This window comes from Lissotriton helveticus, chromosome 9, assembly GCF_964261635.1.
Source record: "Lissotriton helveticus chromosome 9, aLisHel1.1, whole genome shotgun sequence".
Taxonomy (NCBI): Eukaryota; Metazoa; Chordata; class Amphibia; order Caudata; family Salamandridae; genus Lissotriton; species Lissotriton helveticus.
This window is the reverse complement of record NC_136070.1, coordinates 153,371,133-153,515,311: the sequence shown is the minus strand read 5'-3', so window position 1 is coordinate 153,515,311 and position 144,179 is coordinate 153,371,133.

Genomic DNA, 144,179 nt, shown 5'->3' with positions numbered 1-144,179 from the left:
CTACTCTGCACTTACTACTCTGCACTCTGCACTCACTACTCTGCACTCTGCACTCACTACTCTGCACTCACTACTCTGCACTCACTACTCACTACTCTGCACTCACTACACACTACTCTGCACTCACTACTCACTACTTTGCAGTCACTACTCACTACTCTGCACTCACTACTCACTACTCTGCACTCACTACTCTGCACTCACTACTCTGCACTCACTACTCTGCACTCACTACTCACTACTCTGCACTCACTACTCACTACTCTGCACTCACTACTCACTACTCTGCACTCACTACTCTGCACTCACTACTCACTACTCTGCACTCACTACTCACTACTCTACACTCACTACTCACTACTCTGCACTCACTACTCTGCACTCACTACTCTGCACTCACTACTCTGCACTCACTACTCTGCACTCACTACTCACTACTCTGCACTCACTGCTCTGCACTCACTACTCTGCACTCACTACTCTGCACTCACTACTCTGCACTCACTACTCACTACTCTGCACTCACCACTCACTACTCTGCACTCACTACTCTGCACTCACTACTCTGCACTCACTACTCTGCACTCACTACTCTGCACTCACTACTCACTACTCTGCACTCACTACTCACTACTCTGCACTCACTACTCACTACTCTGCACTCACTACTCTGCACTCACTACTCACTACTCTGCACTCACTACTCACTACTCTGCACTCACTACTCTGCACTCACTAATCACTACTCTGCACTCACTAATCACTACTCTGCACTCACTAATCACTACTCTGCACTCACTACTCTGCATTCTGCACTCACTACTCTGCACTCTGCACTCACTACTCTGCACTCACTACTCTGCACTCACTACTCTGCACTCACTACTCACTACTCTGCACTCACTACTCTGCACTCACTATTCTGCACTCACTACTCTGCACTCACTACTCTGCACTCACTACTCACTACTCTGCACTCACTACTCACTACTCTGCACTCACTACTCTGCACTCACTACTCTGCACTCACTACTCTGCACTCACTACTCACTGCTCACTACTCACTACTCTGCACTCACTACTCTGCACTCACTACTCTGCACTCACTACTCTGCACTCACTACTCTGCACTCACTACTCTGCACACTCACTACTCTGCACACTCACTACTCTGCACACTCACTACTCTGCACTCACTACTCTGCACACTCACTACTCTGCACACTCACTACTCTGCACACTCACTACTCTGCACACTCACTACTCTGCACACTCACTACTCTGCACTCACTACTCTGCACTCACTACTCTGCACACTCACTCTGCACTGTGCCCGCCGCCGATATCATGGAATATTCCACCACACTTTCTAAAACTCTATAGTCCCGTCGATATCATGGAATCTTCCACCACACTTTCTAAAACTCAATAGTCCGAAGCATAATAGGCACAGGACCAAAAGAAGGGTAGACATTTGCTTAAAATAATCTTATTGTATTTATGAGAAGCAAAAGCGAGACTGTGAAATGTGCTGAATATCAGTTTGTTACGAATCAACAGAGTGGAGTTAGAGAACCAAGAAATAGTCATTTAGAATCCGGGTTAGAAGGAGTTGAGGATCAACAGGCGCGAAACAGCGTGGTGGGCGCGCACGAGACGCAGAGTGAGCGTGCACATCAGCTGAAGATCGCCGGAGAAGACACAGAGCCTGCCTGCTGCCTGACTCGCTGCGGAGGGAAAGAGCCCGGTGAGTGGGGGTAGAGGGGGGGCGGCAGAGAGGGAGTGGGCAGAGAGGGAGTGTGTGTGTGCGTGTGTGTGTGCGTGTGTGTGCGTGTGTCTGTCTGTCTGTGTGTGTCTGGTGTGTGCCTGCCTGCCTGCCTTTGTGTGTGCGCGTCCACAGACCCTGGTCGGCTCGTGCACCGCTCTGTACTCCCTTGCGAGCTTACTCAGCGACAATAGTTCTCGTTGCCGAGACCTAAAAAGGGCCGCAAAGCACCCCGAGCAGGAGGCCCAAAGGCACGGCGGCAGGCAAACCCATGTCCCCAAGAAGGAGGGCATGCAGGAGCCACAAGCACGCGGGACCACAAGCACGTCCACGGGAACCCACAAAGGGCAACCCAAGCAGGAACACTGAGAAGAGCCAGCCTACCAGGAACGCAACCAGGCAGGACGCCATGCAGTAACCGAAGCAGCATAAGCAGCGCAGTGGCACACAGAGGGACAACAACCAGTGCACCTGCAACACCAGGAGGGCCAAGAGAGAGGAGGCATCCATACCATCCCGCAAAAGAAAAACCAGGGCCCAGACCCTGTCAGCAGAACAGGCCCACGCCCCGACAAAAAAGCGGGAAGCAGCAGAGGAACGCCACACCCCACCAACAGCCAGCCGAGCCCGGAAGGCAGCAGCAACCCCCACACGTAGAGGCAGGAACAAGGATGCCATGAGGTGCATGCAGAGAGCACCGTCACACTGCCAGCAGAGCAGCAGGCAAACAAGGCGCAGAACAGTACATCGCGAGAGAGGCACAAAAACACAAGACGTTGCAAACAGGAACCAAACCTGCGCAGGGAAACCCACACGGATTTCAAGCGCAACGCCTCCACCTCGTGTAATTGCAACAAATGAGGCCAAAAAAGGTGGGTCACAGATAGAACCTATACACACTACATGAGAGATCCACAACAGCTCTCTCCATGTGAAGCAATGTGCTGTATAGCAACTGCCCGTGCACTTTCCAGAATAGAACCCATGAACATGGGTACCAAGCACCACAAGATCACTGAACAGATCACTCCAGTGCCCAAAAGCAAGCAGCAGCCAAAAAAGGAGGCACAGCCGGCCGCTAGAGCGGACCGAGCAAGTGACAGGGCCCCCCCCCCCATAAAACTACAAGAAGGTGGAGCCACAAAGAGCAGGGAACGAACCTCCGGTAGTCCCACAAGCAATAAAAAGTAAAAAAGGCGGCCGCTAAAGCAGGCTGCCACAATAACAACAAAAAAAGAGAGAAACTTACCCCCAAACAGCTCCTGCTAGGACATCAGAAGACTGCAAATGTAGAAAAAAAGAACAGGAAGTTTCTCTGCCGCTCCTCCCCCGTTATTGTCACATGATGGTGACGCCATACTGGGGGAGGGGCAAAAAGCTCTGCTAGGTACTAGGTTTCTGTGGAGCAGACTAGCTGCTCACTTGTAAGGAATGGGACGGGGAGACAGGACGAGGAGGTAATGCTTCCTTCAGCTTTAATTAGGGGTAAAAACTCGTATCAGTTACTGCCCCGTTCTTGACCTTTCATATCTTGCAACTGCCCTAGCAGTGCCTGCCCCAGGATTCATGGATGCAGCAGCAGGGATAGAAAGCAGCCTACATTGCACTCCATGGCATTGCAGAAGCCCCTCAGAAGCAAACAGGAGGCTATTGAGGGCGTAGAGGTGGAGTTCAATCCTGTCACATCATCAGAGGACAAAGGCTGCATGTTACCACCGCTAACCCTGGTAATATAGCACTGCTTGGCTTGTAAAGTGTCCAAGTTGTTTCTTAGGTGTAACAACTCACACAGTCACGCCAAGTGACACAAAGTTTCATCTCTCTTCATACTGGGACAAGGTGAAAAGGAACAGTCACATGGTGAACTGGAAACCTTAGCTCAGAACAGGTTTCCAGCGCAGGTGAGAAAGCTCTGCACAGTCGGGCTCCATTAACCCCCCTGTATTTGGTGGTGCCGCTGGGTGATTTTGTTCTTGTTGTTAGGGTCATGAATGTCCTAAGTCCAATTCTATATGAAGTTTGATGGACAAGTGCACAGCTAGAGGTCAACTCTTTGAAGAACAAAAGTTAAAATGGTAGGATAGGTGCTCCCAGGTGTCGTCCTCTGCCCAGTGGACGAGTAGTATTCCAAACAATAGTGCTATCAATTAAAAACTAATAGCATCCCTTAGGGCACACTGTGTGGCGATTCTTGCCTCCAAAGTTTAAAAGAACCAGGATTAATGAATTTCTTTTGAACAAAATGAGTTTTAATCCATTGTACTTAATTTTAACATGTTAATCCACATGTTGTATTCAACATTATTTTCTTGCTCCAATGCATTTCGGACCATAGTCCTTCATCGGGGAGCATCTAAAAGAGAATGACATACAAAGATGATCTGTATATATTCCTAACTAATTAAATCTGATATATACGGGTACAGTTAATGAATTAGAAAAATCGAGGTTATGTGACAGCTAATTCGTGAACCAGGGCTAATTTGAAATCGAGTAAAAAATCAGTGACTCTTGGTGATAATGAAGTAATAAGAAAGTATAAGCGTAAAAATGACTTTTGAAGCGGGTGAAAAGTGAGTGGTGTTATGGCGTTCGATAACGTGAGAATGTTAAGAGTGATAAGAGTGAAAAGTTCAGCGTGAAAGGTTCACCGGATCAGTGCAAAAAGAACCTTATCGTAACTGACTGCATGCAAACGTGTCCGAATTTTAACCCAGCATTCCAAACGTTAGAACTTTAAAACTGACATGCTAAATAGAAACGGGTGCTCTGTGAACTTACATTAGTGAAAAATCACGGTGACTTCATGCGCGCAGGTTCAAAACACTCCGCCATGGATGGGTAGCTAACACGGATGTGTAAAAGCAATCGGATACATGTGTCACGTGATCGGGAACTAGAACTAAACAAAAGACTAGCGGAGTTGAAGTGAATGAAGCGGCGTACCTACACCGAAGGGTGCAAAACCAAATAACTAATAATGAAAGGAAAAAAAGGAAAAAAGTAAAAATGAATCGGGGTTCAAATATGACATGAATATAACATATAAGAGAATGTATAAGGAAGGAAATATAAACGATCCTTAATATAACAACAAGGAGAAATGTCCAGAAACTCCTGTCCCACATGGGGATGTCTACAAAAAAGTTTATAGGTAACACGAAAATTTGATGCGTTCGTTAAGCCCATATGGCTTCATTGATTGGAGTCTGTATATCCAGTAATTTTCTCTTTGGAGTAATTGTTTATTATTGTCTTTTCCCTCCTCTTTATTGATGACTTCCAGGATGGTATATTTCAGTTGGGAAACAGAGTGTTTCATTTCATTGAAGTGGGTTGCTACTGTGGATTTTTGGTTCATGGTACGGATGTTAGACTTGTGTTCGTTTAGACGTATTTTAATTATGCGCTCAGTTTTTCCAACATAAGTTTTTCCGCATTGACATTTCAAAAGGTAAACGCAAATGTTAGTATCACAAGTGGCAGTAACTTGTAAATGAATTTTATGTCCTTTCATGGGATGTGTTATTTCTGTACCAGTTATTATGTTGTGACAATTGTTGCAGTTATTACATGGTCTGGTACCACGGGATTGGAGGTTCAATGGTTTGGTCTGTTTGAGGATTTCTCCTAAATTTTTGCCCCTGGTGTAGGCAAATAATGGTAAAGACTTGAAAATGTCTTTGAAATCAGTCTCTAATTGTAGTAATGGCCAATATTTAAGTACTATGTTTTTATGGCTAGTACTTACATTAGAAAATTTAGAAACTACAACCATCCGGTCGCTTTTAGATTTTTGTGTGGTTTTCTTTAGGATCTCTTCACGCTTCATGGGTTGGATGGACATTTTTGCAGATTCCAACGTCTGATCAGGATATCCTCTTGAACGGAACCTTTCCGTCATTTCATTGATACGTACTTCTGCCATGATAGGGTTTGATGTTATGCGTTTGACTCTGAGTAGTTGTGATCTTGGTAGGTGTCTTTTTAAGGATGGTTGGTAAAAGCTGGTATAGTGTAAAGTGTTATTGCGGTCTGTTGGTTTTCTGAAAATGTCTGTAATTATCTGATTGTCCTTGAGTGTGATTTTTACATCCAAAAAGGTGATCGAGTTGGGTTCAATGTTCCATGTGAATTTTATTCTGTCATTAATATTGTTCAACGTATCAAGGGCTGTTTCTAAGCTTTCTTTGGTGTTCTTCCACAAAATAAATAAGTCATCAATGTATCGTGCATACATTTTTAGATTGTTGCTCCATTCTGGTTTCGACCATATGTTCGTGAGTTCGAATTCTCCCATATAGATGTTAGCGTAGACTGGGGCTGCGCAATTTCCCATGCTATTTCTACATGCCATGCCCAAGATACACAAAGAGTTGATGAATCCACCGATTCGCCCCATAGTATCCACCTGTGGGAGCATCCACGAGCCCGTGGGACAATACTTGGATCATAAATTACAACCCACTGTTCAATCATTGGCAAGTTACATCAGAGATACAACCGACTTCTTGTGCAAACTACAAGAGCTAGAAATTCACCCCAATGAAACATTATGGCTATGCACTGCCGACGTCAGTGCATTGTATACTTCCATCCCACACGCAGGAGGCATAGAGGCCGTTGAACAAGCTGTTTTAAATCTAGACTTGGATGAAGCTACCAAAATCTTCTTAATGGAACTAATGACTTTTACGTTATACCACAGTTACTTTAAACACCAGGATAACTGGTACTTGCAACTAGTGGGCACCAGCATGGGAAATTGCGCAGCCCCAGTCTACGCTAACATCTATATGGGAGAATTCGAACTCACGAACATATGGTCGAAACCAGAATGGAGCAACAATCTAAAAATGTATGCACGATACATTGATGACTTATTTATTTTGTGGAAGAACACCAAAGAAAGCTTAGAAACAGCCCTTGATACGTTGAACAATATTAATGACAGAATAAAATTCACATGGAACATTGAACCCAACTCGATCACCTTTTTGGATGTAAAAATCACACTCAAGGACAATCAGATAATTACAGACATTTTCAGAAAACCAACAGACCGCAATAACACTTTACACTATACGAGCTTTCACCAACCATCCTTAAAAAGACACCTACCAAGATCACAACTACTCAGAGTCAAACGCATAACATCAGACCCTATCATGGCAGAAGTACGTATCAATGAAATGACGGAAAGGTTCAGTTCAAGGGGATATCCTGATCAGATTTTGGAATCTGCAAAAATGTCCATCCAACCCATGAAGCGTGAAGAGATCCTAAAGAAAACCACACAAAAATCTAAAAGCGACCGGATGGTTGTAGTTTCTAAATTTTCTAATGTAAGTACTAGCTATAAAAACATAGTACTTAAATATTGGCCATTACTACAATTAGAGACTGATTTCAATGACATTTTCAAGTCTTTACCATTATTTGCCTACACCAGGGGCAAAAATTTAGGAGAAATCCTCAAACAGACCAAAACATTGAACCTCCAATCCCGTGGTACCAGACCATGTAATAACTGCAACAATTGTCACAACATAATAACTGGTACAGAAATAACACATCCCATGAAAGGACATAAAATTCATTTACAAGTTACTGCCACTTGTGATACTAACAATTGCGTTTACCTTTTGAAATGTCCATGCGGAAAAACTTATGTTGGAAAAACTGAGCGCAAAATTAAAATACGTCTAAACGAACACAAGTCTAACATCCGTACCATGAACCAAAAATCCACAGTAGCAACCCACTTCAATGAAATGAAACACTCTGTTTCCCAACTGAAATATACCATCCTGGAAGTCATCAATAAAGAGGAGGGAAAAGACAATAATAAACAATTACTTGAAAGAGAAAATTACTGGATATACAGACTCCAATCAATGAAGCCATATGGGCTTAACGAGCGCATCGAATTTTCGTGTTACCTATAAACTTTTTTGTAGACATCCCCATGTGGGACAGCAGTTTCTGGACATTTCTCCTTGTTGTTATATTAAGGATCGTTTATATTTTCTTCCTTATACATTCTCTTATATGTTATATTCATGTCATATTTGAACCCCGATTCATTTCATTTATTTTTACTTTTTTACCTTTTTTTACTTTCATTATTAGTTATTTGGTTTTGCACCCTTCGGTGTAGGTACGCCGCTTCATTCACTTCAACTCTGCTATCTTTTGTTTAGTTCTAGTTCCCGATCACGTGACACATGTATCCGATTGCTTTTACACTTCCGTGTTAGCTACCCATCCATGGCGGAGTGTTTTGAACCTGCGCGCATGAAGTCACCGTGATTTTTCACTAATGTAAGTTCACAGAGCACCCGTTTCTATTTAGCATGTCAGTTTTAAAGTTCTATCGTTTGGAACGCTGGGTTAAAATTCGGACACGTTTGCATGCAGTCAGTTACGATAAGGTTCTTTTTGCACTGATCCGGTGAACCTTTCACGCTGAACTTTTCACTCTTATCACTCTTAACATTCTCACGTTATCGAACGCCATAACACCACTCACATTTCACCCGCTTCAAAAGTCGTTTTATGCTTATACTTTCTTATTACTTCATTATCACCAAGAGTCACTGATTTTTTACTCGATTTCAAATTAGCCCAGGTTCACGAATTAGCTGTCACATAACCTCGATTTTTCTAATTCATTAACTGTACCCGTATATATCAGATTTAATTAGTTAGGAATATATACAGATCATCTTTGTATGTCGTTCTCTTTTAGATGCTCCCCGATGAAGGACTATGGTCCGAAATGCATTGGAGCAAGAAAATAATGTTGAATACAACATGTGGATTAACATGTTAAAATTAAGTACAATGGATTAAAACTCATTTTGTTCAAAAGAAATTCATTAATCCTGGTTCTTTTAAACTTTGGAGGCAAGAATCGCCACACAGTGTACCCTAAGGGATGCTATTAGTTTTTAATTGATAGCACTATTGCTAAGTCCAATTCTCCAAGGCTCCGACCCTCTCTGATTTCCCACCCCTTCTCCCTGCACAATTACGTGGCGGGAAGTCGTTTTAGGTGGACAGGTCTGAATTCTCAAGAGGCCGCTCCAGCATGTACCACCCACTGTCTCTGCCAGCACTGCCAAAGGCCAGTAGGAATGCTACCTACTAACCTTCACACTCCTGCAAATGGGACAATCTGGACCATTCCATGTCACACAAAGCTGTAAGAATGCCACTTCCCATGGAAACACAAAGGCCTGAATGTACTAAAGGTTGAGCATGCACTTGTGTAACACTGTACGTTTTGTACTGCACAAGTAGGCTTTTATCATGGTCAGTAACCGGCATGGATGTCATTTAGGAATGGGCTGGGGCCATGCCCTTTGTGACCCCTGGCCCTGCCTTTGTGACCCCTAGCGTCAGCAGTGGCAAAATGAGTGGCAGGAACAGAAGCCGCTCGTCCTTATGGACGTCGGTGGGGGCTTCACTTACCTCATTTTTTGTCAATCTTCTATTACACTAATAGTGAATAATATTACATTATTCGCTATTAGTTTAATAGAAAATGGAGTACAAATAGCTGGAATATGACTTTCCCTGGCAGCTGAGGTAAAGTATGTATGTTGTGTGCATGCTTGCAGTTTTGAGTGTGTTTATGTAAGAGAGTGTGAATGTGTCTGCATGTGTAGGCAGAGTGTGAGTGTGTATGTGAGTGTGTGTTTAAATGTGTGTGTGTATGTATAAGCATATGTATGTGTGAGTGAAGGTGAAGGTGAAGGTCTAGGAGCATGTGAAGTTAGTGGCGGCTGCTAAGGAACAGGGTGGCGGGGTGTGTTGGGATTGAAGAAATATCACTTACCTGGTTACAGCCGCCGCCTCTCCTCTGTCCTCTTCTCTTCCTCCTGACTCCCGGAAGCGGGAAGCTCCCAGGCTCCCGAATGCCAATCTCGACACTGCTGTCACAAGCATGGCAGCAGCATCGTGATTGTTCTGATCTGCCTGTTTGACACTCAGGCAGTGCCTGGGAGCCTTGGGACAGTTCTCCAACTGGATGTGCAACACAACTGGGTGGAGAAATGCTTAGTGTAAATGATGGTTTGGCCGGCCCAAGATGGCCGGCCAACCTGTCATGCGCACTATCACTCCTCCTCCTGTGAACAAACCCAGCCCACTCCGTCCTTACCTGGCTCAGAGCAGAAAAACTGAATTATAGAAACAATGTGTTATTGTCATTTTATTTTTCCTTGTTGCACTGTTCTGAGAGCAGTGGGGAGACGCACCTCTGCCTTAGCAGAGGCGCCACGGCTATGTAAAGTCACTTCTGCTACCCCAGGCATTTTGGTGAAATGACATCCAAGGTAAACGGATACAACACTTTACGTTGACGGAGTGGCTGTGCTGCACCTTAGTAAAAACTCGTGGATCTTCTGCAATAGTAACTACAATTTGCGACCAGAACCTAATTCTGTGATTTACAGTTTGTGATCTGCAATAATAGATGACACTTTTTGCACACGCGAACGTGACTTTTAAGTGCAAACATTTTTAGCATCTTTCAGAGGCATTATTTATGTTTTACTTTATGTTCTGTAAGTTTCCAGAATCTTTAAATGAACTAATAATGTATTAATTTAATCTGAGGTTTTTTTTTATTCTACACTTAAAGTCAAAATTTAAAGTACCGTGCAAACAATGTCTCAAAACTGTTTACAAACGTCGGGGAACGTAGGGCGTTTGCCAAGGTGGCTACAGAAGCGGTGACATTTTAATGTAGTACCTGCGAGCGTGTAATAGCTCCTGAGTCATTGGAAATACAAATGGCCGGACGTTAAAAGATTTTACCACCTCCTGGTTATTTAAAAAGACTGATAAATGCGTGTTTTTTTTCCAGAGCAATGCTACTTTCTAACCGAGACTCAGTACAGCGGGTCTTGCTATAATGGAACAGAAAAACCATTTGCAGTTGCTTGTCAAAAGCGAAAATTAAATTCAGCGGAGACTGGATGTTGAGTAATGCATCAGAAGTGCAATTGGTTTTTCTTGCTTAAAATACATATTTTTCGTTCCTTGTTATTAAAGTTCAGAACCTTCGCGTTCAACTACCAGATGTCTCGAAGGGATGGAATTGTGGGTGTTGGGCGGGGTATGCTAAACGGCGACTGTAAGAGGTAAGCCGTATGCGGTTAATTCCTCCGTTCACCCAACAAGCTGCATACCGAGTAGGAGGCGGCAGCAACACCTGATGACATGATGAGGTGACGGAGCCGCGTCGTTCAGAATATTAATGCGAATCCCGTACTCTGCCGCCTCATCCCCGTCTGACACGTCTGCACGCGCGTTAATGGCTGTCATATAGTGCCTAGCAACAATGGTAGCAGCTCGCACTACCACCAGCCGAGCATGCTCGTTAGACCTCCCGAGTGTCGGTGGGTGAATATTTGAAAGGCTCCTGCTGTCATAAGACTAGTGTGGCAAACATCAGGCGTCGCTAAAAACTTCCAATCAGTGTCGCCTTTTTAGGTCTGGATTGACAGCGCATCTGTCTGCTGTACCTATTGTTCTCAATCCTTTCAAATCTAACTAGGCTCGGCTTGGCGCTGCGCATTGGAGCACGGTTTTCTCACCTCATGCAATTGGCTTGTTCGAGTATCATTCCACTCATGGAGATCCTGCATTGCAATAGACGAGGGACTATTTTTCTTCTCATAAGTACAATGAATCATGATCAATTCATTGTTATGGCATGCATGCAACTTGTCAGGAAAACAAGCATTTTTTATATTCTATTTTCCCTGCAGCAGTTTTTTAAAATGTTTTAGTCAGGACGCAAAATGCAGGCTAGACTTATTGGCTTTGCACATGTCTGTTTTTAATTTAACATATTTTCTATAGAGCGGATCCTCGGGGTGCATGTATTAATAAATGCATCACTGGAATCAGTGAGAGTTTATTACAAGATGTTTGATAGCAAGCATCTTTAATTTCAGTGTAGCAAACATGTACTTGAAATGGCTTCCCTCCTCCCTTGTACTGGCAGTAATTGAACTGACTGGCACAGGGACATATCTGCTCGTGCAGATTATGTCCTCACATGTAATTTAGTGCACTTTGCCTTAGGGCTGTAAGGCCTTCGGTAGGCTGATACAATTGTATCATGTGATCAATATGCTACCGGGTTCCTTAAGCTTCCTAGTTCTTCGAATCTCTTCCACTCAGTCTTTTCCAGGCATTGTGCAGTGTCAAGAGGGTTCCAACCCACGGCTTAATTGTGCTGAAATCCCATTTAGCCATTTCAATCAGTTACAACCTTGAAGGCGTCTTTCATCATTACTAGTATCCTTGGTGAACTTGATTCTGCAGCTAGCAGCACCTTTGGTTTGGCGGAGTGGCATAAGTTAGGAAGTAGGAACTTTCTAAGGAAGCTCTGATGCTAAATACAGGTTGGGGAACAGGACATCAGGTTTCTTTTTTCAGGAAGCCTGGGTAGAATGGAATGAATTGAAGCTAGGCATTACTTTCTGGTCAACAACCCTGCCCCTTTCTGCCTCACATTAAACGTATAGGGACCTGTTACTGTGGCATGGCCTGCTCCAATGGAAACATACAATTTTTTAAATGCTTTATATATTCATAATGAACAATAAAAGCAATGCTAATAAAAACTGCAATAAATGGGCACATCGGAGCTGTTAGAACTGTCAGCCTTATGTTGGCCTTCCCCCAAACATTTTGCCTTGCACCTCCATATTTTTCTGATATCATTTTTGTTGGCCATAGGACTCTGTGTACTTTACGACTGCTAACCAGTGCTAAAGTGCATGTGCCCACTCCTCAAAACATGGTAACATGGGCTTGTCCCTAATTGACATAATTAATTTACTTATACGTCCCTACTAATGGTACTGAATGTACCCAGTGCCTGTAAATTAAATGCTACTAGTGGACCTGCAGCACTTGTTGTGTCACCCACTAAAGGAGCCTTGCAAATCCGTCTCAGGCTGCCTTTGGACCCTGTGTGTGCAGTATTTAGTTGCCATTTCGAACTGGCAAAATAAACTTCTTATCTGGATTTATGGGGCAACTTCCTGCCCCAATGCCAATGGCACAGCCAAATATTATTTCTTCAATTTACTCCATTTTGCTCTAATTACTCCTTTGTTTTATCAACTCTTTCGCTTAAATCCAATGTGCTCCACACACAGGGTGATGCAATTTTCAACGGTTTCTCATATTCAAGATGTGCCTATCGGACCTCTCTTCAAGAATACGTACAGGCGCAAAGTTCATCCGAAGAAGTTTTTATTAAAAACCCAATGCATTTCGGGCTGCTGGAGCCCTTCGTCAGGGGTAACTTCAAATAACGGTAAAACATGTATTATGATTTCATGAAGAACAGCGTTCAAAAAAATTCACATCATTCAAATGTAATTGGCTGCATTTCAATCCCCAGTAACTATCGCATTTTAGCAAGCCTGGTAGTTCGCACAGTTTGTGGTATAATAACCCATTTCACAATCCCAAGAACCTCAAGCACAGTGTAATCCCATTTCATTACATCCGTTGTGCCTTCACATTATTCACCCAGTGGCTCCCACTCGATTGCCACATTGCCCTGAACACACGCCCACTGCTTCTCCCAGATCGCAACTTTCTACTTTCATCTAGCATGTCATGAAACCTTCCTATTACACGCAGACATACTCTAGAATGTTATTCTAATCTGTACCACCGTACCAACACCATTCCCAAATCTTCCATTGGTGTGCATCCCCTACCCTATGTTGTACAAAATAAACCTCTTGCCAGGTTCAAACATGCCTTTTTAATACATAGAAGTCACCCCTAGGGTAGGCCATGAACAGCCCACAGGGCAGGGTGCTATGTACTTAAAAAGGTAGAAATGTAATTTAAAGTTTCCCATGTCCTGGTAGTACAAAACTCTTACATTCGTTTTTCATTAATGCTAGGCCTGCTTCTCTCATATTTAATACGCTGTAACTTCCAAATGGGAACCGGCAAACAGTTCATGCTTGGTGCCTAGCTGTAATGAAAAATCCTCTTTTATGGTGAAGTCAGACTTTTGATTACAATTTAGGAAATGCCACTTTTAAAAAGTTGGCATTTTCCAGCTTTAGCTATTTAATTACTACAGTCTGTCTCTTGGTCTCATTGGCAGCTGGACTTTGTGTATTCCTCATTGACAGCCACACACAATTGCGTACTTAGGTATGCTTGGATGGGTCATCTCATCATTGGCCGGAAGGGAAGGCGAAGGTAGGCACAACCCCACTGACACCTAAATAGGCTTTGTTCTGCCTTGTTAGAACTGGGGGTCTCTAGTTGGCAATGGTATACACCTTTGACCAAATAGGGAACCTTGCTTCTAAGTCAGGGAATGGATATTACACTACTGGATAACCCCTGTTCACCCCCTTGGTAGCTTGGCACGAGCAGACAGGCTTGTCTCAGAGGCAGTGTGTTAAGCATTTGTGAACACATACAGTAATACAGTGAAAACACTACAGATGGACACAACACAGGTTTTATAAAAAGAAGTATTCTTTATATAGACTTAACACAAGACCACAAATGACAAAAATCCACAATACTGTACTCAAAATAGTCTTAAAAATGGCAGAATTCACTTAGTTCAAGTTGATGATAAATGCGACACAGTTCTCACAAAAGTACCTGGATGCGTAAAGCAAAATAAACAAAAGGCTCGCAGAGTTGGAGATGTGTTGGTTACTTGTTTCGGGGGAGACTATACATCGTGCCTCATTGCTTGTGGAGAGTAAGGGCTGTGTCTTGGTCCTTACAGGAGAGGAGGTGATGCGTAGATTCTTGTACTGCCGCCCGGTTACGATGCGGCAAGATGGTGCCGCGATGCGACAATCCAATGCGATAAGATGGAGCCCTTGATCCAATGAAGTGAAGACGATGAGTTCACGCCCGGCGGCTGTGCTGTAAACTCTGTAGCTTTGGAGCCGTGACAGGCCCTGTGGCATGCTTCTGCGGTGATGCGATGGCGACCTTTGCGGCGGCAACACGCTTCTCTGGTAATGCGTCGGGTAATAGCTTTGACAAAGGCACGCTTCTCTGGTGATGCGGCGGCGACCTCTGCGGCGGTGACGTGCTTCTCCGGTGATGCAGCGGAAACAGCTGCGACTGCGACACGCTTCTTCTTGTTGAATCACGCTTCCAGCTCCCAGCAACACGCAGGCTTCTGCAGACAGAATTCCCATCAAGGAAATTCAGAGGGGAGCTGGTGGTGAAGTATTTTGTCCCTGAGACTTCAGCAGGAGGCAAGCACAAGCTTAAGCCCTTGGAGTAATATTCTGCAAGATGATGAAAGTTCTTTAAAAGTTTCTTCTCCTCTCCTTGGCACCAAAGACACCACTCTAGGCCAACACAGCACACTGGCAGGGGGCAGTACAACTCCTACAGCTTCCTTGGTTCTTCTCCTTGGCAGAGGTTCGTCTTGTTGTTCCAGAAGTGATCTAAATTCTTGTGGTCTGGGTCCCCATATTTATACTGCAAAATCCTTTGTCCTCTGAAGGCAGAGGGGCTTGTACCTAGTACAAACCAGTTGTGTGCAGTCCTGGAACACTTTGTTTACAGGACTCCTTCTTTCCTTTGGCAGGGTGAGCTAGGGTCATCAGACACACCACAGGAGGTGGAGCCAGCATTGTGGAAGGCAGGCACAGCCCCATCCAGACCCAGGTGATACTCCTCCCACCCATCTGCATTCTATTCAGCCTTGTGCTGACTCACCCTGTCTCCTGGAGCCAACCCAGCCCCTGTCACTCACAAACCAGGCACACAATACACAAGCTAGCAGAGGCAGACTGGATGGTTAAGCAAGAAAATACCTACTTTCTAAAAGTTGTATTTTCAAACACAGAATGTTAAAACCAACTTCTCAAAAGATGTTTTTTATCATTCTGAGTTCAGGCATACTACATTCAAATTTCTACCATGTTCCCTGGGTCAGTTAGGATGATAAGATGTTATAATCAAACTGCCCATTCTGGCCGATGGGGACAGGTAGCCTTGCAATGGTGAAAAACAAAAAAGGCTGTAATTCACTATCAGGTTATGCCACACACATCAGGGCATGACTTACCTATTACATGCAATGAGCCCTGCCCTAGGGCCTACCTTAGGGGTGACTAAAATATAGAAAAGGGAAGGTTTGGGGACTGACAAGTGGGTGCACTTGCCAAGTCGACATGGCAGTACTAGACTGCACACAGACTCTGTGAGGGCAGGCCTGAGACACACTCTAAAAGCTGCTTCTGTGGGTGGCACAATCCATCCGGAAAGCCTACCAGCAGCATTTCATTTACAGGCCCTGAGCACACATGGTGCACTGTACTAGGGTCTGACAAGTAAATCAAAAGAGCCAATCATGGAGTCACTAATCAATACATCAATTTAAAATAGGGAGCACTTGCACTGTGGCACTGAATATCAGTGGCACAGTGCCTAAAGCATCTAACCGATTCAGAAAAGGGGGTGGTGATGAACAGAGTGTCTGAATTAAGCAGACCACTCTTACCCAGTCCAAAGATCAGGGCTTGATCCATCACCGTTATTTAGCTCACTGCCCCATCCCAGCTCAGAACCTGGCTATATGCAAATTAGTCTGTCCCTGGCCCAGTGCATCATGGGAACAGGGCAGACCAAACTACCAAGCCAATTCTTCACCAGAAAGGAGACACGCTTAAGAATTGGCTTGGTAGTTTGGTTTGCCCTGTTCCCATCATGCACTGGGACAGGAACAGACTAATTTGCATATAGCCAGGTTCTGAGCTGGGATGGTGCAGTGAGCTAAAAAACGGTGATGGATCAAGCCCTGATCTTTGGACTGGGTAAGAGTGGTCTGCTTAATTCAGGCACTCTGTTCATCACCACCCCCCTTTTCTGAATCATAAAGCATCTAACCAGCAAAACATATAAAAAACAGAGGAAGCAATCAGTGAAAAATGGAAGGGAGACTCACGCCAATGGTACGAAGTCTAACATGCCTCCACACAAAGGATTAAATACCCCCTTTGGTTAATCTGGAGCCAGGGCAAGAGAGCAGGAAAACAGTGTACTTTAAAGGGAAACCTCTAGACGCTTCCCCCACTTCAAAGGAGACACCAGGTATAAATATTGGAACACAGACACTAATAATTCAGTACACTCCTGGACCTGTGGAAACTACAGAAAAGAGGCTGCTGTGCTGCTTTGCTGCCACTCAGCTGCCCTGCAACTCTGCTGTTTTGCTGCCTGCTGCCCTGCTTGCTGAGAAGGAAGACTGAACTTGCAACCTTCCCCCAAGCTGAAGTGACTCCAAGGGTCAGCCAACTGACCTTCTGTTCTGAGCAACAATAACATAACATATTCCAGAGGCTCCCTGCAACTCTCCAGCTGACTTGCTGCATGGACCTGCTGCCTGAACCTGCCTGAGCCCTGCTGTCCTCTACTGGAGTGAAATCTTGAACCCCAAGCGGTGCCCGCAGGTCCTGGACCCTAGGTGTAGCCTCAATTGAGCTCCTCTGAGGTTGTGTGGCCAATTTACAAACAAGAAAGGGCCAATTCGCATCAAGACCATGCTGCCCGTGCCATCCACTAACACGAAGTTCAAGTGAAGCACCTCTTGTAAATGTAGTAAATGTAGTATACTTGTAAAGCGCACAGCTGCCCCAGCAACGGGGCGTCCCGGCGCTGTATAACTCTGGGGAACCCGTCTTGGCTTTCCCTGTGGGATGGTCCCTTGCTGGGAGTCCCCAAGGTGGAGCCAGGCATCCCCGGAATTGGTGGGGCCGTTGTGGAGATTAGGCAAGCTAATGCCCAGAGTTGCCGAGTGGAACCCCTGATTAGAGTAAGCACCGAAGCGAGAATTATCGAGTCCGCTGACCAAGGTCCACGACCCTGCCGCGTCGGGAATTGAACCCTGGTCCCAGGCTGACTTCTGCTCTCAGGCCTGCCGCCTCTAACCAGTGAGCCACACTACTCTTCATGCTACAACACCGACCGCCGTGGTGGCTGCCAACGACAAGCTCCAACTACAACCGTCCTCAACCCGACAGGATTATTGCACTCCAGCGATGACAGTCATCAAAGCCTGGCTGCCCCTTCGTGCAACTTTGGTGGTTAATTATGACACTCACCCTGCTCTTCCTGGCCCCTTCAACCGCAAGCGGAACTCTTGGCACTGGAATGAGAAGGTAACTCTTTCAACAGGACTAACCTGGTCTCAGTATCTGAACCGCTCTCCATCGTAGTTGGCCTAAACTTGTGACTTTCTCCCAGTTTCACATAACTAGAAAGCCACGTGTGGCACTTTGTGCTTGTTGATGCTATTTTTACTTAAATCTTTAAAATTGCAAATCTGTGGCTCTACTAATTGGATTTTTGTTGTTTTGCTGTCAAATTATTTAATAAATTCTACTCTGTGTTTCTAATTGGAATGTTTGTTGTGTTTTAACTCTTTTGCTGTTTGGAGTGCTGCATCAATACTTCACACATTGCCACTAACTTTAGCATGACTGCTCTGTACCCAGTTACCAGAGAGTTGAGCACAGGTTAATTTGGGGTTTGCACTTGACTACACCCTGACAAGGATTGCGGTTACTACTTTCATAGGGTTTCACGCCCTCAACCAGTAACTTAATTTCTTACAGGGGCTTATTTACATAAGTAAATTTACTGTGAGTAAATCTACATGTAAATGTACTCTTAAATTACCTACTTTTGGCTATTTACCATTTCTGAATGTAAATTTACTACAAAGTGTATATTTCCAAGTTTTCACCCACCAAAATAGTGCATTGAGCTTAATTTATGAGTCTAAAGTTACTGCCAGTAACTTTTCACACGGAGGAGGAGGTCTCTGCCACTGAGATGGCGATATCCATGTAGTAAAGTATAGAGAAAAGTAAAAAAGTTTATTAAATTAAAAAACAAAGTATTTCAAAATATTGTGATAATAAATAATGTTATATATTTATTTTAAATGTACAATAAAATAATAATTCTACAGCACTATTAACTTAATTTTGGATTCAATATTCAAATTAAATGTATGAAATTAAATATTTTTTTGAAGATTTTAGAAAATCTCTAAAAATATTACAGAAGGTTATTTATAGAATAAATGTAAATTAATTGAACTAAAAATGTCAGTAAAAAAGTTAAAATATTCAAAGTACAATAGTAAGTTGTGTGTGTGTATATATGTATTTGTATGTGTATATATGTATTTATATGTGTATATATATATATATATATATATATACTAGCTGTACTCGGCCACGCGTTACTGTAGCTCAGTCTGGTTAAATGGAAGAGAAAGAAAAGAGTAAGAGCACATTTCTAATATGTTTAATATCACAATGCTTGTGGGTATACAATATGTTTTTGTGACTATTGTCTGTGTGCGTCCCTTGTACTTGTTGCGCAGCAAGCAAATCGATAGGGTCTGTTCGGCCTTTCGATTAAAAATACACGTGTATTTTACACGCACGTATTCGAATCCAATGTTGTGTATATATAAACACGCGGTAATGTTGTAAAGTGCGCCAACTCCTCCCCCCTCCCTCCACCCACTTCCCGGTCTGCCATCCTGACACCAACTGTCCATCCTAATCTATGTAGACTATTGTCTCTATGCGTCCTTTCCTAATGTTGCAAAGTGAACCAACTCCTCCCCCTCCCTCCGCTCACTTCCCGGTCTGTCATCCTGACACCAACTGTCCATCCTAATATATGTAGACTATTGTCTCTATACGTCCCTTGTATTTGTTGCGCAGCAACCAAATCGATAGGGTCTGTTCGGCCTTTTGATTAAAAACACGCGTGCAATGGACACGCGCGTATTCGAATCCAACGTTGTGTATATATAAACACGCGCTAATGTTGCAAAGTGAACCAACTCCTCCCTCCTCCCTCCACCCACTTCCCGGTCTGTCATCCTGACACCAACTGTTCATCCTAATATATGTAGACTATTGTCTCTATGCGTCCTTTCTTAATGTTGCAAAGTGAACCAACTCCTCCCCCACCCACTTCCCTGTCTGCCATCCTGAAACCAACTGTCCATCCCAATATATGTAGACTATTGTCTCTATGCGTCCATTGTAGTTATTGCGCAGCAACCAAATCAATAGGGTCTGTTCGGCCTTTTGATTAAAAACGCGCGTATTGGGCACGCGTGTATTCAAATCTAACGTTGTGTATATATAAACACGTGCTTAATCGAATCCAAGGTTGTGTCAAAATTTCAAAGCAATTGGTGAAGAACTTTCGGAGATTTAAGATTTTGGACAAAGGAACATTGACATTTTTATGTGGCTGTTCGAGCTTTCGATTAAAAATTTATTCGACACACACGTATTCAAATCCAATGTTGTGTATATAAAAACACGCGCGTATTCGAATCGAATGACGTTGTTTCAAAATTTCAAAGCAATCGGTGAAGAACTTTCGGAGATTTACCATTTTGGTAGTTATAGTTAGGATTGATTTCCATAGGGAAATCGCAACATTCTATTGGGAATAACTTTGGCGCCGGTTGAGGAATCTGCCTGAATTTTTCAGCAACTTTGCCTCGCGACGCTCCGCTCCTTCTCTGAAAGTTTGGGGGGGATTCGTCAAGCGGGGGCCCAGATAAAAGGGGGGTCCCAAAACGTGTTTTCCCCATGTTAATTTTCATAGGGCGGTCGGTCGCACTTTTAGCTCGAACGGCTGAATGGATTTTCACCAAACGTGGCAAAATTGTATGGACTGGTAGCCCGATGTGCCTTTGCTATGTTTCAAGATATGTGCTCCAGAGGATTTTGAGTAATTTAGGTTCAAAACATGTTATATATCTATAGCCGCACCCCGGTACGCGCACCGGGGAGCGCTCCGGGCGCGCCACGCAACTTGCGCACGGAAAGCTGATTGGCTCTCGGGTGTGTGTAAACATCCGAAACAGTCCGGAGCGGCCGCCATCTTGTGTCTCGGTAGGATCAAGACACAAGAGGTGGTAAAAACAAAGGGGGAAATAACCAAAAGGGGGCAGGGTAGACCCCCCCCCTGATCCCCTAGGTTTGATGTGGGGGCCATAAAAGGGTCCCTCGGGCAAAAAAACATTTTTTATTTTTTTTCGGTTTTCGCGGGGGGAGCGCCCAGTACGCGCACCGGGGAGCGTACCGGGGAGCGTAGCATGGGGAAAACCCCGTTTATTCACTGCGTCACCTCTACGACCCTTTCTTGTGTCAATATACCCATTTTGCATACATTACCCCTGACGTAGGTATAATGTGGCGCAGGCGTTTACAAAGTGACGCATCTACCTAGATGCGTCACTTTGTAAATATGACTCAATAAGGTGCATTTTTAACAGCACTGGTGCGTCACAAAAAGTGACGCACCGGTGGCATAAAAGTGACGCATGGCCTCATAAATGAGGCCTTCAGTCTTCAACTCATGCGTCATATTAAATATATGACGTATTATGTTGCAAGTACTTTTAGATACGTCAGTATTTCAGACGTATCTGTAAGTGCAAAAGTGATGCATTGCTGGAGAGTGTCACAAAAATGATGCAACTCCAGCAATGCATCTTTTCTTACCCTTCCACACCCCCGTTCCTTTTCTACATTTTGTTTGAATAACCACATTCCCCATGTTCACTCTCCTTCTCCTTACTTTCGTTCCCAACACTCACCTTCTTCCAGTCCCCCTACTTCACTTAATTTCTCCTCTCATACTTTTCTGTTCTTTCTTACTCATTTTCCTTTCATTTATCAATGCACTCCACTTCACTTACTCTTTTTCATTTTTTTAAGAATATAGCTCTTTGATGAGAATTGGAGGTAGTTCTGAAATTAACTTTTTCTTTTCTTCTTTTTTCTTTTTTTAGAACTACAACAAAAACAGGGAATGAAAACTGCTCAACAGGAGCAAAAAAAACAAAAAACAAAATTAGGGCTGGTAACGGTAGTGATGGTTCCATGAGCATGGACACTTTGCTCCCCACAGGAAAGTAGCTGATCACAGTATCTGCATTTAAGGGCGCCTTTGTTAAATGCAGGCTGAATGTTCGGAACCTGCTCTTGTGATCTCCCCCTCACCGATGGTGTTCGTCCTCCGGTTGATGTAGAGGCCCCATCACTGGGAACCTTTTGTGCCAGAGCCCTGACACTTTCCCGGGCAAAATTCTGGGGGTGCTTTCTCTCCACATGGCGAATCATTGTGTAGTTCCCAAAAGAATATTTTTTATTGGGGTTACCCCGTGACAGGACTGTGTGACAGATCCTGCACTCCACTTTTGGAGCATTTACCTTCTTCTGGTGAGCAGGTATGGAAAAAAAATTCCAGATGAAATGTTCTTTGTATTTTGGCTGAGGAGGCTCTTCATCGATGAATTCATTGGAGTCATCTTCACTGCTGGATGGTCTGGCAGCCATGATAATCCAAGATATCCAACAAAGAACCGACAGCAAAACAGGCAGGTCTTTCAGTCACAAAAGTGAAAGAAGAATTGAAGGAAATGGGTGGGGATTTCATTCTTTATAAAAAAAATGTTAGCAACCAATGAAAAGTGTTATTTTTAGGTCACATGACCGGACGCGCTTACGCTACGCGCTCCGGGACGCGCCCGTAGTCGCGCTCCAGGGCGCGTCCCGGGGCGCGCGGTGTAAGCACGTCAGGACGTTGCGCGATCGTATGCGCTCGCGTGCTTCCGGGTGCGCTTATGCAGTGCGTCATATGACGCATTACGCGGTTACGCGAAATGTCACGATGTTGTTTTCGTTCACGAGAATAGCGCTAACGGGACGCTCACCGGTACGCGCCCTGGGGCGTGCCATAACACTACGCTTACCCGTGCGTTCACCGGTACGCGCCCCGGGAGCGCCCCTGGGTTAAACATTTTTTTTTTTACATATTTATACAGTATAAAATTCGTTTTAAAATTTTTCACTTTCTATACCTATAAAGATTTGCTATTAAAAAACCATTGAAATTCACTGAAAAAACCATAGGTTTCCCACCAGTTATAGTTAGGAATTAGCATTTAAAAACCTATTAAATTCACTGAAAAAACCATAGGTTTTACACCAGTTATAGTTAGCTGGAAATTTTACTGGCATAAAACCAATGAAATTCCCACGTTATAGTTAGTTGGACTCACTATAACTTGCGCGTGCAATGCACTGCTGATGACGTCACATATTACATCACTCATGACATGGTCAGTGACATCACTCATGACATCACTGATGACACCATCCTTGTGACAGAGTGACAGACCTCCTTTCACTGTAATGTAACCCTTGAAACAAATATTCAAAAATAGAAACTAAAATTTACCAAAAAATGGAGATAGCCATACCACTTATAACAACCAATTCAATAATTCCACCATCTATATACACATGCACTCATTCACCAACAGTTCAATATAGTCACTCATACATATACTGACTCATCATATGTAGTGATACACCTATACATCCTGTTACACACCGACAGTCATCCAAAAGTTACTCACACACATACTCACACATGCAAATTAACTATTCAACATCCATTTATTTGCATATACAGCTATACACACACTACCACTTTACTTCTAAGGAAACTTACACATACTTACTCTCTTAAACAATCACTTATAGAAACACATACTAATTTAAATAGGAACTCTTACAATCTCTTACTCTCAGATATACTCACTTATAAACATAAATATTCACATACACTAGATTAATACATATGTAGTTACTGATAAAGAAACTAGTGAGACACTCATTCACTCAGTAACACACACATATACACAGTCATCCACCCATACAGTCCTGCACATATGCTGTCTTCAAAACACATACATAGAGAGAGTCAGTCATTCATGCATCTATGTGCTAAGTAATACCTCCACCAAACTATACAAACACTCATACTGATACTAAGAAAAACATCTAATAACCTATATACATACACATGTACCTACTCACCAACCCATGCAGCCACTTATACACAAAGTGAAACACTAATACATATATTTAAATATTTAAACATTACTCTCTAATATATGTATTCACTAAGATACACTTAATAAACCAGTTAACCAATCATTTTTTTTTTTTTTTAAACATCCATATAAACACTTATTTAAACATTTATTCTTCCATCAACTTTTACATATACATATATAACACATTTCTTTTTCAGAAAGACACACATTCACTGGATGGTGTCATCAGTGATGTCATGAGTGATGTCACTGACCATGTCATGAGGGATGTAATATGTGACGTCATCAGCAGTGCATTGCACGCGCAAGTTATAGTGAGTCCAACTAACTATAACGTGGGAATTTCATTGGTTTTATGCCAGTAAAATTTCCAGCTAACTATAACTGGTGTAAAACCTATGTTTTTTTCAGTGAATTTAATAGGTTTTTAAATGCTAATTCCTAACTATAACTGGTGTGAAACCTATGGTTTTTTCAGTGAATACATATATATATATATATATATATATATATAGGGAGGCTTCCCTGTGGTTCTTTAGCACAAAGGCATGTGCGATGAAGAGGAACGCCGCAAAGCGGCGTTGGACGTTTTCAAGAAGCGTACACCAAGCGCGACTGCTGCAACAAACACTGGAGACAAGAGGGATGCACCACAGAGCTCCCTAAAAAATCTTTTTCAAAAATTGGAACGGATGAGTGAGAGGGAGATACGGAAATGGTGGGAGGCTACCTCCTTACAAAATTACATGGACGTCGATCGCGTGCCTAGAGGTCTCCGTATTTACACGGTCCCTGCCTACGAAAGCCCTGACCCTATGCTCTTGGAACAGTGGGCAGAGTTAACAGCGGCATTCTGCAAAGCCATGCAAGAGTTATTAGTCAAATTCGCATGGAGTGACAGAACAAAAGCAATTGACGAGATAGCCTCCTTGGAATTGGAAATTGCTAAGGAAACGGATATAGCTACAGTGACACAATTACGAGATGAGATGAAGAAACGCCTGGTCAGATATGAATTAAAGAAACGTCAATGCAAACAAGACAAGTTCGAGAGGGACGAGCGTGACTATACACAGGGAAGAATCTTAACATTCTCTAAAAAATTTGACGGCCCACGAAAAGCCTTGCATAAATCCAAAAGCATTGGACCAGTCGAAGAACCACCTACTTCTGAATCCTCGGCCACAGAGGAAGAGCCTTCCGAAGATGAAAGACCAACCACAAGTAGAGAAGGAAGGAAAACCCCTTTTCATTTGGAGTTCGATCTTATCCGCAGTATGTGTCTGAGAGGGGGAAACTGAAACCACCGGAAAAAGACGGAGAACTCGACGAGGTGGCTGGCAGAGGAAGAGGAAGGGGCAGAGGTACAGCACAATCGATCCGCAAGAAAAGAGGCAAGAAGTGGTAGACGCGGGTCTCACTATAGTCAACCTCACAGAACATCCTTTAACACCAGCAGAGGAGGACACTCTACAATTGGGGCTGAGTTTCTGCCCCAATAAAAGACTGGAGTATACCCAAACCCGCATTGACCTGTTCAACCTGACCCGTAAGATGAAACTACACAAATTTCACAAATTAAAGCCACAAACTGAGGGTATAAAGAAAACACGAAAGAAAACCACAATCTATCCCACTGATATACTATCTATCAAAGATCTCAACACGGCACGATTGTTAGAGGAACTCCAAACTGAGCAATGTGATGGAGCAGCTGATACAAATGTCAATATGCCAGGAGTGGGAAATATTGAGCAACAATCCCCAATTACAAACTTCAAAGCTCCATCACAATTTAATCCATAAATGCCGTACGACGCAATAGACACTTTTGCGGACTAGGTAACGCGAGATCTGATGCACCATAGACAATCCAGCAGAAACAGAACTTGTAATAAGAATAATCTAACTTTGGCACAATTAGACATCTTGGCCAATTTACACAACAACAGAGGGATAGTGGTGAAACCCTCAGATAAGGGTGGTAATGTTGTTTTATTAACTCGCAACCAGTATTGCAAGGAATCTTTGAAACAACTACAAGATCCTGGATACTACCAAAAAATCAACAAGGAACAATACAAAGAAAGTATTCAATCCTATCACATCTTACTAACAAAATGGCGCAACAAATCTATGTTAGATACGGATGAGTTCTTATTTTTACGCAATCCAGAACCAGTAATGCCGACCTTCTACCAACTACCGAAGGTCCATAAAGACTCCAAGAATCCACCAGGACGACCTATCGTCTCCTCAAAAGGGAGTCTAACTGAGAACTTATCCATTTACATTGACTCTTTTCTCTCTACTTTTTTCACTGATTTACCATCTTTCGTGAAAGACACTAAGGACTTCATTACACAAATTGACCAGATTACGTGGGATCCATCCTATTTGCTAATCCCTCTAGACATAGCCAGCCTTTACACATGTATCCAACATGACCAGGGTATAGAGGCTGTAAAACATTTTCTGGACAAGAGACCAGCAAAATTTGCTTTACATGGACAATTCTTGGTCGAATGTTTGAAATTTTGCCTAACTAATAACATCTTTTTATTCCAGAATGATTTATTTAGGCAAATGAGTGGTACAGCGATGGGAACCTGCTTCGCCCCCAGCTACGCGATTCTTTTCGTGGGCTGGGGGGGGGAGCAGGTTGCCCTATCGGGTGAAAACCAAAAATGGGCTGGTCATATCGTTGTCTGGCGTCGATACATCGACGACCTCCTCCTGGTGTGGAAGGGCTCCACCACACAGGCTGAGGAATTTATCGAAGGACTTAATATCAATAATCTGAATCTTAAATTTACATCAGACATTAGTGAGAAGGAAGTACACTACCTTGATCTAAAGGTTTACGTACATGAGGATAAACTTGAGACAAGTCTTTATCGCAAGCCAACTGCTGGCAATAGCATCTTGCATTTCGACAGCAGTCATCCCCCCAGTTTGATCCGTAGCATCCCATATGGGGAGCTACTGAGATTGAGACGGAACTGTTCTTTGGATTCTGAATTTGTCAGAGCTGCAAACGACAGCATTGCTAGATTTCTAGCAAGAGGCTATGATCATTCTCTCCTTGATAACACATATAGGAGAGTTCTGAGAATCCCTAGAAAACATCTACTCACTCAGACGTCTCCAACAGCTGACGATCCAGATTCCAAAATGAAATTCCGTCTGATCACTACATATTCCGATGAGGTTTCCCAACTAAGACAGATTCTCACGAGGAACTGGCACATCTTACGAACAGATCCTATCATAGGAAGTGATGTCCCAGCCAAACCTCTAATAACTTTCAGAAAGTCCAAGTCAATCAAGGACAATTTGGTACAGAGCCACCTTATGCCATTACCACCTAAATCTACAGGAACACTGAAAGAAATGAAGGGGTTCTTTCCGTGTGGGAAATGTCGAGCTTGCGATAATAGCAGAAGGACCCTATCTCATAAGGTACCAGGACTGAAGAAACCAAGATCGATAAATAAATTTATCACATGTACAACACCTTTTGTGGTGTACTGTCTAGTTTGTCCCTGCGGTCTACAGTATATCGGAAGTACGATGAATAACGTGAAACTCCGGATACTGGAACACCAAAGGGCGATCATGAACAAGGATGCAACCTATCCAGTTGCTCGTCACTTTGCCGAGAAACATGGAAGTAACAGGGAACTTCTACGTTATTTCGGTATTGACCATGTGCCCCCATATCCCAGAAGAGGAGATAGACTACTCAGTCTCCGCAGACTTGAATCTAGATTTATAATAGATCTACAAACTAAGAACCCCATGGGATTAAACATAGGGGAAGAATTAACAGTACATCTCGGCAGATAACATGACCCTTACATTATAAAATCGAGGCAGTCCTGCTCTTCCACTATATGCTAAAAATCTAAAATTACAAATCAGATCATGTCATGATGTACTATGAAGTTTCCTTGCAGAACCCAGTACAAATACATGTAAATAGCTTTCTATAAAACTTTATAGGTTTCCATCATTTTTCGTTCCTTCTCTCCCTCCTTTCCCCCCCCCTCTTCCCTCCCCCCCCTTTTATCCCCCTTCCTTCCCCTTCCCCCTGTCCATCTCCTTCCCCTTCCCCCTCCCTTTATTCCTTTCCAATTAATTCTAATTTGATTCTATTTTCTTACCTGTGGCACAGCACATTAAATAATCACATACACTATCCTTAGTGTTGATCAAAGAATAAAATGAAAATAGAATATTGTTATTTGATCCAAGGTAAATTAATTATGAAAATGTGATATCATATGTGTATATATATTTGTATAATAATCTTTGAAGTAATCTCTTTTGAGATGATATCTTGTAAATATTATATGACGTGCTATTGTGACAGGTTATTCTCCGGACTACAATGAAATGTATGTTACCGGAGCTTTGCCGATACACGGCTAGATCGTTTTCGGTCTCTAATGTTTACTATGCAGCTTATCGCTACTTTGTTAATAGAGTTAATTTTCTATGGTTATCGATGCCAGTTCAACGCCGATACACGGCGATATAGTTATATTTTCTGGCAGTGGTAAAAAGTCTGTACGATATGCATGATTTATCTACTGACTTTCGTAATGTTGACAACTTTAATGCTCTAAAGAAAAAAGCTTGCATGAATATAATATATGTATTTACTGTTTGTGTTTAAATCGTATAATATGGCTGCCACACCTAACCCATTCTTTGACAACACGTTCAAATGTTTCCATGAAACGTCCGCCCTTAGTTTCTATGGTGGCGCATACAAAAAAGCGCCGCGGAATGATTGTCGGCGACACTGAGGAAGGACTATTGTCCGAAACGCGTCTGTCATCGGCTTCTGCCGTGTGCTAAAATAAAATCTTTTGCCATACCCGGAGTGCTTGCATTCTCTTTCCAAGACGGGAGGGAGATTTAGGAGCTTATATATATATATATATATATATATATATATATATATATATATATATATATATATGGAATAAACCAAAGCCCTCGAGATTCGAGAGGGCACACAACGCTCTCCCCAGCTCTGGTGAGCAGGCCCTGCTGTCACTCGCTTCCTGGCACTCATGAATTTCATTCATGGTCTGACGCGTTTCAGGGCTGGCATGCCCCTCCTTCATGGACAGGCACAGGGGGAAATTGACAACTCGCCTCTGACTTCATTCAACACTTTATTTGATGAAGAAAGGGGTCCCCAGGTGACCCCTTCCCCTTTGTGAATGCATGCACAAATATTTTTTTCAGGGACCACTGCCTGCCTTTAAAAAATAAAAAGGAAAAGTTTCATTTTTATTTTTTAAATGCTTCCCGCTTTCCTTTAAGGAAAACGGGCTGCATTTGAAAAACAAATGCATTATTTAAAAGCAGCCCCAGACATGGTGGTCTGCTGACCCCAGCAGGCCACCATCCCTGGGAGTGCCAGCCATTCCCAATGGGGTCCCAAATTGCGACAGCCTCATTAATATTCATGAAGCATGCAACTTGCGACCCTATTGGGAATCGCTAACAGTGTCTTTGACACGGTTCTACATTGAATTTTGTGACTCGCAAATCGCGAGTCGCAAAATTCAATGGTCGTACATATGGTCCTATATCTTGTATTTACTTGATCCGGTTCCACACATTTGCTTATTTAAAATATGTCTTCTCTTTCCATAGATGTACATTTTATAAATGATTGGAACTGCCCTGCGGTATCATATGACCAAGACCCATGTGCGTTTAAATGTGTCATATTTGATTTACCACGAGGTTACGTGATTGGAGGGAAAGATAATATGAGCCCTGGGGACTCTACATAGAGGCAAACTGTGTAATATTAATACCGGTGAGTAAGTTTAACCACTGTCCAGTAGTCCTACCCCAGGATTGTTTCAAAGGGAGGTTTAGAAAATTGACCTTAGGGAAATGGAACTGTTTTAATCTGTCAGGACCGTAATAGGGGTCTTTTCTCTTTTTGCAATGGTTGGTGCATATGACCCCTGTCCATGAATTTAGGTTGTTTTTCATGAGAAAAAATTGAGGTAGACAAGCCTCATATTGAGAAACCCGGCTGCCGGAGGTAAGCCACCCAAAGGGGTGATATACTGGGGTGTGCAAGTTGTCTTATAAACGGAAACTCAGGTTTGGACAGTAGCAACATATTATAAATCTGCAGGTAGTACATTAAAAAATCTGACTAACAGCAGAATTGGGAGGAGATTTTATTACCACCCCCTAGAAGAGGACTTGATATAGCATGATGCACATCGAAGTGTAGCTTAGGGCCTACTAGAAGGTGAGAATAAGAGACCCCAGGTATTAAGTAATTTTGTATATACGTAAGAATGTCAGTTGGTATGATTTAGTAAACAATGGTTTATATTCTTCCAATAGGGTAAAGTCTCAGAATTGTAAAGAAGACCGTACCCTTGTCCAAATAGTCTGGTTAAACACAAAGAGTAAGCAGATGCTATACATAGAGCAATAATATTGCACCGCATTTCTTGGGGAGTAAAAATAAATTTTGCAAAATGTGCTGAAAGTGAGTGGAACGGCCTAAAGTGAGCATGAAAGTGTTTGGTTCTGTCCCGTAGGCCCCTAAACTAGCGGATGGGGTAGATACTGACATTCATGGTCATATGGGCTCGCCCCGAAAAGTGTAGGTCCAAGTGGGACCTTTGTCTATGAGAAAGTCGTGGGGGATTTATTTAATGTGGGGATTGTTAAGTGCCACCTTTTAAAGATTAGATACAAGGTTGGTAAGGACTGTGATACCCCGAAACGGCTTTGAAGGTTATAATGGCGTGTCCCAATAAGTGTATGCCAAAATGGGAACATTGTTAATGGGGAATTGAGGGGGAATTATTGAAATAGTGGATGTTTGAGTGTAACCAAGCAGAGATTAGACATAAGGTTTTTAAAAGAACTGTGATACCCGTAGTTGGTTTTAATCTATTATCTGTTTTTTTTTTCATAGACATTCTATGAATTGTTCATTTTTAATTTGTGGGAGGTTTAACCCCAAAATCATTGTCCTGAAGAAGATGGTATGTATTTGTTCAAGTCCACCAAAACGTGTTGATGCAATTTTATGCTGAATCCAACTACAACGAGGGACATTAGATGAAGAATATAAACTTCCACAGGACTCATGTGTGATAAGGGTTGATGGATTAGCACTTGTAACTGATTGATTTACACTGTGTTTGAGGGTGCTCCCGTTTGTTTAGATTTATTTTCCTTGATTTAAACTGTATTTTCTGCTGTGGGGTTTCTTGTGCTGACCCTTGAGCGGACAGGAACGTGGATTGCTTTTTATTGTGATGTTGCATTTGAATTGACTCATGAAAGATTCTCTTCTATATGTATTTTGAAAACAGAAAAAGCTGGATACTTTTATGTGATTTTTATTCATTAAAGCCTTATGTAAATGTCTTTCTTGGTGATATGTGTTAGAATAGCCAAACCCAAATTGGATGTGGGAAGGTGTGACTACATGTGAGGTGTGATTGAGTGGTGATGCGATACCCACTGGGTTAGATATTGGCTTCAAGAAGGTTTTTTTTATTTGACTGATTTGTACTACCCTGGCCGCCTGGTGTGAGGGGCCCCTTACTCTTTGTTTAGGTTTGAGACTGTCATTTACAGGGCCATGGCTGTTTGGTAAAGACCTTGAAGACTAACTTCATAAAGTATTCAAGGAACGGAAGCATTCATTTTCATTCTGGAAACACCAGCAGAGCAAACAATCTTTCTTCCCTTCTTCAAACAAATTCTTTCATCAACCATTCCATAGACAACAAAACAATGTGGGAAGTTCAGTGGAAAAGGTTTCCTAGTGAAATTTAGAAGAAACACCAGCAGGATCCAGGAAATACCAGTAAGCAATCCTTTTTTTCCCCCTCATATGACCTCCATAGATACAACAACCTCTCTGTACCACCCTTGTCGTTTTTTATCTAAGGGGTACGGACTCAGCTGATGGTGTTTATGTGAGACCCAGCCACACCACTCATCGAGAGCTGACCAAGAGGTCTAATCATTGGATAATACAAGATAAGTGAAACTCCAACAGTGCAATATAACAGATTCCAAAACAATACCGCATCTAGTCTACCCCTATTCTGATTAAACTTTTGGTCCAAGTCTCTAAAATATCATACTGCATTCCACCTGGCTTTCCAGGTTGGGGGGAGGGCCTGGCGCCAAAGCTTACAGATCTCCCTTCTTGCCAGAAGGAAAAGATAGAATACCAATTTACTCCATGCCCAATACATCAGACAAAGTCTTAACCACACTGCCCCAGAACTCTTGAATTAGGGGGCAAGCCACAAAAATGTGAACATCATCCGCGTTTGGAGCTCCACATCTCGTGCAGTTGGCCTATCCACCTCCCCTTATTTTGGTGAGCTACATGGGCGACCAGTAAATCCTGTGCAGTGTGAAAAAAAATGTTTTCCTTAGTGCAGCAGATTTAATCAACGGATATAAGATTTCCAAAGATACTTGCAATAAATTTTCCAGGTTTTCACTCGGCAAGCAGTTCTCCCAGACCAGATATGGACGCTCCATTTTTTTATCTACTGCCGCAAGAAGATGCTGGTACCACCGGCCTACTTCTTTTTTTTTAACCATTGGATCTTGCAGCTCATCTTCCATGGAGGTATCCTCAGGTATTAACCTGCTTAGGCTTTTACACCATGAAGAAATTTGATAAAATTTAAATCTAGAGAGAGCTCCTCGAGTAAGATTCCACCAAACTTCCCAAGCATGACTGATGTTCCCATCCATTATATCCTTCCAGTGTAGGACTCCAGCCCCTTTTAATGGCTGAGATAGAGTATCTATTAGGCATTCCGAAGTACCTGGAGAGTCCCACACTGGAGCCCAGTCACTGTAATACGGCAACCCTAAACCAGCTCGACACTTAGTCCATAGCTTGGCCGCCATATATAAAGTCCTAAGCCTGATCTTTTTTAAATATTTGGGAGCTCCAAATTTGTACATAAAACCTACCACATCCATATCTGAAAGCATGAATTTAAACATACTACCAATCAGGGAGCTATCTGGTTTCAAAAGTATCATCCGGCAATTTTTTAATTGGTATGCCCAACAATACAATGAAGGTCCGGCAGTCCCAAACCTCCCTGAGCCAACTTTCGCCTGAGCTTCTTCCAGGACAGCCTAATCCCTTTACTTGCCCAAATAAACGAGGAGATCTTACCCTGTATATTGAGAAGCGCAGTTTTGTCAAATTCCAGGGGATATTATTAAAAAGGTAGGCGTACTTGGGAAGAACACACATTTTAATCAAATTGGCTCTCCCATAATGGGATAACGGTAGAGTCTGACAACTCTTCAGTAAAAGATCCACCTCCCGCGAGACTTTATCTAAGTTTGTTTTGGGGATCGTTCCTATATCTTGAGTTGCTATTACTCCCTCTTTGGAAAGTCTTACCCCCTTTGGGTATTCCAAGCCATAATCTCGGTCTTATCACTGTTAACTTGATACCCTGACACTTCACCAAAAGACTGTACTTCAACAAATAGCTCAGATAATGTAGGGTTAACGTTAGAGGAAAATAGAATAAGATCATCCGCATATAGTGCAATCTTCCTAATGAACCCATTGATTTTAAAAGGGGAAATATTGTCATTCTGCCTTAAACTCTGAGCCAGGAGCTCAATGTACAAATCAAAGAGGATGGGTGATAAGGGGCACCCTTGCCTTGTACCACGCTGTATTGTGACCGCCGCAATAAGGTTACCATTAACCAAGATCTGTGCCCGGGGAGAATTGTATATATTTTTTTAAGGACTTCCCTAAAATTGACTCTAAAACCAAATGCCTTTAGAGTGTTATTAAGATAATGCCAATTAACTTGGTCAAAGGCTTTTGCAGCATCAACTGTAATAATAGACAGGGGGCCCTCTAGTGTTGTTGCCAGGTCAATCGAGCCTATTAAGAAGTACACCAAGTCTAGCATTTGCCTACCCAATAAAAACCCCTTTTGGTCTTCATGAATAATTGACCCCACTACCTTGCTAAGCCGAGCATTTAATACACCTGCAAAGATCTTATAATCACAATTTAGTAGTGATATAGGGCGAGAGGATTGACACTGAGTTGGGTCCATGCCCGGCTTCAAGATTAGAGTGATGACAGCCTCATTCCAGGAATCTGGCAGGGGAGAATTCCCTCTGAGGATCTTGTTATTCAACCAGATCGGGATAATTTCATCGGATATTAACGTATAAACCGCTGTTGGGATTGCATCGGGACCCACTGCTTTCCCCTTCTTGGTTTTATTTAAGATTACATGTATTTCACCCTCCTCTATATCTTGGGTCAAAATTGCTTGACTCGCTGGGTCCAGTTTCGGTAGTTGTTTTTCAGACAGCCACTGATCCATAACCTCATCCTCGACCGATAGCTCCTCCCTATACAAGCCTTGAGAAAACTGCACAAATGCTTTCTCAATATCCCTTTTTTGCTCCACCACTTTGGCTCCTACTTTGATCTTATTAATAAAATTACGGGACCTGTCAGTTCTACTTTTCATAGCTAGTAATTTGCCACAGTTCTCCCCCCAGTCAAAATCACTCATCTTGCTTGCCTCCCACTTTTGGAGCATAATTGCTTCTGTTTTAAGCCTTAACTTCATCTGTAGCTCCTCTACCTTAGTTACGAGGATTTTTTTCTCTGTATCGGGCATCTGCCCCCTTTTTAAGGCTGTCTCAGCCCGCAACAACTGCTTTTCTAGATCTTCAATCTCCCTTTTTTCCAATCTAGCCCAGCCAACAACCGCCCCCTTTAAGGTCCCCCTAAGCCAGGCCTTAAAGGCATCCCACACTATGTGCAAAGGGGCCGAATCCAGATTGTGTTGAAAAAAGGTGACTGTCTCTCTCTTTAGTAACTCAGGGGTTTAAGGTTGCAAAAGGAATCTTCTGTTCAAGGTCCACCTCCTCAAAATAGCCTCAGAAGAAGATCTAGTTTTAACACCATAGTACAATGATCCGAGATGTGGATCTGCTGATATCTAATTAGTCTTACTGAATCTAACTCAGAAAGGTCAATAAATATGTAATCAATTCTTGAATAGTGGTGGTTCTTTTTGCTATAGAAAGAATATTCTCTAACCTCTCCCATTTTTTTTCTCCAAACATCACAAAGGTTAAGGTTTTTTAACATCGTCATAAGCTTTTACACAAGGCACCGCAATTTGTGATCTGGGGGAGGATCTATCTAAGTTATTATTAAGCAGAACATTAAAATCGCCTCCGAGGATTAAGGGGGCTTCAAAATCCACCAAAGCTAAACACAAGTTATTCGAAGGGTCAATAACATCCTCAGTAGGGCCATAATAATTGGCGAAAGTATATTTAATACCATGGCACCTCACCTCCGCGATTGCTCACCTCCCTCTATTGTCTGTCTGTGACTTAATAAGCTCCACTTCTGCATTTGATTTATTAATTATAATCACTTCCTTTGAACAACATTGTTGATCAGAAGCTATTACTTTCCCCACCCATCTTAGCTTCTCAAACAAAGCCCTACATTCTGACTGTAGCAGGTGTGTCTCTTGAAGATTAAGACTCTTAACCAGATTATCTTTAAGATGTTGCAAAACCAGACACTGCCTTCCCCTGACTCTCAAACCATTCAAGTTCCAACTTAGAATCTCAAGGGATTCTACCCCAGGACTATCCCCTCTCATAATCCTTGTTCTTCCCCAGACTGTATCTGCAGATAAAAATTAAGTCATATGAGGTCATATTTAGGAAATGTTTTTTTTCCCCAATGCTCCCCACCAGCACACGTGTAGCACCCCATCATCCTCCCACCCCACCCTAGGGAACCCTCCCTGACTACTCCTTGGCAAATACATTTTGCCAATTTGGACCCAGGCCCACTAACCTAAAAAAAGAAAGGAAAATTGTAACAACATTTTTCTACTGAGCTCCCTTCACAAACCCCCATACTTCACTTTCATTTAGCTGCTGATTTCTAATGTAACAAAAAATTGTCCACCTCTTCTGGTGATCTAAAATTATACATCTTATTGTCCAGCATGACTTTCAGGAAGGCCGGGAATCTTAATTGGACTTGCGCGCCTAATTCTTTTAGTGAGTCTATCCGCTTGCCAAGTTCCCGTCTTCTATCCTCTGTGATACGACAAATATCAGATCTTATTCTACAAGTTGAGCCTTGTAGCTGGATAGATTTAAACTTCAACGCATCCCCAAATAGTTGTTCCTTCAGGGAATACGATTGGCTATTCACCAAGATCTTCCTATGTTTCTTCCGTCCTGGATTTAGCTTGAATGGGTCCCTATGGACCAGTTGAATTTCGGCCTCCCAGACAGACGCCAAGGCAACCTGGGGAAATAATTTAGTCAGAATATCAATAACAAAAGTCTTAATGTTACCCCCTCCAGTCCTTCTGCTAAATCCAGAATCCTGATGTTATTCCTTCTGGAATTGTTTTCAAGTCTCTCCAAACTTTCCGAGAGGTCTCGCTCTCTTTCCTTTAGCCTACTCAATTCTAGAGTGTTCTACTTTACATCTAACGTAAGCTCTTCCATTTTATTTTCCAGCTCCTCCATACGATGCGTTAATGCAGAGATACTTTCCTCTAGATTAGTGCATGTATATTGAATCTTTTTCTGGTTTACTTCAGAAGTAGAAACACGCTCCTTTATCTCTAGGGACAACTGTGCCAACATCTCCTGAATTGAGTCTGAGCCATGTGTTCCATGTGTTGTTATCACCTGACCCCTGTCCAGAGTTTCATTCCTCTTATCGGTACCGCTCAGATCGATATTTCCCCCAGCTGGAGGGCTGACCTCAGAAAGATCTGCAAACGTATTTGGTGAGAATATGGCCACTTCTGATGACTCGAGGTTCTGGGCCGTGACTACTCCCTGCTTCTCAGTTTCCTTGTTAAGTTTAAAGTAAGACCTTGAAGACGGAGTCACCCTTGCTGGGGGTTGAGTTGATTTCTTCTTCCTCTCCTTAATAGGACAATACAGTGAGGAAATGCAGAAGTTCCATGGTAAAGGTTTCCAAGTGAAATTTCAGAAGAAATACCAGCAGGATCCAGGAAATACCAGTAAGCAATCCTGACTATTACGCCACAGAGGTTCCAACTGGAGGGATACCAGATGTTGGTGAGAGATTTCGTCATTTCCTGGAGAGTTGGCATTGCAAAACATCCAACAAGTGGGTGCTGAGCATTTTGGCGAGGGGTTATCGGATCGAGCTTCTGTCCCTTCCTCTATCATCAGGAACTGTTCAGACACCCCTTCCAAGGGATCCACTTAGAAGGAAATCTTTAAAGGATAGGATTTTTTCCCTTTTCCTAAAGAAGACGATTGTTCTGGTACCAATGTGCAACTTGGACAACATTATTTACTTGTATTCCTAGTCCCAAAATTGACTGGGGTTTCAGATTGTGATCAACCTAAAGTCCCTGAACAAATCTGTTAAAAAATTCTGTTCAAGATGGAGACATTACAATGGATCATTCTGTTAATTAAGTCTGAATAAGTGATGACTATGTTGGATAGCATGGATGCATATCTCCATGTTCCCATGGCTCCAGAGTTTCAACAGTAACCGTGTTTCTCTCTATTGGGGAGCCATTGGCGGTATTTTGTCCTACCATTCGGCCTACAGTCCTCACCCAGGTTATTCACAAAAGTGGTGACATGTCTTGTGGCTCACTTTCATATTCAGGGGATTTCTACCTTCCCTCACCTAGACAATTGGCTACTCCAAGCCGCATCTGCCCAGGTGATGCAACAACATCTGGAGCAGAACCATGGGTTTCTTTTGAATTTTCTAAAATGTAATCTTGAGCCTTCAACTTTGAGAACATTCATTGGGGCGGAATTCAACTCTCTTCTGTACAGAGTCTTCCTTTCTCAGTCCAGCATCCGGCATCTACAAACTTTTCTGACATCTCTGTTATCTAAGAAGATGTCCAGAATGTTTTGGTGGAAGGAAGTAAAGGGCCATAGGCCAAAGTAGTGTGGCACCGTCACAGATTTATGACATTTTCCATTCAGGATGTGGCCATGAAGATCCTACTTTTTCGAGAAAATTGTTCACAATCTGCAGTGGTGGTTGGACTCATCCAACCTCACCATGGGGATGTTGCATCCTTCACCTCCAACAGCAGTGACAACGGATGCCAGTGCCCTGGGTTGAAGTACCACGATGGGGCAATAATCAGTTCAGGCTTGATAGTATCGATCAGAGGCCATGCAGTTTTCCCATTGGAAAGAACATTCGGTGGTGTAGAGGTCCCTGCGGTGTTTTGAGTCCACCCTGTTCAATTGCAATGTTCTGATATGCTCGGCTAACATTGTGACAGGGGCATACATCAACCATCAAAGCAGTACTCAGAACCAGTCTCTCAATCAGGTGGCTTGTTCTACTACACAATGGGCAGAAGTCCATCTTCAATCTATATCTGCTCAGCACACGAGGGGCGTGGACAATGTTGTGGTAGGTGCCAAGAGCCACAAGTCCCCTTCTTCTCAGGATCTGTTGCTCTCTAAAAGGATGTTCTGGCAGATCTGTAGGAAGTACAGGTGTCCAGCAGTGGATCTTTTTGTTTCCAGGACCAATGCGCTCCTAATAACCTTCTGCTCTAGGATTCTGAAAGTGATGGCTATAGCAGGGGATGCCTTACTGATTCCGTGGCCTCCAAATTTGCTGTAGGCATTTCCTCCCTTTCACCTCATTCAGTCATTACTGCTGAAGATCCAGCAAGAGGGTAACACATGTGATGGCTGTGATTCCATTTTGGCCAAGGAGGTCATGGTACGCGTTGTTGAAGAGCATGGCAATTGATCCTCCATGGATCGGATTCCACTGAAATCTCTCAGTCCTCAACTGCTGGTACTTCTAACATTAGCACTTTGGAGGACTCTAGTGAGGCAATATTTGCCTGCTCACATTATTTTGTGGTCCAAGGTTCACAAAGTGATTCTATTTTGTCTTCTTATTCGAAACGCTGGATTCATTTTGACATCAAGGGACCCATTATGATGTCGGGCGGATTGCCTCCGCCAGGCTGGAGGTAGCCACCGCCAGCCTGGCGGGGGCAATCCGCCCGACATCCACACTCGTTTCCCCCCGCCATATTATGGCGGGGGGACCTCGGCGGACGGAAAGACCGTCCGCCGCTTTTCCGCCCTGGTCACCTTGCAGCCGGGGCGGAAAAGGAATAATATGGTGGCGGTGTCTATCAGGCACCACCAGCCATATTATGATGGGCGTCTTTTAGGTGCCTTTCCGCGCCGGCGATGCCGCCACGGAAAGGCATGCGGTCTTCATTCTGGGGGGCCCCTGTGGGTCCCCAGAGTGAAGGAGAGGTGGGGGGTGCACACGGGGGGTACCTGTGGTACCCCCCTTCATTTGCATTAACAAAGCGGAAGGTACCGCGCGGTGCCTGCTGCTTTGTTTATACAAATGCATCAATGCATTTTTAGAATTGTGGACCGCCAAAATGCTAAAAATGCAGGGCACATCCTAATACCCCCCATGGGACCCCCGCCCTTATGGCGGGCGGTCCCGAATTCCGACAGGATGGCGGACGGACAAAGTCCGCCCGTCATCCTAATGAGCCCCCTAGTGTTCTCTTCATAATCTTTCTCCTACTTCTTGTACATTTTCATTTATTCTCCAATTCTTTCCTGAGGAGTTTGAAAAAGGATATAAACTGTCTGCTTTGAAGGTTGAGGGGGTGACTATCAGAGAGTTCAGAGGCTCAGTTTCCTTTTCTTTGAATTCTGAGCCTCTAGTATTCAGGTTGTTTTATAGTTTTTCTCAAACTTCACCTACCGTGAAACCGTCAGTTGCATCTTGGGATCTTTCTCTGGTTCTTTACACTCTCCAATTTCCTCCTTTTGAACCTTTAACATCTATGGATATGAAATTGCCTTCCTGTAAATTGGCGATTCTGGTGGTCATCACATCAGCCTGGCGCTTGGGGGACCCATCTGCTTTACTGTGTTTCCACTATTTTTGAGATTCATGGAAGATGGAGTGGAGTTAACATTTTATTTTTGGGTTTATTCCAAAAATTCACTTTAAATTTCATTTTTCACAGGAGCTATTTTACCCTGTCTCTGTCTTTCTCCTTCTTCTCCAAAGAATGAATGTTACACTACATTGGATGTTAAATAGGCATTGTCTGTGTATGTTGACAGATCTGCTGAGTTTCGAACTTCTGATAGTCTCTTTGTAACTTTCGGTCTTGCAGGACGCAGGAAAGCAGTGTCTAAGATGACTCAGTCATTGGATTAAGGATACCATCTTCTTGGCATATCAGGGCTCTGATTTTCCTTGACCTTCCAGTATCCAAGCAAGATCCTCCTGAGGACTGCCAGCTTTATCGGCTGATTTTAAAGTGGGTGTCCATATGAGATCTGTCAGGCTGTTACTTGGGCATCAAGGCACACTTTTATTAGGCATTATCATTTCAACTGTGCTCAATCCAGTCATTTGAATTTTGTGAGTTGTGTGTTACAGGTCTTGAAGAATTCTATGCCTGTTGATTGTTTCAATATGTTATGGATATGGCATTAAAATCACTTGGGTGTGCTTTATATCCTTTGTTGCACTTTATTTCAGGATTCAGTATTTGCAAAGACCTCATCTTCATTGGGTGTATGCTTCAGTATACCTCATTAGTAAGGACTGGATCGAGGATGAGGGACATCGAGGTAATACTTACCGGTAATCTTCATTGCTCTTAGTCCTACATGTCCTTGACCCAATTAAACTTGAAACATTAGACCTTTGTTGTGCTTGGTTTTTGAGGAAGTGCTAAGGTAAGGCTAGATAATTATAGCCCTTAGCCAGAGGGCGGGTGTGGTCAGCAAGTATTTCCTGTTTTGTTTCCTATCACTGATTGCATATTACCTCATTAGTAAGGACTGATTGAGGATGAGTAGGACTAATAGTAATGAGGATTACCGGTAAGTAATCAGGGCAGCTTATCCTGTCTGGCATCTGTCCTCCTCAGTGAACTCTGGGAATCCTCTTGTAGACAGTCCATTGATGAACTATGTGTGCTGGCACTTAGATATCCCTATCAGCATTGCTTTCATAATGTCAAGGATTTCATTGTTTGATTGACATGCATAATTGCTTCTGTACACACAACAACATTTGCAGATCAATTTTACATTTCCTTATGAAAGCTGCTGTGACAGAAGAGACAAAGGGCTCCATGTACATACAGTTTGGTGTTCACAAACCCTCTGATGCAGGAAATCAGAGGTTTGCAACTGCGGAAATCATTTTTTAAATGTACTTAAACCATATAACTATCCAGAAAAGATTTTCCCAATAGTTAAATTGGTTTAGGAAAAGTTAAGAAATCCCTATTTGAAAGATGTATTTAGGGCATCTCTTCCAAACACCAATTCCTTATGTCATGTATTAATGTTCTATGACCGAAATCTGATCATAAATCATTAATATTGTACCACCCCCTCAAAGGATGTGTTAACCCAATCGCAAATGTGAAGGAATCCCCAAAGGATCCCTTCTCCTTTATGAATGCTGAAAAAAAATGTTTTTAAGAATAGGCACTGCCTAAACTAAAAAAAAAGTATGTACTAATCCTTTTAGGAAACGGGCTACACAAAAAAAGGTTTATTTATTTTAAAGCAATCACAGACATGGTAATCTTCGTAATATAACCAATCGCAGTGGGTCGCAATTTGCAACTTACCTCATTCTTATTTATGAGCTAAGTCAGATTATGATCAACTACGGTTCTGTATTTTGGGAACCGAGCTATAGGTCAGTGCAAAAAATGAGAATGCTTTTGGGAAAAGTCAGGACCCAAATTGAGTCGCCTTTTACCTGATGCATTCTTCGTACAATAGGCTCTTGTCAATTAGCAAGGTGCTTACTTGTACCAGGTGCTGGCGTGCAACAAATATAGCAAGATCTGATGGATGCTTAGATTGTAATTCAGTGATTGCGCTTTAGGATTTAGAATGTGGGAGGAGTAAGGTGTTAAAGATGTTTGCTGAGTCTAATGCATGCCTTAAGGCACTGTGTTATCAATCCTGTTGACACTGTCATACGTTGCGCTGTACTCACATTCTCTTATGTCAGCATCATTTCGTGACAGGCTGCTGTGACTCATCTCTTTGACCATTTCTGATACCTTTTGTTCTATTTTGCTACCAATCAATATGACAAATAGTGGAGTGGGGAAGTCCAATTCATCATCACCAGAATCTGCGACTGGGTTAACGAGAGTTGGCTGGGTCAAGCTCCCACTGACAGTGACATTTTTGGCTTTGTTGTCCCTGCTCAACTTATATCTATGCAGCTGAAATACTCCTTGCGCACTTTTTATTCTTGCATTGTCGACTTTGCCTTCTTTGATGATTTCCAGAATTTCTTTCTGGGTTGTGCTCAGGCTGTATCTGGTGAGTTTCACGTTCTTGTGTTTGGTTTAGATGTGTTTGAGGTTTGTCCTACCTCAATGTATGCCAGTTCATATATTTACTCTTGGCTGGCTGCTATGTGTTTTTTATTGCAGTTTTTTAAGTGTTCCTTTACGTTTTATTCGGGTGCAACAACAAAATAAAGCAATTGTGAATCGTGTCCCATAATTTTTGAACCACGTGTAGCATCTTCAATCGATGACACTGTTGTCTCCAGCTTATAGGTTTATTTATCATACTTCGTGTATCTTAGAGCAATGTTTTACTGTTCTTGACAATGCAAATGTCTTCCACTCTCCATATGCACAGGAAAGCAAAACTGAGATGTGTTGAGTTTGCGTGTACGTTTTGTTGCATGCTACATGTGTCATATTGTAATTGTGTTGTGTGTAGTAAGTATTCTGTTGTTTTCTCTGGGACAGTGTCTGAGGCTTTGAGTTTCTTTTCTGGAATGCTGGTACCCTTTCCTTGCAGCGTCCATTCCTCCTTGCCTTGAGCATTTTGGGGGCCTATTTACGAGCTGGTCTGCGTCACTTTTGCACCACCCAAAGTGGTGCAAGAGCACCGCAAACCTTAAGTCAGATTTCTGAAGCCAGCAAAGCCACTTCATGTGGCACTGAGTGTAGTCGCGGCTCGCAATACTCACGGGTGGAGGGCCGGGGGGCGCACGATGTTTGCATGGCGGTTACCATGGGGGGAGGGGGGTTAAAATAAAAATATAAGAAGAAAACCTACCTGACCGGGTCTCGCTCTGCCTGTGCTCCTGGGGCGGGTCCCGTGTTCGGCGTTTTCCTGAACAGAAACAGGAACAGGCATTTATTTATTTATTTTATTTTAGGCATGCTCCCTCCCCTCTTGTAAGCCAATCACAACGCTGCAATGGCAGTTTTGTTATTGGTGCAGAGTCGTGGGCAGCGGACAGCCAGGCACCTGTAGGGAAGCCATTTTCTCTATGTAGGCTGCAAGCAGCTTACATAGGGAAAATGTAGAGTGCGCATGACTACTTTGGTCGGCCCCAGGACCTACAGTCCGGGTACTCAGAGTAATGCAAGCCACTCCACCCCGACCCGTCCACCCCTAACCAGGCATACACCTATCTTCTGATTTCTCGCAGCGTGAGAAGCAGAAACATAAAATGATATTAAAAATACCATTTTATGTTTCTGCTTCTCACACTGCGAGAAAGTAGTGGGGCGGCGCTCCTCCGCCCTAACGGAGAAGCCCCCCTGCCTGAGTGGCTCCATAAATCTGGAGTAAGGCAATACAGGCCAAGTCGCTGCATTGCTTTACTCTGCCCTGAGAACGCATTCTATGGATGTTCCCACGCAACTACCATGGATTTTGATGCATTCCCATGAGAGACGTATTGACGAGAAACATCTTTATTTCTCTTCATTACTTCCTCTGCACTTCCGCTGCACATATAGATGAATATTCCTCTCAGGATTGTTTTCATGCACAAAACAATCCTGCATGCACTGAAGGCGCCCATGGTGCAAGGGTGCCTGCTGTGGCGCTAGGCTGTCAAAAGGGCACCAGTGCATAGGAAAAGTCAGGAATGTGCCGTGTTGCCTTAATATGACACTTTCCTGGCCTTTTCCAGTCATGCAGTGCAGCAAAGTGACTTGTCGCGCTGCACTGCATGACCTTTGGTAAATGGGATCCTCTGTGTTTTTGTCTGCTTCTTTCAGTCTGCGAGTCAGATCTTGGAATGTCATACAATGGGTAATATAATGGATGGATAACATCAATAATATGTCCTTCTCTCCACTTTGTATCGTTTATTTTTCATGCTGTGTTTTATTCATCCTATTGTTGCTCATGCATCATCTGTGCTATGGCCCTTGACTATGCTAATGTGCTGTTCTGATGTGATTGCTGTCTTTAAATTTGAAACTAGTGTGCTGTCTCCTTGATTTACGTTTCTGTTGCAGTTGCATGCAGTGGTTCCACATTTTCTACTTTCATGCGCATACTTACCACAAACTAAGACGTGGCATCAAGTGTGATTCAAAACATGAGTACACGCTCTGCTGTAAATAGCTTTACTGCAAATATGTGTGCAAAAACCACTCATTTCTTTGCACCATGCTAAACATCGGAACCCGTCTAGCAAGCACTCCCGTCTAGCAGGCACTCTAGTAGTGTTCACATGGGTCCCGTCTAGCAGACGGAAGTTAATTAAGCACATTCCCGTAGGTCAAGAATTCACTGTAGGTGTTTAGTACTATTGCGCGTCATTCATGCCAAGCAATAAAGTGCAAAGTGTTGGTAAGTGCACTTAATAACAATTTGTTTGCTTATTTATTTCTGGGTCCTATAAAAATACATTCCAGGCACGCAAGCGCAAAAAGTAAAACAAAGTATATTGCTAAATTATTTGTATAATATTAAAATAGAAATGCCCTTTTTGAACCAGCAACATACTACAATATTTCATACATTACAAATGTCGTTTTTCGGAGCAAATGGCTGCATTTTAATGTAGCTCAAATTGTAAGTCTGTGTAACTTAAATACATAAACCTATTTAACACATTTAGTTCTGTCTAGGGAATATGCCACCATCCTCCCATCCCATTCAGACTTCTGTTGCCTCCATCCTACTCATGCCATACAGTTCTATGTACTGTATCTCAAGTTCGAGGCGGTTTATCACAAGAGAAATGGTCTCTGTAACATGCCCCGCTGCTCTTTGGAGCTGTGTGTATCTTCTTGTTAAATATCTAAAAAGCACACAGTTCAATGTCATTTGCATACCATTTTCACATCAACTCCATAAACAAAAGTATACACACACCACTGTGTGTGCCCAGGGTCTGTAAATGAAATGCTACTAGTGAGCCTGCAGCATTAGCTGGGCCATCCACTAGTATCCCTGTAAACTTGTCTCTGACCTGCTATTGCAGTTGTAAACGGCCATGTCGACCGGGCAAATGCACCCTCTTGCCAGGCCCAAATCCTTCTTTTTTTCTACAGGTAGGCCCGATGTAGCCCCAGATGCAGGGTGCAGTGTAGGTGAATGGAAGGATATGTATTGGTGTTTTTTTTTGTTTTTTTTACATGTCCTGATAGTGAAATGCTGCTCATATAAATTTTCACTATTACAAGGGTTAGCTCTCCCATAGGTTATCATTGGGGCTGCCTTGTAACATCTTACAAGTGTAACTTTCAATTGGGAAGATATAGAGATTTGGATTTTGGGCTCCCTGAACTCAGATGTTAAAAATAAATATTTTGAATTGTGTGTTTGAAAATACAACTTTTAGAAAGTGGTCATTTTCTTTCTTTACCATTCTGTGTCTCTGCCTGCCTGAGGAAACAACAGCTGGTTTAGACTGATAGTTGGTCTGTTTGTCCATTCACTCTAGACAGTCACACAAAGGGAGCCCTGCATATCCTGATGGCCAATCACCAGGCTGATGGGTCTTTCTGAGCTAGAGTGGTGGGAGGAGTTGTAACTGTCACCTGAATGGGGCTGTGCCTGTCCTCTCACATTGCTGTCTACACCCCTCTGGAGTGTGGCTTGACCCAAGGCAGGAACTTGTGAACTACAAAGACATTTCTTTGAAGTATGCCTACTTCAAAGGCCAAAAGGGGTGTAAGTATTGGACCTGTAACCTCACATTTTAGAATACTTCCAGACTGAGGACTCTGCCAAGAAGAAGAGCTGATGAGTTGTCAGGAGGAGTACTGCCCCTTTCCTGTGTGTTGCTTTGCTGGGTTGGCCTTAAGTTGCTGCTTTTGTCTGTGAGTAGTGAAAAAACAGGATTTTTTCTTTCTGAAACCTGCTGTTCCAAGGTTATCCAAGGCTAGTGTGTGCTTGCCTCCTATTAGAAGTCTCAGGGCCCTCAAAGACTTCATATCCAGCTCCCCTGAACTCCACCGCTGGGAGTTCTGATCTGCCTTGTGGCACCAAATTCAGTTCTGGTTCCTTGGAGGTTGTTTGGCTGCTTCAAGAATAAAAAATCCAGAAGACGCGCGGCGTTCCAAGATGACCGCAACTTGAGGAGCTCTGTGACGACGAGCAGCGCTCGTTCACGAAGGGCTGATTCTGCGGCGGCGTTTCTGGGAAGCAATGGCTGATTTAGCCGTCGGAAGCATCCCTCTACATATGGGCAAGCTTTCGTTACAAAATGCGGATTTTTGAGTGAGTTACAAGTCAAACTGTCTCTCTCTGCCTTGCGACCGCCATTTTGTTTTTCTTCATGCAGCGTTATTTATTTATTTTTTCTCCTGCTGCTATTTCTACGCTTCATGGCTCCTGTTTTTTTTCCCGCTAATATCTGGATTGGAGGTCTTGCTTTTTTTTGGGGGGGACGTGTGGCGATGGGCTCTAAACTACTAATTATACCTCCGCTTTGCCTCTCACAAATTACCTCAGGCATGCATCTGCGGTAGCGGTTCAAACTCCATTTGTGCTATGTTTCTCTGCCTTCTCAGGTGATATTTTGGCGGCTGGCTTTTCTTACTTTCCGTTTGGCACCTTATTTCATGGGACTTATACTATCAATTCCATCTGCTTATTGTGGGTTCTGAGTACAGTGTCTCTTGCTCCCATTTTTTGTCAGAACTTGGTCCAGCTGTTTATTGCCTCATATTATCTCTTTCACTGTCAAGATTGTTCGACTTTACTGGCAATTGGTTCCTAATTTGCCTTTCCTTCAGCTCCTTTGACTTTACGTATTCAAAATGGAATCTTCACATACCACTAAGGTTCATGGCACCGCTCCTGGCACTTGTAAAGACCCAGCAACTGGTAAGCGTCTCAAAAAAGATCCTCTATCTCCATCGAAATCTCCGCTTCCTGTTACTTTGGATGATATTATGGAGGAGTTGCGCCTCATCCGTCCATTCATGACGGATACTGCCACAACTCTTCAGAGACTGGATGAAAAATGGTCAAGCATGGATATGAGACCGACAGACGTGGAGCAAAAGGTTAGTGATGCTCAGGATGTTGTAGCTAAGGTTGCCAGCCTTACCAAGGAGATCGACCAACACAAGAAAACCTCAGAGGATTTGGAAAATCGCAACTGGCGCAATAACCTGCGCATTTATGGTATTCCAGAGGAATCTGAAGGGTCTGACATTATCCAATTTTTGAAGGCTCAAGTACTTCCGATTACTGGTATCCCCAAGCATATGGATGTTAATATTCAGAGGGCTCATCGCCTTGGCCCAAATAACTAATCTTCGACTTCTAAACCAAGAGGCATTATTGCCTCTTTCCTGCTCTATTCAGACCTTATGTCGATTCTTCATTCCGCCAAACAACACAAGCAGATGCTCGGGTCTGGCCGTAAAGTATTTCTTACTCAAGATGTTTCCAAACCAACTGCTGCCCGACGGAAAGAATTCTTGGACCTGAGACCTGCTCTTCGATCGATGAATGTTCGATGCGGCCTAATTCACCCTTGCTTCTTCAAAGTAACTTATAAAGAACGGTCCTTCAGCTTTGATGATCCTGCTGGCCTTCGGAAGTTCATTCACACCTACAAGGGAGAACTCATGGAACTCAGCAAACCTTAGTTTATCTGTTTTCTTGTTTCATGTTTTGTATTGTTAAAATGCTTTTCTTCATATTTTGTTTTTTGTTGTAACAAGTTCTCTGCTCTTTTCTTCTTGTTCACCTGTCCCATCCTTGCAGTTTTGTTGTATATATCTTTTTTCATGTTGCCCTGATGTCTGTATTGTGCAACCCATTTCGCTGCCATCCCTTCCTAATTATTTGGTAAGTTCCCTTCCTATGTCTTATTTGGTTACAGTTAGTCTTCGGACTTTTTTCTCTCTCCTTTTTTTATCATAATTATTGTATATGTGACCTAATTTCTGTTTGTGTCTCCTGCTCATGCGGTTGTCTGGTTTTTCGCTGCCCCCCCCCCCCTCCCATTCTAATGTTTTCTGGTCAATTATTCTCTATGACTAAAGCTGCTTGGCTTTATGTCATCTTTCTTTTGATTTCACTTTTTGTTGGATTTTATCTCCCTATCCTCTCCTCTTTCCTATCTCTCACCTTTTCTTTTTTCCCTTCTTTTCCTCTTCTCTCTCCTCCTTGGCTGTTCTTTTTCTTATTACCTTTTTCTATCCCTTTCAGGCAATTTCCTTCATATTCAATTTATTCTATACTTTTTCTCTCTTTTAATTTATCCACTGTTTCTTTATTGTTTTCTCATTTCACCTTTCTTCCATTCATTTTTATTCTTTTTTCCATGATGATTACGGGGTTCATTGTCTCACAAGCTAATTTTTATCTGTCAGGTTTTTTTTCTATCCTTCCTACTTTTATCTATTTGTTTTACAACTCTACTATTCTGCATTTATTTATTTCTACTTGTTCGCCTACTTTCCTGTGATCTTCAAAGATGAACGGTCTCCAAGTTATTTCTTGGAATATCAAAGGTCTTCGCAACCCTGTTAAGAAACAGGGAGTTTTGTCTCACTTAGCAAGATTAAAATGCCAAGTTGCTTTGTTGCAAGAAACTCACCTTACACTTAAGGATTTGCCTTCATTGCACAAACAATGGGTGGGCGAAGCCTTTTATTCCCCATCAGTAGATAATACAAATGGTGTTATTATTTTGTTTCATAAATCATTATCTATCCAGTTAAAAAATGAGTTGTATGATACTTCGGTTTTCTTAGCGTTTAACTGTAAACAGTTAATACGCATCCAATTCGCCACGGCTAAGAGCCCTGCGCGAAACCTGGGGGCAGTCACCTCAGGGTCCCCACTGAGTGTCACCGCCAGCTGCGTGTCGTCGGCGTACGATGTCATGGTTAAGCCACTTTGTCTGACGACAGCAGCCAGCGGTTTCACATACAGGTTAAACAAAGTGGGGCTCAGCGCAGAGCCCTGAGGTACTCCTAGTCCCAAAGGATGGAAAGAGGACTGACCAGGTGGAATGGCTACTTTAAAAAACCGGTCCGAGAGGAAAGAGCGGAACCAGTGAAGAGCTTTCCCCTCTAGTCCCACTTCCTCCAGCCTCCGCAACAAAATGTCATGAGACACCGTGTCGAACGCGGCGCTCAGGTCTAACAAGAGGAGCGCCGCTATAGGGAAGCACTGTGTGCAGCACCTCCACCCCAACGAGAGTCTCGATGCCTGCCAGAAAAATTGGTCCCAGCAGACAAGTTACGGTGGTGCCATGAGTGCCTGCTGGCAATGGGGTCTTGGAAGGTCAGTGCTTGAGGGGGCAATGGAGTGTACAGATCTCCCAACCCAATGGGGGTCAAATTGCCTGTCAGATAATTGTACTCAGCAGGCAACTTAGGGTGGGGCATACGAGGCCAATAGTTCCTACCAGGGATAAAGTCCAAGGAGGGCAGTACTTGGGGGAAGGAACTGTGTACAGCTCTTCCAATCCAGTAAATCATGCAACAAACATTATGTGAGAATATAGTAAGGTGTCTTCAAAATGTAAAAAACATTTTGTTTAACATACAGAAGTGTTTCATCTTAGGGACCAAATCTCTGCATCAAGAACTACTTATTAAAATTAATTTAAGCATGAACTGAGAAACATTCCTACACCCCCATGACGACAATGCTATTAGTATACTAAGAGACAAGTCAGTTTTTGTGTACCAGCCTATACAGAGAAACATTATAGTTATTTAAATCAAACATGAGCGGTATTTTTACCCTGCACATCCTGAACTCACCTACTTGAAGGTGCTATGAAAAGTGATGAACAAAAAAGGTGGCTTGGTGACAAAGTATTTGCCTTGTATCACACAATTCGGTCAAGTAGGGAAGCCGTGAGTGATCCTAGAATTTACAGTTTCATGCTGTGCAATTCAGCCACTTGATGGGTATCATTTTCCAGCAACAAAGGTTAAAGCTATGGCCTTGTAGTGTCCTGCCTGGTACATAGAGACACGGACACACGGTGTGATAGGGGAGCTTCTTTATTAGCGGTCCTTCCTCGTCCTGGTACATCGGCTAACTGCCCCTCTTGGTCCCTGGCTCCTCCCTTTCCGCCCGCCCTCGGCCTTCCTCGGGCCGGTCCTAGTGCCCATGTGTGTGTCCATCATTACATCTCCCCCCTCTGTAAACAAAATAGAAAAACACAGCAATCTATCTACACCCTTTCCTTTCACGTCGCTGATGATTGCCGCTTAAAGTTCTTCGATGAAGCGAGACGGTTTTCTCGTGGTCCGTCTGGGGCGCGACTGATGATCAGGGATGTCTTGCTCGTGTTCATCAGCAATCTCCATCAGTACTTGACTGCGGTTGGGTGGTGACTCTGGTTCCCTTTTCTCAGCTCGCGGTTCAGTCAGTAGTTCTTTGACGTTAGAGCTGCACTTCTTAAAGTGCGTCACATTCCTGGTGACTCGTCTTCCGTCGGTTTCCGCGGTAATCATAGTTCCTTTCTGTTGCACCACTTTCAGCAGAGTCTCATGATATTTCCAGTCAGTCTTTCGGTGCTGCTCTTGCCGCGCCAGCACCCAGTCTCCTTCTCGAATTTCAGTGTGAGAGGCATGTCGACGTTCATCCGCATAGTCCTTCATTTTTTCTTTCTTCAGTTTGTCTATGGCCGCGATTTCCTCATGGTCAGAATCGGGATACTGTTCACTCGCTGGGATGCTCATCATTGGTAATCTAGTACGCACTGATCGGCCTAGCATGAGGGTGGCAGGACATTTGCCTGTGGTGGAGTGGGGCGTGTTTCAGTAGGCTCGTAGTACCTCGTTGAGTGCGGTCTGGATATTCTTTCGAGTGAGCTCCGCCTGCTGAATGGCTTTCTTGACCGTGGCCATGAAGCGTTCAATCATTCCATTCGCCTGAGGCCATAGTGGTGTGATCTTCCGGTGTTTGAAGTTTAGGTGTTGGCCAAATTCGGCAAAGTCGTGGCTGTTGAATGGGGGCCCATTGTCAGATTTCACCACATGAAGAATGCCCCACGCAGCAAATACTTCCTCTAGAATTGGTATGGCGCTGGAGGCTTTTGTGGATGTGCACAACTGTGCAATGGGGAATCTGGAATATTCGTCCATGATGACCAGGTCATATTGGCCCGACTTGAATGGCCCAAAGAAATCAATGGCAACGTGTTGCCAGACACCCTCCGGCAGTGGAGACATTTGCAGCGGTGCAGGGGGATCTGGACGGCTCACTAGCTGACATTGTGGGCAATCCTTCAGTGTTGTTTCCACTATTAGATCCAGTGTTGGAAACCAGACTCTCTGTCGGAGTGCTCTTTTCGTGGCTACTATGCCCCGGTGTCCTTCATGTACTAGATTTATTACCTCTTGTCTTAGTTGTCATGGGATCACAATTCGAGTGTCTCTTAGGATGAGCCCATTTGTCGCTATTGACAGTTCTTCATTGACGTGTTTGAACGCTGCCATCTCTTGGTCGTTTTGTCCATTTGTATGTGAATGTCGCCAGCTATTGGTTTGTATCCGGCGTTTCACTTCTTGTAGGGTGACGTCGGACTGTGTCGCCTCACAGATGGCTTCCAGTGGAACTGCAGGAGGTCTAGCCTGATCTACCACGAAGTGGATGTATTCGTCCGCAATTGATTGTTCCGATTTGCTGGTGCTGGTGGGGTGTCTGGACATGTAGTCGGCAGGGTTTGCGGCTTTCCCTGGCTTGTGTATAATGGTGTAGGTGTATTCTTGTAGCTTGAGGCCCCATCTCTCTATTCGTGGTGACATTTTTGCGCGAGGGTTTCCGAAAATTGTAATCAGAGCTTGATGATAAGTGACCAGAGTGAAGTGCTTTCCGAAGATGAATATGTGGAAATGTTCACAAGCCCACACGACAGCTAAACTTTCTTTTTCTGGCTGGGAGTATGCTCTCTCCGTGTCTGTTAGACTCCTACTGGCATATGCTACAATGTGCCGTTGGTCCTCATCTCTGTCATATTGTGCTAGGATGGCCCCTAGCCCTACGGGGCTGGCATCCACTGTTATTTCTGTCTTCTTTTTTGGATTGAAATAAGCCATGTTTTTAGCCGACTCTACAGCTTCCTTGATCTCTCTGAACGCCCGTTCACATTGGGTGGACCACTGAAACGGCTGCCCTTGTTTGGTGAGCATTCTCAGGGGGTGACTTATTGTGGCATAGTCTGGTATGTATCTGGAGCAGTAGCTAGCCATGCCCAGGAATGAGCGTACGTCACCAACGTCATCTGGGCTCGCTGTGTCATTGAGCGCTGCTACCTTTTCGGGGTCAGGTTTCATGCCATTTCCAGAGAAGACGTGGCCAAAAAATTTCAGTGTTGGCTTATGAAATTCACACTTGTCCTGATTGAGTGTGAGGTTGGCTTCCGTCAGTGCATGACAGACCCGATCTAGCGCCCTGTCATGTTCTTGAGTGGTTGCTCCATAGACCAGGATGTCATCGCTATATTTCAGTACATGGGGAACATGATGAATTGTTCTCCTGATTGCTTCTTGAAAGATTTCTGCTGCTGAGGACACCCCAAAACTTAGTCTTTTGTATCTGAACAGCCCTAGATGTGTTGAGAATGTCGTGATATATCGGGACCGCTCATACAACTCTAATTGGTGATATCCTTTGTTAAGGTCCAGTTTTGAAAATATCTTGGCTCCCTTGAGTGACTTGATCATGTCACTGATGTGAGGGCCTGGGTGCCTCTCCCTCTCTATCGCTGTGTTAGGTGCTCTCATATCCACACATAGACGGACTCGGTTTGTCTCTCCTTTCTTTGGAACCACTACAACCGGGGAGACCCATGGAGTTGGCCCATCAGTCCTCTCTATGATGTCAGCCTCGAGTAAGTCCTGGAGCTCTTTCTACACAACTTCCTGCAGATGAAACAGGATTTTTCGATGGTGTTGTGCCACTGGTGTGATTTGCTCGTTGATGTGCAGTCTGATTTGGCAGTTTTTCATCTTCCCGAGACCTTGGAAGAGCTTGGGGAACTTCTTGATGATGTCATAGTCTGGTTTGTCATCCACTTTGTATAGTATGTCTACCAACTTTAGTCGTTCTGCAGTGGGCAGGCTTAGTAGGCAGTCTGCCTCAGGCCCCTCGATGATGTGAATGTAGGCTTGTATCGTGCGATCTTGGAATGATAGTTCGGTCGCGAACTTCCCAAGACAGGGGAGTGGTTTCTTTGACATCCACGTATATACTCACACATGGGCTTTGACCAATTTGGGAGGTGGCCTCATTCTTTGATATTCCGCCACAGGTAGGTAGTTTAGTGACGCCCCACTGTCCAGCACAAACTTGGTGTGATGAGAACCAATTCTGATGTATAGCCGTGGATACTCTTTTAGACGATCAGGATCTGCTATAAAATTTACATATTCGTCTCAGTCTGGTGAGATAGGTGAAAGTGATCTTGACTCTCTTGATGACGAGCGTCGAGATTGATATGTTCGGCAGGAGTGACAGGTGGATTGTGACGACCCTGTGGATGAGTCTCGCCTATCCTGTACTGCTCTGACATGGTGATGACTGCTCGAGGGGCGATATTGCCGGGCATGTTCTCGTTGGTCATCCTTGTGTGACGTCCCACACATGCTTTCGAAATGGTTGTCTCTACCACACTTCCGAAATCGTTGGCCTAGGGCCGGGCATGCGTCTGCGTGTGGAAAGTCATAGCCGCATCTGTAGCACTTTAATTGTCTTTCTGACCTTTTCTTGGTGCGACTTGCGCTTCTGCGTCGATGAATTGAAGGGTGGTATTGCTTCTTGGATCTGTAGGAGCGCGCTTGAGGTGGGGACCGCCCGTGCCCTTGTCGAGACTGTATCCTGAACGCCTGTTCACGTTTCTCACTCCTCCCGGCTTCCATCTTCTTCGCATGCTCGTCTGCTTGATCATCAACTCTTATCATTTCCTCAATCTCCTCTAGCAGGTAGCTTTTCTTGAGCAGTTTGTGTCTCAAGGGCTCTGACAGACAGCCTTCTATAATTCTCAGACGGAGGGCATCCTCGGTGGAGAACTTATCAAAGTCACAGTATCTTGCTAAGCGTCTCAGGCGTGTGACAAATGCACTAATTTGCTCACCTTTCTCTTGCGCTGCCAGGTTGAATGTATATCGCTCATAATCGACATTCTTTTTGTGCAAGAACTTGCGGTTGAGTGCTTCACAGACCTTAGCATATGAACCCGCTGACTCAGTAGGCAGCTCTTTTATGATCTGGCCCACTTCTTTGCCTACAAGATTCTTGAGAGCGATCAATAGCTGTCCAGCTTCAGTTACATGTGACCCCGTCATGAAGTCTGTGAAATCTTCTAGCCATTCTTGCCACCGCAAGCCTATACCCCCACCAGATTCAAGAGTGAGGGGCTCTGGAGGGCATAGGAACGAGACTCCCAACACACTCATGGGAACGGGGTCAGCCATCGCGCACGCCCATTATTTCAAACGTGCCAACAAAAGTCATTTCTGTCGAATCTGTGATTGGATTTGCACTCGCCCGTGCTTGTTTACTGTTCCAATTGCACTCGCCAGTGCTTGTTTACTTTTTCTTGCACTTGCCAGTGCTTGTTTACTGTTCCAGTTGCACTTGCCAGTGCTTGTTTACTTTCATCTGCACTCGCCAGTGCTTGTTTATTCTTTCATTTGCACTCGCCAGTGCTTGTTTTACTTTTTCTTGCACTCGCCAGTGCTTGTTTACCTTTCCATTTGCACTCGCCAGTGCTTGTTTATGCTTTCATTTGCACTCGCCAGTGCCTGTTTACTGTTCCATTTGCACTCACCAGTGCTTGTTTACTTTTTCTTGCACTCGCCAGTGCTTGTTTACTTTTCCATTTGCACTCGCCAGTGCTTGTTTATTCTTTCATCTGCACTCGCCAGTGCTTGTTTGCTCTTTCAGACTCTCTGCCTGACTCCAAGATGGCCGCCGAGGATCCCTGACAGGGAATTGGACAGAATTGCCTGACTCCAAAATGGCCGCAGCGAGAATCTCGCGTATAGCGAGATTTGGCGTTTTGTTTACCGGAGACACAAATGCATTGATTTTCCTCTCGCTCTCTCACTCACCGATCGTCAATTTCAGCTGGCACTCTTTCTTCAGCCAGAGCACCAGGTGAGACAGCTCTTTTCTTTGTTTCTTTATTTCATCAGGCAGGCAGCAGGCTCCAGCCCCCAGGACGTGCCGCATGCACACGCGGTGCGGCGGGGCGAGCTCCGGTCGGGTCACACACTCCGCCGGATAACTGGGGTGGGCTCCCAGCGCACGAGGACGCTCGCGCTGTGACGCGGTCACCGGCCCACAGTTCTAGGTGCCTCCCTACTTCCAGGGACACGCACCGAGTTAGCCGTTCTTCCCACACACGTAGACGTTCCTAACACCGTCGTCGCCAGATGTAGTGTCCTGCCTGGTACATAGAGACACGGACACATGGTGTGATAGGGGAGCTTCTTTATTAGCTGTCCTTCGTCGTCCTGGTACATCGGCTAACTGCCGCTCTTTGTCCCTGGCTCCTCCCTTTCCGCCCGCCCTCGGCCTTCCTCGGGCCGGTCCTAGTGCCCATGTGTGTGTCCATCATTACAGGCCTAATTCTTAAAAGATACGATAACAGCATAGGTGACAGGTAGAATCCATATTAACCCAAATAAACAAAAATATAAACCAAATAGTGTGCTCTCAGCATGTTAGTTTATCTCACTGAACATCTTTTTTGTTCATTTCCGCATGTGAGAGTCCCATCAAATACGTGCTTTCAGGATTGGTGCTATGTATAGGAAATGTAATGCTGCTGCATGCTGTGTAATAAACATCTAGGGTATTTATAGGATGCACATAGCAACAGATGGGCCTCTTACTTATGTTGTAGCATTGTCATCACAAGGCAGTGGGAGCCATGGTGGGGTGCAGTAAGGTTTCTAAGTTCATATTTAAAAAACATCACATGTAATAATTACTTCTTGATACAGTGATGTAGAGCCAAGCCAGAACAATGGATCTGTTCTGGCTGAGCTCTCGCCTTTACATTTCTTGTTCACTTAATGCTGCAGTTCAGGTTTTGGGTGTTTTATAGAGTGCCATGATAGGCAGCTCGAGAGTTGAGGCTCTCGGCAGGGCGAGTTTCTCACAGTGCTTATCAGTGACTAATGAAAGTGTTCAGTATCTCTTACTCTTCATAGAGTACACAGAGCAATGGTGGCATCTGTCGCAATTGTAATTGTGAGCATTTGCTAAAGTGCGTGAAGGAGGTACTTGAAACATCGTCTAGGCAAAAGTATGAGGAAATTAAGTGCTTACAAGTGAATGGGTGTAGGGGATGGTGAAGTGAATGAAGGCGGCGACAGGACATTCATGCCAAAGGAGTGCGCATGACTGTCCTGACTACCACTCCATCCACTGGTCCTGTATATTCACCACAAATATTTTATGTGGGGAGAATTTACCCCACCTTGTTCTTTTTTGTCGGTTCTGAAGAAAGCCGTTACACCTCTACAGAGGGTAAAAGGCTGAAACATGTCGACCCCCACTGTTCTATGACAGGTTGAATAACCCCCATCATAGATCTTTGTTTTAATCCTAACCTCTGGGCGCCCGATTGAAGTTTGTCTTGGCGTCCTCAGCATTAGTTATAGTTCACACATACTTTTCATTTGCTCCCTTCACCATCTATTGTTTTTCTATAGGTTTTATGATACCTCTTTTCTGACATAGAAAAAAATCCCGGAGCTCCTCCCTCTCAGAGAGGGAGTTGTAGGTCGTATTACGACCAGGTTCATTATGCGAAGAGGTTGCCCTATGAGGAAGCATGCCATCTTCGGGTGGGTGAGGGATACCATTGAGGTAAAGGGGACTGCAGTTGATTATGCAGCTATTGAATACTATGCACTTGATAGAGGTGCTACACTTGCAGACATTTGTTGGTCTGGCAATGGCCGCTTGTCATTAAGGCTATGGGTGGTTAAAGTCACTCGCTAAAAGATGGTTAATTTTATGTTGTGACTTCTTTTAATGATTATGAAAAGAGGAACATAAAGTAAGAGGATCAAGAGGTGGCTGTCGGGGAAGCAGCAGTTAAAAAGCTTGATGACCATTCCTTCTTTGGAGGCTAAGCCTTGTAAGATTTATACAAACCATACAAAAATTGTGGCTTTGTCGTTCTCCATTACTCTTACTAATCGGCCATACAACAAGGACATCACTGGTATGATGTTGAAGGCTTTCAAGAACAGAAAATTAGGGAGTTTGAGAACACAAAAGTAGCCCTAGAGCTACACGCGTTAATTTGCTTATTTCCAAAGTCCATATTAATCCTATGAAAAGCTTAGCTTCTCTAAAGCTTGAAAGTAAATGAAAAGCAAAATAAATCAAGAAGACTCTTGCACCTCAAGTCACATCGGGCTGTAACCGTCTTCAGGATGACTACTACCTTAAAAATGTTTGAACTGAAATGGCTTGAATATCTCAGTAAGCATAATTATATAGCAAAGTTTGTTGAAATTCCTACCTATTCATTAGGCTCTATTATTAAGCCCATTTATAAAATAGTATGTAAGATGATCCAGTATGGCATACATTATTACATCTTTTAGATATGTCTTCTAAAATACTTTGACGATTAACTTTACCGTTTCTAGAGGAAAAGATGGATGAGTTCAAGTTGATTCCTTTAGTATAAGTAGGCCTCTGGCCTGAATAGGGCACTGCCCACCAGGTGCTCAACCTGTGACATGCCACACAAACTATGACAACAGAAGGTGATTTGTACATTTATTCTGTTAACTTCTGTGTGCCATTCAGGAGGTTGGATCAAGGGATTTTATTGGAAGCTTTTAATTCCATGGTCTTTACTTAAGTCAGATAAAGGTCATGACTTATAGTTCAGCTGGCAGGTTACTCCATCTGAAACATGACATATATCCTGTTTGCCATATTACAAGTGCATTATATCCTATGGACACTTGTAATAGGTCAGACAGGATATCTATAACGACTGTGACAGAGTAATCAGGCCCTAAGTCTAAAATTCAGCTATTTATGCTGAAGATCAAAGTAGTACTTAGGCATGGTATAATTACTAAAAATATTGAAATAGCTAACATTCTTATGCAAGACTGTGTCTTGGCCCATGCATTTCCTTTTAAATTATTGGGTAGGAATTTGAACATATTACTTTATGGTGATGCTTTAGGGCCTGATTTAGATCTTGGCGGTCTTACTTCCATCCCGCCGGGCTGGCAGTCCCGAGTGCTCCCTCGTTCTGACAGCGGGTTGCATGTTATATTTAGATGTTGCGGCTAGAGACAGAAGGCTACCACTGCAGCAGTCTTTTCTGCTGGCAGACAGTACTCTGCCACTGTCAGGCGGCGGGAATAAACCAATCTGATTTAGATGTTCCCGTTGTGCTGATGGTGTCCGGGTGGCGGAATGAGGTTCATGGGGGTGTGGAGTCTTGTAAGTACAACTTATTTTGACGTCATTGTACATATGTGTCATGTTTGCATGCAATGCATATGTAGGAAATGTGTTATGTCCCATTATTTTACGTCTTGCATGCCACTCACACAACATACAAACGATACATAGGACTATAGTACATGTACCTTACCTTAGATCTCAGTGACGATGGAGTCGTTTGGTGTGGTGGTGTTGGAGCTGCAAAGGAAGGACATGGATGATGGGGTAGAAGAGGGAATCGGAAGAGGAAAACAAGAAAAAGTGCAAGTTTTTACCTCTTTGCCTTCGATTCCACTGACTCGAAGTTGGAGGGATTGACGCCACAGTTGCCTCTGCGGGAAGGCACATCATAATCAGCTCTACGGGACTGCAGCGGTCTTCCCTCCAGTGAACAGCCGACATCTAAATCGAGCCGGTGGGCTGTCAAGGCGGCGGGCGGGAAGACTGCTGAAAAATCAACAGAGGGACTGATTCAGCCAACATCTAAATCAGTCCGTTAGTCATAGTAGATATGATTCTTTTTTGGGCTGCCGTGGCAGCTTAATGAACTTTCCATTTATAGTATGGAATAGCTGTTTGATAATAAACTTTTGGAAAAGGCAAACTGAGGCTTTTTGGGAAGGAAATAGAAAGCCTGCCATTGGTTGGAGGTTGGATGACTCTGAATTTGCAATTGTAAACAAATACAAGTATGTAGGCACTTTTTGTAAGAGTATTCAAGTTGGAAGACTAATAGGAACCTGACAATGGGGAAAGTATTGGTGTCAATGAACGACCTATGACGTTTTAACTCTGTATACAGAGAATATTCCCTATCAGCAATGATGAAACCATAAAACATCACACTGATTGCCTTGTTCAGCATTAGCCTTCTTATTTTAGAACATGTATTTCATCATAAAATATTTGTTGTTTTGAAAAGAATGTATACCGTTTGAAGTGCAATGTATGCACTTTGTTAAGCTTCTCCTTTGCAAATCAGTTACCACGTCCTCTGAGGTAGCTGTAACTGGTCAATGGTTAGCAACCGGGATTACAATTGCAAACCTTTGATACATTCCATGCTGAATCCTAACTAGGAAGGACGCCCCTTTTAAGCCCCTTATTAACTGTAATTTGGGAATGGGTTGCTAAATCCACTATTTGAGTTAGAAACGCATTTTCAATGTGCAAAATGGGGTTAATATATATTTTTTAAAACATTGTTTTCTCAAACTGTGTGATTTTTGCGACACACAGGGTTTTTCGAATGCAAAATGGTTTCGAACATCTGGGCCATAGGGGGTCATTTACTAAAGGTTGCACAGTCACTCGCACAGCTTAACTTTGCGTGTGGGTTTTTACAGTGGTAGGTATGTCCATACAATGCTTTGCATAGCATTGCGCTATGCAAACACCTGCAAAAAAAATTAGTAAACACCCCTAATATGTAGATGTATCCTCAATTCAAATAAACCTTTACAGAGTTATACATCATAAAATAACGTTTGCAATAGGGCATTTGAACCTAAAGCACGTACTGTGCCTACTCGAGTCCAAATCACAATACAAGCACTCTATCATGTTATTATTTACGAGGAATCTAGATACATTGAAAGGGGAGGACATGGATGTCATTTAGGGATCTCGGCTGTGACACCTGGCTTGCCCTTTGAAACTCCTGGCACCGCTTTTGAAACCCCTGGCATCAGAAGGGGGAAAAATGAGTGCAAGAACATATGGGCAACTCACCCTTATGGGAGTCGGGGGTCCACTCTCCTTTTCTCTGCCCATTCTTTATGATAATGATGATAATGATAATGCTATTTATAAAGCGCGCAAATACCAAAATGGTGTCTCGGCGCTAAGGACAGCAAGTAACCCTACAGAACACCCCTCACTGGAACAACCAAGTTTTCAAGCTTTTTCTAAAGCTCAGAAGGGAAAAGGCCTTCCTGATCTCAGAAGGCAGCGAGTTCCACAGCTTCGATGTACTATACTGTTAACTCCGCCCACCTCAATGCATGGTATGAATTTTAGGCACCGCCAGCAATTTTGCACCCATAGAACGGAGCTGTCTAGCTGGCCGATACCACACAAAAAGCTTCTGAAGAAAGAGCGGACACTTCTGTGACAGGGCTTTGTAGGCCACACAAAGAGCCTTGAATTTAATTTGTTGCAATACCATATTATTCACTTTCAGTGTAATAAAAAAGATGCACTAGGAGCAAGAATGGGATCTTCCCTTTAAGCGGAGGTAAACTAAAATATATTTTTACAATGTATGTTGTGTGTATGTGTGTGTGCGGGAGAACGTGTATTTGTTCAGTACAGATCATGTGTTTGTGCAAGCATGTGTGTCTCTGTATCTGTAAGCATGTCAATGAAAGTGAACAACAGTGAGTGACAGGTAATCGGTGAGAATTAGTGAGATTGAATGTCTAAGTGAATATGAGTAAGTAAGAGTGAGAGGGAGAATGAGTTAGACAGAAAAACTGTCTGAAACACAGTGAGAGTGAGTGAGAATGAGTGAGTAAGAGTGAGCGCAAAGGGGTGTTAGAGTGTGTGAGGGAGTATGAGTGAGATGAGCCTAAATGAGAATAGGTGACAATGAGTGAATGTAACTGCGAGTGAGAATGAGTGTCAGAATGAGTGAGAATAAGTAAGAATGACAGAGTGAGTTAAGAAAGATTGCATGTGAGTGAGTGATAAAGTGTGAGTGAGAGTAAGTGAATCTGAGTGAGAGGGAGTGTAAGTGAATGAGTGAGAACTTGTGAGTCAGAATGAGCAAGAATAAATGAGATTGAGTGAAGTGAAAATGAGAGTAAGAGTGAGTGCATGAGAGTTTGTGAGAATTAATGAGGAGCGCAAGTGAGTGAGAATGAATGACCATGAGTGAGAATGTGGTGTTCTGCATGCGAGTCTGTATTTGGCCCTGGTATATTGCAAATACATTTTGGCTTATAAAGTCACTACTGGCAAAATGCTAGCACTGGCATATTGGAGGCAATGCTTAGCATTATAGATACCTGTGACAAAATACTGGCATACCAGAGATAATACTTGGCATATGGGACACCAATTTCAAGATGCTGGTACATTGGAGGTAATTATTAGCTTAAGGGAGAATAACCATGGCATGCGGGAGGTCACAACCATGACAAATTGCTCGCCCTGATATACTCGAAGTATTTTTTGACATGTGGGTCACTTGTGGTATATGGACGCCACTATTGGCAAAATGCTGGCACTGGCAAATTGTATATTAAAGGGGCAGCCATGGCATAAAGCAGGCACCCATGAGAAAATGAAGGCACATGTACAATGGAGCTATTTGTTTTTACATTATGAACACCCATAGTAGATCTTGAAAATGAATCGGGTCAACTACAGAGGAGCATTCGATTTCATTGACTTGCTACACCATGAAAAGGCTTGAATGTCCTCTCTGTGTCTATGGCTTTTTAGCTAGTTTATGTGGAATCTGTGATAAAATGTACTTACTGTATGGCCCTTCCGTTTACAAATTTTCTTTGGGGGAGAACTCCACCACCCCGAACCCTTCCTAATTGTTGTTTCTGCTCCCCCAGGCATTTTGGGGAATCGACCTCTATAAGGGCAGCAGCTCATAACATTTACTGTCACTACGCTTAACGAAGACGACATAGAAATGAAGATGCAATTCCAGCAGTGGAATGGAATTGAAGAAACAATTAAAAGCATTTTATAGAGCAAATGTTAAAAACTGTCATGGCAACAGATCAATTAAGGTCTTTCCTCCCTCGAAATATTCAAGGACCCCTTAGAGAAGAGTTCTTTTGATGCATGGTTGTCTCATAAAGCACAGCAGCATTTAAAATATGATGTTGGTGTAAATACAAGTGCATATTTACAAGGGCATTGCGTCATATTTGCACCACGCAACAAGCTACGTGCACGACGCAAACTTCCAGATAATATTTATGAAGCCATGCAAAGCCACTTTGCATGACTTTGAATGGCTTCATAAATATGCAATAATGCAACCCAGCGCAAATCGTTGTGTTGCATTAGTCTGCGCAAGGGAGGTGGTCCAAGGGCAATGGAGTGTTCCTACGCAAATCCCATGGTCTTTGACGCATTCCAAGATTGACCTAACCTGGTAAACCTGGGAATGCAAAAAAGATATGCCTCCCCAGGTGAGGCGTAACAAGGAGAAATATCTTTATTTTTCCTTGTTTTTCTTCTTTCTATGTGTGCTGCATTCTGAAAGTACATTGATGGTTTGTTTTTGTGCAGTAATGCGCCCCTTCATGTACAAAAACAATCCTTCCTACAACACAGGCACCCATGCACCGTTTTGCAAGGGTGACTGCATTGGCGCTATGTTGCTGAAAACTGGGAATTAGATTCCACTTCTTTAACTCTGCAGTGTATGCGGTTACAAACAATATTGACGAAACGAGGCGAAACCCTTACGAAAGATCGACGGTCACCCTCCGCGAGGAAACTCAAAGTAAGTAACTAACAGCAATGGATAAACCCCTCTCAGAGACCTGTAGCGTGTTTGATCACATTCAGTGAAAAGCCTTTCCCTCACTAATTTGCAGATCCTGTCGCCACTTTAACATCTGTGCCACAGAAGATAAAAGCACTAAGTGGCAACAGCCACGAGTAAAGGAAACCTGTCCACGTAAGTCCTAATGCCACAACAGAGATAAGAAAAAAATCAGTGAAACCAATGCCCCATATATTAAATTAGACACACTACGTGTTTTTATTTCCATTTCTGTAGAATTATACAATGCGTCATCAAAGAGCTCCAATCAACTAGGAAATACTTGTACGCAAACTCCAATAAGGAACAAATGTGTACTAATGTTCTATACCACTGAACCGACAAAGGTGAAGGTCACAAGTTGAATCTTTTCCCTATTATTTGTACATAGGTACCCAGTAAATAGCCCTGAAGAAAAGCCCGACGATTAAGAAAACGTGCTTGGAAACGCGTCGGCTTGTTCACGAACTTCACACTCGCAAAGACTGCTATATTGATTAAAATTGCTTGGAATCAAATTGCCTTAAATTGCCTTGGAATTAATTTGCATTGCTCACGCTACCAGTAAAACAGCGCTATAGTGCGAAAGTGCGCTTTGTGTGGGATTATACTGTGCTGTGCTTGCCTTGCCTTAAGTATCTGTCCTGTGCTTGATTGTGCCGGTGCCATTAGCAATTAGCTCGCGTTTTGAGTGCCTGTGCCCCATTCCTCTTTCGATTTCGCCTCACAGCCATCCATTTTGTTGTTTACTATTGTGCCTCCCTGCCCGGCTCCCCACCCCGCCATCCCCCGCCTCCCAGCTGCTCCGCCCTCTCACTGATACTGCAGGCTCCGATCCCAGGATAGCGCTGTGACCGTCCTGTTCCGTTCAGAAGCGGTCACTCCTCACGCTGCTCCCAGCTCCCAGCTCCCGAGTGGTATCGTAGCGCCAGATGGCATATAAGACTGCTATATTGATTAAAATTGCTTGGAATCAAATTGCCTTAAATTGCCTTGGAATTAATGTGCATTGCTCACGCTACCAGTAAAACAGCGCTATAGTGCGAAAGTGCGCTTTGTGTAGGATTATACTGTGCTGTGCTTGCCTTGCCTTAAGTATCTGTCCTGTGCTTGATTGTGCCGGTGCCATTAGCAATTAGCTCGCGTTTTGAGTGCCTGTGCCCCATTCCTCTTTCGATTTCGGCTCGCAGCCATCCATTTTGTTGTTTACTATTGTGCCTCCCTGCCCGGCTCCCCACCCCGCCATCCCCCGCCTCCCAGCTGCTCCGCCCTCTCACTGATACTGCAGGCTCCGATCCCAGGATAGCGCTGTGACCGTCCTGTTCCGTTCAGAAGCGGTCACTCCTCACGCTGCTCCCAGCTCCCAGCTCCCGAGTGGTATCGTAGCGCCAGACGGCATATAAGACTGCTATATTGATTAAAATTGCTTGGAATCAAATTGCCTTAAATTGCCTTGGAATTAATGTGCATTGCTCACGCTACCAGTAAAACAGCGCTATAGTGCGAAAGTGCGCTTTGTGTAGGATTATACTGTGCTGTGCTTGCCTTGCCTTAAGTATCTGTCCTGTGCTTGATTGTGCCGGTGCCATTAGCAATTTGCTCGCGTTTTGAGTGCCTGTGCCCCATACCTCTTTCGATTTCGGCTCGCAGCCATCCATTTTGTTGTTTACTATTGTGCCTCCCTGCCCGGCTCCCCACCCCGCCATCCCCCGCCTCCCAGCTGCTCCGCCCTCACCCCTCCCCTTCCACTATCCATATATGACAGATGCATTCACGCGCAGCGTTCACGCGCAGCGGTCGCGCCCCATGCGCGCCGAAGGCGCGCCAAAGGTAAGCCCGTCTACGCCCGTCCACGCCTGGACCGCGCCCAGCGCCAGACCCCCTGGTCCTCGCAAATTCCCCTCCACCCGCATAACGTATGACGCCGCCACCCTCCTAGCCCTTGACCCCAGACACACACCTCTATGCTACGAAGCTGCCCCTGGACGTACCCACGGTCCTTTCGCCTGCCACTCCTGCAAATTTACCAGCATCAAGACCCATACCACTTCCACTAACCCCAAACACAGCTCCGACTCCAACCACCTGAAGTGCATCCTGCTGAACACCCGCTCGGTCCACAGACACGCCACCGAACTCTGGGATCTACTTGACACTACATCACCGGACGTCGCCTTCCTTACTGAAACATGGATGAACGCTTCATCAACACCCGACATCGCCATAGACATCCCGGACAATTACAAGATCATCCGAAAAGACCGCACCGTCCAAACAGGAGGAGGCATCGCCATCGTCCATAAGAACACCATCAAAATCACGACCAGCTCCGACGATAACCTCACAACCGCCGAACACCTCCACTTCCAGATCCACACCGACCCTAGGACCACACTCAGAGGCACCCTCATCTATAGACCTCCAGGAACCCGTAAACAATTCAGCGAAGACATCACTGACTTCATCAGTCCACATGCCCTCGCCTCCGAGAACTACATACTACTAGGAGACCTCAACTTCCACCTGGAAAAGAAAAACGACTGCAACACCACCACCCTTCTTTACAACCTGGCCAATCTCGGTCTCAAACAACTCGTTGACACCCCCACCCATGCAGCCGGACATACGCTCGACCCAATCTTCACCTCCAGCAAACACATCTCCTTCGATCGCACCACAGCACTCCATTGGACGGACCACAGTTGTGTTCACTTCAGCTACAAAACCACCTCGACCCACAACCCCCCACAACCTATCCCCCGAAGAAAATGGAACAAAATATCCACCGACCAACTCCTCACATCGCTCAACCAAAAGCCACCCGCCCTCCCATCGGACCCAAACCAAGCTGCCATCAAATTCAAACAATGGATCACTCACAGCGCTAACGAACTAGCACCCTTGAAAAACTATCACACCAAACAAGACAGCAAAAAGGCCCCCTGGTTCAACGATGACCTTAAGAAATCCAAAAAGCTATGCCGTACTCTCGAGAAAACATGGAGAAAAACCCAACCACCGACAACATGACCACTTTCAAGGCAGCCACCCGCAAACACCACCAGCTGATTCGATCCACCAAGAAATCAGCATTCAAGGATCGACTCGACAACAACGCCCATAACAGCAAGGAACTATTCAACATCGTCAAAGAATTCACCAACCCCACCGCAGCCTCAAACGACATCACTCCCTCCCAAGACCTCTGCGATTCGTTATCCTCCTTCTACAACAAAATTGCCGACATACATAACAGCTTCGAAAACAGTCCTAACGAACAATCCTCTCCACCCCCCTCAGAACCTAAACCGCCCTCTAACAACCTCAGCACCTGGAACCCAATCACCACTGAAGACACCATCCGCCTAATGAATTCCATCCACTCCGGCTCGCCAACCGACCCGTGTCCCCACCACATCTTCAACAAAGCAGACTCCATCATCGCACCCCATCTCCGTGATGTCATCAACTGCTCCTTCATCTCTGCTACCTTCCCAGAAAGCTGGAAACATGCCGAAGTCAGCGCCCTCCTGAAGAAACCCACAGCAGACCCCTCTGAACTTAAAAACTACCGCCCCATATCCCTCCTCCCATTTCCGGCCAAAGTCATTGAGAAAGCCGTCAATAGACAACTCGCCGCCTTCCTCGAATCCAACAACTCCCTCGATCCCTCACAGTCCGGCTTTTGAGCCAAACACAGCACCGAGACCGCCCTCATCGCAGCAACAGACGACATCCGAACACTACTGGACAACGGAGAAACAGTGGCCCTCATTTTACTCGACCTCTCCGCCGCCTTCGACACGGTCTGCCACAGCACCCTCATACAACGCCTCAGCAACATCGGCATCAAAGGAAAAGCCTTGGACTGGATCATCTCGTTCCTAGCTGGAAGAACTCAGAGAGTCCGACTTCCCCCATTCAAATCAGAGGCCACCGAAGTCATCTGCGGTGTACCACAAGGATCATCACTCAGTCCCACCCTCTTCAACGTTTACATGAGCCCCCTCGCTTCCATCGCGCGTCAACACAACCTTAACATCATCTCCTACGCTGACGACACCCAGCTGATCCTCTCCCTCACCAAAGACCCCAACACCGCCAAAAACAATCTTCACGAAGGCATGAAAGAAGTAGCCGTATGGATGAAAAACAGCCGCCTTAAACTCAACTCAGACAAAACGGAAGTGCTCATCCTAGGATCATCCCCCTCTGCCTGGGACAACTCTTGGTGGCCTTCGGATCTGGGCTCAGCACCCATACCCACAGACCACGCACACAACCTTGGCTTCATCCTAGACTCCTCACTCTCGATGTCCAAACAACTCATCCTCCTGCTTCAACGTACTTCGTATGCTCAAAAAAATCTTCCATTGGATCCCCGCTGAAACAAGAAAGACTGTCACCCACGCACTGGTTACGAGTCGACTAGACTACGGAAACACCCTCTACGCCGGAATTACAGCCAAATTACAGAAAAAACTTCAACGCATTCAAAACGCATCAGCAAGACTCATTTTGGACATCCCTCGCCAAGATCACATCACCGGCCACCTGAAAGACCTCCACTGGCTTCCCGTCAACAAGAGAATAACATTCCGTCTCCTCACCCATGCACACAAGGCCCTCTACAAAGTAGGGCCCGAATGCCTCAAAAATCGACTATCCTTCTACACACCCACCCGCCAACTAAGATCCTCCAATCAAGGCCTCGCCGCAGTTCCGCGCATCCAAAGATCCACCATGGGAGGTAGATCCTTCTCTTACTTGGCAGCCAAGACCTGGAACTCACTCCCCACTCACCTCCGCCTTACACAGAACCACATTTCCTTCAGAAAAGAACTTAAAACCTGGTTATTCGATAAATAATGAACCCCTTCCCCAGCGCCTTGAGACCCTCTGGGTGAGTAGTGCACTATATAAATTCCTGAACTTGAACTTGAACTTAAGTTGTAAAATGCCACACTTTGAGTTCAATAAACCTTAGGATGCGTAACGCTATACAACGAAAGTGTTGCAGGGAAGGTGATGCATCGGTTCCTTACATGCAAGAGCGGTGATGCTTCGGGTCCCTACTGATGCGTAGGGGATGCATCGGTTCTTCTATGCGAGGGGAGGTGATGCGTCGGTTTCTTACTGTGCTTCCGTGGCGATGCGACCAGCAGCGCCGTGACGCAATGAAGATCCGGTGCAAAGAAACAAATATGGCATCTTCTTCTTGATGCGACACGACGCGTAAACGCCCGACGGCCGTGCGGCGACTCAGCAATTTTTCGGAGCTGCGACAGGCCCTGTGACATGCTTCTCGATGATGCGGCGGCGTATGGCGCGACATCGATCCTCTTCTCTGCCTAAGCAAGGCACTTCGGCAATGATGCGACAGTTGCAGCGGCGGCAACACGCTTCTCCGTTGATGCGGCACCGTCTGATGCAACGTCGTTCCTCTTCTCCGGCGATGCGACGACAGCGGCTGCGGCAGCGACACGCTTCTTTTTTGTAAGTCGGCCTTCCAGCTCCTTGTGACACGCAGTTCCTGAGAAAGCCCAACACAACTGCAGGCACTTCCAAAAAACTCTTGGGGATCTGGTGGGTGAAGTCTGTTGTCCCTGAGACTTCAGTGAGAGGCACGCTCTATCTCAAGCCCTTGGAGATCCTTCACAAGTTGATGAAAGTACACACAAAGTTCCTCTCTCCTCTCTTGGGCAGTTAGGCAACCACTGCAGGCCAATCCCCCAAGCAGCACTTCAGCTTAGGGATAGTCTCTCCTCAGTCTCTCTGGTTCCTCTCCTCAGCAAAGGTTTCTTCTGGTTTCCCAAAAGTAATCTAAAGTTCTGGGGTCTGGGCCCCCCTTTTTATACATAGTTTCTCCTTGTTCTCTGAAGGCAGAGAGGCATTTGCCTAGTTCAAACCAGTTCTGGTCAGTCCTGGAACACTCTGTTTACATGACTCCTTCTTTCCTTTCACAGTGCAGGGCAGGGACATCAGACGCATCACAGGAGGTGGAGCCAGCATTGTGGAGGGAGAGCACATCCCTATTCAGGTCAGAGGTGCAACTCCTCCCACCCATCTGCACGTAGATATCTCTATTCAGCCCTGAGCTGACTCACCCTGTCTCCTGGAATCCCCCAGCCCCTGTCACTCAAACTCCAGACAAGGAATACACAACCTTGCAGAGGAAGGCTTGGATGGTTAGACAAGAAAATATCTACTTTCTAAAAGTGGTATTTTCAAACACAGAATGTTAAAACCAAATTCACTAAAATATATATTTTATCATTCTGAGTTCAGGCATACTAAACTCAAATTTCTACCAGGTTCCCTGAGTCAGTTAGGATTATAAGATATAATAATCATACTGCCCATTCTGGCCTATGGGGAACAGGTAGATTTGCAATAGTGAAAAACAAAAATGACTGTAATTCACTATTAGGACATGCCACACACATCAGGGCTTGTCGTAGCTTTTAACTGCAATGCACCCTGCCCGTGGGCCTACCATAGGGGTGACTAATATGCAGAAAAGGGAAGGCTTAGGGATTGGCAAGTGGGTGCACTTGCCCAGTCAGCATGGCAGTCACAGATTGCACACAGACCCTGCAATGGCAGGTCTGAGACACACTTTACGAGCTGCTTCTGTGGGTGGCACAACCAGTGCTGCAAGCCCACTAGCAGAATTCGATTTACAAGGCCTGGGCACGCATGGTGCACTGTACTAGGCTCGGACCAGTAAATCAAATGATCCAATCATGGAGTCACTAATCCATGCAACAATTTACAATAGAGGGCATATGCATTTTAGCACTGATCAGCAGAGGTAAAGTTCCCAGAGTCATAAAACAGCAAACAACAGGTGAGAAAAAATATAGGAGGAAGGCAAAAAGTTCAGGGATGACCCTGCAAAAAGGGCCAAGTCCAACAGTTAGGAATTCTAATAATATCTTAGTTCAAATAAAAAACAACCTTAGAAATTAACTAAAAAAACTAAGGTTAAAGAGAATTTATAGATAGGTGAAAATGTCCATTGAAAGATACCATTTTAAACAAACAAAACGACTGTCCCCGAGCCTGGGAAAGAAAAGAGGGGTGCCTCTAGGGTTACTAAATATCACCATACTTTCTATCCCTAGTAGTGTGACCCCAGGTAGCAATCTAGTCTCCGGCTCAGTGAGACAGGCAGGCATTGCCAATGAACTGTTTTGTCCGCCTGTCTACTTGCATATAATATGAAGGACTGGTGCCTTTTAATGAAATAATTGGAGGCATTGTACAAATGTGTATTTGGTGTATATTGTAATTTACAGTATTGATGTTTTGTATAATGTACATACATGTTTTAATGTCTGTATGTGTTCATTATTGTTTGATGACTGTTCCTTTGGTGACATACAAAATTTAATGTATAAAGTTTTTCTAGAAAAAAATAAAATGACTAAAATAAAATAGTCGCACCACCTAGAACTTCCTGGCTAGGTGTGATAAAATTTAAAAAAAACTAAACCTGTCCGGCCATTTTTTCTGTTTTATATATTTGAGTGGTCTAGGCTAGTCAGAGATAGGACCCAAACCTTTCAGTTTTCCTCTAAGATTTATGTGGGCAGTACCAAACCCCAAATCCATAAAAGCATATTACAGCACATAAGGGCAGTGAAGAATATTGACGACAACTATCCAGTAGTGAGACACTTCAGGGACTTGACCAAATTTAAAAATCGCCTAGAGGAGGTGACAGGGAGAAACAACTGAAGGAACTGGAATGTAGATACACCTTAAGGATAGGGGCAAAAGAACCGATGGGTTTGAATTCTGATGAAGAAATGTTTACACACCTGTAAAGACTGGCAGTATAGCATCAGCCATGAAAGCCTAAACAAGTTTTTATCCATGTATACTATGAGCATTCAATATTTGAAGTTGTAAGATTTTATCAACTCTTTCCTGAGAAAACTTAATATACTTTCTTAAATTTTACAGGTATTGTGACAATGCAATTTGCTGTGATGGAGGAACTCGAGGAAAGCAGGAGAGCTAAGATATCTTTTCATTATCATTGACAATTTTATGCCCAATGGGCAGAACTCTGCTTCTGTTTGTGATTTTGTTTTTAATTTTTAATTTTGCTTTACTTCTGTTTTCATTTGATTTTCTTTGAAAATAGAACAGCTGCATTATGCCATTATCGGTGGCAAACTTGGTATGCCTTAGGAACTTGCTGCACAAATGTTTGTGCAGCTTAGCCCACTTGGGCACCAAAACATTGGAACATAATTCATTCAAATCCAAATGTCAAACATTAATTCACTTTTGGAAAGTAATTTTCAAATCAGTGATATCTTACTTTGTAAATAAGGTATATTCAATGTATAATTGCATGTGCATGTGTAATTACATACATTTGGTTGTCCATTATTTGGGTTGCAAAATCTATTGTAAAGTAAATGCTCCAGTACGCAGATGTCGTGATAAAGGCTTTGTAAGCCGAAACGCGTCTGACATAAAGCGTGATTTTTCTTCTGCTCAGCTGATTAAAACCAAAGCAACTCTACTTCGAGTGCCGTTTTGTGACTTGCTGTTTGCGGAAGCGTTGATATATATATATATATATATATATATATATATATATATATATATATATATATATATATATATATATATATATATATATTCACTCAAAAAACTATAAGTTTTAGTGGTGTTATTGTTAGCTGGACATTTTACTCATACAAAACCATTGAAATTGCTCCTATATAGTTAGTTGTACTAACTATATTTCGCGCACCCGCAATCCACTGCTGATGATGTCACATATTAGATCATTCATGACATGTTCAGTGACATCACTGATGACATCTCAAATGACATCACTGATGACATCATTTTTTTTTTTTTAAAGACCTTTATTGTCCAACATACAGTGCACACAGCGTTTTAGCTTACAACCCAGCCGGGCCAGCTGTGATTAATGAACAGTGTGCTAGTTGGGATAAGTGAACACAGCTTCAAGGCCGACAACCCTGGGGTTCGGCAGCGCATATCAACACGTCACATAACTCTGCAATCACACAATCATTCGGTGTTACGTAAATGCGTGGTCAATGGATTTTCCTTATAGGGTCAGTGGGGTTAAAGTAGCTACGTCGGGTTAGCACTCATCAACAGCATCAGCGTCGGTCGAGCCCACAATATCTTTCGTGCGTTGTTGGGAAGGGTATCAATGTGGGTCAACATTCAGATGGATATGGTGTTATATGAACGAGTGATAAGGGTGTTCAGTATCGAAGCGTGCTTGGAGCGCGTGACCGTCTTGCTTGCCCACCCCAACGAAAATGACTTCCTATTATCCCAGCACTCAGGGGATGCACCCAGGCCCTAGCTGTCACGCCCGAGGGCGCCATGTGGTATGTTATGTTATGTTATGTTATGTTATAAAATATTTTATTACGCGCTCTGCTACTACAAAGTATCCTGGCGCGATATGTGACATTAAACAGAACCAATCCAAGAGAAGAGAGAGAAAACTAGGTACTGAGATTAAAAAGATGGGTTTTTAACCCTTTCTTGAATCCCGCCAATGTGGCTGATGATCGCAAAGAAAACGGCAAGGCATTCCAGGACTGAGCTGTTTGGACAGAGATAGACTGCCCACCCAATCTCGCATATCTGACTTTGGGCATGAAACGCAGATTTGTATGCGTATGGGCATGGTCTAAAAGGAGATGAAACCAGATTATTAATGAACTATATAACAGTAACATGAGCTACGTAAGAGGCTGGTAGGGGTAAATATGGGCAGAGTTTGCCATATCGTTGAGAGGGGGGGATCGGAGTCAGCGTGTCAGTCGTGTCTCATGGGGCAAGCAGGCGGGAGACCGGGGGGGGGGGAGAAGTGCAGGCTGTCCGCGTATCAGAGCTACTGGGGGGGGTCTCCAAGTGCTCATTGGGCGTATCATTCCGGTGTAGCCCTACAGTGCCCAGGCCCCCGCTGTAGCGTCGCGTGTGGTGGCGCATGTCCGGGAGGGGGGCAAGCATTCGCCAATGTGTAACAGCTAAGTACGTGTCAAACGGTGGGCAGAGCACAGTGGTCGGATAGGTGGCGTATGGCGTATCGTGTGTGGTTCGCAGGAACCGGTATCGGGGAGAGGGGAAGACAGCATACAGGTCCCTACGTAATCCCTTGTTCCACACATTTCTGCAGAAAAGAACGCAGAATGTCTTCCCAGTGTTGTGCGATAGGGAATTTTCTGAGCCCTGCTGTCTCTTCCCGTTTCAGGACTGAGCTCTCAGCCCGTGCCCAGTTCGTCAGCGACAGACACCAGTGCCTGAGGTGCGGGGTGTGGCAGCTTTCCACCGCTTGGTAAGCAGTCTTCTGGCTGTGATAAGGCCAAGATCCCAGTATCTGGTCTGGACTTTGTTTAGTCGCGTACGCTTGTACAAACCTAATACGCAGGCTTCCCACGTGTGTGGCACCTGTTCCTTGGTGCAAAGTCTGAGCATCATGGTCACTCCTTCCCAGTACTGTTGGAGGGCAGGACAGAGCCAGAGCATGTGGAGGAGATCCGCACCTAGGAGGGAGCAGCGTCCGCAGGCAGTGTCTGTGACTGAAAAATACTTATTTATCTTGTCCGGGGTGAGGTATGCGCGGTGCAATATGTAAAACTGTATGATTTTGAAGCGAGAGTTGCGGGGGATGTTCACTGGGCCAGCCAGGATCATAGCCCACTCCTTGTCCGTCCAGTCCCTTCCCCTGTCAGTCGCCCACTTTTCCCTCAGGTGCACAGTCGCTGGGTGTGTGTGTAGGAGGAGTGCTTGCGTTAACCAATGTATGATGTGAGTGCCGTTGCTCATGACATGAAGGTATTGTATGAAGTGATGCGTTGGTGGCTCACCAGACATGTCTCCCCAAGCGTCAGTCAGCGCGTGAATGAGGGATGCGTGTGTTAGGAACTGCCCAGCCGGGAGGGATGCATCTCTCACGAGGTCCGCGAAGGGCAGGAGGGCGCCGTCAGAGTATAGGTTGCCCAATGTTTCCACCTCCGCGGTAATCCAGCTATCTAACCTTACAGCAGTCAGGGTCCTCGCCGTTGTCGGGGTACCTAATAGCGGCAAGATCGGCGCATATGGTACCGTCGCTCGAGTCAGGCGCAAGCAGCGGAGGAAGCACCCGCGCGCCACTGCGAGTAGCAGTTGTGGCGGCCGAGGAGTCCGTGTCAGCGGATGAAACAACACGTGGACCTGGAATAGGGACCAGACAGTGGCGTCCGTGGCCGTGTCTCCCAGGTCCTTACCACCTAGCCAGCCTGACACCCACTGCATTTGTGCTGCTAGATAGTATAGCTCCATGTTAGGAAGAGCTAGTCCGCCCTCTTCAGTGGGCATGTAGAGTTTCGTCAATGCAACTCGAGGCCGACCTTCGTTCCAAATCAGGTCGCGCAGTAGGACCTCGAGGTCTCGGAACACCCGGGTAGGTACATAAGTCGGTATGTTTGCAAAGTAGTACAACAGCCTCGGTAGGACTATCATTTTTGCTATGGCTATGCGACTTGGGACATTCAGTGGTAGTGTCTTCCAGAACCCAACTTGCGCTCGGGTAGAGGCGATCGCCCTCATCCGGTTTCCTTCCAAGATATCTATGGGGTCTCGATAAATGTGTATCCCAAGGTATCTGAACGTGCTGGGGTACCACTGCAATCTCTCACCCCCGATGTGTATGTCACACTCGGGAACGTTCGGGTTGAAGGAGTAGGCCCCCGATTTGGCCCAGTTTACTCGCAATCCCGATATTTGCTCGAAGGTGCCGAAAATGGCACTGAGGGACTCCGGGACGTTGCTCAGGTCATTGACGTACAAGAGAAGGTCATCAGCATACAATGACACTACATGCAGTCCGTCCGCCAACGGTATGTCCCAATCCATTCCCTGTGACCGGAGTGTCGCAGCTAGGGGTTCTACTGCTAAGGAGAACAGCAGGGGTGACAGTGGGCAACCCTGTCTGGTGCCTCTCTGCACACAAATAGGGTCAGAAAGTAACGCTCCAGTACGGACTCGGACCGTGGGCCTGCGGTATAAGAGGCCGACCATAGTCAGATAGTCGTCCCCCAGTTCGAATTTGTCCATGACCGCTCGCAGGTAGGGCCACTCCACCGAGTCAAACGCTTTCTCCAGGTCTAGTACTAGGCACCCTGCTCGGCCACTGTCTTGTGGCGTATTCCTGCAAGCGGAACAGGCGGCGGATGTTGTGGGACGTATGTCTCGTCGGTACAAACCCATTTTGGTCTAGATTCACTAGCGCAGGAACCATAGGGTCCAGCCTGCGAGCAAGTGCGGAGGCAAGAATTTTGTAGTCCGTGTTTAGGAGTGCGAGAGGGCGGTAAGAACCCATCTGTGTGCCATCCCTGCCAGGTTTGAGTAAGGAGACAAGGGTTGCCTCATTAAGAGTTGGGGGCAAGGCAAAGTCATCCACAGCCGCGGAGTACATCTTTACCAGGTGTGGGATCAGGACGTCCGATGCGGCCTTATAGAACTCGGCCGGCAAGCCATCCGGTCCCGGAGTCTTGCCATTCGAGAGGTTAAAGATGGTGTCGCGGAGTTCCTCGGGATCCAGTGGTGCTCCGAGGTCATCCTGCTGTGTCGCCGTTAGGGCAGGTAACTGTATGTCAGAGAGATACTCCGTGATGGCAGTCAGTGGGACGCGCAATCGGGAGTGATATAGGCCTGTGTAGTGACTCGTGAACGCCTCGTGTATTTGGCGTTGGGAGTAGAGTAATCTGCCGTCTCCAGCCTGTATGGTCGATATTGGGGCAGATCGATCCTCCCGTTCGATCAGCCAGGCCAACAGTTTGCCCGGTCCGTCACCCTGTCTGTGGACCCGGGCGGAGTGTGCCGCGAAGTTGACGCTTCGCAAACGGTCTAGTAGGCGGTCGTGTTTCGCCTTAGCTTCTGTCAGTCGGGCGGTTGCATCCCCCCCCACAGTGCGCTCAAGGTCCAGCAGTTCTGTTTCTAGTCGCGTCAGGTCCTGTTCAATTTGGCGTCTCATGTGCCCCTGTGTTCCCAAGCAGAGCCCCCTGGTTACCACCTTGAAAGCATCCCATTAGGTTTGGGGAGAGGACGCTGTGCCAGCATTGAGATCGAAGTATTGGGCCGATTGTGTAAGTAAGGAGTCGCGGAAGGTCGCGTCAAGTAAGAGGTCTGGTTGGAGGCGCCAGGTGGGAATGGGAGGATGTGGGTCGTCCCAGGCGATGACCAGTGTGTGAGGATTATGATCTGAGTGGGTGCGGCCCATATATTGTGTGTCTAGGACCAATGGGAGGAGATCGGGGGAGACCATGTATCTGTCTAAGCGTACGTGGAGTGCATGCGCACCTGACCAGTAGGAATACGTGCGCGTCGCGGGGTTGCGTGTCCTCCATGCGTCGTGTAGGTGCCACTGCTGAGCCCAGTTGAGGAGGGCTTTCGTGGTGACGCGCGTCTGTGCATTAGCAGGGGGCACAGTAGACCTTTCTAAGTGTTCATCTAGGACACAATTGTAGTCGCCTCTAAGGATCCACGGGAGCCCATGCCAGGGTGCCAGTGCCGTGGAGAGGCACTCAAGGAAGCCGCCCTGGTCAGTGTTAGGGGAGTATAAGGAGGTAAGTACCACAGGGTGTCCATCAAGTCTGCCTCGCGCCATTACATACCGACCCCCCGCGTCTATCTGTGTATCTATGACCGCCCAAGGAGTGCCCGGCCGTATCCATATGAGTGCCCCTCGAGCATAGGAGGAGTACTCCGTGGCATAGATCTGCCCGCGCCACCGTCTGTGTAGCGCATGTACCTCAGTCTTGTTTAGGTGTGTTTCCTGTAATAGTACTACATGAAATTTATGGCGACGTAGATATGACTAGATTTGGTAACGTTTCGACGGTGTGTGCATTCCCCTCACATTCCACCTGCAAATCCTAATCTCAGCCCTACCTACTATCATGGTAGGAGACACCCACCTCACCCGTCATCCACCCCCCAGGCGATCGCCCCCATAAGGCTCCCAGTCCCCCTCTCCCACCCACTGCAGACACAGACTTCGACTCATCTATCAAGGGCATAGGCAATACTCTGAGGTGGGAGGCGGGAAACCTAACAGGGTATGCTAACAGTGCTAAACAGCAGTAAATACCAAAAGGTCGCCAACGGAACATGTCGCCGTCCAAACGCGCCAAGAGGGCAAAAGAACAGTATTCAAGTCTAGGGGGTAACTTGAGCTAGGTACCAATTAGGCAGTTCTCCAATGTCCAACCAAGTGAGGGTGGTCAGCGGCCCTTCCCCGGACCAGAAGTCACTCCCACCATGCAGTCAAATGCGGCGTTCAAATAGGTAGTGTCATCGCTAGTAGTGTGGCCGCAGGGTTAACTATGCATATACAAGTGAGAGAGGCAAATCCCACTCCCCAAGTTCTCGGAGTAGGAATGTTCCCAGGCAATATGGGCGGATGACATGTGTTGAGGGAAGAGGGGGAAACCCTGTAGACAATCCCACCCCTTTATCACCTCCACAGCGTCTATACATCTGGGTGAGTACTCACTGCGTTAGGGCCTCCCTGTCTGCCCCCAAGGCGGCGAGGGACATCTCCGGTAACGGCCCCCGGCCGCGACATCGCAGCCATTGTCTGGCCTCTAGTCCCATCCCCGCCGCCCCGGCAACATCCGATATTTGTATGCGCGTTACTTCAATGGGGCATGTCAGCTGTTTGCGGCGTAACGTCTGGTAGCTCCACCGACAGTTGGGAGTCTGGTATCCCGTAGATAGCCTCATCGTCGCTCGGAACCATCTATGGGCTCGTGACTTGAACATTGTCTGAGGTCGGTGAAGCGCTTAGTTGGGAGACCCTCCGGAGTGCGTCCCGCTGCTCCTGGATCACTTGGTCCAGCGGTGGGGAGTGGTGTGCCGCGTCTTCCGGGCGGCCGGTCCTGTGGTCTCTGTTTCGACGTCGACGCCGTGGTCCACGGCTTCGGGGCCTTGTCTCAGGATTCTGTGTGTGTCTGGGCGCTCTGTCCGTTCCGCTGTCTAGCCAGTCGCTTACTTCCACAGGAGTATTAAAGAAGTAGGTCTTGACTCACGCCACCACCCTCAGTTTTGCAGGGAAGAGTAGGGAGTACTTGAGGCCTGCCTCACGCAGTCGGCGTTTCACCTCCAGGAAATCGTGTCGCTGGCGTTGCACCTGAATGGTGTAGTCTGGGAAGAACATCACCGTGGTATTGTCGATGCGGACTTCCCTGAGTCGTCTGGTTTCCCTCAGGATAGTGTCTCTGTCACGGTAGTTCAGGACCCTGAAGAGTAGTGGCCTCGGGTTGGAGCCGGTGGTATGAGGTCTCGTGGGCACACGATGTGCCCGCTCCACCACGAAATGTGGCGAGAGCGTGTCTTCCGGCAACAGATCTCGCAGCCAGTCCTCCACTCGTTGAGTCGGTCGGTTGCCTTCCCATTTCTCCGGGACCCCAACGAGTCTGATGTTGTTGCGTCTCGCTCTCCCTTCCGCATCTTCAGCGCGGTCCTCTAGGAACTCCACCCTGTTCAGGAGATCTTGTACCTGTTTGTCAGTTTGTGAGACCGCGGGGCCAAGGTCTTTCACTCTTCCCTCCAGCGTCTTGGTCCGATCGGCCAGCTTCTTGTGGTCTTCCCTTAGGTGGGTGAGGTCTATGGCAACACTGTCTATCTTGGATTCCAGAGATGTTCTGGTCAGTTGGAGCGACTGCTCCAGGCGTTCCATGGCAGCAAGCACATTGTCCAACCGCGAGGTCACTTGGTCAGCTGCCATCTTGTGCAGCGACTTGTCGGATCTTCCCTTCGGCGGGGCCCCTCCGGTTCAAGTGCGGGTCCTCACCCCTCCGGACATGTGCAAGGTGACGCAACCCAACAGTGCAGTCCAGCGGGGCTAGGGGACGAGGCGATCAATGCCCCTCGGGTCCGGCAGTGTCTTTAGTTCGCAGGGAGTCGCCACCTGTGTCTGTTGTCGCGGGGCAGAGCAGCTGGCCCCCTGTACACCTCCTGTGCTGGTGGCAGGTTCGTGCAGTGGCGCGCCGTGGCAAGTCGTGAACCCCAACTTCAGGTGGTCTGCGGTCTCAGCAGCCAGCCGATTCCTCAGCCGGGAATGAGCTCACAGGAGCAAGGGTCTCAGTCTATCTCTGGGCTAGTGGGGAGGGCCAGTCTTCACCTCGCGTTCGCCAGAGAGCTCAGGGTCACCAGTTCGCGGCCATTGTTCATTCCCAAGTGACCTTGCGGAGTAATGCAATTGTGCCTCAGTGTCTCCAAGGGAGTATTCGGCTCTGCTCCCACCTCGGGCCAGCAACGTCTGCACCGCTCAGCCCTCCGTCTCCTCGGGGTTGGGCCCGTGCTGTGTACTCTGGCCGCCAGCCGCCACTGTGTCCCACGGGTCAGTCTGCCTCGAGGGGGCCCAGGGGGGGAGCGAGGACCCAGCGCCCGGATCCAGAAGCTCTTTCCACCTACATAGCTTGCTTCGCAATGGGCGACGGGGTCGGTGGGATCTCTGCGCTGGCAGTGCGTGGGCCCAGGCGCCGTGCGCAGTCTTCCGTGAATGTCCGCCCCCCTCAGTTCTGCCGTATTTGCCAGAAAAGGGGGTCCCGGTGGGGGGGGGGGTCGCAGCTGTCCCGCAATGTCTGGCGGGTGGGGCCCTCTCACCTCGACTCCCGGACCCCTCCGTGAGCACCGGCCGCGCCTCCTCGGGCGCGCGAACAGATGGTCCGGTAACTGCAACCCAGGCCCGGGCGCCGTCAGTCACGTGGCAGTGTCATGCTGGTTGCTTTCAGTCCGGGTCTCCCGCGACCCCTCCGTTGCGGGGGAGAGAAGCAGCAGTCAGCAAGCCCAGATGGCCCTCAGGCCCAGGTCCGGTGCACGGCGGTCAAGTCGCGGGCCTCGCGACAGGGCCCAGGCGGTAGGCCCGAGTCTCGGACACCCGCAGTCGCCCCCTCTGACCGGGTGGTCGCAGGTCCCTCCTGGATCGCACCGCCTTCAAGTGTACGAGCAGACAGCCCGGTAACCACGTCCCCGGCCCGGGCCGCTGCCTGCACAGTATTCTCAGCTCTCCGGCGATGCCTCCGTAGCCCCCAAATTAGACGTGCTCAAGCTCTCTGTAGCGATGGGGGGGGGGAGCGCAGGGGCCTGATTGTCCAGGCGGCCCCGAGGTCTTTGTCCCGATGTGCGCGGGAGTGGTCGAGTTTGGGTCACAGGCCGCGCGGTGGGGCCTAGATGTGAGGCCCAAGCCGCGGCCTCTCGCATTCCTTCTCGCCGACCGGGTGACGACAAGCCCCGCCAGGGGGTCCTAAGAGAGTCCGGTGTCGCTGCGACGGTCCTCAAATGTGAAAATCGGCCAGGATGCCGAGAACAACTGACTGGTGGTCCGCCCGCAATTTCTGGCGGCTCCGAGGAGAAATTCCAGAGAATTGGTCCGGGGAAGGGGGAGCTCAGCTCGGAGCTCTACCCGGGTGCTGCTTCCTCCATTGCGTGCCTAGCCACGCCCCCATCACTGATGACATCATCCAGTGAATGTGGTTTGCTTCGTTATTTAAATATGTATTTTATATATAGCAATTTGCATTGAAGAATAAGTGGATATATATAAATAAATATTTGGATGGAGGATTTAGTAGCAGTGTAATTGACTGTTTACTTGACCAATTTATAATGTCTCACTAAATATAGTGGATAGTGACTAAACTGTGTGAATATCTGTATCACTTTGTCAGTTGTTGTGTAAACTGATTCTACAGTTGGTTACTAGCTATGTGAAAGTCTATATTAGTTATTGATTAGTTAACTGAATATTTGTATGGGAGTGTGAAAGTGTGTGTGGTTCGGTGGGGGGTGTGTGACTGTCCAAAGATGTGTGAATAGTTGATTCAGTAGCTATATGAAGTTACAACTACATGTTCTAACAGTTGTTTGGGTGAGTGAATATCTTTATGGGTGTGGTGATGAGCAAATATATTTCTCAATGGTAGAGGTCCAACAAACTAGAAAAATAAAAGGCAGTGTATGTGTCAGTTGTTGTATATAAATAAGTATACATAAGACACAATGATTGTGTGAATGACTGTATGGATAACTGTATACTTGTAATAATGATTTTATAATTCACTAAGTATGACTTACTATCTAAATGAATAGAAGAAGTGGTGTTTGTATAAGTGTTTTGCTAAGTAAATATGTAAGTATGATCCATTGATGGCATAAGTGAGTAGGATGACTTCATATGTGAATAGGATGCGTGCTGTTGTTTAATGTCGATATAGATGTATAAGTATTTTTGATAGTGTTCTATTGTTCATTGACAGCATGTATGAGTGAATCCATAGGTAAGTGATTAGATGTGTGTATACATCTATGAATCACTGTATTGCTGTGACAATGGATTTAAATATGATACTCTGTATTTTACAAAGAGTGATGAAAAATTGTAATAGTGTATGAAAAGGTGTACGTGATTGTCACGTGGATGATGTCATCAGTGATGTCATCAGTGATGTCATTTGAGATGTCATCACTGATGTCACTGACCATGTCATGGATGATCTAATATGTGACATCATCAGCAGTGGATTGCGGGTGCGCGAAATATAGTTAGTACAACTAACTATATAGGAGCAATTTCAATGGTTTTGTATGAGTAAAATGTCCAGCTAACTATAACACCACTAAAACTTATAGTTTTTTGAGTGAATTTCAAAGGTTTTTCAAAAGCTAATTCCTAACTATATAACTCCTGAAACCTATGGTTTTTTCAGTGAATTTCAAAGGTTTTTTAAATGCTAATTCCTAACTATATAAGGCCTGAAACCTATGGTTTTTTCAGTGAATTTGCAAGGTTTTTTAAATGCTAATTCCTAACTATATAAGGCCTGAAACCTATGGTTTTTTCAGTGAATTTCAAAGGTTTTTAGAATGCTAATTCCTAACTATATAAGGCCTGAAACCTATGGTTTTTTCAGTGAATTTGCAAGGTTTTTTAAATGCTAATTCCTAACTATATAAGGCCTGAAACCTATGGTTTTTTCATTGAATTCGCAAGGTTTTTTAAATGCTAATTCTATTAGCGGATAACGTTTTTATATATTAAAATGTTTTTTAAATCTCAAATGCCTGCTTTGCTAACAGAGTTTTTAAACACAGGCTCTTTTGTCTCTGGTGGCCATCTTGGGAGACTGCATATCAAAATTTTTTTAAAGAAATATAAGAGGATTTGAGAAGTCACTCAAAATGTGCCCTAATTTTTCTTTCTTCAGCACTAATCATAATTTCTATGGCAAAATGAACCCCCTCATTTTGTTCCTTTGCAAATTAAATGTTTTAAGTGTTAACACTTTATTCCAATCAAGATGACTTCAGGTGTGCCATACTTTTGTCATAAGTAAGACTGTTAGCGCTCTAGTTGTTCTTTAGAACACTCTGGGACATTCTGTCATTGGGCTATAGTTGGGCTACATCTGGCTGATATTTGGGCTACATTTGTTTTTTTTTGTCTCTGGTGGCCATCTTTGGGCTACATTGGGCTACATTGGGCTACATTGGGATACATTTGGGCTCTAACATATATATAGCCCAAAGTTAATTTTCGTAAAAACCACTGGAGCACATATCTTGGGACATAGCAAAGGCACATCGGGCTACCAGTCCCTACAATTTTGCCAAGTTTGGTGGAAAACCATTCAGCCGTTCATGCTAAAAGTGAGTCCAACCGCCCTATGGAAATTAACATGTGGAAAACACATTTTGGGACCCCCCTTTTTTCTCGGCCCCCACTTGACGAATCCCCCCCACACTTTCAGGGAAGGACCGGAGCGCCGCGAGGCAAAGTTAAGGAAAATTTCAGGAAGATTCCTCAACCGGCGCCAAAGTTATTCCCAATAGAATGTTGCGATTTCCCTATGGAAAACAATCCTAACTATATATACCTACTGGCTATCGCCAGTAGGTAATATATATATTTATATATATTAATTCCCAAATCTTGCCCAGATATGAGGCCGCACTCCGGTTCAGGTAAGTCACAGACTATTTTATTTCTGACACAACCAGCTTCTCTTCCCTTGTGATGTCCCCCGGCCTGACGTGTTTAAGGGAATCCTTTCCCTTTCTTCAGGGGCCCGCGAGAGCAACCTTCATTACAAGCAGCTGCACTGTCCCCTGCATTCCTTTCAATCCTCAATTGGCCTCCGGTGTGCCCTTTCATTGAATCACGCCGTTAATGCATGCTGGGACCTGCAGTTTCTTGATGCACATATTTTCTACCCTCCAGTGGGTTGGATGCTCCTACGAAATTAAATGGACCAATGTAACCCTCCCTTGGGCTTGGAAAAGACTCTGACTGTTTCTTGATTAAGATGCTTGCTCCGCCGATCACAAGAGGAAAGCTCTCCCCCTGCGCAGACCATGCTGTTTTCAATCAATATATATATATATGCTGGGATCTGCAGTCTTCCGATGATAGGCTGCAGCTGAAAGCAATCAGAGGCGGAGCCAGCTATACTCCCACTAATGGGAGGGCCGTGGAATATGCAAAAGGAGGGAGCGAGTGTGAACCAGCGCAAATGGCATCAGAAGAAGGCTAATGCCGAAATGCATCATGCCGAGCAATGTGAATAAATGGTCGCCCTGTAATCCCCGCTGTGTCCTCTGGTCATTTTTTGAAGTGATCTTTGCTGGATGTTTTTCACGCGCCTGCCAATATCGTAAGAGGACCCGTCTTAAAAAGTGGCTCGCGGCAATTTTGGTAACGTGGCAATTATCTCCAAGGGATTCGAATCGGCGAGCACGCCTCGGAAACAGACCAAGCAAGTGATCGCTGCTGACAGCAGTCCGTGACTGCACGGGGACCTGTGATCACTGAATCTATGCGTCACGGCCCGGCTTGTATCCTGGATTTGGGGCTGAGACGTTGGGGACCCAAGGCGGCTTTGAACACTGTTATTTTCGGACACATTCAGCTTCTACAAAGCCCCCTCCCCCTTTGCAAGGCACAACAGTGCTCACTGAAGCACGCACTGACTCCGCGATCGACACACTTCGTTGCAATGTATGCTGGGATCTGCAGTCTTCCGACGATAGGCTGCAGCTGAAAGCAAGCAGAGGCGGAGCCAGCTATACTCCCACTAATGGGAGGGCCGTGGAATATTCAAAAGGAGGGAGCGAGTGTGAACCAGCGCAAATGGCATCAGAAGAAGGCTAACGCCGAAATGCATCATGCCGAGCAATGTGAATAAATGGTCGCCCTGTAACCCCCGCTGTGTCCTCTGGTCATTTTTTGAAGTGATCTTTGCTGGATATATATATATAAGACCATGGAGGCTCAGCCTTTCGTGCATTTTTTGTTGATATAAATACCCTCTTTTGTTTCATTGACACGTCATATGATCAAGCCTCGGCTTAGAGGCGAAACGCGTCATGGCGGATGGCTGGCTGCAAGATTGCACAATTAAGCACTGAGATTTGCACAAATTATTGGGCTTACTCTGCGTTGTTTTCTTTCCATGGTAGGAAGATTTGGAATGACGGTTCCCGTTTTATATATATATATATATATATATATATTACCTACTGGCAGTCGCCAGTTGGTAGTTATAGTTAGGACCTAGTTTCCATAGGAAATCCACAACATTCTATTTGGAATAACTTTGGCGCCGGTGGACGAATCTTCGTGAATTTCTCCAAGAAAATGGCCTGCTCGGTTCCGCTCCTTCCCTGAAAGTTTGGGGGTGATTCGTCAAGTGGGGCCGAGAAAAAAGGGGGGTCCCAAAACATGTTTTCCCAATGCAATTTTCCATAGGACCTTTAGCCAGGGCTACAGCCTGAACGGCTGAACGGAATTACACGAAATTTGGCAGAGAGGTAGAGTTCGGTTCGCAGATTGTGCTTTTTGTTAAATGGTGTAAATGCGTTTAGTAGTTTCTGAGAAAATTGCAAGTAAAATCATAGCAATATCTAGAGACGGGGTGCAGCACGCGTACAAAAATTCGTTCAATTACGAGCGTGAGCTGCATGCTGATTGGCTGTCAACATTCGAAACCAGGAAGTGTTGGCGGCCATCTTGTGCTTTGGTAGAACCGAGTAAGAAGAAAACAGTAAAGAAAATTGAGAAATAAGGGAAGGGGGTAGGCTACAAACATTTTGATCCTTTACGCTTGCTCGGGGGGGTTGTACATGGATGTTTAGGCTCTACTTTTCTTTTTTTTTAAAGAAAAATCGCGGAGTACGCGTACGGAAATATGTAGATTTACGAGCAGGAGCTGCATGCTGATTGGTTGTGAACTGTCTGTAAACACTCGATACCAGGAAGTATTGGCAGACCATCTTGTTCGTCGCTAGAAGCGAGTCACAAGAAAACAGTAAACAAAGTTGAGAAATAAGGAAAGGGGCAGGTTAGAACCATCCTGATCCTGTAGGCTTCGTTAGGGGTTAGGTTTAGAATTTTTAGGCTATTTTTTTTATTTTATTTTGAATAGAAAAATCGCGGAGTACGCGTAGTTATGTGCACGAGCGGCATGCTGATTGGTTGTCGACACTGCAAACCAGGAAGTGTTGGCAGCCGTGTTGTTGGTCGCTAGAACCGAGTCAGAAGAAAACAGTTTTTAAAAAAAGGCGAGAAATAAGGAAAGGGGGCATGGTAGAAACATCCTGATCCTGTAGGTTTGCTCTGGGGGTCGTTCATGGATTTCTAAGCTCTATATATTTTTTTAATTTTGAGTAGAAAAATCGCAGAGTACGCGTATTTATACATGCTGATTGGTTGTCAACTGTCTGTCGACACTCCAAACCAAGAAATGTTGGCCGCCGTGTTGTTGGTCGCTAGAACTGAGTCAGAAGACAACAGTTAAAAAAAATAAAATAAAAAAAGGTGAAAAATAAGGAAAGGGGGCATGGTAGAAAAATCCTGATGCTGTAGTCTTGCTCAGAGGGTCGTTCATGAGTTTTTAAGCTCTATATATTTTTTTTATTTGCAATGGAAAAATTGCGGTGTACGCGGACATACAATCGCGAGTTGCATGTTGATTGGCTGTCAACGCTTCAAAGTAGGACGTGTTAGCAGGCATGTTTTGTTATGTGTGGCCGAGGGGCGTATATGCCCGGGGTCCGCCACCTTCCTGGGGCAGTAATCTTTAAAATAGGGTGGCCGTGAGGGCACGAACCTCCTAGCTCCGGGGGTTACCGCTTTTCGGGGCTTTTTAATGTTGGGAGGGGGTAGCGCTGTTTCCGTCCTGGAGCTCTTGATTGTTCTGGGAACCACTATGTCTCAGGGCCGACTCCTGCAGTGTTCCGGGGTGTGTTCCCCCGGGACACTGCTGTTTGGTATGGTAGGGCGGGCGTCGTGTCTCCTACTTTAGCACAGGAAACCGGTTTCCTATTTGAAAGGGAGAGCAAGTTAAGCTGCTGTGGCTTTCAAGTAGGAATTACATTGCATTTTGTTAGAGAGCAGCATATAAACTGCTCTCTCTGAGAAAGCAATGCCGGCTCTCGAAGGATGCGGGGAGACGGCTGGTACCGTGTGGGCACTGGTGTTCCCCACACGGTGCCTAATGATATTTTTTGAATCCCGGGGAATGGGTTCATTTGCAGCTCCTTAAACATTGTTGTATAGTTTTTGCTAAATTCTTTTTTGTGTTGGGGAACAGAGTATTAGTCCAGTGACTTTGTCATGTAGGTATGTTTTTTTCTTCTTCTTTACTTGTATTCCGTTTTATTTAGGGTATGTTTCTACGTCTCTTTAGAAAGAGTTCCACAGCGTACCGTCTGTGACAGTGTTTTTTGTTTGCCTCCCTCCACCCTAATTGACAACGTAATGGGGGCACTGCTGTTGTCTCTGTTTTAATTTTGCAAAACAGTAGATAGGATAAATAAAGCACTTGACACAATGTAGAGTAACAGTATTTATTGTATTTAATTTTCCAACGTTTTTCAAATAGAATATACTCATTTACAAAATATTGTTTTATTTGAAAAATAAATATTTAATATAATTTTTTTGAATCACCACATGAGCTGATATTATAGTTAAGATAAAAAGAAGTGTTTATGTACAAGGAGCTACAACAGAAGAAATTCAGTATGGAAAATCATCAACAGAATTTGAACACAAATGCTGGAGATATTAGCTGTGATTTCCTAGATTAAAGGTTAGATGTTGATTTTCTGGAAGAATTACATGACATCGAGAATGATCATATGAGTTTTGAAATTGATAATGAGGTATATGAAATACATGATGAATTTATTTTAGGTCTATTAAGTTATGAGATGTTATAGGAATACATGTATTAAAATGGCTGAAAGTGTGCAAATTACCCAGTGCCTTTAGCCGGGGCAGTAGTTACAACAAAGAGGCTCGATGCAGGGCCTTCACGTTCAATCAGAATGTGATATTGAAGAATAATTGATAATACCAGTCAAGAAAGGCAGAAAGTACGCAAATTTAAGCACTGCTTTCGGCTGAGGTAGTTCATACTAATCAGAAGATTTTGTGAAGAAAGTAATGTTGAGCATAGTGATGCTCCTGACCCATGCTTTTTTTTTAGGTTGATAAACTTCATCACAATAAATGCATAGAATGCTAATTTCACCGAAATGGGGATTACTTTGTGGGTGTGGATTGCTTTCTGAATATGCTGCTGCAGCAATTGCTGTGCTTGGTGCAGCAGTAGGTGGGTTCTCTCTGTAAATGAAAAGGAGGACATTTTTCTGTGTTAGGCTCTATACGAATAATAGCCTGAAATGGATGGACACATTTAATAAGAATAGACTCATAGGTATTTAAATCCATCAGTTCAGTAGGAATTATTACGAAGTCTACATTATTATGCACAGCACTATGAGGCAGTTTGTTCTTATCTAATTGGTTCTAAAAATATTTAGAAATATGCTGATTTGAATGCAATTCGAAATATGCTGATTAGAATGCAATTCAAAACAATTCTGTGACAAATACGTTGCAAAATGTTTTGTCATTATTATTTTCCTTTTTAAATGCAGATGAACAGTACTGGTTTGATTTTTATGACGAGTTTGTTGAAAACAAATGAAAGAATAATTTGGTGTTTTGGTGTAAGTGAAATCACCTACAACTTTGTATGTTGCTCACAATTATCTACAGTACAACATTGTACATTCTGTTCCACATTTTCTTCTATTAATATCTCAGTTTCTGCACGGTTTTCCCGAGGACCAAAGTAACTAAGCTGAATTTCTTCAGAGACATTTGTTACATCTGATACAGATGCACGGAAAAGAGTACTGTTCCATTTTTTTTACCATTAGTGCTGGAATTTTTGCGTAATACAATGTTCTGATTAATTTTCTGATTTGAGTGTGATGAACTGGTAACATTCTGAATTGGTGAAAAACACTTTGACATACTTTTTTAAAAAGACAAGGCAGGGAATGACTTTGCAAACCAGCATTTTCTCTCACTCTGCAAGAGTCTAGTGCGTTCCATATCTTAATCTTTTGTTTAATACTTTTGTTATTATACTTAGGTAAAAAGTTGCATTAAAAAATTTATAGATTCTTCATTTACAGTATAAATACTACTACAAGTGGAAGTGTTCACTGGAGTTTTAGAACGTTTCCCTGAAAGATCCTCAGGTAACACTTCTTTTGCATTTCTAGGAACGATATTGTGTTTCACAATAGCACAACCATTTCTAACGTCATAGGTACAAATACTAGTCATCTGTATGCAAATCATTACTCTGAAGATAACTTGTCATTAAAAAAGGCTTAGAACTTGATCTATTGTTCCATTCTCCTAAGAAAAATGCCTGAAAAATGATGTGTTAGTTTCTCTTTTCAATTTACTTTTGGCCTTCATTAAAGGGATCGATGAATGCAATTTTGTTAACAGAATGTGTGGACACAGTACAATTGTCTGTCTTAAATGAAGCAAAGCTACATTCAATGTTGTCGTTAGTGTACATGGAAAGGTGAATTGAAGTTGTTAATCCTCTTGTCCGTAGTGTGGGTCGAAGGCAGTAGTTGACACAGAAATGGAGGAATGGTTTTTGTCTCTTTTTTAATACAAAATCTGAAGACATACAGTAGAAACATCTATAATTTCAAGAAATGAAGGCTGAATTTCCTAATGTACAAACTGTAAGGAAATGTGATAACATTGTGAAATTGTCTGTTTTAAATAAATCAAGATTGTATTGACTGTTTTCTGTACTACTGGCGGTAATGGTATCTAGTTGTGAACTCTAGTGAGCGCAGAATTTTTTGAAGGCTCTTCTTTGTAGACATAAGAGAAATTTACATGCAAAGTGAATTGAAGTTGTGAACCCTGCTGTTCGTAATGTACATCGAAGGTACTAATTAATAGAAATATTGATGAATGCTATTTTGCACAGTTAACAGAGTGTGAGGACATAGTATAATTGTCTCTGCCTTAAGGAAAGCAAGGCTGAATACAATGCTGTCCTTAATGTAGAAGGAAAGCTGAATGCAAGTTGTGTACCCTGTTGTCTGCAGGTTAGATTGAAGGTAGTTGTTGATACAAAAATAGAAGAATGCTATTTAGTTGCAGATAACAGAATTTGAGGTCACAGCAGAATTGTGTTTGGGTTAAGAAAAGCAAGGTTGAATACAATGCTGTCCTTAATGTAGAAGGAAAGCTCAATTGAAGTTGTGAACTGAGCTGTCTGTAGTATAGATTGAAGGCAGTTGTTGACACAAAGGTCGATGAATGCCATTTAGTCACAGATAATAGAATCTCAGGATACAGTATAATTGTGTGTCCCTTAAGGAAAGCAAGGCTAAATGCATTGCTGTGCTTAATGTAGAAGGAAAGTTGAATTGAAGTTGTGAACCCTGCTGTCTGCAGTGTAGATCGAAGGTAGTTGTTGACAGAAAGATCGGTGAATGCAAGTTGTCAACCCAGTTGTCCGCAGTGTAGATTGAAGGTAGTTGTTGACAGAAAGATTGAAGAATGCTATTTAGTTACAGATAACAGTATCTGAGGACATAGAATTGTATTTGTGTTAAGGAAAACAGTGTTGAATGTAATGCGGTCCTTAATGTAGAAGGAAAGGTGAATTGAAGTTGTGAACCCTGCTGCCTGCAGTGTAGATCGAAGGTAGTTGTTGACAGAAAGATCGGTCAATGGAAGTTGTCAACCCAGTTGTCCGCAGTGTAGAATGAAGGTAGTTGTTGACAGAAAGATTGAAGAATGCTATTTAGTTACAGATAACAGAGTCTGACGACATAGAATTGTATTTGTGAAAAAGAAAACAGTGTTGAATGTAATGTGGTCCTTAATGTAGAAGGAAAGCTCAAATGAAGTTGTGAAGTCTGCTGTCTGCAGTGTAGATTGAAGGCAGTTGTTTACACAAAGATTGAAGAATGCTATTTAGTTACAGATAACAGAATCTGAGGACAGAGTAGAATTGCTTCTGTGATAAGGAAAACAGTGTTGAATGTAATGTGATCCTTAATGTAGAAGGAAAGGTGAATTGAAGTTGTGAACCCTGCTGTCTGCAGTGTAGATTGAAGGTAGTTGTTGACAGAAAGATCGGTCAATGTAAGTTGTCAAACCAGTTGTCCGCAGTGTAGATTGTAGGTAGTTGTTGACAGAAAGATTGAAGAATGCTATTTAGTTACAGATAACAGAATTTGAGGACATAGAATTGTATTTGTGATAAGGAAAAGAGTGTTGAATGTAATGCGGTCCTTAATGTAGAAAGAAAGCTCAATTGAAGTTGTGAAGTCTACTGTCTGCAGTGTATATTGAAGGCAGTTGTTGAGACAAAGATTGAAGATTGCTATTTAGTTACTGATAACAGAATCTGAGGAGAGTAGAATAGTATCTGTGATAAGGAAAAAAGTGTTGAATGTAATGCGGTCCTTAATGTAGAAGGAAAGGTGAATTGAAGTTGTGAACCCTGCTGTCTGCAGTGTAGATTGAAGGTAGTTTGTGACAGAAAGATCGATCAATGCAAGTTGTCAACCCAGTTGTCAGCAGTGTAGATTGAAGGTAGTTGTTGACAGAAAGATTGAAGAATGCTATTTAGTTACAGATAACAGAATCTTTCGACATAGAATTGTATTTGTGATAAGGAAAACAGTGTTGAATGTAATGCGGTCCTTAATGTAGAAGGAAAGCTCAATTGAAGTTGTGAAGTCTGCTGTCTGCAGTGTAGATTGAAGGCAATTGTTGACACAAAGATTGAAGAATGCTATTTAGTTACAGATAACAGAATGTGAGGACTGAGTAGAATTGTATCTGTGATAAGGAAAACAATGTTAAATGTAATGCGGTCCTTAATGTAGAAGGAAAGCTCAATTGAAGTTGTGAAGTCTGCTGTCTGTAGTGTAGATTGAAGGCAGTTGTTGACACAAAGATTGAAGAATGCTATTTAGTTACAGATAACAGAATTTGAGGTCACAGTAGAGTTGTCTCTGCTTTAAGGAAAGCAAGGCTGAATGCAATGCTGTCCTTAATATAGAAGGAACGCTGAATTCAAGTTGTGAACTGAGCTGTCTGCATAGTAGATTGAAGGCAGTTGTTGACACAAAGATTGAAGAATGCTATTTAGTTGCAGATAACAGAATTTGAGGTCACAGTAGAATTGTCTCTGGCTTAAGGAAAGCAAGGCTGAATACAATTCTGTCCTTAATGTAGAAGGAAAGCTCAATTGAAGTTGTGAACTGAGCTGTCCGTAGTGTAGATTGAAGGCAGTTGTTGACACAAAGGTCGATGAATGCCATTCAGTCACAGATAATAGAATCTCAGGATACAGTATAATTGTGTGTGCCTTAAGGAAAGTAAGGTTAAATGTAATGCTGTCCTTAAAGTGGAAGGAAAGTTGAATTCAAGTTGTGAACTTGGCTGTCCACAGTGTAGATCGAAGGTAGTTGTTGACAGAAAGATCGGTCAATGCAAGTTGTGGACCCTGCTGTCTGCGGTGTAGATTGAATAATTGATAATCCCAGGCAAGAAAGGCAGGAAGTGTGCTAAAATGATAATGTCAACATAATTTAAAACTTCCAGAAAATTTCCATCAAAGCTTTCGTCTTCAAAATCACAATTCATGTGTGCAGCAGTAATTTCTCCTTCTTCACTCTCATTGCCTGTGACAGATACGATTAGTTCTTCAATTATATTCAAAGTAATATCCAAAATCTCATGAGTATGAGGCTCAATAAAGGGCCTGTAGTTTGAATTTCAATAAGAAACAGAAGATTTGATAACTATAGACTATACTGGCTCTTTTTTAATATTGTTAGACTTTTAAGCTTTTGTCTATACGTGAACGGCAGGAAGTGCGCAAATTACCCACTGCCATTCATGAGTAATAGTTACCAAGAAGGCTCAATAAAGGGCCTGCACTTTGAATTTGTATTACAAGAAGGACAATTGACAACCCCAGCCAAGAAAGGCAGCAAGTGTGCAAATTTCTCATTGCTTTCGGCCGGGGTAGTAGGTACATCAAAAAGACTCAATAAAGGGCCTCGAGTTTGAATCAGAATATGAAATTGAAGAATAGTTGATAACCACAGCGAAGAAAGGCAGCAAGTAGGTTTGTGTATGTGTGGATGATATGTTGATTGAGTGGATGAATAAGGTGAAAAATAAGAAATGCTGAAGATGTGCAAGCTACCCATTTCCTTGTAAGGGAAGTGGGTGTTTGATTTTCCAGTCCATTACACCGACAGGGTGTCGGATTCTGCATTGGGAGCCTGAGAAATGGGTATCATATATAAGGAGGCAAGCTAGTGCACAAAGTACACACAGTGTGCGGTAGAAAGGACGCAAGAAAGGATGCAAGTGTGCAAATTACCAACTGCTATTCATGGTTAGTAGTTACCAAGAAGGGTCAATGAAGGGCCTGCAGTTTGAATTTCAATTTCAAGAAGATTAATTGATAACCCTAGCGAAGAAAGGCTGTAAATGTGGAAACTTCTACAACAAAAAGGCTTATTAAAGGGCCTTGACTTTGAATCAGAATATTAAATTAAAGAATAATTGATAACCCTAGCCAAGAAAGGTAGCAAGTTTGCACATTTCCTACTGCCTTTGGATGGGATAGTTATCTGAACAAAAAAGCTTGATAAATGTGTAGTGAGTGATGTTGAGGAGAGTGATGAGTATTTGACGTAACAGAAAAGTTAATCGCAATAAATGCATAGAAATGTAGGTTTACCAAAATCAAGATCAATATGTGAGTATGGACTGCTTGCCGAAGATGCTGTTGCAGCAGTTGATGTGGTTGGTGCAGCAGCAAGTGGGTTGTCATGCAATGTCTGTGTTGCAGCTCAAGTGAAGTTGTTGGGGTTCACGTTTTTACATGTCGCACCATAGTTGGTGTGCCAAAGGAGTATTTTTTGGATGGATCATCCCTTGAAAGAGTTGTTTGCTAAATTTTACAGATTAGTTTTGGAGTATTAACCTTCTTCTGGGGTAGTAGAAATTAGAAAAAGGTTTGATAAAGGGTCTTGACATTCAATTAGAACATGAAACTGGGGAATAATTGATAATCCCAGCCAAGGAAGGAAGCAGGTGTACATCTAAAGCAAGAAAGTTCTGTGGAGTGTGTGATGATGTGTGGTGCAAGCAGCACGGATTGGTAGCAAAATCTTTAAAATCAAGTTTTCTAATAAATATTGGTTGTCCATTCACAGAAGTATGTTTAAGTATATTTTCAAAAAGTATGATGTCTTTTTTTCTAAATAAGTCATCTCATTCAATACTGTGACATGGTGATGATTTGTGGTACACTGAGTTAGTAATGCCTTTGGCGCTGAGCTTGAATGTACCCTGTGATGATGTGTGGTCGGTGAGGTACAGTAATTGAAGTAATGTCTTTTGTTGATTGAATTCTGCATCAATTCCATTTAAAAGGGACAGTATGTCTCACTGTGACATAAAAGTGTTCACTCTTGTTTGTGATTATTTATGGTGCGCTGAGTAAGTAGACCTAGCCCTAGGACACCCCCGCGCCGCACGGCCACCAGCTGCTGTGTGCGTGTTCCCTGACTGCTGCCTGCTGCCTCGTTAGCCGAGCTCCGGACGCGTGACCACGCCCCCTGCCTCTAGCGGCGTGGTCCGCGACCTGCCCCCGTCGTCATTGCTGCTGTTTAGTGTTTTTCTGCGTGCCCCCGTCGTCATTGCTGCTGTTTAGTGTTTTTTGTTGCCTGTCCCCCTTTAACCAGCTTTTTTGCCTTCTGTTTGTGCTTGTGCCTTAGCCCCTTCGTCCCCCCTCCCTGCTCCCTGGTTCCCGCCAACGCCGATAACCCCGCCCACTTTGCCTTCTGTACCCTCCCCGCTCCCGCCTCCCAGCTGCTCCGCCCACCCGAGCACTTGGCCATATATGGCGACCGTGCGGCGCAGGTGAGTGTGACCTAGCCCTAGGACACCCCCGCGCCGCGCGGCCACCAGCTGCTGTGTGCGTGTTCCTGACTGCTGCCTGCTGCCTCGCTAGCCGAGCTCCGGACGCGTGACCACGCCCCCTGCCTCTAGCGGCGTGGTCCGCGACCTGCCCCCGTCGTCATTGCTGCTGTTTAGTGTTTTTCTGCCTGCCCCCGTCGTCATTGCTGCTGTTTAGTGTTTTTTGTTGCCTGTCCCCCTTTAACCAGCTTTTTTGCCTTCTGTTTGTGCTTGTGCCTTAGCCCCTTCGTCCCCCCTCCCCGCTCCCCGGTTCCCGCCAACGCCGATAACCCCGCCCACTTTGCCTTCTGTACCCTCCCCGCTCCCGCCTCCCAGCTGCTCCGCCCACCCGAGCACTTGGCCATATATGGCGACCGTGCGGCGCAGGTGAGTGTGACCTAGCCCTAGGACACCCCCGCGCCGCACGGCCACCAGCTGCTGTGTGCGTGTTCCCTGACTGCTGCCTGCTGCCTCGCTAGCCGAGCTCCGGACGCGTGACCACGCCCCCTGCCTCTAGCGGCGTGGTCCGCGACCTGCCCCCGTCGTCATTGCTGCGGTTTAGTGTTTTTCTGCCTGCCCCCGTCGTCATTGCTGCTGTTTAGTGTTTTTTGTTGCCTGTCCCCCTTTAACCAGCTTTTTTGCCTTCTGTTTGTGCTTGTGCCTTAGCCCCTTCGTCCCCCCTCCCCGCTCCCCGGTTCCCGCCAACGCCGATAACCCCGCCCACTTTGCCTTCTGTACCCTCCCCGCTCCCGCCTCCCAGCTGCTCCGCCCACCCGAGCACTTGGCCATATATGGCGACCGTGCGGCGCAGGTGAGTGTGACCTAGCCCTAGGACACCCCCGCGCCGCACGGCCACCAGCTGCTGTGTGCGTGTTCCCTGACTGCTGCCTGCTGCCTCGCTAGCCGAGCTCCGGACGCGTGACCACGCCCCCTGCCTCTAGCGGCGTGGTCCGCGACCTGCCCCCGTCGTCATTGCTGCTGTTTAGTGTTTTTCTGCCTGCCCCCGTCGTCATTGCTGCTGTTTAGTGTTTTTTGTTGCCTGTCCCCCTTTAACCAGCTTTTTTGCCTTCTGTTTGTGCTTGTGCCTTAGCCCCTTCGTCCCCCCTCCCCGCTCCCCGGTTCCCGCCAACGCCGATAACCCCGCCCACTTTGCCTTCTGTACCCTCCCCGCTCCCGCCTCCCAGCTGCTCCGCCCACCCGAGCACTTCACCATATATGGCGACCGTGCGAACGCGCAGCGTTGACGCGCAGCGGGCGCGCCGATTGTGCGCCGAAGGCGCGCCAAAGGTAAGCCCGTCTGCGCCCGTCCGCGCCTGGACCGCGCCCAGTGCCAGGACCCCTGGCCCCAACCGACGGAAGCCGACCCGACGAACCTACAACGCCGCCGAACTCCTCGCATTCAACACCAGCGGCATCCCGGGATGTCACCGAGCCGCCCCGAAGCACACCCACGGACCCTTCAGCAGCCACGCCTGCAAGTTCACCTGCATCCGGACCTGCACTACACCAGCACCGACCAAGCCGAACACCAGCAGCAACCACCTCAAGTGCATCCTGCTCAACACCCGCTCCGTCCACAGACACGCCATCGAACTCTGGAACCTCCTCGACACCACAGCCCCTGACATCGCCTTCCTCACGGAGACCTGGATGAACGCCTCCTCAGCGCCCGACATCGCCATCGCCATCCCAGAGGGCTGCAAGATCACCCGAAGGGACCGCACCGCCAACCAGATGGGAGGAGGCATCGCCATCATCCACAGAGACACCATCCGCATCACGACCAACACCGACGACACCCTAACCACCGCCGAACACCTGCACTTCCAGATCCACACCGACCCGAAGACCACCCTCAGAGGCACCCTGATCTACCGACCCCCGGGACCACGCACACGATTCAGCGAGGACATCGCCGACTTCATCAGCCCGCATGCCCTCCCCTCCGCCGACTACATCCTCCTGGGGGACCTCAACTTCCACCTGGAGAACAACAGCGACCGCAACACCATCACCCTGCTCGACAACCTCGCCAACCTCGGACTCAAACAGCTGGTGCCCACCCCCACCCACCTCGCCGGACACACACTCGACGCCGTCTTCTCATCCAGCAAAGACATCGCCTTCAGCCACGCAACAGGACTCCACTGGACGGACCACAGCTGCGTCCACTTCACCTTCAAAAGAACGACGATCCAACACCACCAGCAACAGGTTGCCCGAAGAAGCTGGAACAAGATCACAGCCGATCAGCTCACCGCCTCCCTGAGCCAGCACCCCCCTGCCGGCTCAGCGAACCCCAGCCAGGCCGCCGACAACCTCACGAAGTGGATCAGCAACTGCGCGGACGAACTCGCCCCTCTGAGGACCCCGCCCAACAGACCCAGCAGCAGAAAAACCCCATGGTTCACCGACGAACTCAAGAGCTCCAAGAAGAACTGCCGAGCCCTCGAGAAAGTATGGAGAAGGGAACCAACAATGGACAACATGACCACCCTCAAGCTTGCCACCCGGAAACACCACCAACTGATCCGCACCACCAAGAAAAATACATACAAGGACCGGCTGGACAACAACGCACACAACTGCAAGGAACTCTTCAACATCGTGAAAGAGCTCTCCAACCCCAACGCCAGAAACAACGGCATCACCCCGTCGCAAGACCTCTGCAACTCCCTCGCGTCCTACTTCCACAACAAGATCGCGGACATACACAACAGCTTCAGCATCCAACCAACGCACGCCACAACCGCAGCAACGCCACCCACCACCACCCTCCGCGCCTGGAACCCGATCAGCACCGAAGACACCATCCGCACAATGAACTCCGTCCACTCCGGATCTCCGACCGACCCCTGCCCTCACCACGTCTTCAACAAGGCCGACGCCGTCATCGCACCCCACCTGCGGGACATCATCAACACCTCCTTCGACACCGCCACCTTCCCGGAGAGCTGGAAGCACGCAGAACTCAGCGCTCTACTCAAGAAACCTACAGCGGACCCCACCGAACTCAAGAACTACCGTCCCATCTCGCTCCTCCCGTTCCCGGCCAAAGTCATCGAAAAGACCGTCAACAAACAGCTGGCCGCCTTCCTCGAGACGAATGGATCCCTCGACCCCTCACAGTCTGGCTTCCGAGCCAACCACAGCACCGAGACCGCCCTCATCGCTGCCACCGATGACATCCGAACCCTGATGGACAACGGAGAAACAGCGGCCCTCATCCTCCTGGACCTCTCCGCGGCATTCGACACTGTCTGCCACCGCACCCTAGTGCAGCGCCTCGGCAACATCGGAATCCAGGAGAAGGCACTGGAATGGATCACCTCCTTCCTCGATGGAAGAACACAGAGAGTCCGCCTACCACCGTACAAGTCAGAGGCCACCGAAGTCATCTGCGGCGTCCCTCAAGGATCCTCGTTGAGTCCCACCCTCTTCAACGTCTACATGAGCCCCCTCGCGGCCATCGCACGCCAACACAACCTCAACATAATCTCCTACGCCGACGACACCCAGCTGATCCTCTCCCTGACCAACGACCCCGCCGCCGCCAGAGCCAACCTGCACGAAGGGATGAGAGATGTAGCCGAGTGGATGACGACCAGCCGCCTGAAACTGAACTCGGACAAGACGGAGGTCCTCATCCTGGGCTCCTCGCCCTCCGCCTGGGACGACTCCTGGTGGCCCCCCGCCCTGGGCAACGCACCCAAACCGACGGACCACGCACGCCACCTGGGCTTCATCCTGGACTCCTCCCTCTCCATGACCAGACAAGTCAACGCCGTCTCCTCGTCATGCTTCAACATCCTACGCATGCTACGGAAGATATTCTGGTGGATCCCCACCGAGACCAGGAAGACTGTCACCCAGGCCCTCGTCACCAGCCGACTGGACTACGGCAACGCCCTCTACGCCGGAACCACCGCCAAGCTCCAGAAGAGACTCCAGCGGATCCAGAACGCCTCAGCCAGACTCATCCTCGACATCCCACGAAACAGCCACATCTCCGGACATCTGAAAGACCTGCACTGGCTCCCCGTCAACAAAAGAATCACCTTCCGTCTCCTCACCCACGCACACAAAGCCCTACACGACCAAGGCCCAAGCTACCTCAACAACCGAATCAACTTCTACGCACCCAAGCGCCACCTCAGATCAACCAGCCACGACCTCGCCGCCGTCCCCCGCATCCGAAGAGCGACAACAGGAGGAAGGTCCTTCTCCTACCTGGCCGCCAAGACCTGGAACTCCCTCCCGACCGACCTGCGCCTGACCCAAGACCACCTTTCCTTCAGGAAGAAGCTCAAGACCTGGCTGTTCGAGCAGTAGCGGCACCCCCCCCCCCTAGCGCCTTGAGACCCTACGGGTGAGTAGTGCGCTCTATAAATGTCTTGATTGATTGATTGATTGATAGTATCTTTGGCGGTGAGCTTGTATGTTCCCTGTGCAGTGTGGATTGAAGGCACTTGTTAACAAACATAGATGAATGTTTTTTGTCACTTATATAGTAGAATTTTGTCTGCATTAAATCAATGAAGGCTGAATTTCCTAGTGTTCAAAGTTTAAGAAAATGTGAGGATATTGTGCAATGGTCTGTGTTTTAAGTAAATCAAGATTGTATTGAATGTATTCTGTAGTGCTGGCGCTCTTGGTATCTAGTTGTGAAGTCTACTGAGCACAGAAATGATTGAAGGCAGTTCTCAGCACACATAGTGAAGAGAAATTTACATGGAAAACTGAATTGAAGTTGTGAACCCTGCTGTCTGTAATGTAGATCGAAGGTACTGATCGATAGAAACATTGATGTATAGTATTTTGTACAGTTAACAGAATCTTAGGACAGAGTAGAATTGTATCTGCGTTAAGGAAAACAATGTTGAATGTAATGCTGTCCTTAATGTAGAAGGAGAGCTACATTGAAGGTCTGAACGCAGCTGTCCTCAGTGTAGATTGAAGGCAGTTGTTGACACAATGATCGATGAATGCTATTTTGTACAGTTAACAGAATGTGAGGACACAGTATAATTGTCTCTGCCTTATCGAAAGGAAGGCTGAATGCAATGTTGTGCTTTATGTAGAAGGAAAGCTGAATTCAAGTTGTGAACCCAGCTGTCTGCAGTGTAGATTGAAGGTAGTTGTTGACAGAAATTTCAGTCAATGCAAGTGGTGTAAGTTAACAGTATCTGTGGATGCAGTATAATTGTGTCTGTCGTAAGGAAAGTAAAGCTCAATACAATGGTGTCCTTAATGTAGAAGGAAAGCTGAATTCAAGTTGTGAACCCAGCTGTCTGTATTGTAGATTGAGGGCAGTTGTTGACACAAAGATTGATGAAAGCTATTTTGTCACTGTTTGCATAACCTGAGGACACAGTATAATTGTCTCTGTCTTAAGGAAAGCAAGGCTGAATACAATGCTGTCCTTAATGTAGTAGGAAAGCTGAATTGAAGTTGCGAAGCCAGCTGTCCGCAGTGTAGATTGAAGGTAGTTGTTGACAGAAAGATCTGTCAATGCAAGTTGTACAAGTTAACAGTATCTGTGGACGCAGTATAATTCTGTCTGTCTTAAGTAAAATAAAGCTCAATACAATGGTGCCCTTAATGTAGAAGGAAAGCTGAATTCAAGTTGTGAACCCAGCTGTCCGCAGTGTAGATTGAAGGTAGATGTTGACAGAAAGATTGGTCATTGCAAGTGGTGAAAGTTATGAGTATCTGTGGACGCAGTATAATTGTGTCTGTCTTAAGGAAAGTAAAGCTGAATACAATGGTGTCTTTAATGTAGAAGGAAAGCTGAATTGAAGTTGTGAACTGAGCTGTCCGTAGTGTAGATTGAAAGCTCTTGTGAGCAGTTATAGATGAATACTATTTGTGACATTCTTTTTCAAAATCGGAAGACATAAAATCTATTAGTCTCTACCTTAAATAAAGCGAGGCGAATTTAATGTTTTCTGTAGTAGTGGAGCTCTTGCTATGAAGTTTTAATTTTTACTGACCGCAGAATATAATGAAGGTTGTTGTAAGGAAGATATTGAAGATAATTTAAGTTCTAAAGCTGAGTTGAAGTTGTGAACCCTTCTGTCCGCAATGTAGATTGAAGGCAATTGTTGATACAAAGGTCGATGAATGCCATTTAATCACAGATAATAGAATCTCAGGATACAGTATAATTGTCTCTGCCTTAAGGAAAGCAGCAAGAATACAATGCTGTCCTCAATATAGAAGGAAAGCTGATTTGAAGTTGTGAACCCGGCTGTCTGCAGTGTAGATTGAAGGCAGTTGTTGAGACAAAGATCGAAGAATGCTATTTAGTCACAGATAACAGAATCTAAGGACACAGTATAATTGTCTCTGCCTTAAGGAAAGCAAGGAAGAATACAATGCTGTCCTCAATGTAGTAGGAAGGCTGAATTGAAGTTGTGAACCCAGCTGTCTGCAGTGTAGATTGAAGGTAGTTGTTGACAGAAAGATCTGTCAAGGCAAGTTGTGAAAGTAAACAGTATCTGTGGATGCAGTATAATTGTGTCTGTCTTAAGGAAAGTAAAGCTCAATACAATGGTGTTTAATGTAGAAGGAAAGCTGAATTGAAGTTGTGAACTAAGCTGTCCGTAGTGTAGATTGAAAGCTTTTGTGAGCAGTTATAGATGAATACTATTGGTGACATTGTTTTACAAAATCGGAAGACATAAAATCCATTAGTCTCTACCTTAAATAAAGCGAGGCTGAATTCAATGTTTTCTGTAGTAGTGGAGCTCTTGATATAAAGTTTTAATTTTTACTGACCGCAGAATATATTGAAGGTTGTTGTAAGGACAGATATTGAAGATAATATTGGTTCTAAAGCTGAGTTGAAGTTGTGAACCCTTCTGTCCGCAGTGTAGATTGAAGGCAGTTGTTGACACAAAGGTCGAAGAATGCCATTTCATCAGAGATAATAGAATCTCAGGATACAGTATAATTGTGTCTGCCTTAAGGAAAGCAGCAAGAATACAATGCTGTCCTCAATGTAGAAGGAAAGCTGATTTGAAGTTGTGAACCCGGCTGTCTGCAGTGTAGATTGAAGGCAGTTGTTGAGACAAAGATCGAAGAATGCTATTTAGTCACAGATAACAGAATCTAAGGACACAGTATAATTGTCTCAGCCTTAAGGAAAGCAAGGAAGAATACAATGCTGTCCTCAATGTAGTAGGAAGGCTGAATTGAAGTTGTGAACCCAGCTGTCTGCAGTGTAGATTGAAGGTAGTTGTTGACAGAAAGATCTGTCAAGGCAAGTTGTGAAAGTAAACAGTATCTGTGGATGCAGTATAATTGTGTCTGTCTTAAGGAAAGTAAAGCTCAATACAATGGTGTTTAATGTAGAAGGAAAGCTGAATTCAAGTTGTGAACCCAGCTGTCTGTATTGTAGATTGAAGGCAGTTGTTGACACAAAGATTGATGAAAGCTATTTTGTCACTGTTTGCATAACCTGAGGACACAGTATAATTGTCTCTGTCTTAAGGAAAGCAAGGCTGAATACAATGCTGTCCTTAATGTAGTAGGAAAGCTGAATTGAAGTTGCGAAGCCAGCTGTCCGCAGTGTAGATTGAAGGTAGTTGTTGACAGAAAGATCTGTCAATGCAAGTTGTACAAGTTAACAGTATCTGTGGACGCAGTATAATTCTGTCTGTCTTAAGTAAAATAAAGCTCAATACAATGGTGTCCTTAATGTAGAAGGAAAGCTGAATTCAAGTTGTGAACCCAGCTGTCCGCAGTGTAGATTGAAGGTAGATGTTGACAGAAAGATTGGTCATTGCAAGTGGTGAAAGTTATGATTATCTGTGGACGCAGTATAATTGTGTCTGTCTTAAGGAAAGTAAAGCTGAATACAATGGTGTCTTTAATGTAGAAGGAAAGCTGAATTGAAGTTGTGAACTGAGCTGTCCGTAGTGTAGATTGAAAGCTCTTGTGAGCAGTTATAGATGAATACTATTTGTGACATTCTTTTTCAAAATCGGAAGACATAAAATCTATTAGTCTCTACCTTAAATAAAGCGAGGCAAATTTAATGTTTTCTGTAGTAGTGGAGCTCTTGCTATGAAGTTTTAATTTTTACTGACCGCAGAATATAATGAAGGTTGTTGTAAGGAAGATATTGAAGATAATTTAAGTTCTAAAGCTGAGTTGAAGTTGTGAACCCTTCTGTCCGCAATGTAGATTGAAGGCAATTGTTGATACAAAGGTCGATGAATGCCATTTAATCACAGATAATAGAATCTCAGGATACAGTATAATTGTCTCTGCCTTAAGGAAAGCAGCAAGAATACAATGCTGTCCTCAATGTAGAAGGAAAGCTGATTTGAAGTTGTGAACCCGGCTGTCTGCAGTGTAGATTGAAGGCAGTTGTTGAGACAAAGATCGAAGAATGCTATTTAGTCACAGATAACAGAATCTAAGGACACAGTATAATTGTCTCTGCCTTAAGGAAAGCAAGGAAGAATACAATGCTGTCCTCAATGTAGTAGGAAGGCTGAATTGAAGTTGTGAACCCAGCTGTCTGCAGTGTAGATTGAAGGTAGTTGTTGACAGAAAGATCTGTCAAGGCAAGTTGTGAAAGTAAACAGTATCTGTGGATGCAGTATAATTGTGTCTGTCTTAAGGAAAGTAAAGCTCAATACAATGGTGTTTAATGTAGAAGGAAAGCTGAATTGAAGTTGTGAACTAAGCTGTCCGTAGTGTAGATTGAAAGCTTTTGTGAGCAGTTATAGATGAATACTATTGGTGACATTGTTTTACAAAATCGGAAGACATAAAATCCATTAGTCTCTACCTTAAATAAAGCGAGGCTGAATTCAATGTTTTCTGTAGTAGTGGAGCTCTTGATATAAAGTTTTAATTTTTACTGACCGCAGAATATATTGAAGGTTGTTGTAAGGACAGATATTGAAGATAATATTGGTTCTAAAGCTGAGTTGAAGTTGTGAACCCTTCTGTCCGCAGTGTAGATTGAAGGCAGTTGTTGACACAAAGGTCGAAGAATGCCATTTCATCAGAGATAATAGAATCTCAGGATACAGTATAATTGTGTCTGCCTTAAGGAAAGCAAGCAAGAATACAATGCTGTCCTCAATGTAGAAGGAAAGCTGACTTCAAGTTGTTAACTCAGCTGTCCGCAGTGTAGATTGAAGGCAGTTATTGAGACAAAGATCAAAGAATGCTATTTAGTCACAGATAACAGAATCTGAGGACACACTATAATAGTCTCTGCCTTAAGGAAAGCAGTTACCAAGAAGGCTCAATAAAGGGCCTGCACTTTGAATTTGTATTACAAGAAGGACAATTGACAACCCTAGCCAAGAAAGGTAGTAAGTGTGCAAATTTCCCACTACTTTCGGCCGGAGTAGTAGGTAGAACAAAAAGGCTCAATAAAGGGTCATGAGTTTGCATCAGAATATGAAATTCAAGAGTAATTGATAACCCAGGCAAGAAAGGCAGCAAGTATGCACATTTTCAACTGCCTTTGGATGGGGTAGTTTTTAGTACAAAAAAGCTTGATAAATGTCTAATAAGTAATGTTGAGGACAGCGCTGCTGTTGTTTTGTTGTTTTTGATGAGGTTGATATAGTGTTTGCATAACACAAAAGGTCATCACAATAAATGCATAGAAATTTAAGTTTAGGACACTCAAGATCAATATGCGAGTATGGACTGTTTGCTAAAGATGGTATTGCAGCTATTGATGTGCTTGGTGCAGCAGCAAGTGGTTGTCCTGCAATCTCTGTGTTGCAGCTCAAGCAAAGTTGTTGGGGTGCAAGACGTTTATGTGTTTTGTAGTATATTTTATGTGCCAAAGGAGTATTTTTTGGATTGATCACATCTTCAAAGAGTTGTTTGGCAAATTTTATAGGTTACCATTGGTTGGTGTGTTTCAGTTAGTATGTGTTTGGACTTCGTTTGAATGTTTAAGAGACGCATTAGGGATTCCATAATAGAGAAATAGTTTGTAGTTAGTGATATCCAATTCTATTTTATGCAGAACGGTTGAATTCTACATCCATCTCTAGGACTAGTAGGAGGGTAATATTTCAAAGTGTTTGACAGGTTACACTACATGTTTTTTATGTAGCTAACGAAAAGTTAGGTTGGTTGTGTATGGCCATGCTCTCACACAAAACTCAGCCCTCAGCATTGTAAAGGCTTACCATAGGAGTGACTGATGAGTTTACATATGACAGTTTACAAAAGAGAAACCAAGTACGATTGATTTACATTAGCCCCTTGAGCGCTCATGACGAGCTCAGCTCGTCATGAGCTACGGCGCTCCGGTGCTCATGACGAGCTGAGCTCGTCATGACCGCGCCCGTTCCGTGGAACGCTCACATGCTGGGCTGATTACCCTGCAGTGCTAAGCGTTCCATTGGAACGGGCGTGGTCATGACGAGCTCAGCTCGTCATGAGCACCGGAGCGCCGTAGCTCATGACGAGCTGACCTCGTCATGAGCATGGGGGCGCTGTGCATGCCCCCCGCCCCCAGCACAGCGGGGTAAATAGCCCCGCATGGAAGGGGTTAGAGATACACAGACCTGACAGACTATGTATGTAAATTCATGAAATCTTTTTTGAAGGTTTGGAGGAAAGCAGTGAAAGGGTGTTTAGAAGCAATACTGTCCAGCATAAAAAGTGCATAAGTATTTGGACACTCCTGCAGTCTAGTCTTGTGTCCAAATTATATTAAAAAGTAATGTTGAGATACACTTTTTTTCACCTGTTACGGTTTACATAATGCTTTTAGAGTTGGAGGAGACTTTGTCCAACATTCCTACTTAATTTTCTTTTTGAAATTGAATTTTTTTTTGTTTATTTGTTGAAATATAAATTTAAATCTTCCTCTTTGAAGGTGAAAAAGCAACACCGCTCCTCTACACAATATTTTTGTCCAAAAAGTAATGGTAATTCCACTATCACCAAGGTAGATATCTGACAATACAGTGAATTATATTTTTATACCACTATGCCATAGTCCTAATCTAAAAGGTGTGTTTAAAGAACAAAATTAATACATTTTTTACACATACAGGCTAGTATGATTTACATTTGCTTTTGTTGATTGAAGGTGGTCATCTGCTGTATTCGAAACATTGGGCCTGTTGAGAAGAAAGTGAAAAGTAGGCTGTAATTAATATTGCATTGTTTAAAGGTGAATAGCTTTTTGAAATAAAAACTTTATATGTATTTACATGGTAAATATAGTTCCAGGGTCAGAATGGCCTTTTGAGTCTGTGCAAACCCACTAACTTCTATCTTTTATGCGTTTTTAAGAACTCTTGTCTAATCTTTTGTTATAGTGAAGAATGTTGGAAATTGTTACACGACAATGGCACTCATGAATCTTCTTTCTGAATTGGGAAAAAAGGTGTTGGAGGAAAAGTGAATTTGTAAACATTCAGATTTTTGCATGAGCAAATGTACACATGCAAATTTGCCCATGCTAAAATGTAGTTCACAAATATTTTCTAAGAGTACTATTTCTTGTCCTACTTGTGTACATTTTTGGGAATTCACAAAAACTGTATAGCTGCACCTAATGCTAGGACATATTACATGGGTGCATGCATCTCTCTCTCTCTCTCTCTCTCTCTCGATTTTGCATAATGAATATTTTTGGAAAATACTAGCAAGGATGAACACGTTATTAAATGATGCTGCAAAAAAATGGTAACAGAGATGTTATAGTAGTTTAGCAAAATATTTTTTCCTGCTTTTCTCGTTTTTTATGAACATTTTATTTTGAAAGCAAACTATTATCAAACTTGCTTTTAAGCTTCTGCAATTATTTGTGTCAAATCGCAGAGTATTCTGGGAGCAGTATACATAGCCTCATAGTGCTAAACTTTGGAAGTGTGTTTATAGTTTTTTTACCACAGAAATTGTTAGTAGTGCAGTCTGAATTTATAACATTTATTTGGAAGAGTCACTGTAACTAATAATAATGACTGCATCAATGTTGTAAAAGTTTGAAGGTCTTTAACATATGGACAGAAATATTAACTCGGCAGTAGACATTTCTGATAAGTATACGTGGGTGAGGCGTTTTTCAGAGCTGCACGGTTTTGTATACTGGAGGCACTGATAGTTGTGCACTCAGAGGTTACAACATTTACTAAGAGTGCACGCCCGAGTAATAAATGCAATCAATTAATGAACCATAAATACAGATTTGAACAGCATTAACATATGGGCAAACATATTACGTTAACTACAGACAGTGCCCTTCTCTGACCCATTATGTGGTACTGCTAACTGTTAGCCAGAGGGTTTGTGCTGGTGGGAGTTGTTTCTACTTGTGCCAAGGACACAATACACATGAAAACTTGTTGCCCTTGACCTCAAACAATATGTGCTGTGCGTCGGGCTATAGGAATTACACATCCTTGACGGTGCATAGTCAGCTTTCAAGTATAATGCATGCAACTCAGAAACGGTTCTTACCATAAAGTTTTCTGTATAAGTTGGTGAAGCTTTTTGGTTGCAGACATCACACTACTTTTCAATAGACTGTAAATGTAAAAAAGATGTATATTAGGGAATCTTAATAGCAATATTAACCATTGAAAAGGTAGTTTGCAAAATAAATGTTATCCTTGAAACCCGCTTTGGTATTTACGAGTATTTTAAAGAAGTTGCATCAAGCAAAAAAACGGTCGCAAACGGGCAGATTTTCAGAATCTTTCCATTTGTGACCGGTATTTTTGCATTTGGGATGCATCATCTCAAATGCAAAAATCACAATTAAGGAATCTTTAAATTGAGATTCCTTAAATTGCGATTGCTTTTAAGTAGCCACGACTCGAGCAGAGCGTTACGCCGGGCGGTGACGTCAGGCAGAGGAGGGGTAGGGTGAGGGTTGTAAAATGCGGGATATGGACGATGTCAGGTAAGTACCGATAAATATAAATAAAACGAATTTCGTTACCCGCGCTGCATCGCCAAATGTGATGCAGCGCAGTCAACGACATTCGTTTTATTTATTTTTTTCGGTATTTTTTACTGCATTCGGCTGGGGTACTTTTTACCACAAAAAGGCTCGATAAAGGGCCTGTAGTTTGAATACGAATATGAAATAGAATAGTTGATAACCATACTCAAGGAAGGCAGCAAGTAGGTGTGTGTACGTGTAGATAATGTGTTGATTGTGTGGAACATGAATAATTTAAAAACTAAGAAAGGCTGTAAGTGTGCAAATTAGCCACTTCTATTCATGGGTAGTAGTTTGCAAGAAGGCTCAGTAAAGGGCCTGCACTTTGAGCTAGAATAACAAAGAGAAGATTTGATAACCATAGACTAAACTGGCTCTTTTTTTAATATTGGTAGACTTTTGTTAAGATTTTTTTCATACATGAACGGCAGAAAGTGTGCAAATTTCCCACTTCCTTCTGGCAGTGCAGTATCTACATGAAAAAGGCTCGATAAAGGGCCCGCACTTTGAATATAGATATGAAATACAAGAATAGTTGATAACCATAGCCAAGAAAGGCAGCAAGTAGGTGCGTGTACGTGTAGATAATTTGTTGATTGAGTGGTAGATGAATAATGTAAAAAAATATGAAAGGCTGAAAGTGTTCAAATTACCCAGTGACATTCACAAGTAGTAGTTAGCAAGAAGGCTCAATAAAGGGCCTGTAGTTTGAATTTCAATAAAAAACAGAAGATTTAATAACCATAGACTATACTGGCTGTTTTTTAATATTGTTAGACTTTAAAGCTTTTGTTTATACATGAACGGCAGGAAGTGCGCAAATTACCCACTGCCATTCACGAGTAATAGTTACCAAGAAGGCTCAATAAAGGGCCTGCACTTTGAATTTGTATTACAAGAAGGATAATTGATTACCCCAGCTAAGAAATGCAGCAAGAGTTCAAATTTCCTACTGCCTTTGGCTGGGGTAGTTGATAGAATAAAAAGGGCTTGATAAAGGGACTGCAGTTTGAATAGGAATATGAAATTGTACAATAGTTCATAACCCCTGCGAAAAAATGCAGCAAGTGTACAGATGTCCCACTGCCTTCTCCCAGTGCAGTATCTATATGAAAAAGGCTTGATAAAGGGCCTTGACTTTGAATCAGAATATGAAATTGACGGTGCATAGTCAGCTTTCAATTATAGTGCATGGAACCATAAAGTTTTCTGTATGAGATGCTGAAGCTTTTTGGTTGCAGACACCACAATACTTTTCAATAGACTGTAAATGTAAAAAAAGATGTATATTAGGGAATTATAATAGCAATACTAACCATTGAAAAGATAGTTTGCAAAATAAATGTTATCCTTGAAACCCTGTTTGGTATTTTCGAGTATTTTAAAGAAGTTGCATCAAGCAAAAAAACGGTCACAAACTGGCAGATTCTCAGAATCTTTCCATTTGTGACCGGTATTTTTGCATTTGGGATGCATCATCCCAAATTCAAAAATCGCAATTAAGGAATCTCTAAATTGAGATTCCTTAAATTGCGATTACGTTCAAGGAGCCACGGCTCGTGCAGGGCGTTACGCCGGGCGGTGACATCAGGCAGAGGAGGGGCAGGGTGGGGGTTGTAAAATGCGGGATATGGAGTTTGTCAGGTAAGTACCGAAAAAAAAAACGAATTTTGTTACCCGCGCTGCATCACCAAATGTGATGCAGTGCGGGCAACGAAATTCGTTTTTTTTTTCTGGTACTTACCTGATATCGTCCATATTCCGCATTTTACAACCCCCCACCCTGTCCCTCCTCTGCCTGACATCACCGCCCGGCGTAACGCCCTGCACGAGTCATGGCTGCTGACATCACCGCCCGGTGTAACTTCATGCACGAGCCGTGGCTGCCAATTACATTCGTTTAGACTTACAAGTATTCGAAAACGAACACAGGCTTGGGAGTGTCACGTGACGCAGTAATAAATATTAAAACTAATGGGAGAATTAGGAGGGAGCAAATACGATGAACCAGAAAGCATATATTCCAGAAAAATAAAGCAAACCAGAGCTGGGAGGGCCACGTGATGGATAGAAAGAAACGTTCGCGCAATAACTCACTGTCCACAACTTCTTGGTTAGGAAGAAAGGCCACTTTATTAAGAAAGGTGCAAATTAACTTCTAATCAAATATCTTGCTATTCATTATTTAATAAACCAAAAATTCCTTCAACTTATATTAGCATCCTTGTGAAAGATGAAACCCCCACCAAGTTAACCCAAACAAACCCAGGAGCAACCAACTCTTGTTGATATCCTCCTCCTTTCCTATAACTGCTCTTTGAGAATGGAGCAACTCGGTCCAGGCTGCCCATCCCCCATAAAAGGCACCTACCAACTAAAATTGCACCTAGTTCTGTCTTAGCGTGCCAACCAGGAATAAACAGCTTCTGCAGTACCCAAAGCACAATAAAACAACAAAGAAATAGGACCTGAAAGAGCAAGAGGGTGGGTGGGGCAAAAACAACCTTCGCCACCCTCCTCCCCCAGCAAAGTTTATTTTCCCGCCCTTTCTACCCCTATTTATCCCTTTTTCCTACCGCTCCAACTAGCTAATCACCGCCCCTTGCACTTGTGGCCAGTTCCCTTGCGCGAACCAACCCAGGGGAGAGAGAGGCTCGCGCACGGCTCCCCCTGGGTGCTCCCTTATACTATGTACATAGAAAATCATTGAAGGGTAGGAGGGGCACGTCATGCAGAAAAGAATACCATCATGAACATACAATAAAAAGAACACATTGTAAAGCATGTGACACACTTCAAAAATAGGACACAGAAATTCATGGAAGCTCAATTTATTAAAAAAAAGGCGTAGGAGTGCTCCGTAACACAGAAGGAAATATTAGGATCAAAAGAGGAAGATCAATAAGAATAGAGGCCTGGGACCAGGGCCGGACTGGGAACCAAAACCGGCCCTGGGAAAGTGCTCGGCCGCCCCCCCCCCCCCCGCCCCTCCTCCGGGAGAACGGGAGTTCGGGGTGCGACCGAGCTCTTTGGCGGGGCCAGTTTTCGGCTGATTTTGTTACAGGGCCACTGCAAAAATGGCCCTGTAACAAAATCAGCCCCCAGGGACCCAAAACCGGCCCCCACTCTTGCAGCGTATCGTGGGTTAGCCTGTGCCCGCAATGGCCAGTCTGGGCCTGCCTCAGACGGCCTCGTGACGCAGAATTTTTTTTTCATCATGGACGCACAATTAATAACGATAGAGGCCTAAGCACGTGGCGTAGTACAGAAATACGACACAGAAATTTACGGACACATTATTTATAAAATTAGAGGTGTATAGGACCTCGTGATGCAGGTAGAAACTTTTATACTATGTGCATACAATTTTAAACGATTAAGGGGTAGGAGAGCCATATGATGGAGAAAAAAATAGCATCATGCATATATAATTTACAGCGGAGTCTGATGTTGTGATGGTTTCTCTTACCTTTGCTTCTGTCGTCTTTTGTCGTGTCTTCAAAGGCTGCGGTTTCGCTAGGTCTGGGCGTTTTGGGTGAGGGCGCCGCCGCCTCCGCGCCTATGGTATTGTGGCTGGGTGGCAGCAGTAGTGATACCACGTTGAGTGTCAGGCGTCTTCCTCCGCTCGAGCTGTGAGTTTGTAGTGAAATCGATGAAGACACTCTGTCACCGCAGCACAAGCAGACAAAAGAGAGTGTGCTCACGTCAGTGTTCGGATTATATGGGAACCGCGGGGGCTGAGCAAACCAAGCCCAGGGCCTTCATTGGTAGAGTTTTCGCGGTCTATAAGGATGATGGCCTTGGGGGACATCGCATTGGCTAATGTATTGGTTTCCAGGCTTAGTGATAGCAAGCATGCTAGGTGGTGGCATGTGGGCATTGTGGGCGGGCGTGCACCGTGCATGTGCAAGTGTGAGTGTGTGCACCAACAATTAACAACAGAGAGAGATGGGGGCGGTATTATTATGTGCGCAGAGGCAGGCCCAGAATCGGATCTCCAATGAGTGACCACTTTTAATCATTCTCGTTAGTGCGCCCTGTGCTCTGATTTGTCACTGAGAGGTGATCACACCATACATGTACTGCTAATCATAGTCAGCGTGTACCCGCGCATACAGTACGAATATGGTCGCATCAAAGGTTAAGTGTGACGTCATGAACGCCGCCCTGTAAGCGAAACATATATGTATGTATTTAATGTACATAATAAGGGAAGATATTATTTGGGATAACTATGAACATTTTTTTTTTACAATTTTAACAATCATATATTGGTTTTAAAAACAATTACACAAATCGCGGTAGAACATCATGCGTACTGCTATCGAAAGAGCTGCGTAAGTGCATCATAAGCGTACGTAAAGTCATGTGACTTTAAAAGGAGAGATTTGATTGGTTCATAACTTTTCCTATTGTAATTGTTGAAAGTTCCGTCCCATTATAATCATTCGACTTTGACTTTCTAAGAAGAATCGTTTTTTCTGAAAAATTTTTTAAATAGAAGGAAGATCATTATAAGAGCAATGGAGTCATCACCCAGCAGTTCTTCAGAGGGAGGTTTCATTCCTGAACAACCTCCAAAGAAGAGGAAAGAAGCTCGCAATTTTTTACTTTTCCAGAAGGGCAAACAAAGGTTAATGCTCAAAAAGTAGCCTGTAAAATTTGCCAAACAACTCTTTCAAGGGGTGATCCATCTAAAAAATACTCCTTTGGCACAGCAAATATGGTGGGACATGTGAAGAAGTTGCACCCCATTAACTTTGCTCAAGCCCCAAGACAGAAGTTGCAGGAGAACCCACCTGCTTCTGCAGAAAGCACATCAACTACTGCAGCAGAATTTTCAGCAAGCAGTCCACACCCACAAATTGATCCTGATTTTGCAGATGTTAAAATTGTATGCATTCATTGCAATAGACTTGTGTGTTATAGGGAGCAGTCTATTGATCTTATGAAACGCAGAATGCAGGAGCATCGCGGTCCTTGACATTAGTTTTCTTTCTTTTTTCATTCTTTTCTTACTGTTTGATACTTTTTGGGTTACAGGTCAATTTCTTTTTAGTTTAAAAAAAAACTTGTTGACAAAACAGAAAAAAAATTGAAAAGTAAAAACAGAAAAAAAAACAGTTCTTTTTAGAACTACCTTCACTGGTCAAAGAAAGAACTATATTTCAATGTTAGTGTGTATAAGTTTGTCAGATGAATGTGTAGTTTATAAATAAATGAATGAATATATTACTAGTGTATGGAGAATGTGAAAGTGCAGAACTATAAGGAAGTGCTATAGCATAAATCTATAAGGTGTTTACCTATAGTATACTGTAGTATGTCCGAAGCACTTGAATGTAACATATGTACATAAATATGTTTCAAGTCTGTGCTTCAATTTGCGCTGCTGGTCAAACTGCCTGGATGAATTTGTATGTGTGAGGGGCGGATTTACAAACCCCTTGTGCCTCTTTTACACAGCCGTTGCATCACATTTGTGACACTGCAGTGGTGCAAAAGATGTGCCATGGTGTGTTGTATTAAGAATGTAATGCATCTGGAGAGTGCATTACATTGTAAAGCCCTGCGCCAGAAGGAGGCATTCCTGTGCAGGAGGGGGTTCAGCAATGCCTCCTAGAAGTGACTGAGTGAAATGTATAACATTTCATTCAGTTACTTTTGATCTTATGCTGCGTCAAAACCTTGCATATGCTTGAAGCAGGTGTAAGGATTGATACAGCATTGTGAGCATACGGCCTTGAGAGCTTTGCTGGAGTTGTGTTATGGTTGCAATCGAAGTCAAGCAATAATTAATCCCAAAAATATTTATCAATTTAGTTTTGTTAGTATTTTATAATAAGAATATGAAATATAATCTAAAAAATAAAATAAATATACATATTTATATTAAAAATATAAGAAATTAGTATAAAAAGAAAGACAGAATAATTAATACATTTATAAAATATTTAAAAAAACCAATGAAATTCACTGAAAAAAACATAGGTTTCAGGGACGTTATAGTTAGGAATTAGTATTTAAAAAAACTTAGAAATTCACTGAAAAAACCATAGGTTTCAGCCATGTTATAGTTAGGAATTAGCATATAAAAAACCTTAGAAATTCAGTGAAAAAACCATAGGTTTCATCCATGGTATAGTTAGCTGGACATTTCTCTCATACAAAACCATTGAAGTTCCTCCGTTATAGTTAGTTCAGCTAACTATAACTCGTGCGCCCGCAATGCACTGCTGATGACGCCACATATTACATCACTCATGACATGGTCAGTGACATCACTCATGACATCACTGATGACATCTCAAATGACATCACTGATGACGGGTGAACGGAATGACCCCAAATCTGGCAGGGAGAAGGGTCTTGATCTAGAAAGCATGCTTTTGTTTATTTGGTGTAAATCCATTTGGTAGTTTTTGAGAAATATCGAAATTTACAGAAATCGATATTTGGGAATTCTGCCATCTGATTGGCTGAGGCGTTACGAGCACAAGCTTGCTGCTTATTGGCTGCGAGCGTTGCGAGCAGTTGCAACTAGGAAGTGTTGGCTGCCATTTAGTGATTCTGTTGAAGTGAGTAAGGGGAAAAAAGGCAAAAAAAGTGGGGTGTTTAGGGTGTGCTATACAGGGGGTGCGAAGCAAAGTATTGATCCCTGCCGGTGTGAAAGTGCTGGGCTACGGAAATTTAGTGAGGTATTGCGTAGAGTCTGATGCTGGTAAAGTGAGGTGGTGCTGGACTCGGGATTTAAAGCACGAGCCTAAACTGTGTCTCTTATGCTGTGAAGTCATGTGCTTGGCCGCTGCACTACAGCTGTGGAAGTAGTGTCAGCATGTGTTTATACCTACTAGGACGAATTACTGACCCGTACTGGTCTGAAAGTCCTGGGGTACAGAAAATATGTGAGGTACTGTCTAGAGTCTCATGCTGCTAAGGTGAGGTGCTGCCGGGGATGAAAGCGTGAGCCCAAACGGTGTGTCATATGCTCTGGCCGCTGTGCCACATCTGTCCAAGTAGTGTCAGCATGTAGTTATACCTACTCGGAGGAACTTTTGTTTTGAACATTGTAAGTTGTGTTTGGAGCTTAGGGGTGTTATATAGGGAGTGCAAAGGTAAATTTGTGTGTATCAAATGAATTCGGTATTTGAATTTGGAATAGGGTAGGTGGTGGCAGCTCCTACTCAACCCCGTTTGCTCTGCAGAGGCAGTACTCATTTCTCTGTGCTCGGTTTTAATATTTTTAATATTGTGCTTCTCACTGGCTTTGTGACATTAAGTTTGAGTGGTGTGAAAAAACGCTTGCGCTCATTTTAATTTGCTTTTAGCTGCATCGGTCTGTTAAATTTACTCTTTGCTATCACCTACCTGTGTTTTACTGGGGTGGTACCTAGGTGTGCCTTCCCTGCCCCGTTCCACCGTGGCTTGCTGTGCTGATTGAGTGGAGGGCAGGCGGCCATCTTGGCACTAGTCCCGGACCCCGGCTGGAATGGTGGCAGCGCTCCAGCTGGGGGAGGGAGGCTCTCACATAAGTTGGCTGCCGGACTGGGACGCTTGCGGCTAGGGTAGGTGGTGGCAGCTCCTACTCCACCCCGTTTTCTCTGCAGAGGCAGGACTCATTTCTCTGTGCTCCGTTTTAATATTTTTAATATTGTGCTTCTCACTGGCTTTGTGACATTAAGTTCGAGTGGTGTGGAAAAAACGCTTGCGCTCATTTTAATTTGCTTTTAGCTGACCCGGTCTGTTAAATTTACTCTTTGCTATCACCTACCTGTGTTTTACTGGGGTGGTACCTAGGTGTGCCTTCCCTGCCCCGTTCCACCGTGGCTTGCTGTGCCGATTGAGTGGAGGGTGGGCAGCCATCTTGGAAGTAGTCCCGGACCCTGGCTGGAATGGTGGCAGCACTCTAGCTGGGGGAGGGAGGCTCTCACATAAATTGCCCATGTCTTCCAGGCCGCGCAGCCTGTCTGAGCCAATCCGCGCCCCGGGCGCGCCTAGCGCCCTACATGCTGCCCGATTTTCCTCCGAGCTGTTGGCAGGTAAAAAATTGTATAGCCGCGAGGAGATAATGGCACTAAACACTGCCAAATGTAATGATGTTAGACACTGGGAAGTTGTTGACTGCTTTTCCAGAATTTCCCCTTCCTGCCATTTCAGCTTCCATCCAAACACAGCTGTCCCTGCCCCTCAAACTAATAACAATACCACGATTTCAGCAGCGCTAATCAATGCTCGGTCCATGGTCAAACATGCTGCCGATGTTTTTGAGCTTCTGGCTGAGGGTCGACTTGATCTACTCTTCATTACCGAGACATGGCTAAACAACTCATGTGCCCCGGTGGTGGAGCTCACCATTCCCAGAGGCTTTAAAATAATGCGGGCTGATCATTCTATGGGGAGAGGTGGGGGCTTTGCTGTGGTGTTCAGGGACACTTGGGCCTTTTCTTATGAGACATCAGAAGAACTGGGTGAAGGGGAGGTTCTTCACTTCTCTCTTGCTCTTACCCCGCATTTTACGCTGGGAGGTACGTTGGTTTATCGTCCCCCGGGGCCAGCAGGGCCGTACCTTAACGCTTTGGAGGATGTTATTGTGCCACAAGCATTGAGGTTCCCTAAGTTTCTTCTTCTAGGGGACTTCAATATTCATGCAGATGTCTCAGATACTCCTGATTTAAGAAGTCTGTCTGACTCCTTGAATTTAGCCCAGCTCACACAGTGGGTTAAGCTGCCTATGCATGTTGGGGGTCATCTATTGGATCTAGTCTGTTCCAACTTTGACCTTTCTCTATCAAATCCAGAATATGTGACATGGTCCGATCACCATCTGATCAGGTTTACCTGGTCGTTAGAAAAGCCCTCTGGTGTTTCTTATTTATTTTATTTATTTTCGGTATTTATAAAGCGCGACACTCATCCCAAGGGATATCACGGCGCTATGAACCAAGAGAGACTACTGAGGCATTGCTGGGGGGTTGTGTTTTGGGAAGGGTTAGATTTTAGAGAAAAGGTGGGTTTTCAGTTTTTGTCGAAACTGAAGATAGTTTGTGGTGTGTCTCAGGTCAGAAGGTAGGTCATTCCATCTTCTGGCTGCCAGGTAGGAAAAGGCGCGGCCACCTGTTCTGACTTTGTAAATACGCTTAGGTTTGGCCAGAGCTGATTGACTTGAACGTAGATTTCTGTTTCTGTTTCTAGTGCATGCCCTCAGAAGATTAACCTCCCTGCTCTGTCTGACACCCTATCTAAGAGCCGCCCAACTTTGGGTTCTGAGCTATCTGAAGCAGTGCCATGCTTTAACTCCTGGATCGGTGGGGGGGTTGAGTCCTCTGCGAACCCGGACACCAGTTGCAAAAATCGCACTTCTCCTTCCAAGCCGTGGTTTTCTCACGCTTTGAGACAAATGAAGTTCGGTTGTAAAAACTGGAGCGCTGCTGGAGACGTTTCTATTGTCCAACTGCTAAGATGACTCTCTGTGCAGCCCAGAGAGAATACTATGCTGCCATTAGGATGGCAAAAGGCAATTATTATGCAGGTAGGATTTCTAAGGCCAATAACAACAGCAAAGAAATCTTTGCTATCGTTAAGAGCTTTCTCTCCCCTTGTGATGAACAACCTACGCTGCCATCATCCTCTGAACAGTGGTGCGAGGATTTGTCCTCCTTCTTTGTTGATAAGATAGTGAAGATTCAGGTTAACCTGCGCACAGGTCTCCATCAGAGGAATACTTCCCTGCCTACACTGCCTCCCACTAGGCCCCCACCTATCAGTTTAGGGAATTTCTACCACCGGATGAAGAGGATACCCTGGCTGTCCTGAAGTCCATGAAATCTGGGTCTCCCACAGATCCGTGTCCTGCTCATGTGCTAGGAGGGGTGGCGGAGGTGGTTTGTTCCGAGGTCACTGAGATTATTATTCTCTCCTTCCTGACAGCTACAGTTCCCATCTGCTGGAAACAACCCAAACTTTTGCCGCTTCTTAAGAAATCAGGATTGGACCCCTCGGTTCCATCTAACTACCGGCCCATTTCCCTGCTGCCAGCGCTGGCCAAGGTGTGTGAAAAGATAACATTCTGCAAGTTGGAGGCCTTTGTGGAGGCCTCCCATGCTCTGCACCCTGCTCAATCTGGGTTTCGTGCTGCTTATAGTACCAAAGCAGCCCTGGTTGAAATGTCAGAGGCCATCAGGGAGTGCCCGGATGGAGGCGGCAGAGCGGCACTGATTTTGTTAGACCTCTCTGCCGCCTTCGACACGGTACCCCATCAGCTTCTTTACACCCGGCTATCTGCCATCAGCATTACCTGCTCTAGAGTGGCTGACATCATTCCTGAATAATCGGACCCAGCAGGTGTGGATGGCTCCCCACGTGTTCTCGGCCAGGTTACTATCCACTGGGGTACCTCAGGGGTCTACTCTTAGCCCCCTGTTGTTTAATATTTATCTGACCCCCCTGATCTTTTTGGCGGAAGAACTGGCCGCAAAAATTATTGCCTATGCTGATGACACCCAGCTACTATTCACCTGGCCGGGTGCCGATCTGGATACTTCTTCTGCCCAGTTTTGCCTTTCGTCGGTCTTCCGATGGCTTGCACTTGCACAACTGAAGTGCAACAAGGAAAAATCAGAAATTCTCCTCTATGGACATTTCCCTACCAACTTTAGAGAACTATTGTGGCCATCTGATGTTCCCTGCCCCCAGTCGACGGGAAATCCTGCAAAAACCTGGGAGTGTGGATTGGGGAAAACCTTAAATTTGAGGATCACATCAAAAAACTGACCAGTGTATGCTTTGGTACCCTCAAAGCCCTGCGCAGATTTTTCCCCTTGCTTCCGAGGGAGGCCAAAGAAACAGTGGCGCGTGCCCTTATTCTTTCTCGTTTAGATTATGCTAACACCCTGTTTATTGGCATCCCTGCCTACTTGACCAAGCGCCTTCAGATTATTCAGAACGCCGTAGCAAGACTTCTCTTAAACATCTCGCGGAGGTCTAGTGTATGGCAACATCTGCGTAGTCTTCATTGGCTGCCAGTGGCCCAACGGTTATTGTTTAAAACCCTTGTTCTTTCTTTCAGAGCCATTCATGGTCAAGGGCCTCTCTCCCTGAGGAAACGCTTCTCTTTTTATGTACCTAACCGCCCCCTCCGGTCAGATAACCAGTGCCGGCTGGTTATGCCACGATTTCAGCGGGCACGTTTAGGCGGACAATCTACCCCCGTGAAAGCAGCCAGTGCATGGAATGCTCTTCCTGCGCAGCTTCGTGCCATCCAGGACCTCAATCTTTTTAAAAACTCATCTTTTTACTATGACGCTATAATTCCCACTCCTACTGCCTCCCTGTATGAGTTCGCGCCAGGACACTCCTGAGTATTTGAGCGCGCTACAAAACCACCTATAACATGTAACATAACATAAAGTGGAAAGCACTGACTCCTACGTGTCTGATGGTGCTGGGGGTGTGAGCTGAGCTGCTGGAGTTGGGGATAAAGCTGATGAACTACTGACCCCTATTGTGAACTTTTAACCTGCACGTGCCGTTAAATGTTCGAAAAAATGTTGCAAAAGTATATCGTTAGGTTAAAAAAATTGATGAACTTTTAACCTGCAGGTGTCGTAGAATGTTCCTAAAAGTGTGGTGATCAAATAGGTTGAACTTGTGATCCGTATGTCGTGCAGAATATTAAGTAACTTTTCGTATGGAAAATTCAAAATTAACCAATGGAGATAAGTTTTGGAATGAAGTATTCTGATTTGTTCTTTACATGTATTTATGTATGGAACGACAGAGAAATTGTTCCATTCCTGATTCCATTCCTCATGAAATCGGTGCTTTACATGTACTATGTGACAAAGAAAGAATTGCATGCGTGTGTGAGATTTGAAATCTGCATACGAACTACAAAGGTGAGTTAGAAATGAACAAGGTGTGTTATGTGTTCTGTAGTAGTGATTAACTATTTGTGGTGATGTTTTTAAGTTTGAAAGTATTTTTTATTTTAAAGTAATATAGTGTTAATAAAGTGTGGTGTTTGATATTGGTTCTAAAATATGCATAAAATTTGACCTGTAGTTAAACAAGTACTTTATATATGTTTAGGAATTTTTCACAAAGAAGAAGTGTAGTTTGTCATCTTTATAGGACTGTATGGTTTTGGAAATAAGGTACAGCGTTAATTTGGGTTTGTAATGTATTCAGGTGAGATAAACAAAATGTTGCACATTTGCAAATTATACGTTTTGTGAAAATAGTGGGGTGGGGGTGGGAGTAGGAGATGTATGTGTTATTAAGTTAAAAGCGATAAAACAAAACCCAGAAATGTTATGTGGCAGGTTGTGGTCTCATTTTGTAAGTTGAGGTAGGTTGTTGTACTGTGAGGCCATCTACAGTATTTGGAGATTACATGGAGAGGAGATGGAGATAGAAAAAGTGATATGTTCCTTTTATATGTACGCATAGTTTGAATCATTTGATCATAGGTCGAGGTATAATATGAACATGTTTTCTGGTTTGCATTTGGGTATAGTTAATAGTTTTAGTAGTTTCTTACTTGTGATTAATAAAAAGGTAGATATAGTAAAATATATGGTAGTAAACGTATTAATGATTGTCTGTTCTTATGGAATAGAAGTGGTTGGGGAGTGCTTCTTTAGAAGAGATGTTTTATACATGTGTGAGAGATAAAAAAGATATGAAAATGTGCGGTATATTTCCTGTATGACTTTTTTGACATTAGAGATCAACATGTGATTTTAAGTGATAGTATTTGTTAGGCTGCGTCCCTGTGCTGGATATATGTAGGTGTTGAAGTGGTCCGGGCTTTACCGGTGCTCAGCTTCGCTATTCCTTTTGAGACACTCATCAATTTTTTCATTCCATGTAATGTCTTTAATATAGATACAGTAAAGGGACGGTATATCAAAGGTTTGGGAATTAGAACTTTGTTTACTCTCCCCATCCCCTGCTATACACTCTACAGAGTGTTTAAACGACTTTAGTAACATATAGATGTCTAGCTAGTAAAGGTGGTGTAGTTCCACTGGGCTCATTTATAAACCGTGCCATGGGATGGTTTATGTTTGACCCTCAAATTTGCCTTTTTGAATACTTTTTGCTGATACGTGTTCCGGCAGACACCTATGGGTATAGTGGCGCTACTAGGAATGGTGGAGGTTTCTATTTGATTTCAAATTGGTTAAGCAAGGGCGGGGTGGGTGTGGGGGAGGTGGGTATGTTGGTGATTAAAACACAGAAGTTAGTAACGTGTAGATCTCGAGCTACTAAAGGTGATGTAGTACTATCGGGAGCACTCATAAAGCGCCCTATGGCATGGTATATGTTTTACCCACACATGTGCATGTTTTAATACGTCTTGCTGATGAGCGTTTTGGGAGATATCTGTTGAAATTAAGCCTCTGTATGGCTATAGTGGCGTTTCTATGTTTGGTGGGGCTCTTTCTTTTATTGCGTACAGTTAAGCAAGGGTGGGTGTGGAGGTGGTGTAGTGGTACTGTGACTATTTATAAACCGAGTTATGGTATGGTGTATATTTTAGTTGCAAAATTGCAGGTTTTAATAGCTTTTGTTGATGAGTGTTCCGGCAGACACCTGTTGGCATTAAGTCTTTGTATGGCTATAGTGGCACTAACGGGAGTGCTGAGGTTCGTTGTTTGATTTTGTAAGGTTAAGCAAGGGCAGGGGTGGTGGTGGGTGAGGTGGGTATGTTGCTGATTATAACACAGATATTTGTAACATGGGCATGTGTAGCTAGTAAAGGTAATCTAGTACCACTGGGTCCATTTATAAACCATACTATGGGATGGTTAAGGTTTTACCCGCCAATTTGCATGTTTGAATACTTTTTCTTGATAAGTGTTCCGGCACACACCTGTTAAAATTAAGCCTGTGTATGGGTATAGTGGCGCTACTATGAATGGTGGGGGTTTTGGTATGATTTCATACGGTTAAGCAAGGGCAGGTGTGAGGGAGGTGGGTATGTTTGTCATTAAAACACAGAATTTTAGTAATGTGCAGATGTTGAGCTACTAAAGGTGATGAAGTACCACTGGGGGCACTTATAAAGCGCCCTATGGCATGGTATACGCCCTATGGCATGGTATACGTTTTACCTGCAAATTTACATGTTTTAATACACTGTGCTCATGAGTGCCATGAAGCCCACGGGCGTATGAGCGCTTAAGAAATACATATTAACATAACATAACAGCGTTCCAGCAGACAGTTGTTGAAATTAAGTTTCTGCATTGCTGTAGTGTAGGTTTGGAGTGGCTCTTTCTTTGATTTTGTAAGGTTAAGGAAGGATGGGGAAGAGGGTGGTGTAGTAGCAGTGTTATGTTATGTTAAGGGGGTATTTATTGAGCGCACTATCACCGTGGGTATCATGGCGCTGAAAAGGTACATGAAGAGGAACAGAGGGAATTTAGCTAGGTTGTGGGAAAAGCCAGGTTTTTAAAGATTTGCGAAATTGAATGAGAGAACCAGAGATCCTAACTGGGAGAGGAAGGGAATTCCAAAGTTTGGGGCCGAGGAAAGCAAATCTTCGACCACCAGATCTGCAGAGTTTAAAGGAAGGGACCACCAAGAGATGTAGATGAAGGGATCTAAGGTTACGTGAGGGGCAGTAGGGACGAATAAGAGATTTCAGGAAAGCGGGGCAAGCACCAGAGAGAGACTTAAAAACGAGACAGCCAAGCTTAAAGGCAGCCCTTAGGTTGACAGGGAGCCAGTGAAGCTTGGCAAGGAGGGGTTTGGCAGACTGCCACTTCGGTATCCCGAGGGACAATCTCGCCGCCTGGTTTTGAATGATTTGCAACCTGTAGATGGAACACTTGGGCAAACCATAATAGATGGAGTTCGAAAAATCCAGGCGGGAGAGGACGAGGGCCATGATGACTTGTAGCAGGGCATCGGGGGTGAGGAGGTAAGCCACCTTCCTAATCCTGCGTAGCTGGAACATGCAGGAGGAAACCACCGTCCCCACCTGTGCCCATTTATGAATCGGTTTATGGTAAGGTATATGTTTTTCTGGCAAATTTCCATGTTTTAATATCTTTTGGTGATGAGTGTTCCAGCAGACAGCTACACAAATTACTTTGAAAAGAAGGGAGCGACCCCACTGACCAAGAGAAGGGGTACCACAAGTAAATAAAAATTGCGAGATTCTCTTGGCAAGATCAGAAAATTCACAATAACTCCTAGTCCTCTTACGTATCTCTTACACACCACAGTTCACCAGCTGTACACATTCAGTCAAAAAGACCCCAGACCCTTATATGTACACCCCCCTTCACAAAACTGGTGGCGGACCCTCCCTCCCCTTGACCCGACATTCCTGCTACCATGTTGCTTTGATTGTCTCTGGACTCGCTGTATCCCTCAATCCTCCCATCCTGCAATGTCAATGATTGTATTATGATCTCATGCTTTCCTCCCCGCAGGACGCTTTGCCATTCGATTGCTTGTACTGCCTTGATTATTTCTTATTGTTTATGTTGTTAAAAGTTTCAATAAAAAGAAATACAAAAAAAAAAAGACCCCAGACCCTACAGGCCAATTATGGTACATATAATACAACAAGGAAATACATTAAAAAGATTTTTTTATTTAAAGAGTTTCCTTTATCAAGTTTTTTTAGTATCTGTTGGATTGACCAATAATTCACAATACATTAAGGATAGAAGTGCAAACTGTTAATCACATCTAATATCGGTTGTTCCCTATGGAATTCATTTTTGACATTTTACGATTGAGCGCCAGAGCTAGCGCACACGAATGACAGCACAGCAAGGTCCCACCATATGACACAACATTTCTGTGGATAACAAATGTCTGTGTTGATAGATTCTCCTGCACTGTGGTAGAAGGCTGCCAGCGTTGATGCCAAATTATGAAACTTGGAGCCATGGTAGATTTCATTGGAAGCTTAGAGTGTTTCTTTGTTACTGTGGTGTAGTCAGGGTTTTACGTGGGAAAAAAACTGGGGGTGCTCTAAAAGGTGGGGCAAACCTCTTAAAGGGGTGTGGGCTATGCAAGTAGGGGAGTGGTCTAAATCAAGATAAGTAGCATTGTTTGCTTTAGAAAATCCCCTCCAATTATCCTACGTCCAGAAAAAACATTCTTCAAAGGATTTCCCTTCCTTGTACAATGTGGGTCACCTAGCATGATGTCTCCAGATCTCAGTAGTGAGCAAATTAAGCATGCGTACATGGATGTGCATGGTCTCACTGCAGTGAAATAACATTTTTGTTTTAAATGTGAGTATCTTTGCGAGGGCTGAAAATAGAGCCCGATAGAGACCCATTTGGAGGCTCCCTGAAAATAAGTGCTGGTCCTCAGACCCGCTCCCAATTACAGCCCAGCATCCATCCATCCTAAGCACTGCGCCATTCAAACATATTTTAATTGATGCATACATTCCTACTTATATACATAGATACATCTGTTCCTGCACTTATCTTAAGCATCTATGAGCCCACTCGCCTATAGGAAGCACTGTGCCATTCATGCAGACATACGCCTATATATTCATAGATAGATCTGTCCCAGAAGCAATCCTAAGCATCTATCAGCGCACCCGTCTATCCTAAGTACTGGTCCATGTATTCATTCATCCTTCCATACATCCATACATTGATACATCCATCTATCTACCTATTCATTGATCTATCTGGCCATGTTTCCACTCGCCGTTTATTCAACTATACATTCTTATTTACGTGCATCCTCCTTCCCCAATCCTAAGTACGACATATTATACTCATCCAACCAGCTTGTTTAGGGGTGGAAAAGGATGGTGATAAGCATTGACAGGCAGATGTTTCTTATAAAGAACAACAAAGCTTTGAGTTGCTCTTTGTGCAGCATACTTCACCACCCTTCTCTGGTGGTGTTTTAAACAAAGGTACATCTAGCGAAAGAAATTTAAAGAAGCTTTTCAGTGTAAGAAGTTAATTTAAAAACATAATGTTTTGTTGAGTTGTATATAGGTACACTGTTTTGAAGTGGCAGTGACTGACATATACTGAATACCTGTACTTCTTACATTTGAGAAAGTATACTAGAGAGCAAATTTGGGGTGTTGAGAACTTGCAGTTCTATATTTCCATCTGAAGCACAGTATAGGAATATAAAAGTAATTGGAAAGCTTTTATGTTCATATTAAAGAGCGGGTGTGAGAACTAAGTGAGCCAGGCAAAGCGTGTGTTTTCGTAGCACTAAAACAAGAGAGTATGTGAGGTCAGAGCAGGGTTGCCCGCTTGTGGTCGTTGCCAGAGGCGCAACCAGAGCAAAATTTCGGGGGAGCCTAATTTGTTCAGCAATAGGCAGAGTGGGGATGTAGGGGCTGTAAAAAGAGGTGAAAAAGAACAGTTTTATTTACAAAAAAATGATCTTTTGAAGACCCGTTAAGTACTCGGTGCGGCTCTTGTGTGCGCCCGGGAAGCTGTCTGAGAGAGTCTGGGGCAATGGGCGTTGTGCGCCTGGTGGTCTGTCAGCTAGTTACCCCACGATGATGTTGCTCCTGCATTGCAAAAAGAGAATGGAAATCCTGAGAGAAAATGTCTCTTTTTAAAGGATTTCCCTTCTCCCACATTGTGAGTCACCTGGCATGATTTTTGCACTTCTAAGTAGTGAGCAATGTGCATGCTCTCACAGTCTCACTGCAGTGCAATAAAGAAAAAAATGGATGAGGTTTGCGAGGCCCGAAAATAGAGTCTCATAAAGACCCGTTTTGAGGCCCCCGTTTGCGAAGTTGTAGATAAAATTGTAGGCTAATAATGGTAATTTTTGTGTGTGTAGTTTGGTTGATAATATCATTCTAAGTACATAGATTACCATTTTTAATAATACTATCAATAAAGTTGTCTGCGGTGGGTTGCAGAAAGAGTGCTGTGGGGTGGTGGGGTGCGGCAGAGAGGTGAAAATTACGAGGTGGTGCAGTTACATACAAATTGTAAAGGTGTATGTAAATAATTAAATAAATGCTTGCTGTATGTTCTATGGCACTACTTGCCATTCAAGTGCTTCTCTGTCGTGCTCCATTACGTTGCAGCACTGGGTCTGGAAGTCGTTAGTGGAAGTTTTGCAATTGTATGTTATTATTTAAACATAGTGAACAAATGTGAATAATAATTGAATCAATTTTTTGTTTTTCAGAAAATTATTTCGTTTGGATTAAAATTTGGAAATGCCAATAAGAAGTGAAAAGAAAAGAAAAGAAAAATATATATTTCAGCAAAATGCTAAATATTCAATTAGAAAAAAATGCGAGTAGTACAGAAACAGTTTGTTCTACTAAAAGTAGAAGATAGTTTGTGAAAAAAATATTACGAACATTTAATGAAAAAAAATCACAGAAAGCAAAAAGAAGAATTTTTTAAGTAAGGTGAAGCAGAGTTCAATTTCAAATACCAGGAAAAGGAAGCATGGTCAAGAAATAGTATCTGTTACTCGGAGACAAAAGCAAGTTTATGAAATTCGTCAAAGACTTTTTCGATCTAGAGTGATTCAGAATTTAATTAAAACATGCTTCAAATATAAAAGGAAAGTGTTTCAATTCTAAGAGAAGCAACGTATTGAAAGTATAGTGGATAGTGCTTTCAATTTAAAACAGAAACTATTTATTCTGATTTTGAAGAGAAAGTATTAAACAGAAGGTTAAGTTGTTACAAGGACTAGATCCATGTAATGTAAGAAAATATACTGAGAAGTATAGGCATTCTCTGGCTTGTCTTTCAAGAAAAGCTTGAAAAAGTGTTTTTCATCAGTTGAGGATGTTAGTAGTACACCCTTCAGAAATGCGGAAGTTTGTGAGGAAACTGTACTATGTAAAAAGTCCTGCATTATGTTTAAGTGAACTGAGTACAAGTCTTTTATATGGTTCTTTATTAGTTGTTCAAAGAAAGAGTGATGATATTGAAATGCTATATTTTGGTTCAGAGGTGCAGTTCATAGAAAGTGAAAGTTTGACAATTACAGATGTTGGAGGAGATGAGAAAGTGATTAGCGCTGATCAGTTTGAAGAAGAAATTAAAAAGTTTAATGTAGTGTGCTCTGAAACATGAAACTATGTTTGTGTTTGTTGTCAATGTACTCATTATAAAAGTCAAAGTAGGAATGTTGATTTGTATTTGAAATGTGAAAAGGAGAACAATGGTAAGTGGGTAAAATTTGCAATTTACTTGTTGGTGGAAGATCAATTTGAGTTAGGTAGTGATCAATGTATATGTAAATATTGTTACAACAAATTAGAAGAGAACAAAATGCCTGCTAGAGCAGTACATAATAACTTAGAATTAGTAGCTATTCCGGAGGAACTGGCAGAATTGAATACATATGAGTCTGTTCTAATTCAATCTGTTCATTCATTTCAAACTATAATTCGAATGGAGCCTAAAACAGGTAAACTGCCACCAACAGACTTGCAAAGAGGTCTGAAAGGTGGTGTACTTACCTTTGGATTTTAAGAAAAATATTGAAAGTATTGCCAGAGAGAAAGAGGAAAATGAGGCAGTAGTCATTCTAGTAAATGGTGTAGTAACAAAAAGTCGGAAAATATAGCAAGAATTTGTGGATGTTAATAAAGTTGAAAAGGCTACCTTATATCTTATCAAGAACAATATTTATTACAAAACTGTAAGGGACCGATTCACAGAACTAACTTAAGACAAAATCCTAAACGTACTACTTTTCGTATTCACAGAACGCATTTAGTACTAGTAAAGTTAGGATTTCTCCTTAATTCTGTCTTAAGTCTGTCCTAAGTCTGTCTTAAGTCTGTCTTAAGTCTGTCTTAAGTCAAACTTAAGACAAAGGGCCATATGTAGGTAAATACCATTTAACGATTCTAAAATACCGAATTTTAACGATTCGGTATTTTAGAATCGGTAAATGGTATGTAGGTATAGATTCGGTAATTTTTACTGAATCAGTAAAATTCGGTAACTACCGATGCGGTATTTACCAATTCGGTATTCCCCATTCATTCCTAAGGGCCTGGAGGCCCATAGGAATGAATGGGAATTACCGATTCAGTAAATACGGTAAAAGAGGAAAGACCTCCAAGGGTGGCAGGGTGTCACATTGACACCCTGTTGCACCCCTGAATAGTGCATGGGTGCACTTGTGGCACACATACATGCCCCAAGGGCACGTATGTCTGCCACATGGCACTTTTGAAAAAGCACAAATTTTCTTTTTCACAGGTTTTTGATATTTACCACTAACTTGTAGTTGGTGGTAAATAAGCAATCGTTAAATGACAAATGCACTCTTTTGAGTGCTCCCTACATTAGTGATTCGGTAAATTACCGAATAGGTATTTAAGAATTCTGTAATTTACCGATTCCTTAAATTACCGATTCGGTAAATTACCGAATCCTTCAATTTGGCCTCCTACATCTGAAAAGCCTAATACCGGCCGGTAAAACAATGCAAAACTAATTAAAACGACTTACCTGAGACGCGGCGTACCGGGGCTCCCTCTTCCTAGTTTCTCGCCGACTTCTTCCTGACAAATGCGCATGCGCAGGTGCCCGCGCATGCGCATTTCTTGCGAGATTCTATGATTGAGGATGTCAGAAGTCTGTGATGATTTTTGTGTACCTCCTCCGATGAGGTGCATCAAACTCTAGGTCCCAACAGTGGAACGGTGTCTTGATCCCACAATGGAGGATGTTAGAACTGCATCTGAGAGTGGAGATGAAGGTACTCCCTGCGACCTGGTGTAACCAACTCTATGTCTCAACAGTGGAACGGTGTCTTGATTCCACAATGGAAGAGGTCTAATATTACTTGTTGCTTGGTTTTGATAGAACTCCCTCTGTTGAGGTGCATCAGACTCTGTGCTTGCGTAGCTAACTGCTGCACATGATTATTGTGCTTGGTTGACACTAGTCGGTGCAGTACACCGTGGTACAGCAGGTCCGAACAGTGAAATTGGGTCTTGATTCTATGATTGAGGATGTCAGAAGTTCAAGTTTGTTATTACTTCTGTGTACCCCCTCTTATCTGCTGCAACCAACTCCATGCTTTCGAATTCAGTGGTACGTGGCTCTCAGGCATTAATGAATAGTGCTTCTGGCTTACACTGCAGACAGAAGTGTTCACAATTCAGATTGAGTGCTGATTGTTTAATTATAGAATCCAGTAGTCAAGTAACTATAATGTCTATTGGAATATACATATTATCCTTTTAGTACTCTTGCTTGAAGACATTTTTTTAAATGACTTACAGATTTACTACAATGACCAAATTTAATTTGCAAGTGCAAAGGAACACTTAATAGTCTACACAGCAGTAATTGGAAATTGAATTGTTTTGTTTTATTTATTGCAGATTTTTCTGCAGCTTATGTTGTGTTTCGTGAAGAGGAAGTGAGAGAAAGTATTTATGAATGTGTGTGTGAGTACTGTCTTCAATTAATACTGCAGACAGCAGTGGTCACAATTCAGATCGACTTGGTATTGTAGATGAGGTAGTCCTGTAGGAAACGACATTGCTGCTGTGCGCTCTGTCCGCACCACGCACACGCATCATCGTGGGCTCTGCACATGCTTTTTCTTGCTTCGTGTATGACAAACTGTGTAGCTCAAGTCCACCTTATGTAGCTGTGGTTCTTGGTGACTGCTCTCTCTGGCCTACACTGCAGACAACAGTGTTCAGAATTCAGATTGAGACGCTATCATAGATGATGCGGTGTTGATGGCAACAGATATTACTCCTAGTATGGTCCGCCCGCAGCACGCATCATCGCTGGCTGTGCACATGCTGAATGCTTTGGTTGTGGCTACCTGAGTGCACTAGAACTGATGGACCCTTTATGATGCAATCTTTGTGTGTATTATTTCAGATCTATTGTTTCTGTCTTAGTATACCACAACTTGTTGTTCTTTTACGATAGAATATTTTCATTATTATTTCAAATCTACTGTGCTTACTTTACTGCAGCACAAACTATTGATTTTTTTATTATTGAATGTCTGTGTGTGATCCAATGATTACTGTTGTAGTTGATGGTAGCAGCAACTATTCCCTGAGGGCTCGTTCACACTCACTGCACATGCATGCACCACAGACGTCACTGGATATGTGACACTGGTAATAAAAAGGTGTCGAGCGCACATGCCCGTACCCACTTCCACTATCTATCTGTGTGCATGTGTTCACCATTATCAATGCATGGTACTGCCCCTGAGCCTTACTACATTACATTATGTTGTGCACAGCATATTGAATCACGTTACCTCTGGTAATGGGGAAAACTTCGATTATGTAACTTTTAGGTGTATGGCTATCACAGGTGGAAGGCTACTTAACAGATGATGAATATTGATGAAGATGATGGTTGCATGTTGTGTGTAGTGTAAGATATGTGTACATAGGAAACAGTTTCAAAAAAGCTCTCTAAGCAGAAGAGGTGTGTCTCATCAAATGGTGTAGAGAGAATGACTAAAATGGGTGGCGTTTTGCAACTACTACAATGGGAAATGTTATGAACTAATGAAATGCTTTTATTTAAGGTCAAATGTTAGCACGCAAAGAGACCGCACCTGGCGCAATTTTGAGACAGTATATTTACTATATTATAACTTTATTACAGTTAGAAATATATAAATGTTTAAAATATTTTTGATTATTGCTTGGTCTCATATGCACTTTAAAGTTATTTACATATACTTTTAAGACATAAAAATAGATGATGGAATGGCGTACCTGGCGTGACACCACACGTCTATGACTTAAGACAGGGCCTGACAGCGTGCACTTGTCACATATGCAACGCGCAGCGGGCGTGACCCCATATGTACATGAAATAATGCGCGGTACTGCGAACCAGTCGCATACCAAACTAGCAGCTGGCGCGACCTTATGGGACGCGGTACCACAAACCCGTCAGATATGAAATGCGCATCATTTCAATATGGTGGATAGGATTTGCGTGCTGAGGGAGCCTGGTAGACTACAGGACTTTTCTAAAAAAAAAAGAAAAAAGGATATACATATTTTTGGGGGAAGATATACAATATTACATAATTTTAAAAGTTAAAAAAGGATAATAGAGTTGCAAAATATTATAAAAAAATTAGAAAAATTATAGGTTTTATATATATTAAAATATGAAATTAGCATTTAAAAAACCTTTGAAATTCACTGGAAAAACCATAGGTTTTACAGACGTCATCATTAGGAATTAGCATTTAAAAAACCTTAGAAATTCACTATAGTTAGTTGGACATTTTACTCATACAAACGATAGCAATTCCCTTGTTATAGTTAGTTCAGCTAACTATAACACGTGCCCCCGCAATGCACTTCTGATGACGTCACATATTACATCATTCATGACATGGTCAGTGACATCACTGATGACATCACTGATGAAATCACTGATCACATCATCCTGTGACTATGTGTTTCTTTAAAATGTAAATATGTTTATATATATATATATGCCATGGTGTATTGAAGAATGAATGAGTGTATAAGAGTCAGGATGCATAATTAAATAGGTTTTGACTGACTGTATAAGTGAGTGATTAATTGTGTCTTACTTAATGCATGTTACTTTAAAAGGATTGGATCCTTGCAAGATTAAAAAGCATACAAAGTTGCAGGGACACTCACAGGCTTATTTATCAAGCAAAGTGTGCCAGAGCACCTTTCATCATTTCAGGATATTGGCTGTACACCGGTCTTTAGTTAGGAGCCTGTACTATGTGAAAACTCCTGCTTTATGTTTAGGAGAAATGAATACAGCACTTTTGCATGAAACTGTGGCAGACATAGGTAAGGTCTTTCTTATTTGTTCTACCTGCAGTCTCGCCTGAACTTTTTGCTCCCCTCTGCACTACGGCCGGGCTTGGCTCCGCCATTCTTCCTCTGGAACCGACCGGCCGGGCTTGGCTCCGCTGGCCGGACCACAACCCCCAGCAGCCTTTGGGGTCAGCGATGACGCCTGCAACGAGCGCGCCAGGAGGCGTTTAAAGCACGGACAGGGGCTGAGTCCCCTGTCTTTCTTATTTGTTCTACCTGCAGTCTCGCCTGAGCTTTTTGCTCCCCTCTGCACTACGGCCGGGCTTGGCTCCGCCATTCTTCCTCTGGAACCGACCGGCCGGGCTTGGCTCAGCTGGCCGGACCACAACCCCCAGCAGCCTTTGGGGTCAGCGACGACGCCTGCAACGAGCGCGCCAGGAGACGCTTAAAGCACGGACAGGGGCTGAGTCCCCTGTCTTTCCTATTTGTTCTACCTGCAGTCTCGCCTGAACTTTTTGCTCCCCTCTGCACTACGGCCGGGCTTGGCTCCGCCATTCTTCCTCTGGAACCGACCGGCCGGGCTTGGCTCCGCTGGCCGGACCACAACCCCCAGCAGCCTTTGGGGTCAGCAACGACGCCTGCAACGAGCGCGCCAGGAGGCGCTTAAAGCACGGACAGGGGCTGAGTCCCCTGTCTTTCTTATTTGTTCTACCTGCAGTCTCGCCTGAACTTTTTCCTCCCCTCTGCACTACAGCTGGGCTTGGCTCCGCCATTCTTCCTCTGGAACCGACCGGCCGGGCTTGGCTCCGCTGGCCGGACCACAACCCCCAGCAGCCTTTGGAGTCAGCGACGACGCCTGCAACGAGCGCGCCAGGAGGCGCTTAAAGCACGGACAGGGGCTGAGTCCCCTGTCTTTCTTATTTGTTCTACCTGCAGTCTCGCCTGAACTTTTTGCTTCCCTCTGCACTACGGCCGGGCTTGGCTCCGCCATTCTTCCTCTGGAACCGACCGGCCGGGCTTGGCTCCGCTGGCCGGACCACAACCCCCAGCAGCCTTTGGGGTCAGCGACGACGCCTGCAACGAGCGCGCCAGGAGGCGCTTAAAGCACGGACAGGGGCTGAGTCCCCTGTCTTTCTTATTTGTTCTACCTGCAGTCTCGCCTGAACTTTTTGCTCCCCTCTGCACTACGGCCGGGCTTGGCTCCGCCATTCTTCCTCTGGAACCGACCGGCCGGGCTTGGCTCTGCTGGCCGGACCACAACCCCCAGCAGCCTTTGGGGTCTGCGACGATGCCTGCAACGAGCGCGCCAGGAGGCGCTTAAAGCACCGACAGGGGCTGAGTCCCCTGTCTTTCTTATTTGTTCTACCTGCAGTCTCGCCTGAACTTTTTGCTCCCCTCTGCACTACGGCCGGGCTTGGCTCCGCCATTCTTCCTCTGGAACCGACCGGCCGGGCTTGGCTCCGCTGGCCGGACCACAACCCCCAGCAGCCTTTGGGGTCAGCGACGACGCCTGCAACGAGCGCGCCAGGAGACGCTTAAAGCACGGACAGGGGCTGAGTCCCCTGTCTTTCTTATTTGTTCTACCTGCAGTCTCGCCTGAACTTTTTGCTCCCCTCTGCACTACGGCCGGGCTTGGCTCCGCCATTCTTCCTCTGGAACCGACCGGCCGGGCTTGGCTCCGCTGGCCGGACCACAACCCCCAGCAGCCTTTGGGGTCAGCAACGACGCCTGCAACGAGCGCGCCAGGAGGCGCTTAAAGCACGGACAGGGGCTGAGTCCCCTGTCTTTCTTATTTGTTCTACCTGCAGTCTCGCCTGAACTTTTTCCTCCCCTCTGCACTACAGCTGGGCTTGGCTCCGCCATTCTTCCTCTGGAACCGACCGGCCGGGCTTGGCTCCGCTGGCCGGACCACAACCCCCAGCAGCCTTTGGGGTCAGCGACGACGCCTACAACGAGCGCGCCAGGAGGCGCTTAAAGTACGGACAGGGCCTTCGTCCCGCGAGGATGCGCGCTGGACGCGCCGGGCTAAGCCCGGGCAAAGGGCGGGCCCTCAGTGGCCCTCGGTGACTGAGGTAGGCTGGGCTGGGCCAAGTTATTGTCATTTTACAATCGAACATTTACAGCTACATGTTTTGTAGTTGCACCTTATATCGTTTAAACTGACGTTTTCTGACAATATCGCCGGCAGGATTACTTCTCCAGACACACCTTCATTGTTTCAGAACTCTTATGGACCAATCTTAATTGTACATTTTATGTTTCTTGAGGTTTCTAAGCCTTAATTGCTCATTTCGGTTTTTGTTGAGGATGACGGCAAAGAAACTCCGATCTGGAAGATTATTGGGGGGAAGGTCTTGTGTAAAGACAAGATCTAACCCCCTGAGAAATAAGTCTACAAATAATTTTCTATTGAAGGGACAAAGTCAGCTTTTGAAATTGTGGGAAAAACCCATTGATAAGGTTTTGCCCGCTGATGGAACTGTAGACTCTGATATTGCTCTATCTGTGGAGCCTGCAGGGGTGGAAGATAAAATAGATTCCTCTGTGGTTGTTATGGACTCTGAAATAAATAGTGACAGTAGGCATTCTGTACCAAACCATGAGGGAGAGAAATATAATAATATGACATCAGCTCTTAAAGCTACTGTGCCTAATACTCCGATTGGAGGTCTGTGTCCTGTGGTGGGTACTAAGGGGGATTCTTCTATGTCAAGTATTGACCTAGAGCTTTGTGGGCGCTATTTGGATGGTGGTATCTTGAAAATACCAGAGGATACTAAGTCCCCAGTAGGAGCTACTCCCTCTGGTCTATTGTTGTACAGTAGTACTCCCTCCATAAATTCTCAAGATATGCCCTCCATACTTATTGACTCCAGGAGCCATATGCTTAATTTGTCTGGCATTTGTCCTCTTGCCCCTTCTGGGTATCATAAAGATGAAAAACCTATTTCTGAATCCTTGATTGCACTGGAACACTTATTGGCTTCTATACTGTCATTATTGAGCAAATTTGTCGGAAGCTCTGATTGCATTGTGGACTCAGTTACAAAAATATTGCATGCTATGTTGCTAAAAATCCCGGCAAAGGTTTTTGATCCTGCTTTTAAGGCGGATTCACATGGGGCAAAGGAGGGTGGTAAAGCTTCTGCGGGAAATGCTGGCACAAATATTCCAGAGGTAGTTCAAGAAAATGAGCCTTCTGGAATACCTATTTCTTCCGCATTTAATTGTGTAAAGGTTTCTGACCTCGAAATAGAGGATGAAAGTATGACTGCTCCAAACGCGAAATCTGGAACTGAGCTCTTTCCAATTTTTGCGCCGGAAAAAAAAGGGTTTCAGGACGAAGATAAAGTAAAAGAAAATGGAAAGAAAAAAGTAATAGTCCTAAAAAGAACAAAGGAAAAAAAAGGAAACCCGTGCGTAAATACAGGAAGAAAAGACAGAGGCAAATAATCTTTCATGATCCTATTGCTTTAGCTGGTAACGATGACATGGTTATTGAGACCATAACTGGGTCCCTGAGTCCGGATGCTGTTACTCTTGCCTCTGCCTTTGGAGAAGAGGTCCCTTCTACTGGATCTCCCGTTTCTATAGGAGCCCATTCCCCTGACGAGGGAGGAAGGTTGTATTTTTCCTCCAACAACAGAGATAATAGGACCTATTCCGGTGGTATCAGGGTCTCTTAACCCTCAAGCTTTCTTGTTACCAGAAGATTTTGTTGTACGTTCCCGAGATTCGATGACAAAGGAATCAAAAATTTATGTTGATACCTTAATTGTGGACTTTTTACCATTGTTTGATTCTGACCTGCATTTAAATAGGTCATGGTTGCTCAATTGTTTCAAAGATTTTGAGACCTTAAAACTTATTCAATCGAGCGATATTGATTTGGTTACCCTGTTAGGTGGTGACAATGTGTCTAGTATAAGGGTGAAATTCTATTCTAAAATTATTGTAAACCTTATACTGCAACAGGTCGAGAACTTGTAGAGGAATCGATGTTTTACCTATATTCTCTTCAGGAAAGACTACTTTACCACAAAATGGGTTCGTTCAACAGGGCAATGGGCAAGAGGGGACCCTTCCTTCTTTCAAGGACCTAAAGATTTGGGTTTCTAAAGGTAAACGTTTGGTTTCCCAGGTTTTGCCTCCTTTGTTAAATCAGAATGCGCACCTTGTAGAGGACAATCCACGGTGGAATTGGCTCCCCGGTGCCTTGTCTAATAAAATCACAGACAACCCCAAACTGTTTCAACATCTTTAACAATAAATTGAAAATTATATCCTGGAATGCAGCAGGGATACATAATAGCCCAGAGAAACTAGAGTTTTTGTTTTCTCTGGAGGCTAGTGTGATTTGCATCCAAGAAACATGGTGTGTAAATAATTTATGTGCAGGGAAAGACTACTTTGTGCTTGAGGCTGCTGCCTCCCCTTCAAAGAAAGGGCATGCAAAAGGGGGAATTGCTTGCTTTTTGTCTAATAGTTTGCAGTGGAAATTTTCCCATTATGTAGATTCAAGTAACCTTTTTCAAGCTATCACAATAGATAATTTTGATAGTATTGGTAATAAGCACTCTGTCGTAATTATTAATGCTTACATCCCCCCCGAAGAATGTTTTAATATTTTATTGAAGCAAGTGTTTCTTTATATTAAACAGATTAAAGAGGTTTATCCACCCCCTGAAATTATATTAGTTGGGGATCTGAATTGTAAAGTATCTAATTCAAGTATAGACTTATTTAGAAATAGACCTAAAGAAGAGGCCTACCTTATTCCACAATTACTCTTCCCAGATAAAATAAAAACTAACAAAAGAGGGAAGATATTGTTGGAAGAACTATTTGCGGTGGAGGGGCTTATCCTAAATGGTAGGCTCCCCTCTGACTTCCCTGCTAAATTCACCCATAGGTCTTCTCATAGTGAGTCAATTCTGGATTATGCGATTTCTGATTATGGTTTTTTCTCACTAGTCCAGGATCTGATGGTACTCCCAACAGCATTGAGTGACCACAATGTAATTAGTATAATCATCTCCTTACACCCGCCTCCCACTGACACCTGGTCATTTAATAATAAAGAAGTTAACTTCCATAAAATCTCAGGTAGATGTTTTTGGAATCCAAGTGCCAAGAAGGGTGTGCAGTTTATTCTTCATAAAACCATACTTGAACTAAGTGATTGGCTGGGTTTTGAAATTATTTGCTTTGAAAAATTTATGAGGGAGATTACCTCGGTTGCAAAAAAATCTAGTCTACCAAAGAAAAAGTTTTACTATCCTAGTGCAATGCTCCGCCTAAATAAGGAAATAAATAAATTAGTGCGGGAGCAATTTTTATGTAGATCCAGCGAATTAGCAAATAAAATATCTCTACTGAAAAGAAGGAGAAGTAGACTAAGAATAAAACCTAAAAAAGAAAAAGAGGACTCTCTGTGGATAAGTCCAAGGGAAGCGGTTGTGCATGGTAAGGCTAGAGAATTTTGGTCTATAATTGGTAAAGGATGTGGAGTAAGAGCTAGCCCCCTTCCTATCCCAATTTCTTTTATCTCAAAGCTATATGATGGGAATGGCACAATGTCAGAGGATAGTAGGTTTGAGCGAGAATTTGAGCTCCCTATTGATTTCCCCTCGGAGAAAACGATTGAAATGGCTATTAAAAACATGCGCTCCTCGGGAGCTATGGGACCTGATGAGTTACCCATATCTGTTCTGAAGCAGGATCCGACTCTATGGAGCAAGATACTTTTTCCATTGTTTAGATCTTGCTTCATCTCTAAAGTGGTGCCTGCTTCATGGAGGGGAAGCATACTGGTCCCACTATTTAAGAAGGGAGAGAGGGATAAACCTATGAATTATCGTTTGATAGCCCTTCTTGATTCAATCGGAAAAGTCTTTGCAAAGTGTCTTTTAATATTAATTAATGATTGGGTTGAAATACATAACATCTTACCATTGGAACAGACTGGTTTCCGCAAAGGGCACGGCACACTAGATAACCTCACCGCCCTTCAGGTGATCTCGGACAAATACATACATGTTCGAGGGGGGGGGGTGTTTGCTGCTTTTATTGATTTCTCCACGGCGTTCGACAAAGTGGATCGTTTTACGCTGTGGAGAAAATTAGCAGCATTGGGTATGCCGTCTCATTTATTGGATCTTGTACAGTCTTTACATACGGATACCTGGTGTCGTGTGTTGCAAGGCGGAGAGAGGGGTCTCTCACAACCAATTCCATCCGTAAATGGACTTAAACAGGGTTGCCTTTTGGCCCCATTATTGTTCTCCCTGTACATTGCTGACCTCCCAGCCTCTCTGTCTGCTTGTGCGGGCATTGCCCCGGTTGTGGGGGGCTCTACTATCTCCTGTTTGATGTATGCAGACGATATCCTCATACTTGATTTAACACCCAAGGGTTTGGCTAATCGTCTGCAGGCTTTACATTTATTCGCTGAGTCCCATTTCATGAGGATAAATGCGTCAAAAAGTAAAATTATGTGCATCTCAAGAAAGAAGAAATCTAGGTCAGAAAACTTCGGATGGTCCATTGGTGGTCAGAAATTAGAGGTAGTTAAATCTTACACTTTTTTAGGTAAAATAATTTCGGCCAATATGAGCGAGAAGCCCCATATAGATTATAACTCTCGTAAAGCCCTTGCTCATGGCAGAGGTCTGTGTTCCCTTTACCTTGCTACAGGGAAAATACATTTTGCTTGTTTATTAGAGGTGTTTAAGGCAAAAATTCCTGCAACGCTATTATATGGAATAGAACTTGTAGAGTTGAAGCATTGGGGCTTCTGTCACACAGTTGAAGGAAAAGTATTGAGATCTCTATCTACTCTTAACACAGCCTGTTCGCTGGCCGCATGTAGGCTTGAATTCGGTCTTAGGAGTAGCTGGGTTCAGGGATTATGTGCTTTAGTTAGATGGGTGGCCAGTTTGGCCAGAGGAGAACCGGGATCATTGAGAGCTCTCCTTAAAGGAGAATTGTTGGGCAACTTTAAAGAGTTTTCTCAAATAGTTAGGAATTTTAGAAAAGCTGTGACTCTCTTAGAGTTGGATGAAAGTACTCTTTTTTCGAATTCCCCGACTCAGCTAAAATCCGTGCTGAAACAGGCCTCATGGAAACTCTGTTTTAAATTAGATAAGAATGCCCTTCAAGAAAAGAGGGGATGTGATCTCCTTCTTAATACTTTTTCCATAAAGCTTGCTCAACCGTATGTGACATGGAATATTCCCCATGGAGTTCGAAGACTATGGTTTCTTTTAAGACATGATTTATTACCTTTAAATCTCCTTTTATCAAAATGGTATGGATCGTCTTCGTTTTGTGACCTATGCAATATGGCCGCACAGGATCGAAATCATGTATTATTCTTATGCCCTGCACTGTGCTCTTTGGGATTGAAATGGTTAAAGTCGATTTGTCTTCAACTGGGTATCCTTAATGTGAATAGCTTTTTGCAGGCTTTGTATTTCCCCCCTAATGAAATGTTTTGCTTCCAAATTTTTAACTTTTTTAAAGGTTTTTTAGCTATTTATTAATGAAATATGGAGGTGTTTGCTGCTGATTATCTTGCCTGTTGCTAATTGTTGTAAACTGTCTATGGATTTTTTATGTTTTCAAATATATTTTCATTTCAGTATTTGTATTATGTATTTTATGTGGCCCTCTTTTGAGAGCCAAAACATAATAAAAATAAAATTGAAAAATAGGTAATGTTTGTGATGATGTGCAGTTTTGTTTCTTTGGTCCTGAGCAGGATTCTAGAAAAAAAGGAAGAGTTGTTAAGAGGACAAGTTGCAGAACAGGAGACAGATATTACAGTTGATAGTTTTGACAGAGAGATTACAAAATGTAATACAGTGTGGTCTCAAAAACAAGAGTATGTTGGATTATGTTGTTGACACGCTCATTAGTAGATTCAAACACAGACTGTGGACTTGTATTTACGGCAAGTTATATGTAAGAAGTGTTACAATAAATTAGAAGATAATAAAATACCTGTTATTGTAGAAAAACAATGAAGGGACAAAACTAAAAAAGTCAACATTTATGATTCTTTGCAGCATTGCGAAGGGCTGTTATGGATTACTGTCCAGCACTCACTACAACTCCACAGTCCATGCAGTATGATGCCATCTCGGAAAATTGTTGAGTCAAATCTTGAAGTTGAGTTTGGACCTCTGAAGGGACTCTCTGCCCCAGTGTTGTTGTGGCTGCTATTGCAGTTGAGGGTCATTTAGCCTTGTGTTAACTTGGTGCTACTTTTAGACTATTGCTATGGTTGTTTTTAGATGGTAAAGAATGGACGTACACACGAAAGAATATTTCTTATTTGTACCCCTTGACAATGCCTTGTGACATATTGTGCATTGCACAAATCTGCTCCCTATGAACTCCTCTTAAAGAATGTTCAAGATAGATAAATGGGCGTGATCTTCTTATTCTTTCAGTTGAAAAGTGTATTATCCAATGATATTCGTTTATTTCCTGATGACATTATCTTAACAATGATCAGCGTCTTTTTGTCGAAATAGAGAAAAAGAGTTAAAAACCAGCACAATTTTCAAAATGAGTTTGGTGAACATTTAGTAGTTATGTTCTATTTGTGAGTTTAGAAGTTGAGAGTTATTTTTTTAAACTGTTAATTTTTACAAATGTGTTGTTGAAATAAAGTTAAACAACTATGTTACTAAACAGCTAGACTCAAACTTCATGTAAAATATGTCAATATATATTTTTTACACTTTGTCATTTGTATACATGACTTCTGATGTTATTGCAACCACTGGTGTTGCTGTAAAGAAGGAAAATCATTTTTTTAAAATGTATTGCATAGAAATATACCAAATACTATGATAGCAGCCCCTCTTAACTGACACAGAACAAAAAGAGTTCCCCTTACTGTTCAAATAAAAGTAATATAATACTGTGCAAAATGCTATCTTCACAGACTTAAAAAATATAGATTTATTTATTTGACAGTTTAAACATAGCAAAATACATCTTTTGCCAATATCAACTCAATTGTTACATTAAAAACACAAAACAGGAGGTCAATGCATAAAACACCATTGGGACCAAAATTATTGTTCAAATACCATTACCATAAAATTATTAGAGTTGTTGATATCAATCGCAACTAGATTATATCTAAATAGTATTTGAGGCTTCATTATATCAGCAAGTAACATTGGGATATCAGGGCATTTGTCTTACATAAGACCAGGGTGCCAGCAGAAGAGACACACTTCTCTTCCTTACAAGACAGACATCACTCTGCAGGGTCATTAGTTGTGAGTTGTGGACAGGGTAGAGTCCTAATAATGCACTCAAGTTTCTGGCATGATCTTCTCTTCAATCTACAATATGTGAACATATATGTACATATTCTATTAGTAGTCACCTAGATGATGGACTTGCAATTTTTACTCAGCTACATGTTCTCACTAAACTAGTTCTTTAAAAAATATCAGGATGTTTCCCATGCCTGGTGTATAATGTCACTGGCAAGTGTTTCACCTTCCTTATTCATGAATTCTCTTGGGACATGGTGAGTCCCATTGCACAATGTACTCCATACGGGCTTCCAAGAAGTAATCACAAATAATATAGAAATGTAATGATATAGCAAACTTTTAATACTTAAAAATAAAAATATGATATGAAAACTAGAAAATAATAGTCTTAAAAATATAACCAACAGTATGCATCTGAATGTGTAGGAAAAACCCATCAAAAATGCATATCATGCAAATTTATATTCTCTGTGAATACAAACTTTAAAAATGTTTGTTAAAGAAAAGGGCTGTTATACCAATATTTAATTAAAATAAACAGTTGTTTTTTTAATTGTGAAATTTATCAACAAATTGTAAACTAAGGACCACAATAGGATGGCGGGCGGACTGCCCCCACCGCTATGTAAAATATGCGGGATGCGCCCGCCAGTGTGGCGGCCGCATCATAATCGGCACAGTGGGACTGCCGCACCCCTGACGGCTTGCCCCACATACCGTTACGGTGGCAGGCGGACATCGTAATGGTGCCCTAAGTTTATATTTTTACTAAATAAAATATAAACGCTTGAACTCAAAACTAACCAATGTAACCAAATTAAAAAAAAATGTAAACCACATAACAGTATCTGTTGGACTCTAGGGGACAAAAATGATATTTTTACTATTGCCAAACGACATTTAAGCACGTTGTGGAAAGTGTTTGACTTACTTACTTACCTATTAGCAGGACTCGACAAATACCCACTTGCAATTACAAGTCAGATTTTATCAGGGCAAGCTATATTTAGGGGTAAACAACCGTTACAACGCAACTTTTACAACGGACTACTTTTACAACGCAACTTTTACAACGCAGGATCCATTACAACGAACTACCATTACAACGCATTTTTTTACAACGGATTACCTTTACAACACATACCATTACAACGTCATACATCCATATTTAGGGGCTACGCGCCACTTCTGCAAGCAGACAACCAGGTGTTCTGTTCACTCACAAAGTGAAGAATCATTAAAGATGCCTTTAAATCTTGTTTTCATCTGGTCACATTCATTTTGTGTTCAGAAAAAAAGGTGTAAAGACAGTTTACATCTACAATTACTTTTCTATCTCTGACTGCAAAATTCAAGGATTTCATAAAATGAACAAAAAGTGTGACAACGAAAAGCCGGGCTGAAGAGAGGTGTTACCTCGAAACCGGGCCGGTCCTCGGATGCTTGTTTCCGTTCTGGGAAGGACATGGCTTTTGTAGTTCGGACTGGACTGTTCCCATGGGGCACAGGGTCAGCGCTGATTTGCATATCGCCATTGTCTAACCCAGGGTGGTGTGGAGTGGAAAAACGATGGATTTGGGCCCAGATCTTTGGACTGGGGTGAATGTGTGACATTGATCCACATTCTGTCCATCATTGTTGTGTTTGCAGTTACCGCTCTAAGTGTACTGGGGATGCTCAGACGTGAGTCCCAGGCACTCCACACCACTGGAATCAAGCTAGCCGGGCTGAAGAGAGGTGTTACCTCGAAACCGGGCCGGTCCTCGGATGCTTGTTTCCGTTCTGGGAAGGACATGGCTTTTGTAGTTCGGACTGGACTGTTCCCATGGGGCACAGGGTCAGCGCTGATTTGCATATCGCCATTGTCTAACCCAGGGTGGTGTGGAGTGGAAAAACGATGGATTTGGGCCCAGATATTTGGACTGGGGTGAATATGTGACATTGATCCACATTCTGTCCATCATTGTTGTGTTTGCAGTTACCGCTCTAAGTGTACTGGGGATGCTCAGACGTGAGTCCCAGGCACTCCACACCACTGGAATCAAGCTAGCCGGGCTGAAGAGAGGTGTTACCTCGAAACCGGGCCGGTCCTCGGATGCTTGTTTCCGTTCTGGGAAGGACATGGCTTTTGTAGTTCGGACTGGACTGTTCCCATGGGGCACAGGGTCAGCGCTGATTTGCATATCGCCATTGTCTAACCCAGGGTGGTGTGGAGTGGAAAAACGATGGATTTGGGCCCAGATCTTTGGACTGGGGTGAATGTGTGACATTGATCCACATTCTGTCCATCATTGTTGTGTTTGCAGTTACCGCTCTAAGTGTACTGGGGATGCTCAGACGTGAGTCCCAGGCACTCCACACCACTGGAATCAAGCTAGCCGGGCTGAAGAGAGGTGTTACCTCGAAACCGGGCCGGTCCTCGGATGCTTGTTTCCGTTCTGGGAAGGACATGGCTTTTGTAGTTCGGACTGGACTGTTCCCATGGGGCACAGGGTCAGCGCTGATTTGCATATCGCCATTGTCTAACCCAGGGTGGTGTGGAGTGGAAAAACGATGGATTTGGGCCCAGATCTTTGGACTGGGGTGAATGTGTGACATTGATCCACATTCTGTCCATCATTGTTGTGTTTGCAGTTACCGCTCTAAGTGTACTGGGGATGCTCAGACGTGAGTCCCAGGCACTCCACACCACTGGAATCAAACTAGCCGGGCTGAAGAGAGGTGTTCCCTCGAAACCGGGCCAGTCCTCGGATGCTTGTTTCCGTTCTGGGAAGGACATGGCTTTTGTAGTTCGGACTGGACTGTTCCCATGGGGCACAGGGTCAGCGCTGATTTGCATATCGCCATTGTCTAACCCAGGGTGGTGTGGAGTGGAAAAACGATGGATTTGGGCCCAGATCTTTGGACTGGGGTGAATGTGTGACATTGATCCACATTCTGTCCATCATTGTTGTGTTTGCAGTTACCGCTCTAAGTGTACTGGGGATGCTCAGACGTGAGTCCCAGGCACTCCACACCACTGGAATCAAGCTAGCCGGGCTGAAGAGAGGTGTTACCTCGAAACCGGGCCGGTCCTCGGATGCTTGTTTCCGTTCTGGGAAGGACATGGCTTTTGTAGTTCGGACTGGACTGTTCCCATGGGGCACAGGGTCAGCGCTGATTTGCATATCGCCATTGTCTAACCCAGGGTGGTGTGGAGTGGAAAAACGATGGATTTGGGCCCAGATATTTGGACTGGGGTGAATGTGTGACATTGATCCACATTCTGTCCATCATTGTTGTGTTTGCAGTTACCGCTCTAAGTGTACTGGGGATGCTCAGACGTGAGTCCCAGGCACTCCACACCACTGGAATCAAGCTAGCCGGGCTGAAGAGAGGTGTTACCTCGAAACCGGGCCGGTCCTCGGATGCTTGTTTCCGTTCTGGGAAGGACATGGCTTTTGTAGTTCGGACTGGACTGTTCCCATGGGGCACAGGGTCAGCGCTGATTTGCATATCACCATTGTCTAACCCAGGGTGGTGTGGAGTGGAAAAACAATGGATTTGGGCCCAGATCTTTGGACTGGGGTGAATGTGTGACATTGATCCACATTCTGTCCATCATTGTTGTGTTTGCAGTTACCGCTCTAAGTGTACTGGGGATGCTCAGACGTGAGTCCC